Genomic DNA, 143,142 nt, shown 5'->3' with positions numbered 1-143,142 from the left:
AATCCTGAGGGAGGCTGAGGTGGGTGATCGCTTTGCATTCCAAGTTCGAGATAAGTATGGGCAACATGCAAAACCCTGTCTCTACCAAAAATACAAAAAAATTAGACAGGCATGGTAATACATGCCTGTGGTCCCAGCTACTTGAGAGGCTGAGGTGGGAGGATGGCTTAAGCCTGGAAGGCAGAGGTTGCAGTGGGCTGAGACCATGCCCTTGCACTCCAACCCAGGCAACAAGAGCCAGACTCTACCTCAAAAAAAAAGAAATACCCCAAAACCCTATTGTGCATGCATAAAGAAAGATGAAGGCAGTAGGAAATTGTATTTCAGTATCTTGAGTTTCTAAAAGGAAACTTTGGAGGGGGGAAAAATGTTCCAACATTTGAGCTCCTGCTTACTATGATGACTGTCTCACTTCCAGCTAAAGAATTTGACTGGCCGGGCGCAGTGGCTCATACCTGTAATCCCAGCACTTTGGGAGGCTGAGGCGGGGGGGAATCACAAGGTCAAGAGATTGAGACCATCCTGGCCAACATGGTGAAACCCCATCTCAACTGAAAATACAAAAATTAGCTGGGCATGGTGGTGTACTCCTGTAATCCCAGCTACTTGGGAGGCTGAGGCAGGAGAATCGCTTGAACCTGGGAGGCAGAGGTTGCAGTGAGCTGAGATCCCACCACTGCACTCCAGCCTGGCCACAGAGCAAGACTCCAACTCAAAAAAAACTTGACTTTAAGCTACCAACTGAGAAAACCCCCATTTTGTTTACCTTTTCTGTAGAAACTGGGTCCACTATATTGCTCAGGCTGCTTCGCTAATTCCTGGGCTCAAGCAATCTTCCCACTTCAGCCTCCTGAGGAGCTGGGACTACATGCATACATTACACCCAGCTAGTTTTGTTTGTTTTGGTATATACAGAGTCCCACTATGTCGCCCACCCTGGTTTCAAGCTCCTGAGCTCAAATGATTCTTCTGCCTTGGCCTCTCCAAGTGCTGGGATTACAGGCACGAGTCACTGTGCCGTGTGAAGCCCCCAATTAAGAGACAGGAAATAGCCCTACTATGCATCCCTAATACTAAATAACTGTGAAAGGTCAGTTTCATTAACACTATGGTCATTCACACTTAAGTGTTAAAAATAATGAAACTGACATGCAAGGCTGTCTAATATGTAAGAGAAAAAAACCTGAAAGTAGAAAAAAGTTGGGAATGATTGTATATTTAAAGAAGTGAAAAAAAAAGTTGAAGAAATATAGTGTGATCTTATTTTGCAAAAATCCTACAATTGTGTTGGTAAAAATTCCCTATCTGTGTTTGTCAAAGGATAGAAAATGTTACATAGCCTTTGAGATAGAACCACTTTTTTTTTTTTTGAGATAGGGTTTGGTCCAGGCTGGGGTGCAGTAGCACAATCTCAACTCACTGCAACCTCTGCCTCCTGGGCTCAAGCCATCCTCCCACCTCAGCCTCCCAAATAGCTGGGACTACAGGTGCACACCACCATGCCCTGCATTTTTTGTATTTTCAGTAGAGCCAAGGTTTCAGCATGTTGCTCAGACTGGTCTAGAACTCCTGGACCTAAGCAATTCACCTGCCATGGCCTCCCAAAGTGTTGGGATTACAGGCATGAACCACCCTGCCAGGCCTTAAATTGAACTATTTTTGAAGTAATCTCTGGAATGAGGAACAAGCCTGTATTACTGTATATTTTTGTATGGTCCAGAATTTAAAAAATTTTAATGATTCTAAAATCAATAAAGCCATGTATATCTCTTGGAAAACAGGACAACAGTATTTCTCCTTTCCAGTAGCAGTTATAACAGGTATGAAAATAAATATACTTGACTCTGATTATACAAGAGCATGGATGCATTTCAAATGTTAGCTATTGTTATTATAATCCAATGATTTCATATTGACTTTTTAAAAGAGACAGAGTCTTGCTGTCAACCAGGCTGGAATGTAGTGGCATGATTATAGATTACTGTAATCCCAAACTCCTGGGCTCAAATGATCCTCCTGCCTTTGCCTCCTGAGTAGCTGGACCTACAGGTACATACCACCACACCTGGCTAATCTGATTTTTTTTGCAGAGATGAGGTCTCAACTAGGTTGCCCAGGCTGGTCTCCTAACTCCTAGCCTCAAGCTATCCTCTTGCCTCGGACCCCTAAAGAGCTGGGGTTACAGGCATGAGCCACTGTACCTGGTCCTCATATTGACCTTTATATCATGATTCCTGTTAAGTGCTAAAAAGCTGAACCATTAAATTTTTATATCTAATGATATAGATTACAACACTTCCCCTCAAATGCATTAAAAGAGTTAAGTTTGAGTCACTGACTTCATTTTTTAAAGAATCATGAAATATCATTATCATTTTATTCTAATTAAAATGATATATAATGCTTTGGAAAAAAAATTCTTTTTTTTTTTTTTTTTTTTGAGTCTCACCCTGATGCCCAGGCTAGAGTACAGTGGCATGATCTTGGCTCACTGTAACCCCGCCTCCTGGGTTCAAGTGATTCTCCTGCCTCAGCCTCAGACTCCTGAGTAGCTGGGATTACAGGCATGAGCCACCATGCCCAGCTAATTTTTGTATTTTTAGTAGAGATGGGGTTTCACCATGTTGGCCAGGCTGGTCTCGAACTCCTGACCTCAGATGACCCACCCGCATTGGCCTCCCAAAGTGCTGGGATTACAGGCGTGAGCCACTGTGCCTGGCAAAAATTGATCTTTTATAGGAAAAAACTGGGATAACTGATTTCTACGGCTTTCAAAGCTAAAACATACACTTAACCAACTCTTTAAAAAGGAAACAAACCAGTAGGGTTATGAAAACAAACCAGCACAGCCATCAGCACAAGTAACTGGCATGCATGCGTGCTGTTAGTGACCTAGTCATGCTCTAACTTCAGAAACAGCACTGTATATTTCACCCCATCTTATCATGGAAAGACATGGACTCTTCCACATTACTTCCACATACATTCTTACGGCAGCCATGGCAAGAAGTCTCTGTGCTCTCGATCTGCCGCTCGAGCTCCACGGCTCGGACGCCAGGTGCCAGAGCGCTGCGACACACCCCACAGACAGGCTTCTTCGGCTTCAGACATTCCTGCAGGCATGCAGAGCAAAAGCTAGAACAAGACATACAGAGAACCTCCGTCACGCATCATGGAGACAAGACAACAAATATGGATCAACTTTTAAAAAGACGTCAATGGATAATGGAGTAAAAACAACTTGCTCTCTTCTCCCAATTCAAATACAAAGTCCTTCCAGGCCAGAAAAATTGAGGAATAAAAGTGGACTACAAAGAACACACAACTGCAAGAATAAACGCAAACTCCTGTGATACACGGTGAAAGGTGTTAAGGTTGAGGCCTCAAGCCTTAGGTCCTGCCACTGAGGGATCTCAGTGGGGTTTAGAATCTCTGTTTTTTCCTTTGTGAAATGAAGAGAGTAGTACCTACCTCTAGGATTGCTGGGAGGACGCAGTTTGTATAGCAGACCCCTGGCAGAGTGTCCAGCATGTACCAATGCACCATAAATGGGAGCTGCTATCATTAGAGGTGAAGGCAAAGCGCTTTGGAAACATAAGGGGAAAAGCAACTAGCTATGACCTGAGAAGGAAAGGGCTAAGACTGCAGACAGTGTCTTTGATCAGCCTTAAAAGAGTTCAGCTGGATCCTCTGTAGTTCGTGAACGTGATGACTGGGTGTTCGTGCACATGTGTGAGATGTCCCACCCTTGAACCTTGTTACAGACGTTGGTCCATTACCCATCTGACACTTGAAAAAAAAAGAGGTCAGCCAGCAGAGGAAAGAAAGACTATTCTAGGCCTAATTTAGGCTTAAAATTCATTATGTACCTGAGGAAATAATAATCTAACAGACTTTTCCACAGAGCAGAAGTTTAAAGCAAGATATTAACAAGACAAGACCAAATCCAAGTTTCAGAAAAACATCTCTGTGCTATCATGGAAAACAAGTTTTCTTGTTGTTGTTAGTTTTGTTGTTTGTGTTTTTTTTTTTTTTTTGAGACAGTCTCACTCTGTTGCCCAGGCTAGAGTGCAATGGCACAATCTTGGCTCACTGTAACCTCCACCTTCTGGATTCAACCGATTCTCCTGCCTCAGTCTCCCAAGTAGCTGGGATTATAGGCGCCTGCCACCGCATCCGGCTAATTTTGTATTTTTAGTAGAGACGGGGTTTCACATGTTAGCCAGGCTGGTCTCCAACTCCTGACCACTGGTGATCCACCCACCTCAGCCTCCCAAAATGCTGGGATTACAGACATAGGCTACCACGACCCGCCATGTTGTTAGTTTTTTTAGGTGAGGAGATGAGAAGAGACAAAGCAAAAACCAAACAGATGGCTAAAGGCAGAGGATTGTGAGGGCCTGACTAAAGCAGTAGAGGATGAATTCAGGAAATGGCTCAGACGGAATCGGGACTTGATAACTTACTGACTTTAAAGAAAAGAAGGAAAGTCAAAGATGACTGAGTTTCTATCCTGAAGCCTAGGCAGATGTCGACGCTGAGATACTGCATACAGAAAGAATGGAGAAGACACCCTGGGCTACTTACCTAACCTGATAGATTAAGACAGTATAACCCAATCTGCCAGAAAGAACTAAGGATGTATAATAAAAGGCAATTTTCTGAACACTTGACCACTTTCTACTGCCTCTAAGAATCTCCTTCCTCTCTGTCATTAAGTTAGATGTCAATGCTGTTAGGAATTCCAGATCAGGTTCAGAGGTGAGAGAATCTACTCATTTGCCACTGAGGGCAGAGTGGAAACTTGACAAAGCCCTGTTCTCATGAAACTTACATTCTAGAGTGAAGGGAAACACAAATGTTAATTTCAGATAGTGATAAAATATATGAAGGAAATATGGCAAAGAGACCAGCTGGGGTGATCACAGAAAGCTGCTTCTGAGGAGTTGGCATTTGAGCTGGGTGGGACCCAATTACGAGGACAGTCACAGATCTGGGTGCAGAACTCCACACCGAGATGATGCCAAACACAAATGAGCACTGGAAAGACAGGCAGGCAGGCAGGCCTTGGGAGCCACAATGTGGTAGACCATGGCGAGAAGGGCAAGCGATGAGGCAGCAGAGACAGGCAGGGCCTTGCGGTCATCACTTGTGTTGCCTCTTCACAAAGGCAGATCACAAGAGGAACCCAAGAGACCGCCGAGGGTCCAGTGAGTATAGTGGAACCGAACCCAGCATGCAGATAAAAGCAGCCTGAAGTCTCTTCTCAAGCACATACATAGGTGGTACAGCTCATCTATCAAATGTTCACGAGCCACTTTGTGCCTGAGACACACCCAAACCACCAAACTGCTTTTGAACTGCTCAAATATCCTGGGCTGGCTTTTCAATTTCTATTTCCTACTTATGGGCCCCTTTCTAGTTCAGCCTTCTGACACTCACCCCAGTCCAGTGCTAGAAAGAAATTCCCCTCTTGTGCACCCAGCCAGCTGCCCTTTTCCAGCTGTATTATCCTAGATTGGAGAATGCAGTCATTCAGGGCTTGAAATACAGTTTTATAAAAATCCAATGCCCCAGCCAGAGTTGCAGTAATGTTCAAGTTTCCAAGCACAAAAGGTAAAAATCAACTAGGCACAGCAGAAAGCACTTGGCTCCAGCTAAGGGGCTAGAGCTAAGTCAGGCTGCCCTCACAGAGGTGCTCCCATCTGTCTTCAATTTGCACTGAACTGCTCAGCACGTGGGGCTAGGACAGTGAGTATAGGGAAAAGCCAAGGTTTGAATCCCAGTACAACTCCTTGCCCTCTGACCTAGGAAACGTTCACCTAGCTCAAGGAAACCTCAAATTTTGCTGCTCTTCATTTAGCAAACTGTGCCAAGTCTAACCTTTTTACAAATGTTAATAGTAAATGAAATCCACTGAATTAATCCAAAAGTAGGTAAGTCTGAGCCAAGGATAAACGGATTCAATGAAAAAGCTAGCTAAAGACTTCAACTCTAGTGAAGTTTGCTTCCACCACTAATTTCTTAGTTTATTCAACCATTACCTGATCACTCACCCCAGACAGAGGTGTGATCCCTGAAATACCCTCCTACTTGCAGAAGGAATTTTTACAGTAGTTTGACCGGTACTTATTTATAATCAATTCACTGAACTGTAAAACTCAGAAGGCAGTCACCTTTCTACTTTACTCCAAGATCTGGCACACAGAGGGCATTCCAGTCAGTTGAGGGGCAAAAAACATACGGCCACTCCTTCATGAGCTGTAAGCAAGAAGGAAGTTAAGCCCCAGAAAGGAAGTGGGGGAAGTAATTTAGACAGGAATGGTGTTTGGTGAGGTAACTTAACCTGGGACTTGAAGCCTGAGAAAATTAAAAAGAGTTCCAGGCTAACTGAACTGGAAAGAGGAATAGCCTAAAGCTACATGAAGAAGCAAAAAGCAGCCAGTGCGGCTGGGAGCCTTTGCCAGGTGCCAACCACTGTTCTCCGGAGTAACAAAACAGTCACCTGAAGTCCATCTGGGAAGAGTTAGGACACGATGAGCCTTCCTTAAGTGAGCCTCGGACCCTCAGTGTATTCACCTGTAATATGGCTACGAACCCTACCCCGCTGCAGGGTGGTTACAGAATAACGGCCATGAAGTGCAATGGCTACTGTGCCTGCTGCCTAGTGAAGGGGTCCCAAGACCAGTGCCAAGCTGATCCCACAATAAACACCGAGAGAGGCCGGAGGAAAAGCCAATTCTCAGAGGCAAGAAGCAGGTGGCCACGTTGCCTACAATTTTTTTTCAGCTCACGTGTGTTTGTGCATCTAATGGAACAAGGCTTAGATTCAAATCCGCCAACCTCGAAAGCCCCGGCCACAGCCCAGGACCTGGACTGGACATTTTTACACATATCTACTTTAATCACCATAACCAGTCTATTCACAGTATTCAGGTCATGAAGGCTTCATTGGAAATCGAAAGAAACAAACCTCCTACACAGGAAGTAGAGAACGCTAACAATCCGTCTGCCAACTCCCACCCCCTTTCACAGGTAAGGGCAGACTGGCCAGATCCACATAGACTTCCCTTTTGTTTTAGTCTAGTTCAGCGTTTCTCCCAACTTTACTCCACGTTGGACTAACTCGGCACAGCTAGACACGATGCCAAATGGCCTATGCTTTCAGAGCGACATGGACTAGAAAAGAAACGTCGGCACTCCAAGGCGGACTTCAGAGCCTAAAGTCCTCATAGGGCACGATTTCACTATCTCGTCTGAGAAGGAGACTGACAGGCCGCCGGGTGCACCGCAGGCGCTCAACGGACAGCAGCTGCCCAGCTAAGGGCGGAGGGACTGGATACTTGGGAGTGAGCAGGGCGGAACAGAAGAGTGCCCCGGCAGCTTTCAAGGTCCTTAGGAGCCCTGGGGGGCCCCGCCGGGAGGCCCCTCTGGGTCACCTCTGGCTCCCGCCCCGAGACCCAACTCGTCGGGGCCTCGCTCCTCGGCTCCATTCCCCTCCCAGTCAGGCGCCCCCCTACCAGGCCCGGGTTCGCCGCTTACACGTGTCCGCAGGGCACCTGTACCGGCTTCTCGTACACCTCTAAGCATACGGGACACGTGAAGCGGCCCAGGGGGTCAGCCTCCGCCGCCGACCCCGCCAGCTGCGCAGTACCCTCCCGGCACTGCTGTTGCGCCGCCATTTTGCTGCTCAAGAGCCGCGCAACGGCGGCTGAGGAGGAGTAGGCCGAGGGGGCGGGGCTCGCGGCAGGCGGGCGTGGGGGCGGGGCGCTGTTGGGGGCGGGGCGCTGTTGGGGGCGGGGCTCGTGGGTGGGCCGCGCCTCCCGGCCCCTCTGACCTGAGCGACCTAGAGGCCGAAGGCAATCTGGAAAACGTGGAAGCCAAATCCAAAGGCTGCCAGATTTGTGACGGTCTTTGCGCGTGGACCGCTGTTTTCCAAATGTAAGTCATTAGTTCGGCACCACTTGCACTATCACTAGTTCTCTTCAAATCATTGCTTTTTCCTTAAATTTATTTATTTATTTAATCTATTTTGAGACAAGGTCTTGCTTTGTCGCCCAGGCTGGAGTTCAGTGGCACGATCGCAGCTCCCTGCAGCCTCGACTTTCGGGATTCAAGCAATACTCCCACCTCAGCCTCCTGCATATCTGGGACCACAGGCAGTCACTACCATGCCCAACTCATTTATTTTTGTATTTTTTTTTTTGTAGAGACAGAGAAAGGAGTCGGGGCAGGGCGGGAGGTGCTGGCCAGGGGTTGTGTGTGTGTGGCGGGGGGTGGGGGTAGTTCTCACTATGTTGCCCAGGCTGGTCTTGAACTCCTGGACGCAAGCGATCTGCTCGCCTCGGCAACCTGAAGTGCTGGAATTACAGCCGTGAGCCACAGTGCCCAGTCCTTTCTTAAATTTAACCAAACAAATTCTAATAACAGATCTAATTCCTGAGCTGCAAGAAGAAAATCAGTATCATTTATTTATACATAGGAGCTGGGCATGGTGGCTTACACCCGTAATCCCAGCACTTTCGGAGGCCGAGGCAGTCGGATCGCTTGAGCCTAGGAATTCCACACCAGCCTGGCCAACATGGTGAAACCCCATCTCTACTAAACACATAAAAATTAGCAGGACATAGTGGCGCACACCAGTAGTCCCAGCTACTCTGGAGGCTAAGGCAGGAGAATCGCTTGAACTCCGGAGGCGGAGGTTGCAGTGAGCTAAGACCGCTCACTCACTCCAACAGTCACTGAACTCTAGCCTGGGCGACAGAGTGAGACTCCGTCTCAAAAACACAAAACCAAAAAACCAACAACAAAGCACATTCATTTCATATTGTGCAATCATCACCATCAGCTATCTCCAGAATTCTGGTGGTCTGTGCCCACTAAACAGTAACTTCCTGTTCCCTCCCCCATCTCCGCCCCGCCATGCTCCCAGGCCCTGGCAATTTTCTGCCTGGGATTTTGCAGCACTTATACCTATAGAATTTCCCCTAAGCACTGTTTTCACTGTGTCCAGTAAATTTTGGTATGCTGTGTTTTTGTTTTCATTTGTTTTTCGATATTTTCTATTTTATTTATGTATTTACTTACTTATTTTGAGATGGCGCCTCACTCTGTCTCCCAGGCTGGAGTGCTTGGAGCTATCTCTGCTCACTGCAACCTCTGCCTCCTGGATTCAAGCAATTCTCCTGCCTCGGCCTCCCAATTAGCTGGGATTACAGGCACCCACCACCACGCATGGCTAATTTTTGTGTTTTTAGTAGAGACCGGGTTTCACCATGTTGGCCATGCTGGTCTCAAACTCCTGACCTCGAGTGATCTGCCCACCTCAGCCTCCCAAAGTGCTGGGATTAAAGGCCTGAGCCACCACGGCTGGCTGATGTCTATCTTTTAAAATTTCTTGAGGCTGAATTCATGGCCTAACATATGGGCCATCCTGGAGGCTATCCCATGTGTAACTGAGAAGAATGCGTATACTGTTATCAATGTATGTCGGGTAGTGTCTGTATATGTGTTAGATCTGGTTGTCTTATTGCGTTACTCAAGTCCTTTATTTCCTTATTTATCTCCTTTGTTCTATTTGCTGTTTGAGAGTGGGGCATTGAAGTCTGTAACTATTATTGTGAAACTGTCTATTTCTTCCCTCAATTCTACTAATTTTTCCTTCATATATTCTGATGGTCTGTTATTAGGTACATAAATGTTTATAATCATTATATCTTCTGGCTGTATTGGACTTTTTATTAATATATTATGCCTTCTTTATCTCTTGTAATCTTTTGGACAAGTAATTTTTCTTTGTTCTTTTTTTGAGACAGAGCCTGGCTCTGTCACCCAGACTGGAGTTCAGTGGCACGATCTTGGCTCACTGCAACCTCCACCTCCCAGGTTCAGGTGATTCTCCTATCTCAGCCTCCTGAGTATCAGGAACCGCAGGTGTGCACCAGCATGCCAGCTAATTTTTGTATTTTTAGTAGAGACAGGGTTTCACCATATTAGTTAGGCTGGTCTTGAACTCCTGACCTCAGGTGATCTAACCTCCTCGGGCTCCCAAAGTGCTGGGATTACAGGCGTGAGCCACTGTGCCTGACCTGGAAAGACGTCATTTTTCTGATATTAGTATTGCTGCCCCTCCTCTTCTTTGGTCGATATTTGCATGAAATATCTTTTCCATCCTTTCAGGGCTAGTCTATAAAGTGAGTTTCTTGTAGACAGCAATACAGTTGGATCACTCTTTTTTTAAAAAGTGGATCACAGCTCACTGCAGGCTTCCCAGGCTCAAGTGATCCTCCTGCCTCAGCCTCCTGAGAACCTGGGACCTACAGGCATGTGCCTTCATGGCTAGCTATTTTTTCTATTTTTTGTAATGATGAGGTCTCACTGTGTTGCCTAGGCTGTTTTTTTTTTTCTTTTGTGAGACAGGGTCTGGCTCTGTTGCCCAAGCTGGAGGGCAATGGCAGAATTTTGGCTCATTGCAACCTCCACTTCCTGGATGCAAGCCATCCTTTCACCTCAACCTCCCAAGTAACTGGGACTATAGGCGTGCATCAGCACACCCAGCTAATTTTTTAATTTTTTGTAGAGACAGGGTTTCAACATGTTGCCCAAGCTGGTCTCGAACTCTCAAGCTCAAGTGGCCCTCCTGTCTTTGTCTCCCAAAGTGCTGGGATTATGTATGTCAGGCATTATTATTAAAATTTGTTTGCTTAAATTTAAGAAACGGCTGGGCATGGTGGCTCATGCCTGTAATTCCAGCACTTTCTGAGTTACTGATGCAAGTGGATCACTTTTGTCCAGGGGTTCAAGACCAGCCTGGGCAACATAGTGAGAACTCCCCCCCCGCCCCCCCCCCCACACACACACACGACTCCTTCCCCTGTCTCTACAAAAAATGCAAAAATAAGTGGGAGGATCACTTGAGGCCAGGAGTTCAAGACCAACCTGGGCAACATACCAAGACCCCACTCTCTACAAACAAATAAACTAAAAATTAGCTGAGTGCAGTGGGATGTGCCTGCAGCCCTACCGACTCAGAGAAGGGTTGCTTGAGCCCAGGAGCTCAAAGTGTCAGTGAGCTGCGATTTTGCCACTGCACTCCTGCCTGGGCAACAGAGAAAGACCCTGTCTGATTAAAAAAAAAAAAAAATTCAGGCCAGGTGCGGTGGCTCACGCTTATAATCCCAGCACTTTGGGAGGCCAACATGGGAGGATCACTTGAGGCCAGGGGTTTGAGACCAGCCTAAGCAACACAGCAAGACCTCATCTCTACAAAAAATTTTAAAAACCTGGGTACGTGTAATGGTGCGCACTTGTAGTCCCAGCTACTCAGGAGGCTAAGCGGGGAGGATCGATCACTTGAGCCCTAGAGGTCGAGGCTGCAGTGAGACATGATTGTGCCACTGCACTCCAGCCTGACTGACAGAGACCCTTTCTCAAAACAAAACAACAACGACAAAAAAAACTACAGAAAATGTAAAATTCTATTCTTCAGTCTTACTAGCCATATGTCTTGTGCTCAGTAGCCTCATGTGGCTCGTGGCTACATATTGAAAAGAGCAGACATAGAACATTTCCATCATCACAGGAAGATCTATTGGACAGCGCAGATACCCTGATACCTGTGAGACAGTTACATGCACAAGGATACCCAGGACAGTGTTGGTCACAGTAGCAAGATACTGGAAGCTACCAAAATGATAATTAGGGAGTGATTAAATAAATGCATTAGATATACTTACTGGTATGTCAATTCCCTGAGGTCAGAAGGTTTTGTCCATTTTGTTTACTGCTGTATCTTCAGCTTCCAAAACAATGCCTAGTGCATGCTAGGTAATTACATAAATAGTTGTTAAATAAATATGAAACTGATATTGAATCCTCTCATATATATATATATATATATATATATATATATATATATATATATATATATGTTTGAGACAGAGTTTGCTCTGTCACCTAGGCTGGAGTGCAGTGGCATGATTTTGGCTCACTGCAACCTCCGATTCCTGGGTTCAAGCAATTCTCCTGCCTCATCCTCTCGAGTAGCTGGGATTACAGGTGCTCACCACCACGCCTGGCTAACTTTTGTATTTTTAGTAGATATGAGATTTCATCATGTTTGCCAGGCTGGTCTTGAATTCCTGACCTCAGGTAATCCGTCCACCTCAGCCTCCCAAAGTTCTGGGATTACAGGCACGAGCCACTGAACCCAGTCTATTTATTTTTATTTTTATTTTTGAGACAGAGTCCCACTCTGTTGTTCAGGCTGAAGGGCAGTGGTGTGATCTTGGCTCATTGCAACCTCCACCTCCCAGGTTCAAACAATTCTCCTTTTTTTTTCTTTTTTTTCCATATTACTATTAATTATTGGTCCCCTATCAAGTGATTCTCCAGCCTCAGATTCCTCAGTAGCTGGGATTACAGGCGCCCGCCATCACACCTGGCTAATTTTTGTATTTTTAGTAAAGATGGGGTTCCACCTTGTTGGCCAGGCCGATCTCAAACTCCTGACCTCAGGTGGTCTGCCTGCCTGGCTTGGCCTGCCTAGCCCAAAATATATTTTTAATTAAAATAATATCAAGAGCCAGGCGCGGTGGCTCATGCCTGTAATCCTAGCACTTTGGGAGGCTGAGGTGGGTGGATCACCTGAGGTCAAGAGTTCAAGACCAGCCTGGCCATCATGGTGAAACCCCATCTTTAAAAAAAAAGCAATATCAAGGTGCCATTTAATGCAACTAGTATATGTTTATATATGATAAATTGATGCTTTTGGAAAGTAGGGTGACCAACTGTCCAGGTTTGCCTGGGAGTAAGGGGTTTCCCAGGATGTGAGACTTTCAGTCAAAGCGGGGAAAGTCCCCAGCAAACCAGGATAAGTCAGTTGCCCTGCCGGAAAGATTTCTGAGAATCTGGTACCAGTGGTTCCTATTAGAAAGGGAAACTGGCCTGGGCATGGTCGCTCACACCTGTAATCCCAGCACTTAGAGAGGCTAAGGCAGGTGGATCACTTGAGCCCAGGAATTTGAGACCAGCCTTGGCAACATGGCAAGACCCTGTCTCTATATTATATGAAAAGAAAAGAAAAAAACAACAAGAGGGAAACTAGGGGACGGGGTCTTAGGTTCTGGGCCTGGAGAGACTTGTCCTTCTGTTTCCTCTTGTGTTGTCTAAATATTTATATCAAGTTCACGCACACTTTTTAACTAAAAATTAGGGGCCAGGTGAGGTGGGTCGCATCTGTAATCCCAGCACTTTGGGAGGCTAAGGCAAGAGAATTGCTTGGAGCCCAAGAGTTTGAGACCAGCCTGGGCAAATAGCAAGACCTTATCTCTACAAAAAATACAAAAATTATCTGGGCATGGTGGCATGCACCTGTGGGCCCAGCACCTTGGGAGGCTGAGGAGGACTGCTTGATCCCAGGATGTTGAGGCTGCAATGAGCCATGGCTGTGCTACTGCACTCCAGCCTGGGTGACTTTCTTTTTCTCTTAAAAAAAAAGAAAAAATAAACAAACAGTGGTGCATCAAGAATAGTTAAGAGGAGGCCGGGTGCAGTGGCTCACGCCTGTAATCCCAGCACTTTGGGAGGCCGAGGTGGGTGGATCATGAGGTCAGGAGCTTGAGACCAGCCTGGCCAACATGGTGAAACCCTGTCTCTACTAAAAATAGAAAACTTAGCCAGGCATGGTGGTGGGTGCCTGTAATCCCAGCTATTCAGGAAGCTGAGACAGGAGAATTTCTTGAACCCGGGAGGCGGAGGTTGCAGCTAGTGAAGACCGGGCCACTGCACCCCAGCCTGGGCGACAAAGCAAAAGTCTCAAAAAAAAAAAGTTAAAACGAATCAGAAATAACTTCAGCCCTCAAGTCATGTAACTCTCAGAAGTCAGGGTTCTATCAGCCTCAGGCCACATGTAAAATTTATTGCTATAGTTATCTAAATTAGGCATAATTTACCTCATCATGTATTGCTACATTTTTAAACCCGTGGGCAGATAATTTAATCTCAATTTCAGCTGGTTCTTCGAGATTGCCAAACTGTAAAGAGCCAGGAAGGATTCCTACTGACACCACCAGGGGGCGTGTGAGCATATCACAGACTCACCTGGCCCTGGGAAGAGAACACCCGCTCCTATATTCTTTCCAGTTTCCTAAGTATTTCCTGCCTCTGCTTATCATGGCTTACTGCACATTGCCTGAAAACAAAAATCAGAAAAGACAGAGTCTTGTGAGAAAACACTGAACAACAAAGACAGAGTCTTGGCTTAAAAGGAGTCTTAACAGGGGAGACACTGGCATGTAAATATTCATTCAACCAAAAACCCTGTGTACTAAGTGTCCTGTCTCCTGCTAGATGTTGGAAATGTAACTGTGAATGACTCAGACTCAAACAGGAAAGCCACACGGGGATGATCACATAAAAATGCTGCCTCCTGGGCCCGGCGCGGTGGCTCAAGCCTGTAATCCCAGCACTTTGGAAGGCCGAGGCGGGTGGATCACGAGGTCAACAGATCGAGACCATCCTGGTCAACATGGTGAAACTCCGTCTCTACTAAAAATACAAAAAAATTAGCTGGGCACGGTGGCGCGTGCCTGTAATCCCAGCTACTCAGGAGGCTGAGGCAGGAGAATTGCCTGAACCCAGGAGGGGGAGGTTGAGGTGAGCCGAGATCGCGCCACTGCACTCCAGCCTGGGTAACAAGAGCAAAACTCCGTCTCAAAAAATAAAATGCTACCTCCTGGCCAGGCGCAGTGGCTCAAGCCTGTAATCCCAGCACTTTGGGAGGCAAAGGCAGGCAGATCACTTGAGGTCAGGAGTTTGAGACCCTCCTGGCCAAGATGGTGAAAAATATAAAAATTAGCCGGGCGTGGTGGCGCACACCTATAGTCCCAGCTACTTGGGAGGCTGAGGCAGTAGAATCGCTTGAACACAGGAGACGGAGCTTGCAGTGAGTTAAGACTGTACCACTACACTCCAGCTTGGTCGACAGAATGAGACTCTGTCTCAAAAAAATTTTTTTTAATCTGCCTCCAGAAAATTGCATTTTATCTGTTCTCCCACCAGCTCATAGCATTTTACAATTTCTATTATATCAAGGGTCAGCCACATAATGAGGTAAAAACAATAATGATCTCATAATATCTGACAAGAACTACAACCAAATAATGAATATTAACAAGAAGAGATTGAAATAGGGGATTTAAATCCACCTTCATCTACAATAAACTGCACCTCATACGTACATTGTGACTTGAGACATTGGCTAAGGATAGAACAAAGTCATCACGATTAACAAGACATTTCAAAACTAAGCATTCACACAGAAACAGAATTTCCAGGCCGGGTGCCACTGCACCCAGGATTACGGCTTATTCCTGTAATCCCAGCACTTTGGGAGGCCGAGGTAGGCAGATCACAAGGTCAGGAGATCGAGACCATCCTGGCAAACATGGTGAAATCCTGTCTCTACTACAAATACAAAAAATAGCTGGGTGTGGTGGTGGGCGCCTGTAATCCTAGCTACTCGGGAGGGGCTGAGGCAGGAGATTCACTTGAATCCAGGAGGCAGAGATTTCAGTGAGCCAAGACAGCGCCACTGCACTCTAGCCTGGTGGCAGAGTGAGATCTCAAAAAAAAAAAAGAAGAATTTCCAAATCATTTGGTAAATGTGTGTTTAATTATATTAGAAACTGCCAAACTAAACCATTTTCCAAATATTTCCCATGACCACTAACAAGGTATGAGTTGCTCCACATCCTCACCAACATCTGGTTTTCAGACACTTTTAGCCATTCTAGTGAGTGTGTAGTGGTATCGTGCAGTTTTAGTTTTCATAATGATTAATGATGTTGAGCACCTCTTCATTTGCTTATTGGCAAGTTGTATGTTTCCCTCTGTCAAGTGTCTATCCAGATCATTGGTTATTTATTGATTTTGAGATGGAGTCTCCCTCTGTTGCCCAGGCTGGAGTGCCGTGGTGCAATGTCTGCTCGCTTCAACCTTCGCTTCCTGGGTTCAAACAATTCTCCAGCCTCAGCCTCCCTAGTAGCTGGGATTTCAGGTGTGAGCCACTATATCCAGCTAATCTTTTTGTATTTTTAGTAGAGACAGGGTTTTACTATGTTGGCCAGGCTGGTCTCAAACTCCTTACCTCAAATGATCTGGCTGCCTCGGCTTCCCAAAGTGCTGGGATTACAGGCATGAGCTACTGGCCTGGCCCCCAGCCAAAAAGTTTTTTATTGTGATAACATACATAACATAAAAATTACTGTTTTAAACACCTTAAAACGTATAATTTAGTGGCATCAATTATATTCACCATGTTGTGCAACCATCACTTCTGTTTCCAAAATGTTTTCAGCAACCTAAACAGAAACTGCGTCTATTAAGCAATAGCTCCCATTCCTCCTCCCCAGCCACGGATGATCTCCCTAATCCTTTTTCTGTCTCTATGAATTCGCCTATTACAGACATCTCATGTAAGTGGAAGCACACATTCGTCCTTTTGTGACTGGCTTCTCTCACTTAACATAACGTTTTTAAGGTTTATTCATGATGTAGCCTTGGAATTTCTTCCTTTTTTAAGGCTGAATAATATTCCATTGTATGAATATACCACATTTTGTTTATTCACTCATCTGTCAACAAACACTTGGGTCTTTTCTACCTTTTGGCTAATGTGAATAATACTGCAATGAACACTGATGTACAAGTGTCTTATTTTCGATTCTTTCAGGCATATGCCTAGGAGTAGAATTGCTGAGTTATATGGTCATTCTGTGTTTAACTTTTTGAGGAACTGCCAGACTGTTCTTTATAGCGGCTGTACCATTTTACATTTCCACCAGCAAGTACAAGTGTTCCATTCTTCACATCCTTGCCAGCGTTTGCTATTTTCCTATAGCCACACTAGAGGGTTTGAAGTGGAATCTCACTGTGGTTTTGATTTACATTTCCCTAATGATTAGTGATGGCACACATCTTTTCATGTCCTTATTGGCCATCTGTATATCTTTTTTGGGGGGGGGAATGGAGTTTCGCTGTTGTTACCCAGGCTGGAGTGCAATGGCGCGATCTCGGCTCAGCCCAACCTCCACCTCCTGGGTTCAGGCAATTCTCCTGCCTCAGCCTCCCAAGTAGCTGGTAATACAGGCGTGCGCCACCATGCCCAGCTAATTTTTGTTTTTGTTTTTGTTTTGAGACGAAGTTTCGCTGTTGTTACCCAGACTGGAGTGCAATGGCGTGGTCTCCACTCACCGCAACCTCCACCTTCTGGGTTCAAGCAATTCTCCTGCCTCAGCCTCCCAAGTAGCTGGGAATACAGGTGCGCACCACCATGCCCAGCTAATTTTTGTATTTTTAGTAGAGATGGGGTTTCACCTTGTTGACCAGGATGGTCTCGATCTCTTGACCTCGTGATCCACCCACCTCGGCCTCCCAAAGTGCTGGGATTAAAGGCCTGAGCCACTGTGCCCCGCCCCTATCTTCTTCTTATTATTCTTTTTTGAGACACAGTCTCACTCTGTTGCCTAGGCAGGAGTGCAGTGGCTGGATCTCAGCTCACTACAACCTCTGCCTCCCAGGTTCAAGTGATTCTCTGCTTTAGCCTCCCAAGTAGCTGGGATTACAGACACCCACCACCGCCCCTGGCTAATTTTTGTATTTTTAGTAAAGACAAGGTTTCACCATATTGACCAAGCTGGTCTTGAACTCTTGAGCTCGTGATCTGCCTGCCTCAGCGGCCCAAAGCGCTAGGATTACAGGTGTGAGCCACTGTACCCGATATGTTTATATCTTCTTTGGAGAAATGTCTATTCAAGTCTTCTGCCCATTTTTAATTTTATTTATTCATTTATTTATTTTGAGACAGAATCTCACTCTGTTGCGAAGGCTGGAGTGCAGTGGTGAGATCTTGGCTCACTGCAACCTCCTAGGTTCAAGTGATTCTTCCACCTCAGCCTCCACAGTAGCTGGGATATACCCCTGCCACCATACCCAGCTAATCTTTGTATTTTATTTTATTTTATTTATTTACTTATTTTCTTTCTTTCTTTTTTTAAGATGGGGTTTCACCATGTTGGTCAGGCTGGTCTTGAACTCCCAACCTCAGGTGATCCACCTGCCTTGGTCTCCAAAGCGCTTGGATTACAGGCGTTAGCCACCACGCCTGGCCAATTTTATTTATTTTTTGAGACAGAGTTTCACTCTTGTCACCCAGGCTGGAGTGCAATGAGGCAATCTCGGCTCACTGCCTCCACCTTATAGGTTCAAGAGATTCTCCTGCCTCAGCCTCCCAAGTAGTTGGATTGCAGGTGCCAGCCATCACACCTGGCTAATTTTTGTTTTTTTAGTAGAGACGGGGTTTCACCATGTTGGCCAGGCTGGTCTTGAACTCCTGACCTCAGGTGATCTGCCCGCCTCAGCCTCCCAAAGTGCTGGATTACAGGCATGAGCCACCGTGCCTGGCCAATTTTTGCATTTTTATTGCTCCATGTTGGCCAGGCTGGTCTTGAATTCCTGAGCTCAAATGATCTGCCCTCTTTGGCCTCTGAAAGTGCTGGAATTACAGGTGTGAGCCACCGTGCCCAGCCACCTTTGCCCATTTTTAAATTAGGTTGTCTATTTGCTGTTGAGTTATAGAAATTCTTTACATATTCTGGATATTACACAATGTTACTTTTTTTAAGAAACATTATTATTATTAGAGATGGGGTCTCACTCTGTTGCCGAGGTTGGAGTGCAGCGCCGCCATCATAGTTCGCTCTAATCTCAAACTCTCCGGCTCAAGAGATTCTCCCACCTCAGCCTCCCCAGTAGCTAGGACTACAGGCACATGCCACATGTCTACCTAATTTTTAGAATTTTTTGGAGAGATGGAGCTTTACTATGTAGCCTAGGCTGGTCTCCAACTCCTAGCCTCAAGCAATCCTCCAGCCTTGGCCATCCAAAGCGTGGAGATTACAGGCGTGAGCCATGGCCCCTGGCCGAAATCCTACTCCTTTGAGCAGCGTAAATGCAAGGTGCCAAGGACTGACCATAATGAGATAAGTCCAATCATGTTCCCCATTGATGTGAGGCTGACTCTACACCCCAGCCTGGCAAGCCCTGTGGCCAAGTCAATCATACCTAGCTAGTGTTGAATGCTCATTCTGCACTTGGCATCGTCTATCTAATCTCTCAATAATCTTCAGTGGTACTATTAACCCCATTTTACTGATAAGGAAATAGAAGCAGGCCCAGAGAGGTTAGATAGCTTGTCTAAGGTCACACAGATGGAAAGTGGCAGGGCTGGGATCTGAGCTCAATCTTTCGGCTCCAGAGCCTACTTTGACTTCTGGCCCAGGGATAATGTTGCTATGTAATGAGGACACCTCTCTGTGGCTTTCCTTTGCTTACTTCAAGGGAGAGGGAAGGACAAAGATACTTGCTTCCAGCAAGCAGTCTTCCGAAAACCCAATAGCCATTTTTTTTTTTTTGCAATGGGGTCTCGCTCTGTTGCCCAGGCTGAAATGCAGTGGTGCGATCTCAGCTCACTGCAACCTCTTCAGGTTCAAGCGATTCTCCTGTCTCACCCTCCCAAGTAGCTGGGACTACAGGTATGCACCACCATGCCGGGTTAATTTTAGTGTTTTTACTAGAGATGGTGTTTCACCATGTTGGCCAGGCTGGTCTTGAACTCCTGACCTCAAGTGACCCACCCACTTCGACCTCCACAAGTGCTGGGATTACACTCATGAGCCATTGTGCCCAGCCCTGGAATCCCGTACTTTAAGAGACTGTTATAGTACACACTCAGAGCTCAGAACCTCGGTGTTACTGTCTACAGGTGCAATTAAGAATCATCAGGAAGAAATGCTGAGTTGCCCACATCCAACCCCATGAACTGTGTCTCCTTAGAGCTGGGCTAGGCTGGGTGGATCCTGCTAATTACAGCGCTCAGCCAGCTGCCTCACCTTTGGACTCGTGGGTTGCTCCTGCTGCAGACATGAAAACTTTAAAGTGACTGGCAGTTGGGTTTATATTTAGGGGAAAGGGGGGAGAAAACCGTTCTTACTGATTGTGAAGAAGCTTGACAGTGCCAGCTTTCAGTTCAAGACATGCCTTCTTCAGAGTTACAAACCTCCCCCAAACCCTGCCTCTACCGTGGGAGGTCAGAATGAATTCTGAGCTTTGGGAGCCAGATGGAATCTGTAGCACCCAGCAAATTCATGTGGGACAACAAGAATCCTAATCATGGATAACATTTGCTGCAGGCAGGCTCACTCCCTTCCAGGCACTGGGGAACTTCTTTTTTTTTTTTGAGACAAAGCCTCACTCTGTCCCCTAGGCTGGAGTGCAGTGGCACGATCTCTGCTCACTGCAACCTCTGACTCCCCGGTTCAATCAATTCTTCTGCCTCAGCCTCTCAAGTAGCTGGGACTATAAGCACACGCCACCACGCCTGACACATTTTTGTATTTTCAGTAGAGAGGGGGGTTTCACCATATTGGCCAGGCTGGTCTTGAACTCCTGACCTCGTGTTCTGTCTTCCTCAGCCTCCCAAAGTGCTGGGATTACAGGCATGAGCCACCGTGCCCAGCCAACACTGGGGGAACTTCTTTGCACATGTTTTCCCATTCAATATGCAAAATAACCTTATGAAAAAGGTACTATGATCAGCTCCATTTTACATGTGGGGAAACTGAGACTTAGAAAGATGATAAGGCTGGGCACAGTGGCTCATGCCGGTAATCTCAGCACTTTGGGAGGCCAAGGCAGGTGAATTGCTTGAACTCAGGAGTTCAAGACCAGCCTGGGCAACATGACCAAACCCGTCTCTACAAAAAATACAAGGGCGTGGTGGCGCACACCTGTAGTCCCTGCTAGCTACTTGGGAAGCTGAGGTGGGAGGGTCACTTGAGCCTGGGAGGTGGAGGTTGCAGTGAGCTGAGATGGCACCACTGCACTCTAGCCTGAGCAACAGAGAGATACCATTTCTTAAAAAAAAAAAAAAAAAAAAAAAAAATTCCCCAGGCAAGCAGTCTGATTCTGTATCATAGCCCTGAAGATAAGGTGTCTGACAACACAATAAAAATTATGCTCTTAAATCAGAGTGGGGATCCTGGAAAAAAAAAAAACAGTTGGGAAGTAAGAGCTAGTAGTTAGCAAACTGCATCATTTCATTCAGTCAAGAGGAATGTAATAAGCAGCTACTATGGATAAAGTCCCTCTCTAGGCTTCAAAACCTGTAAACGGATTGAGTCATGACAGCTAATACTAACTGAGTCATTGCCATCTCATTTAACCTGTATTTTGGTAGGTACTATTGTTATCATCCCCATCTCACAGATGAAGAAACTGAAACACAGGCTGGGTGCAGTGACTCACACCTATAATCCCAGCACTTTGGGAGGCCAAGGCTGGGGATCATGATGTCATGAGATCGAGACCATCCTGGCCAACAAAGTGAAACTCCCATCTCTACTAAAAATACAAAAAAAATTAGCCAGGTGTGGTGACTTCTATCCTGAATTCTCGGGTTTTATTCGTCTTACTCGTATGTTAGGGATATTCTCTTTCTGATAAGGAGACTGGATGCTCTGTGAGGGCAGGAACTGTGTCTGTCTCACAGTTATGCCCTTTATTTATGTACTTTTTTAATTCTTTCTTTTCCCTGGGCCACTAGCCGCCCTCTGACTCCAGTTATGCCCTTTAAACCTGACATCAGGCTGGGCGTGGTGACTCATGCCTATCATCCCAGCACCTTGGAAAGCCAAGGTGGGAGGATCACTTAAGCCCAGGAGTTCAAGACCAGCCTTGGCAAAACTGCAAGACCCTACCTCTACAAAACAGTTAACAAAATCAGTTGAATGTGGTGGTGTGCACCTGTGGTCCCCGCCATGCAGGAGGCTAAGGTGGGAGGATCACTTGAGCCTAGGAGGTTGAGGCTACAGTGAGCTATGATTATGCCACTACACTCCAGACAGGGGGGACAGAGTGAGACCCTGACTCAATTAAAAAAAATCTGACATTAAATCTGGCACATGGTAGGCATTCAGTGAAAATTCTGATCAGAAACAAATTATGTTGAACACTCTATCGTGCACTAGGTGGTGCATAGATGCCAGGTAGAAGTGAGATAATTGTGAACAAAACAGACATAGTTTTGTCCCCATGGAGTTCACTGACTTCTGGGGGAGAAAGATATCAATAAAGATCACATAAACGTGTATTTGTGGAATGAAAGACAGATATCTGTATCTGTCTCTAGCTGACTTTGTTTTTTGTTTGTTTTTATTTTGTTGATTTTTTTTTTTTTTTTTGAGATGGAGTTTTGCTCTTGTTGCCCAGGCTGGAGTGCAATGACACAATCTCAGCTCACTGCAACCTCCACCTCTTGGGTTCAAGCCATTCTCCTGCCTCAGCCTCCCAAGTAGCTGGGATTACAGGCACCTGCCACCATGCCCAGCTAATTTTTGTATTTTAGTAGAGATGGTGTTTCACCATGTTGGTCAGGCTGGTTTCAAACTACTGATCTCAGGTGATCCACCCGCCTCGGCCTCCCAAAGTGCTGGGATTACATGATAGAAGATGGTGAATGATATGAGAGGGGCATAGAGTTCAGAGTGTAGAGTGGTGACCTCTGACAGGGTAAATTAAGGATAGCCTCCAGGACGAGGTAGCATTTGAGCTGGGCTTTGAGTGACTTGGACATGCAAGGATGTCCAGCTTTCCTCCCAGCTGGAGTAAAGGGAGCAATCAAAGGCAAGGACCTGAAGTCAAAAACTCAGCTACCTGCAGCCAGGTGCAGTGGCTCATGCCTGTAGTCCCAGCACTTTGGGAGGCTGAGGCGGATGGATCACCTGAGGTCAGGAGTTCGAGACCAGTGTGACCAATATAGTGAAACTCCATCTCTACTAAAACCACAAAAGTAAGCCGGCCTTTGGTGGTGCGTGCCTGCAATCCCAGCTACTCAGGAGGCAGAGGCAGGAGAATTGCTTGAATCCAGGAAGCGGAGGTTGCCGTGAGCTGAGATCGCACCACAGCACTCTAGCGTGGGACACAGAGGGAGACCCGTCTAAAACAGGAGCAACAACAAACTCAGCAAGTTTTTGTTTTGTATATATATGTATATATATATATATAGAGAGAGAGAGAGAGACACCCTTTACATATATATAAAAATATATATATACACCCTTGACTTTATATATATGTTAAATATATATAAAGTCCATATATATAAAGTATATATATGAAGTCAAGTGTGTATATATATTTTTTTTTCCTGAGGGTACATATATATATTTATATATATATTTTTTTTTTCCTAATGGTGTGTATGTGTGTGTGTATATATATATTAGGTACATATACATATTTATATATATATTTTTTTTTCCTAATGGTGTGTGTGTGTATATATATATTAGGTACATATATATATTTATATATTTTTTTTCTAATGTGTATATATATACATACACACCCTTAGAATATATATATGTACCTAATATGTATGTATCTAATATGTATATTCTATATATTAGGTATATTCTATATATTAGGTATAATATTATATATTAGGTACATATATATATTTACACACACACACACACACACACACACCCTTAGAAAATATGTAGTATGGTTGATGTTTTGTTTTTACATCTCACGTTATGTCTCTCTGTTTTTATTCCATGGTGTGTCTTGCACAGTTATGCAGGCTAGCATCACCCTTTTAAAGTGATCTACAGCATTTGCTAGTTTGGATATACCATTACCCCAGTGATGGACATTTAAAATATTTCTCATCATTGCTTTTGCATGAGAAATGATGCAACAGGTCTCCTTGTGCACGTGTGTATTTCTCTCTGGTAGATTGTGAGAAATCCAATTGCTGGGTCATGGGGTAGCTTTTCTCTTTTGCTTTTTGTTTTATACACCTCTGAACTGTTGGAATCATGTGTTACTTTGGTGATGGGAAAAAAACTAAAAAATAGAAAGAGGTAGGTAGATTGTTCGTGTTGTTGGCTCTTTGGAAGTAGAGGTGCCTAATCATTGCCACATGATCCTTATATAATATGCTAATCATTATATAATAAAATCGGGAAAGGATGCTCCTGTCATTTCTACATTTCTCAAGTAGAGAAATCACAGGCCTTCAACTGTGTTTAAAAGATGAGAAACGTGGCCAGGTGCGTTGGCTCAGGCCTGTAATCCCAGCACTTTGGGAGGCTGAGGCAAGCAGATCCTGAGGTCAAGAGATCGGGACCATCCTGCCCGATCTTTAGTGGAGACGGTGAAACCCTGTCTCCACTAAAAATACGAAAATTAGCTGGGCATGGTGGCGTGCACCTGTAGTCCCAGCTACTAGGGAGGCTGAAGTAGGAGAATCCCTTGAACTCTGGAGGCGGAGATTGCAGTGAGCCAAGATTGTGGCACTGCACTCCAGCCTGGTGATGGAGTGAGACACCGTCTCAAAAAAAGAGAGAGAGAAACGTGACTCTCTTTGGAGACTCTGGGTCTTTTCTGATAGTAGATGTCACCAAGTTTCAATGACCAGGGTTTCCTACTGGTAAAGCCCTTTTTCAAAATCTTTGTTTCTCTTTTGGCTTTCACAGTTCCAAGGAGCTGTAAGGGACTTTTTTTGCAGTCCCACGTGAAAATGCAATACTGTAAAAGCTACCAAACCAGGGTGCTGAGTTGCTGTAAAGGCAGACTTAAGGTGGGACAGTTTGTCTCAGATGGAATTCCTGTGAACATCATCACCTTGCAGATAAAAGAGGAACTTAAACACGAGCTGATAAAGAACACAGAGACTCTGAGAGGCGCTCAGGCAGCGACAGGTAAACACAGTAACTCCACTGTTGGGACAGCAGATTGCTGGTTCTCCAAACGTTTCCCAGTATTATGTCACCGACTCTTCACACAAGCCCCACTGGTTTTAGCTAGGGTCACCAAGACTCAGAGTGAGAATCCTTCATCTGTTGTGTGTCTCCTCGTCAGACATGTGCAGAGCTTGGGGAAAAATAGATGAATAAGAAGCTCAAGGTCTGGTGGGAATGTCAGATTTATATATATACACACACATACACACATATATATAATTTATATCAAAGTGCTGGAATTACAGGTGTGGTGGTGCAATCTCAGCTCACCGCAACCTTTGCCTCCTGGGTTCAAGCGATTCTCCTGCCTTAGCCTCCCGAGAAGCTGGGATTACAGGAATGCGCCACCATGCCCGGCTAATTCTGTATTTTTCGTAGAGACGGGGTTTCTCCATGTTGGTCAGGCTGGTCTCAAACTCCTGACCTCAGGTGATCCGCCCGCCTCGGCCTCCCAAAGTGCTGGGATACAAGCGTGAGCCACCGTCCCGGGCTTTTTTTTTTTTTTTTTAAAGAGACGTGTCCTCGCTATGCTGCCCAGACTGGTCTCAACACCTGGGCTCAAGCGATCCTCCCGCCTCAGTCTCCGACTAGCTGGGACTACAGTCGCGTGCCACCACGCCTGGCTTTATTATTCAATTTTACAGGTAAGAAAGCTGAGGGTCAGAGAAGTTAGGTAACTTGTCTAAGGTCACACAGGTAGTAAGTGGCAACGCTAAAAATGGGATCCACGTTCTCAACTACCGCCCACAGCCCGTAACACGCACAGCCTTCGCAAGGCTGGATTCCAATCAAGAGTGATTTCGCCATCTCACTGGCTCTCTTTTGATTCTCGGTGTATCTGTCTGTAAAATGGGAGCGAGGGATCCGACCGTGAGCCCATGCTCGCTTGTGCGCAGTCAGGAGTGCAGCTCGCGGATCATCTTGATAAGTGGTAAGTCCGGGAAGTGGAGTCCGGGTTCGCGTTTTCAGCGCTCACAGCTCTGAGGTCCCGGCTCCGGAGAGGTTTCCATGACAACCCGGCCAGCCACCATCCAAAGCCCAAGTGGCTTGCGTCACGTCCGGTCTGTTTACTTCTGGGTCCCAGCCTCAGACGCGGCGATGGCTCGTTAGGCTCCAAAGCGCGGTTCCGCGGCTTTCGTCCTCGCTCTTCGGCCCTCCGCTTTGTCCGCCTCTGCCTTATAGTCTCCGCCGGCCGAGGGCATCTATGACTTCCCGGAGCCAGCGCGCAGCCTCGGTCCACCCTCCCTTTGGGCCAGCCTCCTGGTGACGTCACTTCCGGGCAGAGTGTTTCCGGGTCGCTGCTGGCCCCCGGGTACTGATCTCGGTTCCCCTGCAGCCAGCCGGAGCGGCGAGAGCCCAGCGGGGCCGGGCTCCGGCGGCAGCCGCGCCTCCAGCTTGCTTCCCTCAGCCGGGTCGTCCTCGGCTGCAGTGTCAGGGTGAGTGACTGGCGGGCCGCGGGCGGAAACTGCCTCCGGGGCTTCCCCAGGCGGAGGGGGTGCCGGATAACAGCAGGGCTCGGCTGGCCGGGGAGCGGGGTTCCCTCACGGCGGGCAGGGCGACAGGCGGGCCCGCTGTTTCGGCACTCCCGGGACCCCCAGCCTATCTTCAGGATCCCCATTCTCCTGAGAGCTGCCTCGCAAGCTCCTGGGACCCGCCAAGCCACTGCTCAGGGTTGCTCAGGAGGAACACCCCCCTCTTCGGCAACTGGGCAAACAGGAGGACACCCCGATTTCACCACAAGGCAGTTACCGCGCAGGGGTTCCCAGTTCAGGCTCTGGCGGCACACCTGGGTTTGTACTCACTGTGTGACCTTGGATAAGTCACTTCATCTTAAGAGCCTCAGTTGCCTATTTAAGTGTGATTGAACCTGGTTGCTAGGGCTGGAGTGGAGGTGGAATGAGCTCATTCAGGGTCTCTGGCATACAGCAGGCATCTAATAAATGATAGTTCCTGTTACTTCATTCAATTCACGAACCCGTGGGGAAGGCCAGAATTTGAGACTGGGGTGTTTTTCACAACTGACGTGGCCCTCGGAGGCTGTGGGAATGACCCAGCTGGGACTTAGCAACCGCCAGCTTCTGTCCCTGGAGGGAGGGAAACAGCTTCCTTCAGAGCTTCTCCAACAGAGGCAGCTGCCACGAGAGAAGCTTCTTTCAGCACCGCTGAGGTTATTTTCAGAGGTTTGGAAGGCCCCTGCGTGAATTTCTTTGGAATCTAGTAGGAGTGTGGGGACCTTCTGGTGTTTCACAGCCAGTGGAAGGTGCCTTGGATGTGTCTCGGAGCCTCTTGCTTGGATCGAGTGCATTGGAGTGGGTGGGGAGGTGGAGGAGGTTGAACTGACTTCCCCGTCTCCTGTTTGGAGGCTGATGGAGCTAGACTAGGGATGTGTAAACCTGTGGACAGGGGCAATGCACAGACCAAAATAGCTCTGCCTGTGCAGAGGGGGCGCCTTCAAATGCTGGTTGGGGAACATTTCTGCTTGAATGGGCCAGCTGAGGTAAAGCCAAGCTAATGCTTTGCTACTTGGAATCATTTCACTTCCATGCATTGGGATTCTAAAAGAGATACAGATTTCCTCTTAGATGTTTAAAAAATAATAACTAAAGAAGCCACTGCCTCCCTGACTGTGCAGTATCTGTCTTTCCATTGACTTGCTTTTCAAGAGGGCGCCTAGATTGTAGGTGCAGGAGATGCTGACTGGAGCAGTTGACTCGCCTCTGCGTTCAGGATATTCACAGTGCTGGTTCCCCGCCCCCCCCCCACCACCAGACTGGCACTGCTTGGCGTTCCAATCTCTGGGTTGCTCGGAGAAATTAACAGCTTCTGTCGCTGGGCTGTCTTGGTTTCCTGTAACCACAGTGTTTTTGCAGAGAGCGTATTTTGTTGTTCTTGCAGAGTGCTGGGAATAAATTGCTGGCTCGGCTGTGCTCAGAAAAAACACTAGCTATGACCAGCGACAAGGCATCTTGTATTCTCAGAAAATGTTTTCAGCAGGGATGATGTCAGCTGCTTCACCACTGGCCGATGTCTCTGGCCAGCCTCTCTCCCGGGCCCTTGAGCTTACATCATATAGAGATTGGCTCTCCTAGCCCCATTCCGTGTGGGAAGATGGGAATTTTGCTACTACAGAAATTTTTGTAACTCAACTCTGTTCGCACCACCATAAGGCATTCTAACTTACCCAAACACTTGGGAGTAGAGCTGTCCAGCAGATGTAGCAGGATAGCTTTGCACGAGTCGGAGTTTTGGCATTAGACCTAGGTCTAGAACCCAGACTACTGCTTCCTAGCCTTATGACTTAGGGTAAATGAGTTGGCCTTTCTGATCCTCAGTTTCCTCTTTAACCTTGAGAGTATCCTGTGGATTTCATTGATTTTTCACAGAGCAGTTAGCAGAGAGTACCATACAGTAATTCCTTGGTAAATGGTACTGATGTAACAATAAATAAGTGAGATAAATTGGTGAAAGCCCAGGCGTCAGGGCCTGCCAACAAGAGTTCAGATTCCAGCTCTGACCCTTTCTAACTCTGTTAGGCAGGTTGCTTTAACAGGGCAAGCCTTGTTTTCCTTAGAGTTGTGAGAATTAAATGGGTTGATGTGGGTAAAGTGGAAAGCCCAATGCTTAGTACATAGTAGGACCTCAGTAATTGTCAGTCTCCTTCCTTCCTTTCCTTACTGACTGAGATAGGGCCTCGCTCTGTCACCCAGGTTGGAGTGCAGTGGCACCATCATAGCTCACTGCAGCCTCACTCCTGGGCTCAGTGGATCCCCCCACCTCAGTCTGCCAAGTAGCAAGCCCACAGGTGCATGTCACCATACCCACCTAACTAAAAAAAAAGGTTTTTTGTAGAGATGGAGTCTAGCTGTGTTGTCCAGGATTGTCTTGCCCTTAATTATCTTTTAGCTTTTACTTTCTTCCGCCTTTCCCCTCACCTTCCCAGGTTGGTTTGAGATTCTTTTAAGATAGGCTTCCCGTCCTTGTTGTTAGGATTTTGAACAAGGGCTGTTTGGATCCCTTTCTCTTATTTATTGTTTTTTCAGCAACAAACAAGGATGTAGACCGTGGTGCAATTATAGAGGAGCAGACGCTGCGCTGGGCTTGAGACTGGCTGACTTTGTAAAAAAACTCCGTCTCGGCCGGGCACGGTGGCTCACGCCTATAATCCCAGCACTTTGGGAGGCGGAGGCGGGTGGATCACGAGGTCAAGTGATCGAGACCATCCTGGTCAACAAGGTGAAACCCCGTCTCTAATAAAACAAAAATTTGCTGGGCGTGGTGGTGCCTGCCTGTAATCCCAGCTACTCAGGAGACTGAGGCAGGAGAATTGCTTGAACCCAGGAGGCAGAGGTTGCAGTGAGCCGAGATCGTGACATTGCACTCCAGTCTGGGTAACAACAGCGAAACTCCATCTCAAAAAAAAAAAAATCAGTCTCTTTGATTAAGGCTGACTTCTTGGAGAAAAATTACAGCAGTGTTTGGAAGCTTAATGTCCCTGTGTTTCAGTGGTTCTCAAACTACAGACCCTGGGGCCAGAGGCGTGATGGCAGCTTCTCTTAGATAAGTCAAGAATGGTAAATGCATGTGCAAGTATCCTCTCCAGTGTTGCAATACATTTTTTTTTTTTTTTTTTTTTTGAGATGGAGTTTCTACTCTGTTGCCCAGGCTGGAGTGCAGTGGCATGATCTCGGCTCACTGCAACCTCCGCCTCCTGGTTTCAAGCGATTCTCCTGCCTCAGCCTCCTGAGTAGCTGGGATTACAGACATGTACCACCATGCCTGGCTAATTTTTGTATCTTTAGTAGAGACAGGGTTTCACTGTGTGGGCCAACCTCCCAACCTCAGGTGATCCATCTGCTTTTAGCTCCCAGACTGCTAGGATTACAGTTGCGAGCCACTATGCCCAGCCTACATTTTAATTTTTTTAAGAGAATATACATTTTAAATTGTTTATTTTTTATGGACAAAACAATATGAACGTAGAGCACATCCATACTTTGATACTAGGTGGTACGCTCTTCCAGCTGGATTTGCAGGCAGGATGTGTCTCCTTCATTGCTGTCCTCTACCCTGCCTTCCCTGTTCCCCCCTTGGGTCCAGCTCAGGCAGAAGGTGGGGGCTGTAGAAATGTTTGTTGGACATAGGAATTATGGGGTGGTGAGAGGAACACAGGCTCCCAGTCAGAAGGCCAGGCTTGGATTATTGGGTCCATTTTCTCTAACCTGGAGCTACTTGTACCTCATGCCATCTTTCTGAGCCTGTTTCTTTGCTCTCCAGCTGATCTCCCAGGATTCTTGGGAGGTACCAATGAGAAACTGAGGTGGGAGCATCATGAATGCTGACGTCCTTTGCAGCACCCATTTCACCTACTTGATCAAGCACCTGCTGTGTGGCTGGCTCTGTGTTAGGCATCGTGGTGAACAACACAGACATGGTCCTTGCCTTTATGGAGCTTACCAGGGAGGGTGGGGGGACAAAGAGAGGAAGCTAGTAAATGAATAAAGTCGACAGTTGCAGATTGCGGATATCTTAGGAGAATGTGATTATGCGGAACTGGGAAGGTGAGATGGGGCGATTCCTCAGGGGGCTGATGTTTGGGCTAAGGCCTGAGTGATGAGAATTTTCATGAGGCAGAATTTTATCCTAAGTGCATTTTGTTTTCTTTTATAAAGACAGGGTATTGCTGTGTTGCCCAGGCTGGTCTCAAACTCCTGGCCTCGAACAGTCTGCCTGCTGTTCCATTCCAAAGTTTAGGAATGACAGGCGTGAGCCCCTGTGCCTGGCCCCTAAGTGAATGTGTTTGTCCCCTGAGCTCCTCAGGCTTGCTTGTCGCTGTAGCACTGGGCTCCCTCAGCAGCGCAGTGTGTTGGAGACAGTGGCTTCTCTGTGTCCCTAGTTTTAATACACATCTCACCTCTCGCAGCAGTAGTCATACCCCCATGAGTCTCCTCCTGGGGACAAAAACTGTGGAGGAGCCAGACTACTGGCTCATTGAGATGAGGATGATTTTGTTGACCTCATGATAGTTGCGGGGCTCATAGGACCTTCTGAGCCGAAAACAGGTCTCTAAAGGACTCCACACGCCAGTCCCAGTCCTGCTGCAGCTTCCATCTCAGCCCCTTGCCATCTTCCACAGTCAGCAGATGTGGAAGCACCCAGGTCACCTTACTGAGCAAGATGGTCACAGTCCTGCACCCACGGAGCTTCTGGGAAGGAGGCAGGACTAGAGCATGTGAAAATGCACATCTGCCACCCAGTCAGAGATACTGGCTCTGCTCAGAGAAGGCCTGGCTGCTTAGGGGTACAGCACCTTCAGACAACAGCAGCAGCTACGGAGGGCGTCCCGGAGCGGCTCTCAGAGCAGCTTCGTACCCCAGTCATACATGATCCTCTCACCAGCTCTGGACAGACGCGCTATTATTAGCCCCCTTTTCTAGATGAGAAAACCAACACCCAGGGAGGTGGAGCAATTTGCCAAGTCACCTGGAGAAGTGGCCCTGGCCTTGCTCGCAGGCACTTGGCCTTGGACCCCGTGTCCGTGGCCCTGCACGTGTTGTTTCCCCTGGCCCTGGCAGTGTCCCTCCATGAATCCGGATTCGCTTCCAGCATCATGGCCACAAGAATATTGCTGGATCTGGGCCTGTTCTACTAACAAGTGGCTAAGCAGATGACAAGATTGTATGAAGCCTGTGTTCCAGCTCAGAACATTCTATCCTCTCCCAACAGGGGGCTGCAGAGCACTCTTGTGATAAAGGGGATGCAGGCTGTCAAAGGCCGGTAGCAACACTCCAGGGGCTGGCAGCCACAGTGGCCTCTTTTTAAAACTGTAAAGAAGACCGCATCCCTCTCCCCTTGCTGCAGACGCTTCAGTGGCTTCACGCAGCTCTTTGTATAAAATACCAAATTCTGAGTATGCTCTTGCAGCCTTGGGGCTGAGGGTCCTGCTGATGCTGGCAGCTGTCTCTCCTCACACCCCTGCCCTCGAGGCCTTGGCTTCACTGGCTGCAGCTCTGCTCCTGTGCCAAGCTTCCTGCCTCAGGAAAGCAGGGTGTGGTGGGAAAGGGCATGGACTTTGGAGCCAGATTGCCTGGGTTCTGAGTTCAGCTCTTCTGCCTCCTAAGAGTTCTGTAACCTTGGGCAGTTTCTTTCTTTTCCTTAAAAAATTTTTTTGTATTTTTGTAGAGACGTGGTTTCACCATGTTTCCCAGGCTGGGCTTGCGCTCCTGGACTGAAGCCATCCTCTCTCCTCAGCCCCTCAAAGTTCAGAAATTACAGGTGTGAGCCACCATGCCTGGCCTGTCTTGAGCTGATTCTAATGTTTGTGTCTCAGTTTGCACATGGATCCACTGGGGCTAACTCTCTCCCAGGATTAAGAAGAGGAAGTGAGGCTGGGTATGGGGGCTCATGCCTGGAATCCTGGCACTTTGGAAGGCCAAGTCCAGTGGATCACTTCAGGTCAGGAGTTCGAGACCAGCCTGGCCAACATGGTGAAACCCCGTCTTGACTAAAAAATACAAAAATTTCCCAGGTGTGCTGGCGGGCACCTGTAATCCCAGCTACTTGGGAGGCTGGGGCAGGAGAATCACTTGAACCCAGGAGGTAGACGTTACAGTGAGTTGAGAGTGCACCACTTGCACTCCAGCCTGGGCAACAGGGCAAGGCTGCATCTCAAAAAAAAAGAATGAGTGAGTATGAAGTTCATCACAAATCTGGAGCATCTGGTAGTGCTAGCTCAGGGCCTTCCTCTGCTGCCACTCCTTCCCCGGCCTCTTGGTCTGGCAAACTCCTCATCCTTCAGGTCTGCTGCTGTCTCAAGGGGATGTTCCTAAACTCCCCCTTGCCCAAGGAAACCAGGACAGGAGCCCCTGCTGTACTCATCCTAACTTCTCTTTCAGGAATATTAACCGTATTTTTCATTTGCAAGCACAGCAAAGTCAAGGTCCATCTCTCTGGCTTCTGCTGTAACCCTGCTTGTAGTACATGCTCTGTAATGTGTTGAACCAGCGAGCGCTGCTGCTAGGTCCCAGTGTAGCCCAGGCCAGTTCTGCTGTTCGTTTTGCCGCAGTGGCCAGGAGCTGAAGCACAGCCCATTTCGAGGAATGACATGCTTCTTTTTTTTTTTTGAGACGGAGTTACCCAGGCTGGAGTGCAATGGCGTGATCTCGGCTCACTGCAACCTCCGCCTCCTGGGTTCAAGCAATTCTCCTGCCTCAGCCTCCCGAGTAGCTGGGACTACAGGCGCGTGCCATCAGGCCCAGCTAATTTTTATATTTTTAGTAGAGACGGGGTTTCACCTTGTTGACCAGGATGGTCTCGATTTCTTGACCTCGTGATCCACCCGCCTCGGCCTCCCAAAGTGCTGGGATTATAGGCGTGAGCCACCGCGCCTGGCCCATGACATACTTCTTGTTCATCTCCTTCCAGAGCACTCCACTGGTCCAGGCAGCAACATGTCCGTGCTTTTAGTGATGTCCCTGCCTCTAATCCAGAAGCCATGGAGGAGATAAGGTAGCCCCCCTCAATCGGATGGGGAAGCCCAGTTCAATGGATACAAAATACAAGGATGACTTATTTCGGAAGTACGTGCAGTTCCATGAGGGCAAAGTGGATACCACCCCCAGCAAGCAGTGGCCTGGCAGTGATGAGTACCTGCGGGTGGCAGCCTCGTCCCTGCTCAGCCTGTCCAAGGTGGATCCCTTTTATCGATTCCGGCTGATCCAGTTCTACGAGGTGGTGGAGAGCTCCCTGCGCTCACTCAGCTCCTCCAGCCTGCGGGCTCTGCACGGCGCCTTCAGCATGCTGGAGACAGTGGGCATCAACCTCTTCTTATACCCATGGAAGAAGGAATTCAGAAGCATCAAGGTGAGGTCCTGAAGCAGCCTCCATACAGGCCGTTCTCCTCTCTTCCTCTCCTGGCAGTTGCTCCTGAGAGGGACTGCACCTTTCCTGGGCTCTGCACCTTCCCTGTCCCTCCAGCATCATGTCTGAACCAGTTCTGGGCCTGGCTGCCACACCTTAAGCAGAGAACTTGGGAAGGCAGGGGCAGCCAGGTTATGCAGGATCTGTAGCCCAGGGCAAGGCTTGGATTTCTTCTGAGTAGGCCGGAAAGGAGGCAGTGTGGGATCTGGCTTGCCTCTGAAGAGGGTCATTCTGGCTGTGGTATGGGAAAGAGACTCTAGAGGGGTGGAAGGGTGAGGTAGGAGGGGTGGGGAGAGCAGTTAGGAAGCTTTCAGCGGTCCCAGCAAGCTGTGGGGTGCTCTGGACTAAGTGGTAATAGTAGGGGAGGAGGGGGGAATTGAGAGAGGGGATCCTGAATCAGACCACACAGAGATGGCAGAGGAGGGCTGTCACTTAGCCAGGCTCTCCCGTCTGCGGTGTTATTCAGAACCTTGTGGAAATGCCAGAGAGGAATGTTCTGATTGTCACCGCTTTCTGCCTATAACCCCACCCCTTTATTCAGCCGTGTTTGCCCTGGCTTCCTCTTCATATGGAGCAGAGCCTTCACGCCCCACTAGAAGGCAAGAGGTTTTTGCTCCCTGTGTTTAAGAAAGGAGCCACTGGGTCATTTCCTTGCACAACTCCTGAGTGCTTAGCAAGCCCCAGCCCCTGCCTCCCCTTTCTCCTGCAGGGTGAAGCTGTCCAGATCCTGCCCTGCCCTGCCCTGCCCTCTCCCCACCGTGCCACTTCAGAGCTGGACATCCTTTGCTTTGACATAGTCTCTGTCTTGTGTCTCCGAGAGAAAAGCCCACCTCTCTTTTCTACTCCCTTCCTTCTAGACCTACACGGGCCCTTTTGTTTATTACGTCAAGTCAACATTACTGGAAGAGGACATCCGAGCCATCCTGAGCTGCATGGGCTACGCGCCTGAGCTGGGCACCGCATACAAGCTCAGAGAGCTCGTGGAGACCCTCCAGGTTAAGATGGTCTCCTTTGAACTCTTTCTGGCCAAAGTTGAGTGTGAGCAGATGCTCGAAATCCACTCACAAGTGAAGGACAAGGGCTACTCCGAGCTGGACATTGTGAGTGAGCGCAAGAGCAGCACGGAGGACATGCATGGCTGCTTGGATGCCCTGCGGCGGCGGGCAGAGGGCCGGGAGCACCTGACGGCCTCCATGGCACGGGTGGCGCTCCAGAAGTCAGCCAGCGAGCGGGCGGCCAAGGACTACTACAAGCCCCGAGTGACCAAGCCCTCGAGGTCTGTGGATGCCTACGACAGCTACTGGGAGAGCCGGAAGCCGCCCCTGAAGGCCTCATTGAGCCTTAGGAAGGAGCCTGTGGCAGTGGACGTGGGAGACGACCTCAAGGATGAGATCATCCGCCCGTCCCCCTCACTGTTGACCATGGCCGCCTCCCCCCATGGCAGCCCGGATGCCCTTCCACCTGCCTCCCCGAGCAACGGCCCAGCCCTGCTGCGCGGTACCTACTTCTCCACTCAGGATGACGTGGATCTGTACACAGACTCCGAACCCAGGGCCACCTACCGTCGGCAGGACGCTCTGCGGCCGGACGTGTGGCTGCTCAGAAACGACGCCCACCCCCTCTACCACAAGCGCTCGCCCCCTGCCAAAGAGTCCGCCCTCTCCAAGTGCCAAAGCTGCGGGCTGTCCTGCAGCTCCTCCCTCTGCCAGCGCTGTGACAGCCTGCTCACCTGTCCTCCAGCTTCCAAGCCCAGCGCCTTCCCCAGCAAGGCCTCCACCCACGACAGCCTGGCCCACGGGGCCTCTCTGCGGGAGAAGTACCCAGGCCAGACTCAGGGCCTCGACCGCCTCCCACACCTTCACTCCAAACCCAAGCCCTCCACTACGGCCACTTCCCGCTGTGGCTTCTGCAACCGCCCAGGTGCCACCAACACCTGCACCCAGTGTTCAAAAGTCTCCTGCGACGCCTGCCTCAGTGCTTACCATTATGACCCCTGCTACAAAAAGAGTGAGCTGCACAAGTTCATGCCCAACAACCAGCTGAACTACAAGTCCACCCAGTTCTCCCACCTCGTGTACAGATAGACTCGGCCTCGCCCCTTCCAGCTCCAAGGGCTACACTACCCACCTTTCGGGTTTCCCGGTGAAGAAGTATTCACGCATTGATCTCAGAGGCGGGGGCCTGCACTTGACCATGTAGGTGGCAGAGATCGTGGGCTGGCTGTGTCCACGTGGGAGTTCACTTAGCAACTCCGATGTTTCAACCAATGGCTGCTTTGTTGTCTGACAAGGGAGAAGGTGGCACTTCCTTTCAGATTCATTTTGCTAATCTCTCCACTCCCTGTTCAGTTGGTTCTGTTTTTTTTTTTTTTTTTTTTTTGGTTTTGTTTTGTTTTTTCCTTTAAAGAGGATTTCTATCTCTGGGACCCTCACCACACCTACCACTCCCATTGCAAAGCCAACTTGGACTGGGAAGGGCCCTTCAGGTCACCAAGCATCCACCTGGAGCGGCAAGCTAGAGGCCTGTTGGCTTGTGAAATGAGCCCTCCTGCCACACGGGGCCTCTCCCAAAGGCTCATCCCTTGGCCGCCCCCTTCCCAAACACAAGGATCCCCAGCTGGACTCCCCACCCCCTGGCTCTGCCACCTCTCCAGGTGTCAAAGGTGAACTGAGTCCAGTGTTAGCTGAATGTCCTTTTGTAACCACAGTGCAGTCGGCCCCTGGCGTTCGTGAACTTTGCGCTAGCACGTTGAAGTGTGGGCTCCCCCAGCAGAACTGACTCCCTTTCTGTTGTTTGCACATGCCCCTGTTACTGTACTGTCAATAGATATTTTTGAGATTTATTTTTAAATAAATATTCAACTTGCTGTGTGTTTCAACATGGTTAAAAAAATGAATTATGTAGCTATTTATTAAATGCCCTGGGTTCTTTAGTCTTCCAAGGGAGGGCCTGGCGCCCGTTCGTGTTGTATCCTCCACTCACTACAGCCCAAGGGGAGAGGAGAGTTTGGGGCAGGGAGGAACAGACACGAAGCCCCTTTTTCTTGAGCTGGTGGAGAGCCACTGTCTTCCCTGCCGTAACTATCTATACACCTACCTCCAGTGTGCACTTGGGGTGAGCGCAGGTATCGAGGTCTGTGTGCCTGCAGACTGTTGACCTAGTGACAATTCAGGGACCTCACCTGTCGGACCTGTAGCTTGCTGAGCAGGAACCTTGCACTTCACACTTCTTGAGTCTCATTTCAGAAGGAAAATCATTTGGGATTTCTACTGCCCCTCCATCTCAGTCCTCTTCACCGGTTTCCAGGACTCATCTGCAACACTGGCGATCTTTTTGCACTAAAAGTGGGCAGGAGTCGGCACTTGTGCATCAGACAGACGGCTCCTCAGATGTTCAGCTAAGCCTAAGCGGTTCCAAGCCTGAAGGCCCCTTCAGCTCATGTGAATTACCGACCCCTGGATTTTCCTTGTGGGGTACAAGAGCAGGAGTGGGGCAAGAGTTTGAAAACAAAGCCGCTTCCTTGTGAACTAATAATATATTTTAGCCATAACTGTTTGTGATGTCCACAATGCTAAGGGGTTCTTAGGCAGTGGGTCTTTCTGGGAGAAAGGTATTCAGCTCTTGAGCAAGTTTAAGTCTGGCTGAATCCTGAGGCCACTGTGAATTTGCTGATGTTCTTCCAACTCAGTTGAGTGATTTTAAGGTTTTCCAAATCTTATATGGCTCTTTTTTAATATATATATATATATATATATATATCTGGTAGATCATATGTAGTTATACAGTGTGTATATTAAGCTGAATTTCAACCAACTTTATTACTAAGACCAGCCTATCGGGGGCATTCATCTTTGATGTTCTTCCTTTTCCCATTTCAGAATCGGCAATGCCTGGCCCACTCCTGAGAGCTCTAGTTTTCTAGTTTTCCATTTCCAGATTGCGCCAGCATTACAGTCACTAACTCTTAACCAACCGTGATGCCACGTAACTTACCCAGCGGACAAAAGCAGGAATGACTAACGAGTCCTAGGAGGGAAAGTCCGGTGTACCTACCGTCACGGAGTACTGTGGTCACAGACTGGAATAGGAAATATGAAACCCTGCTCCCTGGTGTGGATCTTACTGTATGAGGTTGCCGTGATTGAGATAAATACATGCTAATTTAAAAATGCAGAGGTTTTGCATTTGATTTCTACCAAGAGTTGAAATGTTGAGAGATGATAAAAATAATGATAATAAAGTGTCTTCCATTGTTAAATGAAGTGTTTGGGGTTTTATGTCCCCTGTCCCCGCTGCTTTGAAGTTTGGTTACTTGGGAGTTCATTTTTCCTCAAGCTATGTTTACTTTTTTAATGATAGGACTCAAATTTTCTCTTTCATAAAATTGACAAACAGCATTTGAGTGCTAGATTGCAAGCCTGGCACTTTTTGCTTTTTAAGTTTTTTGTAAAAAAGTTTTGATTTTTGTTTTTTTTAATTTAAGACAGTCTCGCTCTGTTGCTTCCTAGTCTGGAGTGCAGTGGTGTGATCATGGCTCCCTGTAGCCTGGACCTCTTGGACTTGAGTGATCCTCCCACCTCAGCCTCCCAAGTAGCTACAGGCATGCACTACTATGCCTGACTAATTTTTTATTTTTTGTAGATGTGGAGTCTCACTGTATTACTCAGGCTGATCTCGATCTTCCCACTGGGTACTTTGTATCCTGAGAGTCTGTGGATGATCTTGCTCTCTAGAGCTCCTATAAAATAGGCACTGTTATGATCCCCGTCTGATAGATGGGGAAATTGAGGTGCACAGAGTTCAGATGTTTCCCAAGGAGGGGACCGCATCCTCCAGGGGAAATGCTTGTTAGTAGTGACTGAGAGGCATTAACTAACATTGGAGGATGTTTTTTAACAATTAATTCCATTTAAATTTTTTTCCTCCTCTCTAAAGGGGGGAGTCAGTTCAATGGTACCTTCTCTTTAACAGAGAAACCTGGCATCAGACACAGCCTGTGGCACCTTAGCCAGGTTTTCAGTTACCTTCTATCTAGGGCAGGCCTTATGACTTTCCCATTTATGACAGTGATAGATTTGTTTGTTGTTGTTATCTTTTTTTTTTTTTTGGAGACAGAGTATTGCACTGTCACCCAGGCTGGAGTGCAGTGGCGCTATCTCGGCTCACTGAAACCTCGACCTCCCAGCTTCAAGTGATTCTCCTGCCTCAGCCTCCTGAGTAGCTGGGATTATAGCCACCCGCCACCATGCCCAGCTAATTTTTTTGTATTTTTAGTAGATACGGGGTTTCACTATGTTGGCCAGGCTGATCTCGAATGCCTCACCTTATGACCCACCGACCTTGGCCTCCCAGAGTGCTGGGATTACAGGTAAAACAGCCACCACACCCAGCCAGGTTTGTTTTAAAAATCCATTTAAGGGTTGGCTAACATCTGTAATCCCAGCACTTTGGGAGGCAGAGGTGGGAGGATCACCTGAGGTCAGGAGGTTGATCAGTTTGGCCAACACAGTGATATGCTGTCTATACTAAAAATACAAATATAAGCTGGGTGTGGTGGTGGGCACCTGTAATCCCAGCTACTCGGGAGGCTGAGACAGGAGAATCACATGAACCTGGGAGATAGAGGGTACAGTGAGCCAAGATTGTGCCGTTGTACTCCGGCCTGGGTGACGAGTCAAACTCAATCTCAGAAAAAAAAAAAATCAATTTAAGGTGTTTTTTTTCTTAAATGAGGATTGACTTAAAAGCAAAATACATGGCAGAAACGTTCAGGCAGCACTAGCAGGCCTGTGCCCACCCGCTAACCACACTGCTGAGTGGGATCCCACCAGGCAGCTCAGCTGTCAGGGCAGACACTGAACAGGTTTCTCCATTTTATTCGCTGGCCAAACAAATACCCAGACCTCAGGCCAAGCCAGGCTCAGGTGCTGGATTGCTCTCAGCATAGGAAACAGAATTGCCACCCTGGCTGTCGTGGGTAGCGGCTTCCTGGAGATGCACACCTAGCCTGGGAGAGCTAAGGAAGCCAGACACTTGCTCCGAATCCAAAGGGGAGCAGTGACTTTGGAGCAGATTGCTTCATTTGTGCATGTAAATGACAAGCATATTTAAACCTCATCGGGCCCACCAGCTGGACAGCATTATCTCTGCTGACCAATCTGTGGCACCAAGGATGCCAGATTACCAATCTCAGGGATGAGAGCTGTGGTAGACACCAAGTTATACCCCAGTCTCCATCCCTTCCCCTGTGGTAGCAGATGCCCTGGTTTTCAAATCTGTGGCTACCTATACTAAAGACTGCATTCCCTAGCCGTTTCCTGCAGCCACATGTGGTCAGATGACTGTCTCGTTCCTGGATGGAGAGGTGGTTTGTGTGGCTTCTGGGCATGGCCTTTAAGGAAGGGAGCTTGCCCTTCCTACCACGCCCTTCTTCCTGGCTGGAATGACTGTGATGGCTGGAGATGGAGCAGTTCTATGAAGCTGAGGGGGCCAAGTGAGGAAAGGGTGGGCAGTGCCTACAGCAGCTGGCTCTGATGCTCTGGAAGCTTCCCTTGTGACCTGTGCCTGCCTCTAGGTCTGTTATATGAAAAATTATCTCACTTAAACCACTTTCCCCCCAATTTGCCTATTTTTAAAACCTTTCTGTTTACAAAAGACATGAAACCTAACCTGGACAACATGGTGAGACCCCATTTAAAAAAAAAAAAAATCAGCTGGGCATGGTGGCACCTGCCTTTGGTCCCCAGCTACTTGGGAGTCTGAGGTGGGAGGATCACTTGAGTCCAGAAGTTCAGGCTTCACTGAGCTGTGATTGTGCCACTACACTCCAGCCTGGGCAGCAGAGTGAGACCCTGTCTCAAAAAAAAAAAAAAAACTAGAATAATGAATCCCAGCTTCAGCAATTGGACAGTCACCAACTTGTGGCCAATCTGGTTTTGTCTCTACCCAGGCCATCCACTTCCCTGCTCCCGACCTCCTCTGAAGCAAATTCTAGACATTTATTTCATTCGTGAATTTTTCCGTTTGTGTTTCTAAAAGATGGCTTTTAAAACATGATGCCGGTTACGGACTGCATCTGTCCTCCACCCCTGCCCCCAGATCAGTATGTTGAAACCTAATCCCCATTGTGTGCTGGCATTAGGAGGGCACTTTGGGAGGTGATTAGGTCATGTGGGTGGGGCCTTCATGAATAGGATGGGTACCCTTACAGGAGGCTGAAGAGAATGGAGTTCTCCCAGCACAAGAAGACCTGGCGAGAAGATGACCATCTGTGAACCAGGAATTGGGCCCTTGCCAGATTGAATCTGCCAGAGCCTGAATTGTGGGCCTCTCAGCCTCCAGAACTGAGAAACAAATTTTTTTTTGTTGTATAAAAGCTACCCAGTCTATGGGATTTTGCAGCCTGAACAGGGTGAGACAGTATTAGCATCATATCTAACTTTTTCCTTGAGACATGTTTGTTGAGGAAACTGCATGATTCGTCCTTCAGAGTTTGTCAGAGCCTAAATGTTTATTTCAGCCTACTTGTTGTTTTAGCAGTGGGGGTAGTTGTTCTCTCTGCTTCCCCCCAATTCCTTACTGTTTATTTGCACATACTGTGCAAAAGTAGAAAAATAAACACTTCTTACAAGTATGATTCAAGGCTGCAGCTTCATAAGTGAGGGATGACAGGAAATCACTGAAGGCAGGGGTGAGCTTAGGGATGGGAGTAGGTCCAGCTTTTCAGACATGCAAATCTCCACTGGCAACACATTTCAGGTCCTATGTGAGGAGGAGGAAGCGGTTCAAGCAGAACTGCTGGACTAACAGGTGTTCTATTTTTAATGCTTTGAGGGGTCTCCATCCTGTTTCCATAGCAGCTGTACCCATTTTATTTTTTACTTAATCATATTATTGTAACCCTGAACTTAGTATTTTTTATTTTTTTGAAGTAGAGTCTGACTCCAATTACCCCGGCTAAAATGCAGTGGCATGATCTCGGCTCACCACAGCGTCAAACTCCCAGGCTCAGGTGATCCTCCCACCTTAGTCTCCCGAGTAGCTGGGACAACAGAGGCAGGCCACTAGGCCCAGCTAACTAACTTTTTTATATTTTTAGTAGAGAGGAGTTTCATCAGGTTGCACAGGCTGGTCTCAATCTCCTGGACTCAAGTGATCCACCTGCCTCGGCCTCCCAAAGTGCTGGGATTACAGGCATGAGCCATCGTGCCTGGCCAGCTGTACCATTTTTTCTATATTCCCAACAGTACAAGAATCCCCATTTCTCCACATCTTTGCTAACACTTGTTATTTTCTGGGGTTTGTTTTTATAGCAGCCTTCCTAATGGGGATAAGATGATATCTTGTGGTTTTCATTTCTATTCCTCTAATGATTAGTGATGTTGAGCATCTTTTCATATACGTTTTGGCCATTTATATATCTTCTTTGGAAAAATGTCTATTCAAGTCCTTGCTCACTTTTAATTTTTATTATTTTAAAAATAGAGACAGGGTCAAGTGCGGTGGCTCGTGACCGTAATTCAGTGTTCCTGGCAATTCAGTGTTCCTTGAAATCCTACATAAATTTTAAGACGGTTTTACTTTTCTATTTCTGTGAAAAATACCTTTTATAGGGATTGCATTGAATCTGTAGATCCACTTTGGGTAGTATGGATTTTTTTTTTTTTTTTTTTTTTTTTTTTTTTGAGACAGGGTCTTGCTCTATCACCCAGGCTAGTGTGCAGTGTTGTAATCATGGCTCATTGCTGCCTTCAACTCTGGGCTCAAGAGATCTTCCCACCTCAACCTCCCAAGTAATTGGCACCATAGGCATGTGCCACACATGGCTAATTTTTAAAGAATTTTTTTTGTAAAAACAGGGTCTCACCATGTTGCCTAGGCTGGTCTTGAACTCCTGGCCTCAAGTGATCCTCCTGCCTTGGCCTCCCAAAGTGCTGGGATTACAGGTGTGAGCCACCGTGCCTGGCCCTATTCGTGTCTTTCAAATTTCAGCAATGTTTTATAGTGTTCACTGTACAAGTCTTTCTTGCTGCTTGGTTAAATTTATTCCTGTTTAATTATTGATGCTATTATAAATGAGATTTCTTTCTTAACTTCCTTTTCTGATTGTTCACTGTTAATATATAGAAATGCAGCTGACTGGCTGGGCGCAGTGGCTCACACCTGTAATCCCAGCACTTTGGGAGGCTGAGGCAGGTGGGTCATGAGGTCAGGCGTGCAAGACCAGCCTGGCCAACATAGTGAAACCCTGTCTCTACTAAAATTACGAAAAATTAGCCCGGCGTGGTGGCGGGCACCTGTAATCCCAGCTACTCAGGAGGCTGGGGCAAGAGAATCGCTTGAACCTGGGAGGCGGAGGCTGCAGTGAGCAGAGATCATGCCACTGCTCTCTAGCCCGGGCAACAGTGCTACAGTGGTAGACTCCATCTCAAAAAAAAAGGAAAGAAATGCAGCTGAAGTTTGTGTGTTGACTTTGTTTCCTGCAACTTTGCTGAATTTATTTGAAGCTTTTTTCTTGGGGAATCTTTAAGGTTGTCTACATATAAGATGTCATCTGTGAGATAATTTTAACTTCTTCCTTTCCAACTGGGGTATCTTTCCTTTCTTCTTCTTGTCTAATTGCTCTAGCTAGAACTTCCAGTACTACACTGAGTTGAAGTGGTGAATGCAGGCATCCTGCCTTGTTCCTGATCTCAGAGGATAAGCTTCCAGTCATTCAACATTGACTATGATGTCAGCTGTGACCCTAAATGGCCTGTATTATGTTGAGGTAGTTTCCCTCTATTCTAGCTTGTTGAGTGTTTTTATCACGAGGGTGTTGAATGTGTGCATGTGGTGAATTGCATGGCAGCTGGCTCTTGAGGTTTGCTTGGATTTGGGTTTGATCTCTGTGATAAGAATACATGACGCATATTCTCTCATCAGGAGGCATATGATGGCGAGTTCTCTCCCTCTGGGGAATTAGCAGCTATTAAGGCTGTGACTTCCCACTTAGGTCCATTATTTCACTGGAAGTTACAAAATAGAGATATTCCAATTCAACGATTTCTTCTTTGTGTGGCAGCTGGAATACTTCTATAAAAAGAGACTTCCCTGTGATGCTGGTTATGTGAATCTACATCATCTAAAATCGCATAGAACTAAACACACACAAACGAGGCTGATACACGGATGAAACTGGAACCAGATTGTACCAAGGCGTTTCTTGGTTGTGAAACTATTCTATAGTAGTAAAAATGTTACCACTGGGGAATGGGGTGAAGGGTACATGGGACCTTTCTGTACTATCTTTTTGGCAACTTCTTATGAATCTGTGATTTTTTTTTCTTGAGACAGGGTCTCATTCTATCACCCAGGCTACAGGGCAGTGGCACAATCACAGATCACTTTAGCCTCAACCTCCTGGGCTTAGGTGATCCTCCTACCTCAGCCTTCTGAGTAACTGAGACCACAGGTGTCCATCAACTCACTGGATAGTTGTTGTTGTTGTTGTTGTTTTTAATTATGTGTAGAGACAGGGTCTCCCTATGTTGCCCAGGCTGGTCTCAAACTCCTGGGCTCAAGCAGTCTTCCTGCCTTGGCCTCCCAAAGTGCTGGGATTACAGGCATGAGCCACCACACCTGCCCTTACTCTTCTGGGTTTGTTTTTTTTTTTTACCCCAACCAAAAAAAAGAAAGAACAACTATTAAAACCATTTTTAGCTCTTGGGTAGTACAGACACAGGAGGCAGGTTGGATTTGGGCCACAGGCTGTAATTTGCTAGTCTTTGCCCCAGGGCTAGGAGGGGTATCGCTGGTGGAAGGGCCACAGGCCTCTCCACAGTGACTGCATCAGTTTGGACACTCGCCCATTTCCTTCAAGGCATTCCATCTAATGCACTGCTCCTCTAGTTCTGGGATCAAAGAACATGTGTGCTCCTTACTACTCAATAAATATTCTTTATGAGAAAAACAAAATGTATGCAAACGACAAGATTTTTAAAGTTACCTATAATCAGCCAGGCGCTCATGCCTGTAATCCCAGCACTTTGGGAGGCCAAGGTGGGTGGATCACTTGAGGTCAGGAGTTCAAGATCAGCCTCACCAACACAGTGAAACCCAGTCTCTACTAAAAATACAAAATTAGCCAGGCATGGTGGTGGGTGCCTATAGTCCCAGCTACTTGGGAGGCTGAGGCAGGAGAACCTCTTGAGGTGGAGGTTGCAGTGAGCCGAGATTGTGCCACTGCACTCGAGACTGTACAACAAAAGCAAAACTTCAGCTCAAAAAAAGTTCCCTATAATCCTTCCAGCGGAGAGAACCAAAGTCAAAACTCTGTGTCTATCCTTTCAGATGTTTTTCCTATATACACATACCACTAATTCACCCTATAGAGGCACATCTATTGATATGCTTCTGAACAACACACAAGCCTCTGTCTCTGCTCTGCTATCCTCAGCATCCTGGCAAAGTGATCCCTCCTGGTCTCAAAATGGCTGCAGCGGGTGCAGCATGACATCCTCATGTAATGGGAGGCAAAGGCCAGACAATGGGAAGAGAACATGTCCCTTCTTTGAGTGTCTTTTTGAGAGTAAGGAAACAGTTTTAGAAATTCCTCAAAATATTGCTTCAGGCCGGGCACATTGACTGACACCTGTAATCCCAGCAGTTTGGGAGGCCAAGGTAGGCAGATCACCGGAGGTTGGGAGTTCAAGACCAGCCTGACCAACAGGGTGAAACCCCATCTCTACTAAAGCCGGGCATGATGGTACATGCCTGTAATCCCAGCTACTTGGGAGGCTGAGGCAGGAGAATCACTTGAACCCAGGAAATGAAGATTGCAGTGGCAGCGAGCCAAGATCGCCCTACTGCACTCCAGCCTGGGTGACAGAACAAGAAAGAAACAAAAAAGAAAACACATTGCTTCATTCTCCTGCCAAATAAGGTCATAGACCCATTTCTCAGCCAATCTCAGACAAGTAGAGAGAATGACCAGGAACAGCCTGAGCTGAGAACCGGCTTTGTTTTCCCCTGAAACATGCAGTCACTCATTACATGAACCACATGGGTTCTCTCAGCAAAGACATCAGGGCAGAGGGAAAAAGTAGTGGTTGAAAGGAACCACCGGGTCTGACGTATTAGGGATTAATGGGTGTGTGCTGGAGTACCAGTATGTGTATTTTTATAAAAGGATATAGTAAAATTTCTACTTTCGTTTTTCATCATTTTGAAATCTCCAACAGCATTTAAGGAGAGGGTGAAATGTCTCTCTCTCTCTAAAGGTGGTAAAATGCCAGCCTGATAACATTCTCAACATGTTTCTACGTCCTTAGAATCCTGAATTGTTGCTATACTAACATTATTTATCTCACCATCCCCTACTCGTGGACAAAGAGGTTGTTCCCCATTTTTCCTCATTCAGATGTTGCCAGGATGACCATTCTCGGTGAGCAGTTTTTATTCACTTTCATGTTCATGTGAGTGGAACTGCTCAGCCATTTTTAGGCTTTGGAGAGCTGTCACCACAGTGGCCTCTGGAGAGTGTGAGCCAGCTGCCCTCCCACCAGCAGATAGGAGCGTATGGCTCATCTTCACCACAAGATGAACCAACTACATTTTTGTGGCCTTTTTTTTTTTTTGTAAGCGAAGACTTATTTTCTTCCCCATTTGCAGAGGTCCCTTCTGTCCCCAGCACTAAGCTGGTCCCAACTGATGCTAAAGACCCCCAGGTCTGCGAGGCAGCCTCCCCAGGCAGGGGGAGTGTGGCTGACACCTGCTCTCCTGAAGGTCCATATTCACAAAGAGGACCTCCATTTATGGGGCACTTACTGTCACCCAGGGCCTTGAAATGACTGTACTGGCCCCTGACCTCCACTGCCCTTCATGTCTCACATCTTCTCTGGCTAGAGGTACAGGGCTGTGTTGTCCCTTGCTTGGGGTGGGAAGGGGTTGCCTCCAGGAGTCAGTGGGGTCCCCCTCCAGGCCAGCTTCATTCCCCTAGCGCCCTGTGGAATAAATACAGGGCCCTCAACTTTGTGCATGAACCTCCAGCCTCCTGCCAGCTTTCTAGCCTCTAAGGAAAATATTTCTTGCCTCAATTGCTCCCCTCTACCCTGATAGCTTTTTCTAGGAGTTGAGAAGGTTGAAATACAAATGAAACATACCCTGTTCCCTCCATGCGAATGAGGTGCCCGCTCAGGACCACCCCTAACCTTTGCTGCCAGCACTCCATTCTGTTCCAGCTGACATTCTGCTCAGCACAGCACAGTTCCACCTCGCAGCCGCCCTCGCAGGCAGGTCTGGTCTGGAAAATTCTGCTTTCTGTTTGCCAGAGTCCTCATCACTCTCATTGTGCCTCCTTGACACCAAGGAATATACTTATACTCCCAAGGAATATAAGATTCTTATACTCCCAAATATGCTTTTACTCTGAAAGAATGTAAGATTCTTACACTCCAGAGGAATATAAGATCACCTCCATCTTGAGGACAATCCAGCCAAGTGTCAGCTGCCACTTGTCATCATCACACTTGCAGTTTTTCTTATGGTGGAGAAACATTTCTCTGAATCTGGGTTTCCACCAAAAGCAGGACAAAGGGAGCCCACTGTGGCCTGGGGAGTCTCCCCCGGGGTGAGATGAAGCACAGGCTGGGAAGGAACTGGGAAACTCAGCTTTGCCTCCTGGCCGGGCCGGGACAGCTTCTCCCTGGTTTCGTTTCACATCACATGCATGTTTGGTTTGTGCCTGTTACCGTCAGCAGTTTGGATGCCTTTCGAAGTGCATGGGGTATAGATGAACTCAGGCCCCTTCGTCCCCAACACGCCACCACCTCCAATCAGAGGATGTGGACAGCCCCACTCTAGTGGCAGGGCGGGTTCAGTGACAGAAGTTCCCCCTTTCACCAACAGGCAAAGGTCTGTGGGGGACTGGAGAGCAGGACAGCAGGCAGCCCTGCAGCCTGGGCCAACAGCCATCGAGCCCTGGGGAGGTAGGGCTCCTTGCACTGTGAGGAGAAGCTGAGCCTGGCTGGGGCTGAGCGGCACATGCTCCTCACTGAAGGCCAAAAGTAGGAACAGACACAGGCCAGCCTGACCCAAGTCCTGCTCCTAAGCACTGTATTTCCTGGTGACATGGCTGCCAGCAGCCCACAGGCTAGGTAGCTGCGTGCCACAGAGCCCAGTCTAGGAGGTGTGACCTGTGCATCTGCAAAGCCACCTGAACGTGAATACAGAGACTGGCTCCAATTCAGCAGCTACACTTTAATTCTAAATAACCATCCAGTGACATGGCTGTCTTCCATCTATTCCCGACTCCCTTAAAGAGTCCAATGAGATGGCGCAGGGGCTCCCACATGGCAGCCACAGGTCCCCCATCTCTCACCTGCCTTCTCCTTCCAATCCAAAGCCCCAGCAAGAAGAGCAGCACATCATTGCTCAGGAAACGGGGCCTAACAGGGGCCTCTCACAGGTCCCTTGGGGGAGAAAAATGAGTAAGCCTGGCCTTCATAATGCTTCTTAAAACAAAAACCCAGCACTCTTTTTACAAAGGAAATAATGAAAAAGAATGTAAGATTCACACCCATCTTGATGACAGTTTGAGCTGTGCAGATCCCTACTTGGAGAAACCGTCAAAGGCTCTGGTGTAAGCCTTCGCCCACCATCCAGACCATGCCCACTGTCCAGGTGGGAGTAGGGAGCCATCCCCATCCCGGCCCGAGGCTCTGGATCCGCAGGGCTGGCAGGGGACTTCTGACCACTGATGCACATCTTCCCATCCAACCACAGGCCCACTGCTCACCAGCACTTCGTGCTCACCCTGAAGCCAGTGAAGCCCCGCAGAGCAGCCAGAGAGACCCGCTCAAGGGCACCAGAGGCCATGGCAAGAAAATGGCTAGGGGAATGAGGATGGGATGGGGCAAGGGATGTTAGCCAGTCTTCCTCCTTGTTACATGCCTGGTAACAGCGAAGCCCCTCAATGTTTAACTATTGGAGAACCATTTGGGAAATGGCAGGAGCCTAAAGGGAAGGGGGCTGGCTCTGTACTCTCTTGAGGGCTTTACCTGTTAGATGGAGGGCCCGGGGCTCTAGAGACACCTTCCCGAGGACACTGCTTCGTGACTCCTCATTGGGACACTCAGGTGTGGTTTCCTACCTGCCCCCAGAAAGGGCAGCACACACTGGCACGAATTCGGCAGGGAATATGGGGACCGGAGGGGCACCTTTTCTCTTCTGCATGTGAAATCCTTGTCAGTGGCAGAGAATGTCCACTGAGCTTCTACCCCACACGGGAATCAGGCAGGAGTTCCAGCCCCGAGCCACCCCAGGCCACACCCGTACCCAAGCCTACCTGCTCCTCAGCAGAAGCGCCCTGGTCTCGGCCACCCTGCTGAGGACTCTCTGAGTATGTGGGCCCTGTGGGAACACAGACCCAAGACTTCATGAAGTCAAGCCTTGCTGACGGCACCTTTGCCAAGGGTTTTAAGAAGGATCCCCAGTCACCCATCTTTCAGCATTCCATGGTACACAAAGGAATCCTGTGGGCTAACCTGGGCAACTCTGGCCTCATGCCAGCCAGCCAGCCCGGACTGCCCAGCCCAGCCCACCAGCCCACTGTAAAAAGGAGTGGCTGGCTTGGGGTGGGGGTCGGGAGGGCTTCAGTTCTGCCCCTGGGCAGAGTGTCTGAGCTCCAGATGATGGAACTGAGCCACCCTCAGCCTGGCCCTGGCCCAGCCCCCGACAAACTTGATCTCAAGGACGTGGGAGAAGCCAGCCCCTTTCCCTATGAGACCTCACACACCAAGTCACAGGGGGTAGCTGTTCCAAGGGGTCATAATAACTACAGGCTGCAGAAAGCATGGAATTTATTCTAAGAACTAGTTCCACACAGCGGCACCTGTGGTGGAGGGGCTGCTGGCTAAAGGCCTGGCTTCCTCCAGCGCTCCCTGGCTCCAGCCTTCACTCCTCCTGAAGCATTCCTCCTACATGCCACAGTTCTCCTGTCTCATGGCCTAGACTCAGAAGAAAATAAATATACATGCAGGAAGATATAGTTAAGCTGCGTATTTTTATCTCTTCTACGCATTCACCACCCCAAATAGAATTATTGGGTGTGCTAAAGGTAGACAGCAGCAATTTGTTATTCTCAGGAAAAGACTTTTGAAAAAATCGACCAGAAAAGGACTTCCATGGCCTTTTGTTACAAAGGTGAGCCAAGATTGCTGAGGAACACGAGGTGCCCTCATCTCTTGGGGTCACTCTCCCAGGCTGCTGACCTCACCTGGCCAGCAGGGGGCAGAGGAGGCTCACAGGAGATGGAGGCAGGTGCTGATATCTCCTGGGAAAAGTCCCACCAGCCCCTCTACCCCGCTGCAAATCCTGGGGGCCCTCCACCAAGTCCCCACATGCTCTTCCACCAAAGCATCATTTTCAGGTCTCAGCTAAAAGTGTGAGGCCAGGTGTGCCATGGCTGGGGCATCAGACTGGAGATGAGAGGGCAGATGGAAATGGGATCTGACCTTTTCGTTGCTTTACCTGTTAATTTTAGATTTGGAAATAAAGAAATCCTGGCAAACAACTGAGTTTGCAAAGCAACTTACATCTGGGAGATCGGACCCTGAACTTCAGGGGAGAGTGAATTCTGGCAGGGGTGAGAGAACAATCTGGTCTCAGATCCCTAATCCCACTCACCCAGGGACAGGCAAAGGTCCCCACCCTCTGACCCCCTCTCTTCTCCACTAAAAGGAAATGGTAGAGACCTAAATTAAGCAAGGCAATGGCTCAAATTATGGGGTTAAAGTGAAGGACTAAAAAAGATCATATTTTAGGTCTATCAAGTACAAATTTACTTTTCATGCAAAGTAAACAGCGTGCTTCCTGCCTGGCTGGCCTGCTCTGACTTTGGGAATGAGGCGAAGTGGCAGGATCTGGCCTGGCCTCTCATTCCTGGCACAAGACCTGGAAGGTCCTGAGGTCAGTTCCTCCTGACACCCAGAGGCCACGCTGCCTGACACCGAAGAGATGGAGATGCACTTGCTCCAGGTGGCGTCCATGCAGGCCCATTGTGTCCCCAGAGAAGCAGGCATGCACATGATGAATTCAACCACCCCAGGGTACAAAGTTCCAAGGCTCCCTGCAACCCAGAACCACATACAGAAGTTGACAACAGCCCTTCGATGAGCTGAGCAGTTTGAGGCTTGTCAAAGGGGAGCTGAGGAGAGGATGCGAGTCAGTGACTCTGTTCCTAGACATGATTGGCAGCTCCTTACCGTGAGACGGCCGCCGGGGCCAGGACTCAGGGACAGGGCAGGGTGTGCGTGTGTGTGTGTTTGTGTGTGTGTGTGTGTGTGCCTGGAGCATCCTCATCCAACTCCAGGCTGCTGGGGCTCCAGGTCAGGGTGGGAGGGGGGAGCACTGGGTGCTGCTGCTCTGGCCCCTGCCCCAGTGCTTTGGGGACCCTAGCATGGGTGACAAATGGGATCCAACGTGGTAGGGAATTGGGAGAGGGGAAAGATGGAACCGTGATTAGCAGCAAAGGTGGCAGCGGTGAGCAGACACCACAGGGCCTCGGCACAGCGGTCTCCGATTAGACAAAAGAACAACCCAGTATGAGAATGGCAGGGAGGGAGATCAGATGGCAGGAGACCACTATGAGGTTCTCAGCACTTTGCTGTAAAAATGCATGAATTTAAACCTAATCAAGACAGCAGTTGCAGGTCAGCAGAAACCCTGTGCCTCTAGCTTTTCCCTCTAGAGGGCGCTTTGACCCCAAAAGATAAAAACCCAGGGTTGCAGCTTGCAGGGAGCTCTAAAGAAGATACCAGAAGGTACCAGTGTAAACATTCAGAACGTGCCCAGAGAAGGGCAGCAGTCGCCTGCCACCCAGGGAGACAGGCTGCGAGGTGCCAATCAGGTAAAGGAAAAAAGGTCACTCCGTTCCTGAGGGAGCCCAGGAAGTATCACAAAGGGGAGTGGGAGGTTTTCAACATTTCTGGGCCCTGCCACTTAGGTCAGAATTGCTGCTGCGGAGGCATCTTGATGACTCAGAGACAGGTGGCTGGCCCCTGACTCTGCCAGTCCGGCGGGGGCGGGATGAAGGCAGTGGCTGGGGACTGGCGCAACTGTAGATGGTACTCCTCCCGGCAGGGGACCACAGGGGTCCTCTGGGTGCACAGGCGGGCGGGCACCCTAGCTTCACAGATGACTGGGGCCTGGCCCAGTGCTCCCTCCCCTCTGTGGGCTGAAGAGCTACAGTGAGAGCAGAGGCTGGCTCAGGGAGGAGTGGGGAGATGACAGTTTCTCAAGAGGTCACCTGGCTCCAGATGTCTGGCAAGTTCCAGGTTAAGGTGACTCTGCAGCCGGTGCCTCACCCTGCCCTCTTATGTCCCGAAGGGGCTCCTGGATGCACACACCTCTGTGAGGCCCCTGCTGAGTGTCTGTGGGCAGCAAACGCCCATCCTGGGCCTGCCTGCCTGAAGCCTTGGCACCTGGCATTAGAGTAGCTCCTGCTCGTCGTCCTCAGAGCCGGAGGGGCCCTGGCGCACCTCCTCGTACCACTTGTTGGTTAGAGTTTTCATCTGGATGCGCCCGTGGTGCAGGTCCTGGGTCAAGAGACACAACCAAGCTGTCAATGGGTCAGGGGCAGGGCCGAGGAAGGGAGCGGGGGCAGCTGGGTGTCTTGTGTGGGGTGTCTGAGGAGGAGGTGGAAGGGCAGGGTGATGGCCACAGCAAGTTCAGTTTCAATTGAATGAACTGAATTGGGGTTGTTCTTTGTGGAGTGGAGATCACGGGAGGCCTCATTCAGAAAGGAGGTAGCATGGCGTGAGTGCAAAAACGTGGCCTCTGGAGTCAGACACACTTGGCTCTGTTCCAGGTTTTGCCTGTATTGGCTGTGACCTTGCGGGGTTACTGCACCCCATTAAGCCTCCATCTCCTCAGCTGTCAAGGAGACAGCCGCATCCACTGCACGGGATGCTGGAGAAGGAAGCAGTCGCAGTCACGGTCACCAGAGCTGCCTGGCTCCTGGAAGAGCGCACACACCGCCAGCTATCACGTCTACCCAAGAGTGGAAAACAGGACTGCTCAGAAACAGAGCGGGCAGCAGTGGGAAGAGCCCCACCCTGACCCAAGGCCTCCAACTACCAAGAGGCCAGAAGTGCCCTGAGGGACAGAACCAGAGCTTTGAGCCTGGGCCACCCTGGGCCACAGCCTGAGGCCCTGGTATGTTGGAAATTCCTCAGCTCCGATTCACTAGTTGGTCGATACCCTGAGTCTATCATCCAGGAAAACCAAACTGTGTTAACAAGTCTATTATTAACCTCGCACTAAATGTGGCAGTGAAGGGAAAACAGCAGATGCCAAGTTCCACAAGCACGCCCAGCCTCCAGACCAGGAGGCGGCAGCCTGGCAGGCCCACGTGAGCCTTCCTGCCTCCCCTCTCTTCCTCCACCCGACCCTGGGCCACTGCAGGTCCTAAAGGAGGCAGGCAAGGGACCCCAGAGAATGTAGTCTGGCCGGTGTCCCACCTCCTGTGTCAGCCTCCGAGTGAAGAAGGGGTTCAGGTACTTGGCGTCCAGCCACATGAAGCCTTTGAGGTCCTGCCGTCTGATGTAGTGGGCCTCATACTCCTCCTCTGTGAGCTCTGACAGGTGCTCTGACTCCACAGTGTTGCCCTGAGCGGGGAGGAAAGGCGGCCTGATGGCCATCAGCTGACACCATCAGGGGCATCTCCTGGAAGCCCCACCACCACCCAAGCTGCCAGTGTCCCCAGCCCTAACACCACTTGACCATCAGTGCAGGGTGATGGTGGGCAGCAGATGGCCTCCTTGAAGCCTGCAGGGAGGCAGGAAGGTTCATCAGGGCACAATGGATGCCTAGGACCCCAGCTAGGACAGCTTAATCAGAAGGACCAGGCCAGGCTGGGGCTTGGTTTTTAAGCTTTTAGGGGGACTCTCTTATGCAACCAGGACTGGAACTGCCGTTCTGGGCTTTTCATTACCAGCGAATTGCACAGGGAGACTCTTTTTGTCTCTTTGCCTGTGGCTCCAATAGCTAGGACTCCACTGTGGGTAGGCTTTTGCCAATCAAGCCAGGAGAGGAGAGGGGAGAGGGACACATCCTGTAAAAATTGGGAAGGGATGCAGAAAGGACCCCATGTGGAGGGGAGGGCCGGAGCTCGGGTCACTGTGGATGTCCAGCACTCCCCACAGGGAGGAAAAGCAGACAGGCTCTGGATGTAGTGCCCTGCGCTGCTGGAGGAGCCTCAGTGGGGTCATAGTGAAGTGTGCTCTGCAGCTTCACACTTGCAGTGTGCTATGCAAGTGGTGGGGGAGGGGGCAGGTGCAGGAAGGGGAGAGGATGGTGGGGGAGGGGAGGGCATTTAGATGCTGTGAACAGTGCTTGTCAAACACTGGTCTGCATCAGAATCTACCTGGGGTGAGGAGGGACTTGTGAAACCACAAAACAGTGGGCCCAGCGGAGTTACCTGCAGAGCAGCTAAGTCAGTAGGTCTAAGTGGGCTTGGGAATCTGCATATCTAACAAGTTCCCAGTGATGCTGCTGGTCAGTGTGGTGGTTAGGAGGGCAGGCTTGAGAGTTCGTGCCCGCAGCTGTGTGATCTGATTCTCTTGATGCCTTAGCATTCTCATCTGCAAAATGGGTATAATGAAAGCACCAGTTTCTGGCAAGCTATTGGGACAATCTGAGATAGTCGAAGGACAACACAAGCACTGACTGCCACAGAAAACATTCCAGAAACTCAGCAGTTCATCCTCAGAGGAGCTGTCCTGTTTCTGCTAGGACTGCTTCGCCAAGAATATTCACAGGATCAGATGCAGCAGCACCACCTGGTGACTTTTTAGAAATGCAAATTCTTAGCCTGGGCCACATGGTGAGACCCTATCTCTACTAAAAATAAAAAAAAAATTAGCTGGGTGGGGTTGCGCCTGCCTGGAGTCCCGGCTACTTCAGAGGCTGAAGTGGGAGGATCACTTGAGCCCAAGAGGTCAGGGCTGCAGTGAGCCAGGATCGCGTCACTGCACTTCAGCCTTCGCAACAGAGTGAGACCCTGTCTCAAAAATAAATAAATAAGAAGAAATAAGAAGAAACACAAATTCTTTCGGACCCCACGCGAGACCTAGGAGATGCTGGTGTGGGACCCAGCAGCCTGTGTGTACCAAGTCCCCCGCTGATTCTGATACCCAGAGAGGCCTGAGCTAGAGCTTTTGTGAAAAACAAGAAAGTTGGTAGATAGGAGATGGGGGCAAAGGGCCTCTTAGTGTGATGAAAGTTCGGAAGAGCCAGGCCTAATGGCCATCCAGAAACTCCTCTCAGCCACACTGCACTGGCTGAGGGGCCCAGCATGGAGACGGGAGGCCATGGTCCTGCCAGCCCTAACTCCAGTGCTGGCAGTGGACAGCCACTTGAGGACTCTTGGGCCTCTGATGACTGATTAAAGAGACTGAGGCCTATAATACGAGAACTAGAAAGAGAGAAACGGTCGTTGGTAGAGGATGCAGGAGGGTGGGCTGGAGCCCAGAGCAGCCTCTGCTTCGGTCAGAGGGCCTGGCTTCGCACAGGGGTCCTGAGGATCAAGACAGGGCGGAAGTAGCCTGGTGGCAGGGGCAGTGGCTTGCAGGGAGAAGAGGTGGGCAGGCCGCAGAGCTTCAGTTTTCCCTACAGCTGGGGCCTGGGGACCTCCAGCCCCACACCATGTCTGTCCCTGAGGGAGTGTACCCCTCGCAGGGCTCTCACAGGCACTGCAAGCCATCCTCCCCACCTCAGGCCCCCAACAGGTGGTTTTTAATAAATGCTGGAAAATGACAAGATTTTGAAACCTTCATACCTGGGTCCTGACAGGTGTCTCAGCTGCTAGCAGTGCAGAGGCACTGCTAGGAGAGTATGGCACAGGCCCAAACTCCTGCAGTGCCCCACGGAGCTTCAGAGAGGGAGCAGATGGGGTCTCCCACAGCCTCCCTGGCTGCAGCAGGTCATGGCCACCAGACACCCCCATCCCAAGAGCCATGCTTTAGAACTCAAGTTCTGTCACATCCTTCTCAGGGGTAACAACTGGTGTGTGTGCGTGTGCAGTATGTGCATCAAGTGTGTATGTGGAGGTGCTGGGTGTCCTCAAAGCAAGGCTCATCTCCCCACTTCCTGACAGTTGGGGCCACCAGCTGTGCAGCAGGCCAGCCCCCCGCCACACCCCAAAGGCGCGTGGTACTGACCATCTTCTCTGTCTTGCTGAGGTTGACGTCCTTCTTGTTCCTGCGGCGAGCCTTGGCGTCCTCAATGTCCATGAGGCGGATGAGAGGCATGGTGCTGCCACCCAGCAGCAGGATGGTGAAGAGCACGATGATAATGGTGGTGGTGCCAATGAGCTGCCGCTTCTCCATGGGCTCCAGGTCCAGGTGCAGGCTCAGGGCATAGGGGATGGCCCCCCGCAGGCCTGGGGGACAGCGAACAGAGTGAGAAGACACAGAGAGGAGGCAGCAGCTTCATGGGCTGGCTTTCCTGGAAATCCAGCCGGCCCAGCACTGCGACCAGCAACTATTCTAATGGCCCCACTGAAGAGCATGTGCTTGTTCTGTGAAGCTTTGAGGTGAAAAGCGCAATCCAAAGAGATGTGGGGACCACCAACTCACCCCCATGCCCCAGTGAGGTGCCCTGCCCCAGCTACAGAGCCCCACATGCAGATGCAGGAGGACTTATCAAGGCTGACGCACGCCCGTGTCTTGAAAACTGTAGGACAGCTGCTGTGGACCAAGCCCTTGGTGTGTGCGCCAAGCCTAGGCAGGTGCTCGGAGTGCAGAGCCTTGCTGGATCTTCACAGGAATCCTCAATGAGCAGTGCTACTCTCATCCATAACTCACAGATGAGGGACCGAGGCCAAGAGCAGCATGTCCCGCCTGGCGCCACTCAGCGAATCCCCACAACAGCACAGGATGCAATGTGTCCAGCACCCCTCGTATCTCGAGATGCTGCCCCTATGGAGGCCCCTGGTGGCACTGACAGGGCTCTGGGCTGCTTAGGTGGTAATGAGAGGCTGGCTGGTCCCCTGTGAGGCTACTAGGGCATGATAGAGGGGCATAGACTGAGCTGGGAAACAGTACTTTACTCTATAAGAAGCTTCCTGGCTTCCTTGGCACCGTACGGAGGAGACAGGCAGTCCTAGCCCTGACCCTGGAGAGCTCCCAGAGCAGCTGGAAGGAGACACAGCAAATGAAGGCTGTGAAATGGTACCCAGAAGAGATGGGCAGGGTTGGGGAGCACAGACAGGAAGGCAGGAAGCTTGCATCACGATGGGGCAGGACAGCCAGACTGCTGCAGGTAAGACCCAGATGGGGGAAGGCGGAACAGGAGCACAGAGCACAGAATGCAGAGACATGATAAGGACGAGGGACTCTCTCTCTACACCTGTCACAGGGGCCAGAGGATTCAGTGACACAGCACACGTAACGTGCTTTAACAGGGTGTGTACCCAGCAAGTGCTTAGTACCAGCCAACCAGGCCGCAAGGCAATTCAAAGTAGGATTTCTTGGGCAAAGGGGATGGCAAAGGTATAGGGATGGTAGCATCTCCATGGCATCCAAGCAGGCAGCTGGAAACAGGAGTGCGGATCCCAGAGGGAGGTCTGGGTTCTCGGGAACAGCTTTGGGACTAGATGGAAGTGAAGGCCAGTGGACAGGTGAGCACACTCAGTGAAGCGCAGAACACATGAACAGAATCAGGGCTGGGGCAGAGTCCCGAGGAAGCTGCTATGTGAGGGGTCGGTGAAGGGGGATGAGCCCGAGGAGACGCCAAAGAAGAGAAACCAGGAGCAAGGCCCGGAGGCCACAGAAGAGGGTGAAGTGGTCCTTGTCAGAAGGCAGGGGCGGTGGGAAGCAGGTGGGCTAGGATGGGGGCAGACCCCTCTGCCTCCCCTTCAGGTCTGGCTGTGGGAGGCTCCAATTGGCCACAAGGCCAATTCCAGCCCTGTGGACAGATGGTGAAGAAGTGGAGAAAATGAGCAAGGACAGCTCATTCACGGGGTCTGGCCATGGCGAAAGAGGCTGGGACGCAGCTGCTGGGGACGTGAGGAGGAACTCTGGTTACAAAGATCTGGTGTTTTGTGGGAAGGGGGAAAAACTGATTGCTTAGATGATGATGGAAAGGGCCAGTAGCAGAGGCTTGTTCAGTGCTCCTCACTGAGAATCCAGGAAAGCCTGGATGGAAAGCCAAGGAGAGAAAGCCCGGGAGAGAACAGGAGCCTACACACCTCACCTTTTCAAATATACTCCAGCCTTCCCCACAAAGCTCACTTATCCTCATGCCCCGTCCCAAATAGCTCACATCACTTCAAATAACCTCTGACACACTTATGCAACCACTTTACAAAGTAGTTTGTCTTATTGGCAAAAAGAGATTAGGAAAAAAATTCGTTTTTCTCACCATATATAAATGCATACATATATATTCACATATGTACATATATATGAAACACATACATTTTTAAACATGGCCTTTTAAAAGAAGAGAAATCTGAGACAAACTTACAGATATGCCTTTGGATAGAGAACATCATAAAGTGTGCAGCTATAACCCAACCCACACGGAAAACACTTTAATTATAATATTTAAGCAAGAAAGCATAAAGAACAGTATGTATTGCTCAAAAATAAATTTAAAGATGACTATGGATCCAGTTCTTTAGAAGCAAAGATTTATGAAATCACTTCCATCCTTTAAAAAGTGATTAAATAGCAACTGAAACATTCAAATTAAACTACCAGAACTTTGTGACTAAAAGGAAAAATATCCAAAACTAACATAAGGTATAAAACAGTTTCTACTTTCACCTTTTCAACCTTGAGTCCATCATTACTTGAGCCTAGGACACAGCCTAGAAAACCCACAGGGAGGCAGTGAACCATGCCCAGCTGTGCCCTGGACCGCACTGTCCTGTCCAGGAGAGAGTGGCAGAAATTCCGGCTCTGCCTCCAGTGGTCACCTGACCCTGGGCATGTCCTTTGGTTGCCCTCTTCCAACAAAGCCTCGCCCATTGCACAGCACCATGGTGAGGGGCGCCATCTGGGCTGCAGTGGGTGCCATTAAACAGGAGTGTTGATTACTTGTGGCTTAGGAGCAAATGCCTTTGCCAAGGGTGCTAGCAGAGAACTACGGCTCTCTCCACATGGGGAGTGCTTTTAACAGGTATTTCCCACCCTGTTTATTCAAGATTTGACTTACCACTAAACCACATGATGAACATCATCTTCGGTGTGATTTTATGATCCCGGAAGAAATTCAGGAGGTAGGAAAGAGGGAAAATGTTTACCGCTCTGCCAAACAGTACAAGAACCTGTCGACAGCAACAAATTAAGTCTTAGGTGAAAAATGTCTGGTTCTTGAAGCAGAAGCTTCTCGAAGCTGATGTAGACTGTGTAACACATCAAGTACAAATGCAGCATTCCCTTCAGCCATAAAAGACACGCGCAACACCATGCTTGTCAGAGACCCAGGATGGGCGTGCTGCTGGAGCTTCGGGTTCTATGCATCTAGGAAAGGATAAAGCTTGTACATTACCTTTCTCAGTAGTCAGAAAAGAGAGGACTGATGAGGTATCGGGAAGGGCTTCAGTAATGACAGCAGAACAAAACTGAATGCCAAGAGGCTGTACAGATGTATTCATGGATTAATTTAAGGGCAACCTGACTCCAAAGACACCCCCTTAGGAAAAGCCTGCACTGATCATTCCAACCCTAAGGGGACAGACAGGGTGTTTCTACCTCTCCCTCAGGGAAAGGAGGGGAACAATGAAGGACCTACCCACACATGGAAATGCAGAGGTAGGGTCTACAAGGAGGCCACATGCCCTGGCTTAGCCAGACAGCTACTTGCTGTGGCTTTTGGTTTCCTTCCATCCCCAAAGGCATGTTAGTCTTGGCAAAGTACAGCTTTATGTAAAGTTTACATCTCTTTTTTTTTAAAAAAAAAACAAAACAAGGTCTCGCTCTATCTCCCAGGCTAGAGTGCAGTGGTGAGATTGCGGCTCACTGCAGCTTCAACCGCCTGGGCTCAAATAATCCTCCCACCTTAACCTCCCAAGTAGCTAGAACTACAGACATGCACCACCATGCCTAATTTTTTTTTTCCCGGATCCCACCCTCTCTCCCCTATGCCTAATTTTTTTAAATTTTTAATTAAAGATGACATCTTGCTATGTTGCCCAGGCTAGTCTCAAACTCCTTGTCTCAGGCAATCCTCCTTCCTTGGCCTCCCAAAGTGCTAGGATTACAGGTGTGAGCCATTGCACCCAGCCTAAAGTTTAAATGTTATCTAAGTGGATTCTTAGGACTATGACTTTACTTTCATTTTTTTCCTCTTGGTTCTCACCAGAACTACTTGAAAATGATGATATAGACATATATTGTACATTCTTTGGGCTTTAAGTGTGTTCCTTTAACAAGCATGAATGAGAGTAATTTTTTTTGAGATGGAATGCAGTGGTGTGATCTTGGCTCACTGCAACCTCCACCCCCCTGGGTTCAAGCAATTCTCCTGCCTTAGCCTCCCTAGTAGTTGGGATTACAGCAGTGTGCTACGACACCCAGCTAATTTTTGTGTTTTTGGTAGAGATGGGGTTTCACCATGTTGGCCAGGCTGGTCTCCGACTTTTGACCTCAAGTTATCTGCCCGCCTCAGCCTCCCAAAGTGCTTGGATTATAGGCATGAGCCACCGCGCCTGGCCAAGAATAACTGTTTCCAATCATCAAACATTTCTATGCCAGACAACATGCTAATCATTTTACATGCATTATCCTGCTAAATTTCAATCTTTGCAAAGGTCTTATAAAGTAGGTATTATTGTCTCTAGTTTATAGACAAGGAAACTGAGTATAGAGAGATGAATTAATTGGTCCAAGTTGATAAGGGAGGAAGTAAAGTAACGGATCTAAGCCTCAAATCTGGATCAGACCCCAAAGTCCATGCTCTTGACCACTACGCCAAGTTTAAAGGTAAGAAACTGTAACCCATCTGAATATCACAGGCCGTCCCCACTAGCCGCAGGGCCAGGCTGGGCCTAACTGCTTAGAGAAAACTGAGTTATCATCCAGGGCATCCTCTCATTTTCTTCCCAACCTGTGGCTGACACAGTCACCTCCCTGTTTCACCCACTGAAATCCAATCTTCCATGCCTACACTCGTGTTTCAGGTTTGATCAAACGTGTCCGCTTTTACCCAGTGGCTACATTAAAGGCTATTATATATATTTATGTATATATATAGACAGAATTTTGCTTTTTGCCCAGGCTGGAGTGCAATGGCACGATCTCAGCTCACTGCAATCTCCACCTCCCAGATTCAAGAGATTCTCCTGCCTCAGCCTCCCGAGTAGCTGGAATTACAGGCACCCACCACCACGCCCAGCTAGTTTTGTATTTTTAGTAGAGATGGGGTTTCACCGTGTTGGCCAGGCTGGTCTCAAACTCCTGACCTCAGGTGATCTGCTCGCCTCAGCCTCCCAAAGTGCTGGTATTACAGGCGTGAGCCATCGTGCCTGGCCTAGGCTATTATACTTTCTGTAAAGGACTTTTGCTGCTTTTCTCTTGGCCTGAAACCTGATGAGCTGGGAGGACGAATAACAGTGACCAAGAGCAATGAGCCCTTGCTGACTGAGAGGCAGAAGTACCCAGGTTGCAAGAGAATCTCTTTTTTTCTTAGGCTTCCTCATCTTTTCTCAGTCTCAGTTTCTCCATATGCTCGAGTACAAGTTTATACACTGAAAGATGACAAGGCTAAAAAAAAAAAGTTTCCTAATAGCTATGTTTTATTAAGTGGAGTTGACAACAAAAGTTAACTGAAGATAAATTATGATAATTCAACAACAATAAGGTGTGCTTTTTTTTTTCTTTTCTTTTTTTGAGATGGAGTCTCACTCTGTCACCAGGCTGGAGTGTAGTGGCACGATCTCGGCTCACTGCAACCTCTACCTCCTGGGTTTAAGCAATTCTCTTGCCTCAGCCTCCCAAGTAGCTGGGACTACAGGTGTGTGCCACCATGCTGGGGTAATTTTTGTATTTTCAGTAGAGATGGGGTTTCATCATGTTGGCCAGGATGGTCTTGATCTCCTGACTTCGTGATCTGCCTGCCTCAGCCTCCCAAAATTCTGGGATTACAGGCATGAGCCACCATGCCTGGATTCTTTTTTTTTTTTTTTAAATTTAAACAGCATCTCACTTTGTCGCCCAGGCTAAAGTGCAGTGGCACGATCTCAGCTCACTGCAACTTCCATCTCCTGGGTTCAAGCGATTCTCCTGCCTCAGCCTTCCAAGTAGCTGGGATTTCAGGCACGTGCTGGTGCACCCGGCTAATTTTTGTATTTTTAGTAGAGACAGAGTTTTGCCATGTTGGCCAGGCTGTAAGGTGTGCTTCTTAAGTGCCTTAAATTATCAGAGGATCTAAAAAGTAGCCAACAAAATCAAATCAGGAATTACAGGATGAATCCGCAGTAGTGCTTATGGCAGATGAATTCCTGCTGAAGGAACACAGACATGAGAAAGAACAGACTGCTAAATGTCCAAGCGTTAGAAGTCATTAATGTCACTTTGATCATGACTGAGGGACCTAGACCTTTCTTTAAAACACAAAACACTTATTTTTCCTTACTCCATTCCCAAAAGTAATTTGGTTCTGCTGAAAATGAAGCTTATCTTTTCCTTTTTTAAAGGTATATTTGTTGCCTACTGGCATACCCAGTCCAATTCAATTATAACAGTTTCCCAAACCTTTTTTTTTAAGTTCTTAAATTTTTATTTTTTAGAGATGGGGTCTCACTCTGTCACAGAGGCTGGAGTGCAGTGGCACAATCAGACCTTACTACAGCTTCGAACTTCTGGACTCAAGCAATCCTCCTGCCTCAGCCTCCCATGCAGCTGGGACTATAGATGCACCACTGTGCCTGGCTTGTTTCCCAAATCTTCTTTTTTTAAAATTGTTTTTAATTTTTAAAAAATGGGCTCTTGCCACGTTGCCCAAGCTGGTCTCAAACTCCTGGGCTCCACGATCCTCCTGTCCCAGCCTCCCAAAGTATTGGCATCACAGGCAAGAGCCAACACACCCAGCCCCCAAATCCTCTTGGTTGTTAGCATCATCTAGGATAACTCCTCTGGATGACTCTCCAGGTGAGGTAAGGGATTGGTAATCTTTAAACAAATGTCCAAGGGCACACTTATAAATAGAAAAATTTGAAAAAAACTGCATTAATAAGTACATAATAAATTATCCAGAAAAGGCAGAAAAGAGAGAGAAACCCCCAGCTCTGTAACCATTGTGAACAAGTGGCTGCATTTTCTTTACATATTTTCTTTTTTCTATGCATAATAATTAATTTTATATGGTTATGATCAATTACATATTCAATTTTGAAATCTGCTTGTACCTCCTCACACAAAAACATATAAACCAGACCATAATATTCAAAGCCATTAATAATCTTACAAAATAAGCAGAAGTCCTTTATGGGAATATTTATTCACTTAATTCTACCCCTGCCCCCTTACTGTATGTTTGTGATTTTCTTTTAACAAAAGAAACTTTAAACAGAAAAGTGTCTATGTAGCTGTTGACTTTGAACAGTTAACAGTTACATAAATGAATCCAGAACATGTGGTTACTGATCTACAAATAAGCTATTAAATAAAAAACAAAAACAAGGAAAATACTTACTATGCACCAGATGACAAAGGAAATTTCAAACTTGTGAGGAAAACTAAAAATGGACAGGCCAAGAAATGCAAACACACATGTTTCTGAAACAAACCAAAGAATGGATTACTCAACCCCATGATTTCATTCCAGTATGGAACCAAATTGTTAAGCAAGCATTCACAGTCAAAATCCAACACAAGACTTTCCCTATTTTCTTGGAAATCCTCAGCCAATATCTTGGTCAAACTTGTGCTTAAATTCTCTCATTCTTCTCTCTCTCTCTCTCTCTCTGTGTGTGTGTATGTTACGGTTTTTATTCTTTTAGTTCTCTCATTCTTTTCTATTATACAAGCAACACGTCCCCGGCATTCAGAAATCTCCTAATGGAATCCAGTCAACTGTCAAATACTTCTGCAAATAAACACCATCCCACCCAGGGAAGATGATAAACACATGAGTCTGTCAATCTGCTGAACACTGTCATTAGCCAGGGTCCCGACTGTGACAAAGTGGCAAAAATTTAGAGCGAATGACTGCAGGCGCCACAGGACAGATGTGAAGGGGCCTTTGGTTAACTTCCACATGATTGGCTTAATATATTTAATGCTGTCACAAGGTTTAGTACACAGCTCACACCCAGCAGGATTTGCAGAGCGAGACATAATGCTAACTCTTGGCTCCATTCTGCAAGCCAAAGAGAGTCCAATATTTACTCTCTGTCACACAAACTTGTATATTTTAAGAAAAAGTACCTTATAAATTTCTAACACTAGGCTCTCTGCTTAAACTGTGATGTTCCTCAGAATAGCATAATGACTAGAGAGATTAAAACTGTATTTTAAAATAGTTGATCATAAACAGCAAGACTGTTTTACATTCCAGCGATGTTTTTCCTTTGAATGGTGCCCAAGTTTAAAACAAGTCCACAAGCTAGACAGTTTAATCACCCTTCTCTTTGAAACGTTTTTCTTATCTCATATTCACGTGATCTTTCCAAATGAGCACATTTAGAAGACATTCAGATCTAGTGAATGCTCTTCCCTGGCAGCATCAACTCCAGGACCTGGATACATCATGATTAACCAAAGACCCTTCACATTTGTCCTGTAGCATCTGCAGTCGTTTGCCCTGAATTTTTGCCAATTTGCCATAGTTGGGACCCTTGCTAATGACAGCATTCAGCAAATGGACAGACTCGTGTTTTTCATCTTCCCTGGGCGGGACAGTGTTTATTTGCAGAAGTATTTGACAGTTTTTCTGTCAAATTTGATAAACTGCCAAAATTTGACAATTTTTCTAATGACCAGTCCTCTATGAATGGATATTTAGACTGTTTCTATTTCTGAGAGAGTCAACAAACACCCCAGTACACAGACTAAATACCACATGGTTGAACTGCTGGGCCAAAGAGCACATGCCTTTCAAATTCAGACAGACGTGGCAAATGACTCTCCGGAAAAGATGGCATCAGTGTCCCATCCACTAGGCCTGTGTCCCACACACCAAGGCCAGAAGTGGGTATTATCAAACTTAACATTTGCCAATCTGATGGTACAAAATAGAATCTTTTTGGATGGATGTTTTGCTTTATGTTTCTTTAATTGGGAGGGTCAGGGTCAGCATCTGTAGCCCTGGCTTTCTAAGAGAGGTGCTGTACAAATAATACCCACTGGCCAGGAATAAAGAGATGTGGCTTGCATACCCACTTCTTGGCCTTGAGACCATGGGCAGGTCATCTGACCACTTCTCACCTGAGCCTCCTTATCTGCCGAAGTCTCTGCCTGGCCTGCTCCTGCCTCCTAGCATGCTAACAGTGTGGAAGTGGCAATTAAAAATGAGACAAGGCCCCGCCCCTCCCCCGCCCAAAAAACGTCAGGGGTGATTTTGATGATGACAGCTAGGGCACAGCTACTTGGGGCAGCTTAAAGGGACATGGTGAGGGTTGTTCCCCAACTCCAACCACTTCCAAGTATAAAGTTGTGGGGGACATACATGGGTGTGTCTGAGCTTGGGGGGAACAAGAGCTCAAACTGCTTAAAGAAAAAGCCATAGTGAGCTTCTCAGCCTGTTGGCTAAGATCAAGAAAAAGCCATCATGGCTTATCCCAGCCCAACAAATGACACCTCTGCTGCAGACTGTCCCTGAGTGATGTACCTCATGCTGCTCTTGTGAACAAAGGATTCTGTGGACAAGTTTGGCAAATGCTGTAACCATATCCCCTGTTAAGAATTTTACAATGCCCATTTGCTGAAAAGCCTGGCAATTCATAAATGTTAAATTTTATTTAACACAGAATTTCCTAAACTCTTGTTTGACTACAAAAGCTTTATCATTTTTTCTCTTTCTTTCTTCTTCTTTTTCTTCTTTTTTTAAAGATCATAGTCCAATGCAGCCTTGAACTTGTGGGCTCAAGTGATCCTCTCACCTCAGCCTCCTAAGCAGCTGGGATTACAGGTATGAGCCCCATGCCTTGCTTGACTATGGAGTCATTTTCATCTAACCATCATTAATATTATTTCCAAAGAATACATTTTTGTAAATGTCACGTTAATACATTAAAAAATATGTCTCAAATGTTCATAATAAGTTCTATTTTTGGTCTTTAAATTGTAGGCACCAGATGGCCATGTATTAGGTGTTTGGTTTACTTTATGAAATTTCAGAGCCGGAGGAACAAACAAAAGATAGGGAGTATGGGATCTGGCCCTGAGGAACTGAAGCCCTACTACCAGGGGAAGTCTCAGCTGACTTCTAAAACAAGGTAAGGAAGAAAGATCAGCTCCGGGTAGGCCTGCACACGGCCACACAGAGGCAGAACTCACCACACAAGAAGGCCACAGTGCGGAGGGTCTGCTGCATGAGGATCTGGGTGACTGGGGAGAGGTTATGGTGCGTGTAGTGGGACATCACGATGCCTGAGAACAGGATGGCCATGATGCCTAGAGAGGAAGAGAACAGAACAGAAAAGCACCTGCCATGTGATCCCCAACTCAGATCTCACAATTCCTGCAAATCCCTGGGGCCTAGAGCTTTAGGCATTTTAAGAAAAAATATAAGCCTAAATTACAATTAAAAAAAAAAGAAAAAGGAACATAAATGAATACCTGAGGCGTCCCAGAGGATTCAGAAAAAACACCATGGGCCCCTTTTCTCTGGCAGTCTCATTACTAGCTGGGTGATCTTGAGCCACATCATGTCCCCCATCAGAGCCTGTTTTCTCTTCCGTACAGTGAGACTAATAGTACCCACTCACAGAACTGTTAGGCGGGTGAGCGAAAAGAAGCCATGTAAAGTCCCTTTCACAGTACCAGAGCTAAAGAGGTGTGGATTAACACTGACATCCAGGGATAGGATTGGCAGACGTGGAACCTGTGAGTATGGAGGGCCCACTGTAGTGCATCTTTTTTTTTTTTTGAAACAGAGTTTTGCCCTCGTTGACCAGCCTGGAGTGCAATAGTGTGATCTTGACTCACTGCAACCTCTGCCTCCCAGGTTCATGCAATTCTCCTGCCTTAGCCTCCTGAGGAGTTGGGACTACTACAGGCACACCTGGCTAATTTTCTGTATTTTTAGTAGAGACGAGGTTTCACCATGTTGGCCATGCTGGTCTCAAACTCCTGACCTCAGGTGATCGATCCGCCTGCCTCGCCCTCCCAAAGTGCTGGTATTATAGGGGTGAGCCACCATGCTGGCCAACTGCATCATTTTATATATGGGACTTGAGCACTTATGAGTTTTCTGTCTGTGGGGTGTCCTAGAGCTGATCCTCCATGGATGCTGAGGGAGGACTGTATAAGAGGGGCAAGCGAACCATTCTTGGGGGCAGAAAAGAAGTCTAAGAATCTGTGTATGGAGACTATGTGGATTTTTTTTTTTTGAGACAGGGTTTCATTCCATCACCCAGGCTGGAATATAATGGCGTGATCTCAGCTCATTGCAACCTCCACCTCCTGGGCTCAAGCAATCCTCCCACCCCAGCCTCCCAAATAGTTGGGATCACAGGCACACACCAACACAGCTGGCTAATTTTCTGTATTTTTGTAGAGATGAGGTTTACTATGCTGCCCAGGCTAGTCTCAAACTCCTGAGCTCAGGCAATCGACCCGCCTCAGCCTCCTAAAGTGCTGGTATTACAGGTGTGAGTCACTGCACCCGGCCAAATGTTTGGATTTTGATGGACTTTTAAAATACATTTCCTTAACAGTGAATTTTCCCATAATCATGCACTACTGTTATTTAAAAAGTAATGCGTCTTTTCTTCAAAGCCCTGCATGACAGCATCTCCAGCATTCGGTGTTTACGCAGGATTGGAGCCTCAACATTTGTCCGCTGCCCTCAGTCACTCCTGGGGCACTCAGGTTTCTTCTCAGTATCTCCCTGTGTAGGTAGCAGAAAAGGGGTCTCTATTTCATGTAAGGAGGCTGAGATTGTTTTAAAAAGTCATCAAGCTGCCAAGATATACTAATTCCGAGTATACACACAAACACACACACACACACACACACACACATCCCAATCCTTACTTTAGTTTCTATTTCATGCCATCTCAACAATGGTACCTGGCCTTTCATATATAGAATACTATTTTCTTAAATGAGTTTTTATTTAAATAAGATAGAATAAATTATATGTATCTTTATGAAAAAAAAACAAACAAAACTAGTCAGTGTGGTGGCACGTGCCTGTAGTGCCAGCAACTCAGGAGGCTAAGATGGAAGGATCACCTAAGCCTGGAGAGGTCAAGGCTGCAGTGAGTTGTGATTATGCCACTGCACTCCAGCCTGGGCAACAGAGTATGATCCTGCCTCAAAAAATAAAATTAAAATATAATTAAAGTAATAAACAGGATCCTATCACACATATGGTGCCTATTACCAGCAGAGTGATTTTTTTCAAGGGCTTCCAACTCTCTTGTCATGGTACATCTAACAGAACCCCAGCTCCTGCCCAGGCCTACTGAGCCTGCAAGGCAGTGTCCTTGCCTGCTCTGTTCTGGCCACACTGGTCTTCCTTCTTTTCCCGGAGCATGCCACACTCCTACACATCTATCTTTAGACCCTTGGCTCCTGCAGTTCCTGCTGCCAGAACCTCCTTCCCTAGAGCATCTCTGAGCTGGCTCCTGTCACCACACAGGTCTAGGCTCCAGGGCCACCTCCAGGAGAGACCTCCCTGGCTGCCTGAGCCCCAGTACATCCTCTACCGATGCCCCTCTCTGCCACATGGATTTCATTTCTCTTCTTGTCATTTCTTGCCACCTGGCATTTTTTTTTTTTTTTTTGAGACGGAGTCTTACTCTGTCGCCAGGCTGGAGTGGCACAATCTCAGCTCACTGCAACCTCCACCTGGGTTCAAGCGATTCTTTTGCCTTAGCCTTCCAAGTAGCTGGGACCACAGGCGCATGCCACCACGCCCGACTAATTTTTGTATTTTCAGTAGAGACGGGGTTTCACCATGGCCAGGACGGTCTCGATCTCTTGACCTCGTCATCCGCCCGCCTCGGCCTCCTAAAGTGCTGGGATTATAGGCGTGAGCCACCGTACTCGGCCCACCTGGAATTGTATGGATTTACTTACATTCTGGCTGACTTTCTTCTGCAGGAAAAGGAACCTGATCTTGTATTGTTTATTACTGTAGCCCCAGTAGCAAGGATAGTTCTCAGCATAGGGTGGGCATTTAATAAATATTTCTTGAATGGGTAAGAAATTGATTTTTTAGCCGTGTGCAGTGGCTCACGCCTGTAATCCCAGCACTTCAGGAGGCCGAGGCAGGCAGATCATGAGGTCAAGAGATTGAAACCATCCTGGCCAACATGGTGAAACCCCATCTTTACTAAAAAATACAAAAATTAGCTGGGTGTGGTGGCACGCGCCTGTAGTCCCAACTACTCAGGAGGCTGAGGCAAGAGAATTGTTTGAACCTGGGAGGTGGAGATTGCAGTGAGCTGAGATTGCGCCACTGCACTCCAGCCTGGCGCCTGGCGACAAAACAAGACTCTGTCTCAAAAAAAAAAAAAAAAAGAAAGAAATTGAATTTTCAACTTACTTTAAAAAAATTTAACACTATGTCGAATTCTTTCCATGGGTAGTACAAACAGGTCAAGTTCATTTCTGAAGTGACTGTACAGGACTCCAAAGTGCAAATGGACTAGAATTTAATCTTTTCCATTACTGATGAACATTTAGTTCCTTCCAATTTTTCTCTCCCAAGCAGTGCTGCAATGGAATTCCTTAGATATCAATGCATAAGAGCATTGCAGTGTACATTCCATCTTTGGCCAACTTCATGTCAATATCTTAAGAAAGCGTTATGTCATGATTAATCTTGCAAATTCATCCTTCATGCCCAAAGTCCCCTCCTCTGACTCACCTTGACAGTGTCACTGTAAGCCCATCCCCTGTAAGCCCAGTGTTTGCTAACTGCTCTGCCTAAGTGGGGTCTATTCATCTCTGAATCTTTAGTGTCAGAGGCCAAAGTGGCCCTCAAAACTGGCTTGATTGAACAATAAAAATAGTTAACATGGATACAATTAGAACGAATATTCTGAGAATAGCTAACGCTTGCTGAGTAATAATTAGGGAGACTATTTGATTTGCTGTGGCCACCAGGACATTTTTTAGAATAAAAGGGGACATTATTCATTCATTATATTGAGACAACAGCAAAACTGGGGGTCTCAGAGCAAACCAGGACTTATAGCCACCCCAGCAGTAGCACAGATGCCCCGTCAGGACTGTCACTTGCATCACTTTCATTCATTCTCGGCAAAGGCATTAGGCTGGCCCTTTTATTTGTCTATTTTATGATGAGGAAGTAGAGCACGGGGTGGTTAAGTCTGTTGTCTGAAGTTACACAGCCAATGAGAGGTGGAGCTGGGGTTCAAATCCAAGTCTGTCTGGTTTCCAGCCCAGTCCTTAACAACTGTGTTCCCTACATGTGGATTTAGGTAAATAATTCCCACTTCCTAGGAGGAGAATTCCTGCTTTGTGGTCTTGGGAACCACCTGAGATCAGTCCTTTGTGATAGGAAAAGGGGAGCACAAAAAGGAAGCAGAAGACAGCAAAAACACCATCCTTTCCACCTGTGCTTTCATAGTACAGTGTGAGGGTCCACACACCACACAGGGCCATCCTGCCCCTCTCGGCGTGGCAAACACCCAAAAGGCAAAGCACAGACAGAGCAGGGTCCTTACCCAGAGGCAGATCTGGTGTTCCTGGCTTGCACTGCTCTGTGTGGAGCAAGGTCCCTAAGGAAATGACACCCCTATCAACAGGAAACACTGCCACTCTGAAAAGAAGGTAAGAAAAACACTCCTTTGTTTTAATCACAGATTCCAAACAGATGCATGAAACACATCTTTGCCAGCAGGTACTCAATGATCATCTCAAGGGGGTAGAGGAACAATTTAGAAAAACAGATGTAAAAATAGCTAGGCTAGAGCCAAATGACTCACAAGTAATGTTTTTGTAAGTGCAAACATTCAGTAAAGAAAGGGAACCTCAGGCAGATACCAGGATGGAATTATCCTGGTGAACTGGTTTGTGATGAAAAACAAAATCCTGAAAATGGCGAGTCCACTCTGCTTCCTCCTTATGCTGCTCACGCAGCACCCACGTGTGACTCCAGCAAGTGACTGTGGGCAGGAGAATTCTGTCAATGGAGTCACTAAAGATCACTGGGCCTTTCGCTTTGTGTCTGAAGAAATTACTGCTACACAGAACACTGTCCTCCTCTACATATCTACAAAACCTGATACAAGATGCAAAACAAAACTATTTTCTGACATGGGACAAAAGATAGGGTATGGCTGTGATTCTGGCCATAAGGGAAACAAACAAGGTGGCCACTCTTTCTCCAGACCCCCTGGCTGAGCTGACTGCCTGAGGCTGAGGCTCTGGGGGGCTGTCATGTTGGGTGGGGGAAGCTGCACAGAAAGAGAGCTCTTGGACATCTATTGTAAAGTCCCCTTGAGTCTTTGACTCATACTGATCAGTAAGCATGTGGGAAGAAACAAGAGCCTGGGCAAAGACCATGAAAAAGAAGTAGGCTGATGAATCCCAGAAGCTGACGCGGGGCTGGGAATAGTTTATGTTCCCACCAGCCAGAGTGGAGTGAGCTCACAATACCTGAGACACCTTAGTTAGGGCCCTGCTACTCTGCACCTGCCCTAAAAAAGTTTAAATGTAAGCCTCAAAAAGGATTACATTGATGTCAAGAGACTTAAATATATGCCACAAGAAAAGCCCAGAAATAACACACAGGAAACAAAAATATATATATATTATTTACTATTATTTTGAGATGGAGTTTCGCTCTTATTGCTCAGGCTGGAGTGCAATGGCGCGATCTCAGCTCATCACCACCTCTGCCTCCCGGGTTCAAGCAATTCTCCTGCCTCAGCCTCCCGAGTAGCTGAGATTACAGGCATGCACCACCAAATACAGCTAATTTTGTATTTTTAGTAGAGACAGAGTTTCTCCATGTTGGTCAGGCTGGTCTCAAACTCCCGACCTAAGGTGATCTGCCCGCCTCAGCCTCCCAAGTGCTGGGATTATAGGCATGAGCCACCATGCCCAGCCTATATTTTTTTTAAAAAAAGAAGAGTCTGGAACTCCATAAAGAAACACAATAAAATCTTGTACTCAACAACATAAAGTTCACAATGACCGACATCCAATCAAAACTTAATAGCAAGCAAAGAGCAAGAAAATGTGACCTATAAACACAAGAAAAATCAACAACAAAACAGACCTAGAATTGACAGAGATGATGGAATTGGCAAACAAGGACGTTAAGACAGCTATTATAAATATGTTTCATAAGCTCCAGAATATAGAAGAAAACATGAACATGCTGAAGAGAGAAATGGAAGAAGTGAAAATAACCCAAAGGGGATCTTCCATCAATGAATTATAGAATATGCAAATGAGAAATACACTGGGTAGGATTAGAAGAGATTCCACATGGCAGAAGGAAAGATCAGTGACCTTGAAAACACAGCAACAGAAAATAACAAAAATAAAGCACATAGGGAAAAAAAGACAGAAAAAAAGGGCAAAGCATATTGTGGGCCAATAACATGCTACCTCTCATAATTGGAGTAAATTGAAGTCTCAAGGGGAAGGGGAAGGGGGAACAAAAAAATGTTAAGAAATGGGCAAAAGCTTACCAAATTTGATGAAAGCTATAACGTCATATAGACTATAAACCCAAGAAGCTCAATGAACCGAAGTGGAATATAAAAAGAACCACACCAAGGCACATCTAAATCCCGTTGCTACACGCCTATCAGGAGAGCTGAACTTTTTAAAATTAAAATAAGTATGGTGACAATATGAAGCAACTGGCACTCTCTCACACATTCTGACAGGAATGTAAAATGATACAGTCACTTCAAAAACACTAGGCAGTTTCTAAAAAAGTAAAAATGTACTTACCATATGACCTAGCAGCTTTAATCTTAGGTATTTACCCAAGACAAATGAAAACATATGCACAGTGTTCTTAGCCCAAATCTGGAAAACCCCAAATGTCCTTCAAATAGTGAACAGATAATAAACATTCTTACTGTGGGGCAATAAGAATGATCAACTACTGACATGCAAAAACATGGGTGTCTCTCAAAAACATTATGGTAACTCAAAGAGAGGAGACACAAGACCACATGCTTTCACTTAAATGACACTCTGGAACAGGCAAAACTATAGTGACAGCGAAGATCAGTGGGTGCCAGGAGTCAGGACAGGCGGGGGACTGCAGAAGGGCACAGGAGAGCCATGCTGGGCGATCAGAATATGCATACCTCGACTGTGGGGGTAGTTACGCCTGCAATTTTTCCGAAATTCATGGAACTGTATACTTAGAACAGGTCCATGTATTATGTGTAAATTATACCTCAACAAAGTTAATAGAAAAGAAAATCTCCGCCATCCTGTGGCACAGATCAAAACAGCCCTGCAATAGCGCCTCCTTTCCAGAACAAGGGCTCTGAAGGGCCTTCACTCAAAGGATGGGGTCAGACTTTCAGGGCAGAGCCCTTCCCACCTGGCTGCCCCCTCACACAGGAACAGGGGTGAGTCATACTCCATTTTCAGGTCAACATCCTTGCAATGTAACTAACTGCAGACACAAGCTTGATTGCCACTTGTGGGCAGAAAGCCCAACTAAGCCAAGCCTTGCAAACAGGGGCTGCTGATTGACTACAAGGTGACTGCTCAGAGACCCTTACTCTGTGAGCGGTTACCCCCCGCCAGCTGGTGAGCATCATCTTCTAGGGCCGCATCAGAGTCATCTCTGCTGGGTGCAGGGAAAAGTCTATGGGTCTCCATTGTCTGGGTTTCAATCTCACTGCCACCACTGCCTGTGCAGTGCAACTCTGGGCTAATGACAATCTCCTAGTACCTACTCCACAGGGGTGGTAGCAGCATAAAAATCCCGAATATGGCATTAAAAAAGTCACAAAACTGCTATGTCCAATAAACTGCTACTCCAACATTATGCCGCCACCACACTTTGCTTTTTCCTCTAGGTAGCACTGAGTACATGGTTTATGATGAGTTGTTTTGGAGAAAATTGTATTAGAGGAGGGTTCTAAGCATTTGTTCTTGACTCAAAGACAACTAGTTTAAATTATTATTCCACCAATCCCAGCTGTGACCTTGGGTAATGTATTTAATCTCATTCAACCTCAGTTTTCTCATCAGTAAAATAAGGACCTTCACAGTACCTCCCTCCCACAGGCTACCCTCCTCTGAGGGAGCCTCATAGGACTGATGGGCTAAATGAGAGAAGGCAGGTTAAGAGAAAATGTGACTGTGACACCAATGTGACTGTTTGAGCCCCTGGATCCAGGCAGGCCTAAAGCCAAATGTGGTTTTGTGTTTTTTGTTTTAGTTTTTTATTTATTTATTTTTAATGGAGTCTTGCTCTGTTGCCCAGGCTGGAGTGCAGTGGTGTGATCTTGGCTCTCACTACAACCTCCGCCTCCCAGGTTCAAGCAATTCTCCTGCCTCAGCCTCCTGAGTAGCTGGGATTACAGGCACCTGCCACCACGCCCAGCTAATTTTTGTACCTTTAGTAGAGACAGGGTTTTACCATGTTGGCCAGAATGGTCTTGATCTCCTGACCTCATGATTTGCCCACCTTGGCCTCCCAAAGCGCTGGGATTACAGGCGTGAGCCACTGCATCCAGCCCAGATGTGTTTCTAGGGAGCCAGTAGATTCCCTTTATTACTTAAGCTCTTCTGAGTTGTGACTGTCTCTTGTGACTGAAAGTGACAACTGACAAAGCCTCTTTTACCAGGCAGGACAAGACAAGGTGCCATCATCATAGCACTTTCAAAGTCTCTGTCACTTACCTGAGAGTGAGATTCCTTCTGCAAGCCCATAAGGCAGATAAGCAAAAATGATCATCATGCCAAATTCCAAAGAAGGCGTTTTCCTCAAGTCAATATGCTTCAGCACGTAAATGACAGACAACTGTCAAGGAAGAAGAATCGAGGGAGAATTATGGGAGATGTGGAGAAGTCACAAAACTGCTACTTTCCAAATGCATGAAGTAAACAACGGATACAGAAGATTTTGGAACATCCCAAGGTTACAACTGAAAATTTGTCATTATGGATTTTTTCCTTTGTAGACTGTTACTGTAAGAAACGGAATCTGACAAAACACTAATTCTGGAGATAAATGGTGGCAGAAAAGGAAAATCGACCTAAGTCAACTCATTTAAAAACGCTGACTTAGAGGGCTGAGGATGTGCCAGGCCATGGGGTGAAGCTGGCACTGCAGACGCGCCAAGGATAGCTCACTCGGCCAGGTTCCTCCCAGGGCCACATCACCCCCACTCTTCCAACAACATTAGATGAGATCACTAACACTACCCATCTCACTTTCCCCATCAGTTTTCAGTCAAAGACAACTAGTGTGAATCGCTGTTCAAACTGGGGTTCAAGGCCCTGTTCAAACAGTCTTTCCTGTTCCTGGAGATTTCCAAACTCATGCCCCTGTGAAAGGAGAGAGTCTTCTATATATTCAAATATTGTTAATAATGCCTATACTGGTGCTTACAGTACCCATCTGCGACACTTCATTTTGATAGATACTTTTTTTTTTTTTTTAAAGAAAAAGATAAATATGGAGGAAAACACTTAACTGGAAAAAGTTTTCTGTTCCATTCTGTTTATTGGTACAATATGAGAAGCTGTTAGCCAACTCAATAGAGCCTTTAGACTTCTGGACAAAGGAGCTGATGGGAAAATTCAACAGGATGGCAGAAAAACATGCCTGTTACAGGCATAAGAGTCTCTTCCGGCCATCTGTGAAACAAACTGCTCATGGAGGAGGGGCAGGTGGCCATCTCCCTGAGATGTAGGCTTAGGCGCGCCCCCAAGTGGTCTACTGCCTGTTTCTATTCTATTTTAAACATAACGAAATTTCTACAGCAATAAAGGTGTCATTGACCTTAACAAGTCTCTTTCCTGCTCCAGCTGGAAAAGTGTATTGGTTGTTAAACAACAAAATCAGTGCAAATAACTCCATGGAACACACTTCGAGAGCCCCCTTTCCAGTCCTTATGGATAAACACTTTCAGTGGGATAAAGAATTTTCCCTATTTGACATTTTATTTTTATTTATTTTTTAGAGATGAGGTCTCACTATATTGCTCAGGCTGGTCTTGAATCCCTTGGCAAACGCAATCCCCTGGCCTTGGCCTCTAAAAGTGCTGGATTACAGCTGTGAGCCACTGTATCTGGTCTATTTGACACTTTCAAAGAAAATTAATTTCCAATTTTCCAAATGTGAGAAGTGAGATGGCAGAAAATGAAAATCATCTAAGTGTGGCTATCATACTCTGGGAACCGAGAGGTCCCCCAAAATCACATCTGATATCCAACAGTGTACATGTTTTTTAAACTTTGAAAAGTGATATCCCAAATTTCACATGTTAAATTTAAAAATCCTTGAGTTAGAGTGTTTCTCAAACAAAACGAAGCAAAAAATCCTCCTTTAAGCAAAACCTTCATCTAACATTGACCCCCTTAAAAAACAGGAGAAACTGGCTAGAGATAGAATAATCAAGAATAATCTCAGCCCTGCATGTTCATCACATTAAAAGGATATTAATGCAGAAATTAAGCCAGTGAGAGTGCCGAGCGCTGCAGAGCCAAAGAACATTTTGAGGAAGTAGTCAAGGGCTTGTAAAAATGTTTGCCACCCACTGACATCTGACATATTTTTTCTCGTTAAACCTTCAGCTGTGCTAGGAAATGAAAGAAAACAGAAAGTTAAAATGTTATATACAAAAAGTTCTTAGAAATTAACTTAAAACTTATTTCTTGCTTATTCCCTTATTCATTAAACCATACCATCATTTATTCAGTTAGCCATTTATTGTTCACCTACTTTGTCCCAGGGGCTGTGTTATTTTCTGGGGTTCAGAGATGAGAACAAAATTGCTGTCCTTAAGGAGCTCCTCCCCCCAAGCTAATGAGGGAGAAAAACACGACGAGCACTAATAACAATCTGCAGGAAGAGTAGAAGGCTGTAGAAAGAAGGATGGGTAGGTACCTAATTCAGACTGGCCAAGCTCAAGGAAGGTGCTTGAGAAAATGTGGGCTGATGCCAGGTACAGTGGCTCACACCTGTAATCTCAGCGCTTTGGGAGGCTGAGGTGGGTGGATCACTTGAGGCCAGGAGTTTAGATGTTGGCCTGGCCAACATGGTGAAACCGTCTCTACTAAAAATACAAAAATTAACCAGGTGTTGTGTCGCATGCCTGTAATCCCAGCTACTCAGGAGGCTGAGGCAGAAGAATCACTTGAACCTGTGAGATGAAGGCTGCAGTGAACAGAGATCGCACCTATACTCCAGCCTGGGCAACAGAGCGACTCTGTCCTCCAAAAAAGGGGGAGGCTGGGTTTAGATTCGGGATAAAGACGACTTGCTCAGGTGAAGAAATGCGAGAAGGCACGCACTGAGGAAACGGCACGTGCAAAGGAAGGGAGCCCATGCATATGCAGCCCATTGTGGGAACTTTCCAGTACGAGTTTAGTGCAGCTAAAACGGGGGCGGGGGTGGGGGCGGAGGCGGGAAGTACAGTGGCAGGAGGCAAGGTGAGAGCAGCGGCAGAGGAACAGGGCCTGGGGAAGGCATTGGTATTTCAGCCTGAAGGCCGGGGAGTCAATAGGAAGGATTTCAGTACAGACAGAAATCCTGTGATAAAACCTAAAATTGAGGCTTTGGCAAGAAGTTAGATTAGAATGGAGCTACCCAGAAAAGAAATGTCCAAGGTTTCAGGCTGAGAGGAGGATTTAGGAGGCATAAGGGAGGAAGAAATGAAGGAACTTTCCTTTCACTGTAACAGACTGAAGGAAAATGTCAGATGTTATTAAATCCAATTGTTGGTCTTGTCCTCAAAGAAAACTATTACACCATTAACATGGAATTATTCTCATTAAATATCCATCCCCTACTACCCTTTACTCCCAGGAATAAGCCTCACTATCTCTCTCTAGACATCCTTGCCTTCCTACAGACCAACCCTGTTCTCAGCTCAATGGCCTAAATGATCCCCCCGCTCCCCTTCTATGAGACAGGGTCTCACTCTGTCATCCATGCTGAAGTGCAGTGGGTGTGATCTCAGCTCACTGCAACCTTTGCCTCAAGTGATCCTCCCACCTCAGCCCCAGAGTAACTGAGACCACAGGCACACATCACCACAGCCAGCTAGTTTTTATATTTTATGTAGAGATGGGGTTCAAGGCTGGTCTTGAACTCCTGGGCTCAAGTGATCCACCGGCCACAACCTCCCAAAGTGCTAGAATTATAGGCCCTAACTGATCCTTTTCAGGGGCACACCTGATCAGGTTACCAGCCTGTTTAGAACTCAGTTTCCCCATGTCACCAGGAAGCCCAGTTTTAGTTTGATCTGGCTCCCACCTGCCATACCCCTCTGACCTTACCTCCTCCTCCCCAAATCTAAACACCTGGGCCACACTGTCACTGGCACCTCCCAGGTAGACACTATTCACCTTTCCCTGCCCCAACTAACTCCCTATTCATCCCTCAGGAAAAGTCATGGTGCCTGACTTCTCCTTCACAGCCTGCGAAACTGTAGTGCCTCATTCCATAACGATGAAGCCTGTGTCCATCTTGTTTGCTGCCTTATGTCCAGGGCTTAAAGCAGAGCCTCGAACACAAAAGACAGTCGATACCTTTTTATTGACTCAGTAAATGAAACAAAGAATAGTCAACAGTAATATTCAGCTTCATTAATCACCATGTCATGAATTGGTATCACTTTATTTATTTTTGAGATGGAGTCTCACTCTGTTGCCCAGGCTGGAGTGCAGTGGCGTGATCTTGGCTCACTGCAACCCCTGCCTCCGGGCTTCAAGCAATTCTCCTGCGTCAGCCTCCCAAGTAGCAGGATTACAGATGCGTACCACCACACCAGGCTAATTTTTTTGTATTTTTAGTAAAGACAGTATTTCATCATGTTGACCACGCTGGTATAGAACTCCTAACCTCAAATGATCCACCTGCCTTGGCCTCCCAAAGTGCTGGGATTACAGATGTGAACCACCATGCCAGGCCCCAGGATTGGTATAATTTTAAAGCAGAATAAGATGAAGAGGTAGCTTGGTCAAACAACCTCAGGAAGCCTTTCAAGGAGATTCACAGCACAAAATAACATAATAAACGTTCTGAGGAGTCTTGCAAAAACTAACTTTCTTCACATGAAAGCTTTCCGGACTCACCTGAACACACAATCTCCCCAATTCCCCTTCTTTCTAGCAGATCACAGGTAAACATCTCACCTTGAGGAATGTCGCAGCCAACAAGGGCTCATCTCGGAAAAGTGCTTTTGAAGGCCATGATCACCCACAGTTCCCAAAAATGGGCCTGCAGGCCATACATACACAGTGTCCAGCCTCAACCCACATCACTACCACAGCGGGCGCCCAGGCTGGTTTCACTGCTTTCTTTTTATACAGAGAAGCCTGAGGCCCAGAGAGAGTGAGTCACTGGGTAAGGTCACACAAAGGGTTAACAGCAGATCCAGGGCTGGGCCACTGGTTTGTGAACCCCAGGTAATTTAAGTCGAATCTGGACTCTCTCTGGCCTGGTACTTTTCTAATTTTGTTTCTTAAGGTCATGTTTCTCATACCTTAAAGAATAAAAGTGAGTATTGCTTCAGGGTCCATTTAATGAGCCTAAGCTGTAGCTGGAGAAAACAAAAGGTTTCCCCTCTATATCAGTGACTGTAAATACACTGTCATAGCAACAATTCAAAGCTGAAAATGACTTAATTCAAGTTACTGAAGAAACAGGACATTTGCTTTCTGGCACTCGTGAAGGTAGCAACATTAAAAAAGGGGTAATTTATTTGCATATTCAAGCGCAAAGATAAATGTGTCAGCTTGCTTTGGAGATGATCGTTTGTGAAGTATACCTCTTCAAAACCAGATGTGATTCTAACTGATAACCAAGGAAAGGTGACAGCAATTCCCAGGAGCTCATTTTTCTTTTGTACTACCAAAAAGAAAAAAAGGCGGGCGAGTAGTCTGACATGCCCCTTTTCTTTCTCTTCTGTCTGAAAATGAGCCTCCCAGGGCTGGCTCACAAGACATTCCTTCTGAGAAGCCTTCCTCATATCCTTTGTCTGGTCATGGAGCCCCCTAGTGCTTAAGACACCATGTTCACTTCTCTATGGGCATCTTTTGCCTATCACAGACCGAGTTCGTCAAATCTACCTGGCTGTCAGCAGTGTCTGGCACATAGAGGTCCCTCACCAAATGCTGATGTCAGATGACCAGCCGTGGCTGGAGAATTCATGAGGCTGATTCTCAAGCCAGCTTGGGTCTCAGCAGTGGCAGTGCTGCTGGTGGAGGAGGCAGCTGGAAACTACACATGCGTGGTCCACAGATCCAACTGTGGGAACTGTTATCACAGGCAATCTTGGGTTTTTCTTTTTCTTTTTTTTTTTTTTTTTTTGAGAGAGTCTTGCTCTGTTGCCCAGGCTGGGGTGTAGTGGTATGATCTCGACTCACTGCAACTTCTGCCTCCCAGGTTCAAGCGATTCTCCTGCATCAGCCTCCCAAGTAGCTGGGATATTACAGGGACCTGCCAACACACCTAGCTAATTTTTGTATTTTTAGTAGAGATGGGGTTTCACTATGTTGGCCAGGCTGGTCTCAAACTCCTGACCTCAGGTGATCTGCCCACCTCGGCCTCCCAAAGTGCTGGGATTACAGGCATGAGTCACCGTGCCTGACCCGATCTTGGGTTTCCAAAGCACTTTTCCAGTAAGAACTTCTTCTTACTGACAATGATGCCATCATTTCTCATCTTAAATAGAAAAGTCTCCCAATCTTTGGCTTTTATAACAGAACTGGAAAAGCTTAGAAAATATCCTACCTCTGAAAAATTATTTTTCTTTCAAAAAATCAGAAACAAAGCAATTGAGCTTAGCTCCTAATGCATAAAAATAACTCATGATGTCACCTCCAAGTTGGGCAAAATTCCTTATCACAAATGTTCAATATGTGTAGCCAGGATATAAGATAAAACCAGAAAGCTAAGCAGGCTTTCAGAGCAAATCTTAAGTAAGAAAAAATATTGCCATCAGATTTTTTAAAGGTCTTGTTTGATAATATCCTAATAAAGCTATAGAAATTTCTGCCAAGAGAACATGAAAAAGCCAATAGTAGGAAATTGGTTAAGTAGATCATAAGCAACCCAGAAAAAAGGAATACTCTGTAACCAGTAAAATGATGTTACAGACGATTGTTTTATCAACTATGTTCAATAGAAAATAGAATACAATATGTGGGGTATAAGCCTATTTAAATAAAATGTATGTATATTTATACCAAATTGTTAACTATAATTATCTCTAGGTGGTAGTAGCAATGTATGTGATATTTCTCTTTTTTGCTTGTGTATTTACTAAATTTTATAAGAATATATGTACTACGTTTAGAATAACAAAAATACTTTTAAGTTTGGGTTTTTTTAAGGCCTGTTGAGCACCTCTTGCGATTAGGCAGTACTTGGTAAGCTCTTCCTGCAAAGGAAGGGCAAAAACAGGGCAAACATGATGAAAACAATAACTGGGGCAGGGAAAGAAGAGGAAAGGATATCACATTACCTGATGCTGGATGCTTTTCCCTAGTTATCTTTTTTTGTTTTTTTTTAACACAGTTTTGCTCTGTTGCCCAGGCTGGAGTGCAGGGTGGCGTGAGCTTGGCTCATTACAACTTCCACCTCCCAGGTTCAAGCAATTCTCCTGCCTCTGCCTCTTAAGTAGCTGGGATTATAGGCGTGTACCACCACAGCTGGCTAATTTTTGTATTTTTAGTAGATACAAGGTTTCACATGTTGGCCAGGCTGGTCTTGAACTCCCGGCCACAAGTGATCCACCCACCTCAGCCTCCCAAAGTGCTGGGATTACAGGCGTGAGCCACCAAGCCCAGCCCTGTAGTATCTTAACTATTCAGTCCTCAAATCTAGTCCTAGGCTGAGGCATTTTATTCCAACATAAGAATTCTGAATATAGTCTATAAAAAATCTTCTAAGAAAATGCCAACTACCACAGAATGGTTATGCTCTAGCAAAGGAAGTCAGTCAGTATTCAGGTAAATGAAAATTCTATTATCTAACAGAACACAGACTGACCTCTAACGTTCTCTTAGCTCATCTTTGATACACTATCCAGGACTCTTTGTCCAATTGTTTTGGAGTTTTTGGGGGAAGTGGGAGAATGAGGTCTTGCTATGTTGTCCAGGCTGGTCTCAAACATCTGGGCTCAAGTGCTCCCACCTCAGCCTTCTGAGTAGCTGGAATTACAGCATAAGCCACCATGCCTGGCGTCCTTCAGCTACTTTGTCTGTGCCTTCTCAGTTTTGGCAAAATTCTTTGGGTTTCTTGCCCAAATGTTAATGACCACCATAAAATGCAGAGTTCAAGGAAATATCCCTGCATCAGAAAAATATATTTGAGATTATCTTAAATGCATTTCCTTTCCAATTTTTGTTTTGTTTTTGAGACAGGGTCTCGCTCCGTTGACCAGGTTGGAGTGCAGTGGCTCCATCATAGCTCACTGCATCCCATGTAGCTAGGAATACAGGCACATGCTATGACACCTAGCTAATTTTTTTTTTTTTTGAGATGGAGTCTCGCTCTGTCACCAGGCTGGAGTGCAGTGGGGCGATCTTGGCTCACTGCAAACCTCCACCTCCTGGGTTCAAGCCTCCTAAGTAGCTGGGACTACAGGTGCTCGCCACAAAACACCCAGCTAATTTTTGTATTTTTAGTAGAGACAGGGTTTCACCATGTTGGCCAGGATGGTCTACATCTCTTGACCTTGTGATCTGCCTGCCTCGGCCTCCCAAAGTACTGGGATTACAGGTATGAGCCACCATGCCCAGCGGCACCCAGCTAATTTTTTTATTTTTTGTACAGATTGAGTCTCACTATGTTACCCAGGCTGGTCTCGAACTCCTGGCCTCAAGAAATCTTCCCACCTCAGCCTCCCAAAATGATGGCATTACAAGTGTGAGCCACTGTGCCCAGTCCTCCAATAACTTCTTTTTCTTCTTCTTTTGTTTTTTAAAGATGGAATCTTACTCTGTTGCCCAGGCTGGAGTGCAGTGGTATGATCTCAGCTCACTGTAACCTTTGCCTCCCGGGTTCAAGCGATTCTCCTGCCCCAGCCTCCTGAGTAGTTGGTATTATTTTTAGCAGAGAAGGAGTTTCACCATGTTGGGCAGGCTGGTCTTGAACTCCTAACCTAAGGTGATCCACCCACCTCGGCCTCCCAAAGTGCTGGATTACAGGGGTGAGCCACCACACCCAGCCCCCAATGACTTCTTGACATTTTATTATTCATCTTTATCAGATCCCATCAACTAGGGCAGTAATGCCAACAAATATTTGAAAACTGGCTGGGCGTGGTGGCTCACACCTATAATCCCAGCACCTTGGGAGGCCGAGGCGGGTGGATCACGAGGTCAAGAGATCGAGACCATCCTAGTCAACAAGGTGAAACCCCGTCTCTACTAAAAATACAAAAAATTAGCTGGGCATGGTGGTGCACGCCTGTAGTCCCAGCTACTCAGGAGGCTGAGGCAGAAGAATTGCTTGAACCCAGAAGGCGGAGGTTGCAGTGAGCCAAGATCATGCCATTGCACTCCAGTCTGGGTAACAACAGCGAAACTCCGTCTCAAAAAAAGAAAACTAACTGCAGTTTCCAAAGTGGCATTTATACAATAGCATCTTAAGGCCGGGTGCTATCAGCTTTACTACCTTATTTTAAAGCTGTGAAAAGGAAGGTGACATGCAACAGCTAGTGGGGCCTCTGTCTATTGCTTTTGTTTCCAATGTTGCCCAAACACCCCTCAACAGGCCGCTTCATCACTGTCTGGAGAACTTATTAAAAACCTATGGTCTTGGGACTCACCCCAGACCAGATGATTCAGAAGCTCTGAGGGTGGGGCCTGGGAATGTCACACTTAATCAGCACCCTCAGTGATGCTGAGAAGCTGGGCTGGAAAACCACCACTAAAAGGTAGGTTAAAAAAGGTGGGTGTAACCAGGCACAATGGCTCACACCTGTAATCCCAGCACTTTGAGAGGCTGAGGTGGACAAACTGCTTGAGCCCAGGAGTTCCAGAACAGCTTGGGCAACATGGCAAAACCTTGTCTCTAAAAAACTTTAAAAAAAAATTTTTTTTTTTTTAAATGCCTGTAAGTCCCAGCTACTTGGGAGGCTGAGGTGGGAGGACCGATCACTTGAATCCAGGAGGTCGAAGCTGTGGTAAGCTGTGATGGAGCCACTGCACTCCACCATGGGTGACAGAGCGAGACCCTGTCTCAAAAAAAAAAAAAAGGTGGACCCTCCTCTACTAACCACCCCTGGACCTTGACCACATTCTGGCGGCACATCAAGGCTTGTCAGGACAGAAAGACAGAGAAAGATATTGGGTGAACTGATCACCGAGAGGACAAGCAACTGTACACATGCTGCATGGAAATATCTGCCCCTTTGTTACAAGGACCTCTAGTTCTGTCACATGAAGAACGCCTGTTCTCTGCACTCATACTTACTTGGTCAGGACAATGGAGACTGCATCGTTAAGAATACTTTCTCCAAAGACCAGCATGTTGAGCACCGGGTCCACATGAAGTGCATTGAAAATAGCAATAGTGGCCACTGGATCGACAGCTGATATTAGGGAGCCAAACGCAAAACTGTAAGAGACAGAGGGAAGGGGAGATTCTGTAGTGCATGTCACTTGGTCCACATATTAAAGCATTAAAGTCAAAGGCCATATTTAACAGAAGGCAATACTACACACTAGAGCTGAACTATAGAAAGTAGTGTACTTTTTCCCATTTATATGCTGTCAATATTCTGGATAGAGTGTGAAAGGCCCACTCTAAATTAAATTGTTAGGAAGCGCCTGGTTTCCTACTGTCAGCACAGAGACTTGACTTTGATCAGTGATTACCGGTGATGGAGATTTTTGCTTAGATATATTTATTATACACTGCCCAGTCCCATGGATCAGAGCAGCTGGAGCCAAATGGCTCATGAGCTCCTGTGTCTGACGTCTGCTCTGCCCCTTGCCACCAGGCCCTTGGAGTGCTGTCTGTGACCAACCCCAGCCTGTACTCAGATTTGTAACATCTAAGAAAGTGTCAAAATCCAGTAGCAACCCCAGTGTACTTTGGGGGTGAGTGGTGTGGACAACAGATAAAAACACTGAGGCCATCTCCCAACTGGGCCAGTGACCTCCTTGACAGTCCCTGTGAAGATCTTCTCACCCCCAGCAGGTATGTGCTGATTATTTAAAATGTTTCAGGCATGGAGGCTAATAACAGTAACCTACCAGGGCCGGCACTATTCTAAGCACTTCACACATGGTGACTCAACAATCCAGACAGTGACCGTATGTGAGAGTGCTACTACTGCCCCAATGACAGAGGAGAAAACTGCACGACAACAGGATGATGAAGTAACTTGTCCAAGGTCACTCAGCTAACAAGCCGGTCACTCTGGGCCCGGCTATCTTCCCAGAGTCAGTGTTGCTACCCCAAACGGTAGATGCAGCAATACCAAGAGATGAAGGCAAATTCAGACAACAGCAAGTGTGACACAGGAAATCAACTGAGGTGACATGAGAAGGTGGGGTGGGGGGTGGAAGCCACTTAGACTGGGGGGTCTGGAGGGGGCTCTCTGAAGAGATGACCCATGTAAGCAAGAACCTACAGGATAAGCAGCAGCTGGCCAGGCCAGGAGCTGTAAGCAGAGTGACAGCAAGCGACCTCTGAGGTGGGAGCAAGCCTGCTACCTGAGGAACAGAAAGAAGGTGCATGTGGTGGTGGGGGTGAGGCGAGTGGCAGGAGCCACAGGAGGCTGGTGAGGAAGGCAGGACCAGCTCCCCCGAGGGGCCTTGTGGGCCACATGAGCCTGGACAATTCACTGTCCCTGCCCGCTGGTGATTTTCTCACAAGTCTCTGTGCCGCGCCTGGTGTGATTTCTTTCTTGGGCAGCAGAATGGGTGGGTCTGCCCTGTTCCACAACACCAGCCGAAACATGGAGCCCCAGTGGCCAGCTTGTGTCAGTCATTAGCCAGACACGCCTGCCCTGAGCTTCCCACCCTCACCAAGCCTGGGTCTGCAGAGAAGAGGACACTTGGTCTGGGCAGCCTTTGATGGGTGATCTTTTGGCTACAGGGTCAGGAAGAGGAGAGCTGACAGAGGAAATGCCTGGCTGCCTTGCCAGGTACAGGTCTCTTCATAAGTCAATCATTTGGCCTCTGGTTTCCATGGTAGCTGCCTGTGAATGTGATTCATGTGCATTAATCCAGAGGGCCTCCGGATCCCAGGCTGAGGATTCAGTTCCCAGACTCTGCCTGCCCTCACAGAGGTCATCACAGGTTTGTGAGCTCCAAAGGAGTGGATGCTGAATTTTCATCGTGGGTGAATTCCCAGGGTCTGTACTGGGCATGACCCAGAGACACTTGCAGAAGGCAAGCAGGCAGGCAGGCAGGAAGAAGGAAGGGAAGGAGGAAAGGGGAGGTAACTCCACCAAACAAGTGTCCATCTGGGAGACCCTCTTTTGTTGATAGCTGGTCCCCAGGCCCTTGCACCACAACCCAGACACAGAGCTTCCAGTTGCTTTTTTATTCTCACTCTCATCGACCACAGCCACATCACCAGAGGCAGTGAAAGGAGGAGGATGATGTCTAAAAAGTGTATCCTAGGACAGGCACAGTGGCTCACACCTGTAATCTCAACACTTTGGGAGGATGAGGTGGAAGGATGGCTTGAGCTCAGGAGTTTAGGACCAGCCCGGGCAATATAGAGAGAACCCCATCTCCCCCTACACAAAAATTATCTGGAAGTGGTGGCACACACCTGTAGTCTGAGGTACTCAGGAGGCTGAGGCAGGAGGATGGCTTGAGCTCAGGAGTTTGAGGCTACAGCAAGCTGTGATCATGCCATTACACACCAGCCTCGGTGAAGCACAGGCCCGCCACAGACTCCCAGGTTCCCTGTGCTGTGCTTCTTCTATCCCTGCAGGATATGCCTTTTATTTTATTTTATTATTTTTTTTTTGAGATGGAGTTTCCCTCTTGTTACCTAGGCTGGAGTGCAATGGCGCGATCTCGGCTCACTGCAACCTCTGCCTCCTGGGTTCAGGCAATTCTCCTGCCTCAGCCTCCTGAGTAGCTGGGATTACAGGCACGGGCCACCATGCCCAGCTAATTTTTTGTATTTTTAGTAGAGACGGGGTTTCACCATGTTGACCAGAATGGTCTCCATCTCTTGACCTCGTGATCCACCCGCCTCGGCCTCCCAAAGTGCTGGGATTACAGGCGTGAGCCACCGTGCCTGGCCCCTTTTATTTTATTTTTTTAAAATCTGTTTATGGGTATTCACTGCACCATGCTTCACTTTTTCTGCATGTTTAAAATTTTTCATAAGAAAAGGCTGGGGCAACATTCATCTTAAGTAAGCCAACTGATATCTCATGTCTCCCTAAAATGTATAAAACCGCTCTGACCATTGTGGGCACACGTCGTTGGGACCTCCTGAGGCTGCGTCATTGGTGCGTGTCCTCAACCTTGGCAAAATAAACTTTCTAAATTAATTGAAAAAAATAAAACAAACAAAAGGTTGGGGAAAATGCTTTTATAAACTATGTAACACATTTAGTATGCTTGGGAATCTAAACTGAGGCAGAATATTTTTTTTTTTTTGAGATGGAGTCTTGCTCTGTCTCTCAGGCTGGAGTGCAATGGCGTGATCTCGGCTCACTGCAACCTCCACCTCCAGGGTTCAAGCAATTCTCCTGCCTCAGCCTCCCGAGTAGCTGGGATTACAGGCACCCACTACCACACCCAGCTAATTTTTGTCTTTTTAGTAGGGATGGAGTTTTGCCATGTTGGCTAGGCTGGTCTCGAACTCCTGACCTCAGGCAATCCACCTGTCTCGCCCTCCCAAAGTGCTGGGATTAGAAACCTGAGCCACCACACCCGGCCAAGGCAGAGTATTTCTGGTCTCCATCTCTTGACCTTGTGATCCGCCTGCCTTGGCCTCCCAAAGTGCTGGGATTACAGGCTTGAGCCACCATGCCCGGCCAAGGCAGAGTATTTCTGACAGTGAAGATGAAAAGTCTGAAGTACAAACTGCTGAATCATTAAGAGGTCTGCATTGACAGAAGGTCATTGAACCTGACTCAGCTATTCCACTTCACATCCTCAGGACCTCATCTTTTAAAGGCCAGAAGCTAGAAGTTCAATTTAAAAATGTATTTTCTTTAATTCCATAACCCCAAAAGATAGCAACATCAACAAGATGAAAAAGAAATGGACTAAGGTAGTGAAATAATTCAGGATCTCTAAGAGTGAAATCTCTCTCCAGCAAGATATCACTAGACCAAAACAGAACACGTGCAACGAAGTTATTTTCATGTTTTCTACCGGTTGCAAAAGGTGGTCTGTGGTCTGCATGGTTTTTGTGGAAAACGGAGCAAGCTATCAACATTGAAAAACTGGAAAATTACAATCTAGAGACCTAGCCTCTTTTCGAAAAAAAAAAAAATTATTTAAAATATCCACTAATTCTGGGCCCAGATTTCCGCATGGTAATTATGAGTTGGAGCTGAGAAGTGGCTGTCCCTTCATGCAGAGTGTGTTCTCCCATTGGCCTTGCCCCACCTCTGGAGTCACACAGCTGGCCAGCTTCCCTGTTAAGTGCTCTGCCAGGCCCTGTGGCTGTGTGGGCTTGCGACCCCAGAGCATTCCCCATCCATGGGACCGTCACTTTCTAATAGCAAAGGAAGCTTCTGCACACAGAGAAGAAAACGCAACCCAGCTCTTAGTCAGCGTGTCTACAGGGCAATTCGTTTCCTGTCCTCCACCTGAACATCCCAAACACTGATTCAATTCAACTTCACAGAAAGTTATCCAGCACTGTCTGTATCTCTAAGCAGTTGCTCCCAAAACGGGCTGAAGGTTTGAATACTGTGATACCTTCCTTTACTGGGCATTTCTTTTCATTTGCAAAGTACCTACAAAACACAGGACATCAGTTCTGCTTTGTTTCCAGCTGCCACGGAATAGGAATGTGGCTTTCGCTACTTGTTTATGTATCAAAAGTGTCTTACAACAAAAGCTCCTAAATTGATGTCCTGGGCTGGGGTGGGTGGTGAGCTGAGGTAGAAATAGGACTGGACTTGTTATCAGAGACACAGTTCCTATGAAAAGGGTTCCCAGAATCTAGTCCCAAGTTGCTAAACTGCTGCTAAATCCTGAAAGCTCTGACTGACCCCACAGCAAGGAGCTGGGGATGAACTTGTGGCCCTGCTGCCCAGCTCCCTAGCCATGCCACAAGACCAAACCAGGCGCCAGTGGTAAATGCAGACACACTGAGCAAGGCTACATACTCTCAAGAGCGGGGAACCCAGACTACACTCTGCATGGGCACTTTTTCAGCACAAGATCTGGTACCTTCTGAGAGACAACTGCCTCAACCTACTGAAGCTGCTCCTCACTATGCAATTCTGGGAATTCTTGGATGGGTGCTCACGGGAGTGACTTCAGATGGAAGGGCTTTCTACAATAACCACCATAGAGGTCTTGGCCCTGCTTCCCCCACCCCAGGCTTGGTGGGAATCTCAGAGGAAAGTTTCTTCCTCACTCCCCACTCCATCCATAATCTATCAAGGAGACAACTTTTTGTTATGGCGACTGAGAAGCCTTGGAAATAATAAGAACACAATGGTAAGGTGTTTGTATGCACATGGGCAGGGCAGTTAACTGAGCAGAGTAACCCCCTCCAAAGCTTAAACTAAATCATTCCAATCAGCAATGCCCAACTAGGGAGCTTCAAAAGTCTTTAGTACAGTTTTGATTCATTTCAGAGATACAAATTAACTCACAGTAAGATTCTACAGCAGAAATCCTTACCAAAACTAAATATACAGAGCGAGAATAGAATGGTACCACACCCAGGAAGCAATGTGGAGAAAATGTGCCCCTGTGTGAAAAGCAGTCTTATGGGTGTTACAATATGAAGGATTTACCTGTCTGTCATGTTGAGTTTAGAGATTACATCAGCCTGTAAAATAAAACACACAAACACACAGACACACAAAAAAAACCCTGGAGAACAGCCAAGAAGATTTAAATGTCCATTAGTGCTTTATTAAAACTATTAAGGACATTAATCTTCAGTTCCCAAACCACTTGAAAAATAAAGGCAGCTCCTAAGTTTTTGTTGAAGCATGCATTCCATCATCATGCAGCAAAAGCACGGAAAAGAATGCTACATTTGTCAAGCCCAATTAACTGCAGTTTCCTTAAGTTTATTCTTACTTAATACTAGACGCTGAGCAATAAAGAAAGCTGCATGACAGACAGATTTATTCTGGTGCCCTCAAAGCAGCAATATAGGTGAAAATCCAATGGAATGGGCTTTGGCTATTGAGAGAAGAGTAACTGACATGTGTTAAATAAATCTGCCTGTCACCCAGACACCTGACCCTCAACTCAGTTTTCAGAACTGGGACAGTCAAAGTTTCTGCAACTGACAATAAAGGAGAAGATGTGACATGCATGGACATGGATAATGCAAAACTACAGTACTACCTTCCTAGGGATGTTTGGTCTATATTAATTTGAATTAATTTGAAGTCTAAAGTAGAGAACAGCCAACTGATAGCACTGGGAAGTGGTTTAGTAATTGTGGAAAATCTAGAGTATATAATTCTACAGGTAGACAGCTTAGAATTGAGTGAACAGATTCAGAATCATCTTTGATTTTAGTATTTCTCCAATGCCAGCAGAAAAGCACGTTTGATTTTAAAATGCAAATTTTTATCAAAAAACAGCATTCAACCCAATTCAGTCTACCTGACAACACAACTGTCTGAAGTTCTTGATGGCATCTATTTGGCTTTATTTTTAGGTATTCCAATTTAAGGCAGCATAGGTTTGCAAATAAAATCAAACACTATGGGGGGGAGGGGAGTATAGAAAAGCTTTACTAAATTCCAGATACCAAAGATCTTGGGGGACACACTGAAACAATTTAGCCTGCCTCTACTGTGCCTCATATGAAGCTAGGATTTCCTTCCAGAAGGAATTTACCCTAAGGATGAAACCCAGGCCCCACGAAGTGACCCCATTTCACCTTCCCACCTCCTGGCACTAGCTCTAAGAATGAAAGACTTTCAAAGTATTTCAAAGATGATTTTCTTACCTGACCCAGAAAATAAATTCCTCCACCTACTACAAAAGCAGAGATTGCCGTCCCAAACACAGCAAACAGGGTGATGGAACCAATATTTTGAAAAAAGTTACCCTGTTTGAAAGAGCAGAAATTAGGGAAATGATTAGAAAGCCAGTCCTGTCAGTGAAGGCATGGCCTGCACACCTCGCCCTCCTTACAGACTTAATTCTTGGTAAAAGGCACCACTGCCCACCCTGCATGGCAAGCTGGGAGTCTGGGAGTCTGGGAGTCTTCCTGCACCACACTCCCCCACCTACTGCAGTGTCCCCTCACTCATATCATCTTTCACCTGGAACACTGCACAGCTTCGCACAAGTCACCTCAATGCCTCCAGGTCCCTTTCCCTCCACTATCCAGTACTTCCAGAATGATCTTCACAAAAGACAAATCTGATGGTGCTGCCTTCACCTGGACCCCTACTTCCACTTAAATTGCAGCTAGGCCAGGTGCGGTGGCTCACGTCTGTAATCCCAGCACTTTGGGAGGCTGAGACGGGCGGATCACGAGGTCAAGAGATCAAGACCATCCTGGCCAACATGGTGAAACGTCGTCTCTACTGAAAATACAAAAAAATTAGCTGGGCGTGGTGGTGTGCACCTGTAGTTGCAGCTACTCGGGAGGCTGCGGCAGGAGAATTGCTTGAACCTGGGAGGCAGAGGTTGTAGTGAGCCGAGATCATGCCACTGCACTCCACCCTGGCACCTGGCGACAGAGCAAGACTCTGTCTCAAAAAAAAAAAAAATGCAGCTAGTCTCCACCCTGGATGACTCAGCCCCTGGAGAGGCCTCTAGGCTCATCTGGGACCATGTTCGCCTTTGTTCTCTGGGCTCTAGTCCCACTGGTGGCTTCTAGCAGATTGTGCTCCCTCTTTGCTTGTTACACTTTTATCATCCTGAGATCTCAGGACATTTCAACTCTTCCCGATCCCTCAGCCAGCTCCCAGCTCAGATCTTAGTCTATGTTCTCAGGGCACAGCCACCCTCTCCTGTTGCCATTGACAAGGCTGCAATTTTGCTCTTATTTATGTAACTGATGTCTGACTTTCCCATGAGGCTGCAGGCTCAGGACAATGACCACATCTGCTCTCGAACAACACAGTCCCTGACATAACGCCCATCAGATGGAGGATGCCCAACAGACAGGCACTGAAGGAATTAACTGCTTCACATCTAAGGCCCAAAGTCCACAGAATTAGGATATCAAGATACACTATCAAAGAGTCCTTTTTCCTGGCCAGGTCTTTTAAACAATTTTACTTTACTCTATTAGTATCATCATTAACTATGACAGATAAAATGTTTCCATCTGTATTTCACAGCATTGAAGAGAAAATATTCAAGTCCAAGCAGCATGGTAACATCCTTCAAATTTCCATTAAATTAAGGAAATTAAGCTATTTATTATAATCCTATGGACTCCATTTAGGAGCTACCAAGAGGCTTTGATCACCCCCAACTGTGGGTGTGAACAAGAATCTTGTTTTTAGCTCAGAAATTGCCAAACCAGGGACATCAGGACCTGGCATTTTAAAGCCCTCTTATGAAAGAGTGTCCTCAGCTGAACACTGACTGCCCCCACTAAACCTACCTCTTGGAAGTTTCTTTGCAATTTTGACTTGGCTGCCTATAATCTGACATTCAATTCCTTTGTTTAGCATATCAATCTTTACTACACAAAGAATTTTAAAATAACTCAAGGCAAACACAATAATTTGGTTTTTCAAAACAAAGGGCTTTCAATCTATGAGTCTCTCTTTGCAAATCACTGTTTTGTCACTTAAAAACAGATTAATCAATTTTGACCTGTGTGCCGAGATCTAATGTTGATATAATTTATATAGTTAATATTAATCTCATTCCTGAACATTTACCCAAATTCAAGTTATCACACTACAAGAACTTCCCTCTGCTACATAAAATAAATTTATGTTTCTCTTAGACATAATTAACATCCTATTATTTGTGTAATATTTAACAATTTAAAGAACCAGTAGCTGCCTAGCTAATGCACATCAACTGATGATAATCTTACTGAAATTTGTATTCCAAGTCCAAATTTACATTAGCAAATATCACAATATTAAAATAAAACATTCAAAGTTTACTTCCTATCATCTTTGGGTGAGGATAGAAAGTGGACAAAAGTTTCAGAATTGGCATTTCATCATCCTCTCAGTCCCTTTCATATAAATTGTCATATTTTCTGCTGGAAAGTCATCTTCAACAAAATGTTTTTCTAAGAAACTATTACTTTCCTCAAATTTTGCACAAGTTTATCTCCCTTCCCTCTCCTGCAAAAAAATAGAAAATAAAATCTTTACATGCTCAAATATTCAAAATGTCATGTTTGTAAGTAAAAATCAAGTCAATTTCCTCAGCATGTTTTGAAATATTTCATAATCTGCTTACAGTTAAGATTTGCTTACAAAGTAAAAGAAGGAAAGACAGGGTGACCTTCAACTTATGTTTCCTTGTTTCTTTTTAAAAAATTATCTGTGGCCGGGCGCGGTGGCTCAAGCCTGCAATCCCAGCACTTTGGGAGGCCGAGGCGGGTGGATCACGAGGTCAAGAGATTGAGACCATTCTGGTCAACATGGTGAAACCCTGTCTCTACTAAAAATATAAAAAATTAGCTGGGCATGGTGGTGCGTGCCTGTAATCCCAGCTACTCAGGAGGCTGAGGCGGGAGAATTGCCTGAACCCAGGAGGCGGAGGTTGCAGTGAGCCGAGATCGCGCCATTGCACTCCAGCCTGGGTAACAAGAGCGAAACTCCGTCTCAAAAAAAAAAAAAAATTATCAGATGTCAGTAACAGTTTGTAAGACTTGGGAATATTTTTTACATTAAACTTCCTTTTCAGCTGGGTGTGGTGGTGTATGCCTGTAATCCCCGTACTTTGGGAGGCTGAGGAGGGTGGATCACAAGGTTCTCAAGAATTCGAGACCAGCCTGGCCAATATGGTGAAACCTCATCTCTATTAAAAATAGAAAAATTGGCCGGGCGTGGTGGCTCACGCCTATAATCCCAGCACTTTGGGAGGCCGAGGCAGGTAGATCACAAGGTCAAGAGATCGAGACCATCCTGGTCAACAAGGTGAAACCCCGTCTCTACTAAAAATACAAAAATTAACTGGGTGTGTTGGTGTGCCCCTGTAGTCCAGCTACTCAGGAGGCTGAGGCAGGAGAATTGCTTGAACCCAGAAGGCGGAGGTTGCGGTGAGCGGAGATCGTGCCATTGCACTCCAGTCTAGGTAACAACAGCAAAACTCCGTCTCAAAAAAAAAAAAAAATAGAAAAATTAGCCAGGCATGGTGGCACATGCCTGTAGTCCCAGATACTCGGGAGGCTGAGGCAGGAGAACTGCTTGAACCCAGGAGGTAGAGGTTGCGGTGAGCCAAGATCATGCTCTTGCACTCCAGCCTGGGCTACAAGAGCAAAACTCTGTCTCAAAAAAAAGAATAAAAATAAAATAAAATAAATAAACTTCCTTTTCACTTTTTCTTTGGATAGATGCACAATAAAACAATAAAAACATCTGGACTGAACATCTTAATATATTTTTGTCTTAGTACAGAAAAATTAAAGACTTAATTTCTATGTTTTTACCAAAAATTTCTAGACAAATCTAACTCATTTTAAAAAATTATTTATTTATACCATGTCAACAACAAGTCAAGTTTATTTTTATTTCTTTATTTTTAAGACAAAGTGTCCCTCTATCACCCAAGATGGAGTGCAATGGCACAACCTCAGCTTACTGCAAGCTCCACTTCCAAGGTTCAAGCGATTCTCATGCCTCAGCCTCTGGAGTAGCTGGAATTACAGGCATGCTCAACCACGCCTGGCTAATTTTTGTATTTTTAGTAGAGATGGGGTTTCACCATGTTGGCCAGGCTACTCTTGAACTCCTGATCTCAAGTGACCTACCCACCTCGGCCTCCCAAAGTGCTGGGATTGTAGGCATGAGCCACTGCCCCAACCATATTAAGTTAAATAAGTTATTATTACTACTACTGGTGGTAATATTGTTATTAACAATAACATTTTTATCATTAATAACAACAAGAAGCAGCACTCCATTTATTTAGTGTGGTAAGTGGTGATTTACCTACATTCTTTCATCTAATGTAAATCTCAAAGCCTCCTGGAAGGTAGGGTTTTAGGGTTTTTGGTTTCTACTTTACCAAAAAGAAACCTGGAGAGGGCAGCACATGATTAGCCCTGTGTTGTGTCTCTCTGGCTTTCCTCTCTCCAAGGGCTGCCCTGAACTTTCCAATCTTCACAATTTAAAAAAAAAAAAGATAATATTCACAAAATAGCTGTTATATTATTAACATTAGCATTTTTTTTTTTAAGATGAAGTTTCTCTCTTGTTGCCCAGGCTGGAGTGTAATGGTGCGAACTCACGTCACTGCAAACTCCATCTTCTGGGTTCAAGCGATTCTCCTGCCCCAGCCACCCCAGTAACTGGAATTACAGGCATGTGCAAGCCAGCCTGGCTGATTTTTTATTTTTAGTAGGGATGGGGTTTCTCCATTGTTGGTCAGGCTGGTCTTGAACTCCTGATCTCATGTGATCTGCCTGCCCTAGCCTCCCAAAGTGCTGAGATAATAGACATGAGCCACAGCACCCAGCCAATACTAGTATTTTAAGCTGAATCACTTTATTTTAAAACTGAAATACATTATGTTTAAAAAAAACTCACAGACAAGGAAAAAAACTCACACAAACAGGCTTAAAACTGAGAAGCTCCTGCCCAGGCAGAAAGTCTCACACTGGGGGGCTGGGTGTGGTGGCTCACACCTGTAATCCCAGCACTCCGGGAGGCTGACGTGGATGGATCACTTGAGGCCAGGAGTTCGAGACAAGCCTAGCCAACATGGTGAAACCCCGCCCCTACAAAAAATACAAAAATTAGCTGGGTGTGGTGGTGCGCACCTGTAATCTCAGTTACTCAGGAGGCTGAGGCAGGAGAACTCTTGAATCCACGAGGCAGAGGTTGCAGTGAGCCAAGATTATGCCACTGCACTCCAGCCTGGACAACAGAGCAAGACTCCATCTCAAAATAAATAAATAAATACCCTTGGTGGGAGTTGCAAGGCAAAGGCCATCAAGGCCAAGCCAAAGCAGAGAAGTGGGTAGGGACTACTGCCACTGTTTGCCAGGGCAGGGAGGCAAGAATGGGTGGGGCAACTGTGGGACCAGGCAAGGAAGGATGGGGCTCCAGCCTGAGAATCTGGACCAGGGAGTGAGCGAGAAGAGACAGAGATTGGGGGAGGAAGGATATCAAGCTAGGATCTGACACCAGGGGAGAGCACTGAGAGAGGGAGACAAGGAAGGATGGATGGGCCTGAGGAGGTTAGAAAGGCCCCAATGTGGCAGCTGAAAGCAGGAAAAGCCCTGGGGCACATGTCCCCGTCGTCCCAGGACACAGTCTATCCTCTTTACATGTATCAGTCTGTGTCCAATAAGATGAGTCAATGCATCATTTGTGCACCACTTAACATCACTTCAGCCATCTTCCTGGGCAAAGCACACGTTTACAGAAAACACAGGCTCAGTGAGTCACCCTGCCTGAAACCTTTCAAGCAGCCAACTGATCATGTCTGCTCCTCTCCAGAAGTCAGGCACTGTAGTCCAGCTTCCACTGAGCACACCCAAGAAGGAGCAGAGCTGCTGCTGCTGCTGCTAAATTAACACCCAAGCTTTTAAGAAACTTGCCTTACAACATGAGAAACCCCCCAGACCAAAGCACCAATGTGTGCCAGAGTCTCACCTTGTGTAATGAATATCCAGACTCAAAGATAATAGGGGGAAGCAGGAGGAGGAAAAACATGTTTGGACGAAACATTTCTTCTTCCTGTAAATAGAAAATGGGTGTCTTAAGAGGCATGAAATTTGTGTAATTAAGAAATAAATTCATCAATAAAGAGCCAAAACAATTCTCCTCTCAGGGCCTGGTATAGTAGAAACGTATACTGTTTAAATAACTACTTGACAATAAAATCAAGCAGAATGAGAGGTCCCCCCACCAAAAAAAATAAAACCGCATTTTATTATTATTATATTATTATTATTTTGAGACAGTCTTGCTCTGTTGCCCAGGCTACAGTGCAGTGGTGTAATCACAGCTCCCTGCAGCTTCAACCTCCTGGGCTCAAGTGATCCTCTCACTTTAGCCTCCTGAGGAGCTGGGACTACAAGTGCGCACCACTACACTAAGCTAATTTTTTTCTTTCTTATTTTTTTTTTGTAGATACAGGGTCCCATTGTGTTGCCCAGGCTAGTCTCAAACTCCTAGCCTCAAGCAATCCTCCCAACCTAAGCTTCCCAAAGCTCAGAGATTACAGGCACGGACAAGGATTTTAAAGGTGACTGGCAAAAAGAAATAGCACAACGAACTGCTTCCAAACACACAGTAGTATGTTTTTTATTCCTTAGTACAGAAAGAAAATTAATCTGAATATAGAAAATTTCAATTCTGGTTGCATACTTTCAAAACAAGTCCACAAACTGGAATCCTCCAGGAAAAAGGTAATGGTAAGTCCTAAAACAATCCACTCAGAGGAACAGTAAATCCTACATATGGTTAAAATAGCTGTCTTCTTTCTGTTTGTCACAGACTACTCTGCCATTTTCCAAAGTCTGATATGATGAAACAGTCCCCAGTGGATGCTCTTTGGACTTGGGATTTGGCTGGGAAGACAGCCCCTTACCATGTATGTGTCCTGCTATAAAAGAATGCCTGAGGCTGGGTAATTTACAAAGGAATAACATTTATTTGGCTCATGATTCTGCTGTCTGGAAAAGTTCAAGACTGGGTATCTGGTAAGAACCTTAGGCTGCTTCCATTCATGGAGGAAGAGAAGGGGAGCCAGAGTATGCAGAGATTCATGGCAAGAGAGGAAGCGGGGGGGCAGGGAGGCAGGACCAGGCTCTTTTTAACAATCAGCTGTATAGGGAACTAACAGAGTAAGAACTCACCCACCACCCGCCACCACCGAGCAAGGGCATCAGTCTATCCATGAGGGTCTGCCCCCATGACCCAAACACCTCTAACCCTAAGATCAAATTTCAACATGAAGTTTGGGGAGACAAACACCCAAACCACAGCACCACTCTTCCAGACTTGAATATTAAATGCCATTAGGAAAGATGTTTCTAGAATATAACCAGCCATCTTTGAAGGGATGATATAATAATTTCATTTTCTATATTATTAATATATCTCTCTAGTTGTTGGTAGAATTTGGGGGAAATATATATTGGTCCTCAAGCCCAAAATGGTTATATGTAATACACAGTCTATTTAAAAATGCAAAATCAGGCCCAGTGCAGTGGCTCACGCCTGTAATTCAGCACTTTGAGAGGCTGAGGTGGGCAGATCAGCTGAGGTCGGGAGTTCAACACCAGTCTGACCAACATGGAGAAACCCCATCTCTCCTAAAAATACAAAATTAGCTGGGCGTGGTGGCGCATGCCTGTAATCTCAGCTACTTGGGAGGCTGAGGCTGGAGAACTGCTTGAACCCGGGAGGCAGAGGTTGCAGTGAGCCAATATCGTGCCATTGCACTTCAGCCTGGGCAACAAGAGCAAAACTCCATCTCAAAAAAAAACAAAATCAGGCCTTTTTTCATATGAATATTTCCCGCGTCACAATTTTAACGGTCTAATTTCTTGTCAAAACCCCTAATCCAAAGAATGCCTAAATGTATTCCTACAAATGTACAGCTGTTACCATAAAGACTAAAAAAATATTCAAAAAAGGCTCAAAATAGAAGCAAATGATGACTTCTGAAATGCCTTAAGTTTTAAAATAGCAGCATATACAATAAGCTCATGATTCAGACTGGGACTGTGTGAAAAAAAATGGGCCAAGCTCTGGGTTTTACGGGGCAACCTATTCCCATGATCTGTGCAGCAGGACCACTATATACAGCCTTTTGGAGGTGCAAAACTAATCCCTCCTGGGAAGAAGGAGAATCTACCTATAATGGAGTTACACGGTATACCCCAACCCCCACCCCAGTTCATATCTACCAGGACCCTCAGAATGTGACCTTATTTGGAAATAGAATCTCTGTAGATCTAATGAAGGTAAGGTTCTAGATGACATTACACTAGATAAGGGAAGGCCAAATGCAGCAAACGTTGACTTGTCAGAGACAGAACAAAGCACAGAGAAGAAGCCCATGTGGGCACAGAGACAAGAGTGACACAGCCACAGGCCAAGGAAAACCTGGGCCACCAGAAGCTGGAAGACACAATGAAGAATTCTTTTTGAGAGTCTTTGGAGGGAACCTGGTCCTACTGATACCTTTTCTCACTTTCGGCCTCCAGAACTGTGAGAAAACAAATCTTTGTTGTTTTAAGCCACTCAGTTTGTGGTAATTTGTTACTGCAGCCCTTATGAATACAGTGCCTTTCAGTGAAACGGTGTTGTAGCTCCTCTTGTCAATGACTCCCCCAAAATGGTCTGAGGTGGTTTTAGGTGGCACTTGAGCAACGTGTGTCAAATACCACTGACTTAATGAATTGAAAGTCAGCCCCTTTTGATTATTTCTTCCGTCCCAAATAAATCAAAGACATCTTAGGATGGCAATACTGCCTCTAAGGGCTCTCTCCAATGTGCTGATCTCCCTTGACAGAGAGCAGCTTCGGCTGCCCTGATGCTTCAGCAGGCATCTGTACTACTTCATTTTTATCATGTTTACAAAACAATATTAGTTTCTGAATTAAAAGAGTACTAACGTTGCCTTGAAAATAAATATGGGTGGGCACGGTGGCTCATGCCTGTAATCCCAACACTCTGGGAGGCCAAGGTAGGTGGATCACGAGGTCAGGACTTGGAGACTCAGGAGACTTAGCTACTCAGGAGACTGAGGCAGGAGAATTGCTTGAACCCGGGAGGTGGAGGTTGCAGTGAGCTGAGATCACACCATTGCACTCCAGCCTGGCAACAGAGTGAGACTGTCCCCAGCCCTCCTGCCCCCTGGCAAAAAAAAAAAAAAAAAAGTATATAGGACAGGCAGGGTGGCTCACACCTATAATCCTAACACTTCGGGAGGCCAAGGCGGGAAGAACACTTGGGCTTAGGAATTCAAGATCAGCCTGGGCAGCATAGTGATATCCCATCTCTACAAAAAACAATTTTTTTTTTTTTTAAGATAGGGTTTCACCATGACGGCCAGGCTGGTCTTGAACTCCTGACCTCTGATGATCCACCCACCTTGGCCTCCCAAAGTGCTAGGATTACAGGTGTGAGCCACCGCACCCAGCCAAATTTTTTTTTTTCTTGAGACACTCATTCTATCGCCCAGGCTGGAGTACAGTGGCACAATTCAGGCTCACTGCAACCTGGGTTCAAGTGATTCTCCTGCCTCAGCCTCCCAAGTAGCTGGGATTACAGGCATACCCCATCCCGTCTGGCTAATTTTTTGTATTTTTTTTAGTAGAGACAGGGTTTTACCATGCTAGCCAGGCTGGTCTTGAACTCCTGATCTTGTGATCCACCTGCCTTGGCCTCCCAAAATGCTGGGATTATAGGCGTGAGCTACCATGCCCAGCCACAAAAAATTATTTAAAAAATTAGCCACAGGCCGGGAGCAGTGGCTCACGCCTGTAATCCCAGCACTTTGGGAGGCCGAGGCGGGCGAATCACGAGGTCAAGAGATCGAGATCATCTTGGCCAACATGGTGAAACCCCATCTCTACTAAATATACAAAAATTAGCTGGGCGTGGTGGTGAGCGCCTGTAGTCCCAGCTACTCGGGAGGCTGAGGCAGGAGAATTGCTTGAACCCAGGAGGCGGAGGTTGCAGTGAGCGGATATTGCGCCACACTCCAGCCTGGCGCCTGGTGATGGAGAGAGACTCTGTCTCAAAAAAAAAAAAAAATTAGCCACAGCCAGGCACAGTGGCTCATGCCTGTAATCCCAGCACTTTGGGAGGCCAAGGCAAGTGGATCACTTGAGGTCAGGAGTTTGAGACCAGCCTGGCTAACATGGTGAAATGCTGTCTCTACTAAAAATACAAAAATTAGCCAGGTATGGTGGTGCACGTCTGTTCTTCTGCCCAGCCACTCAGGAGGCTGAGACAGGAGAATCATTTGAACCTGGGAGGCAGAGGGTGCACTGAGCTGAGATTGCACCACTGCACTCCAGCCTGGGCAACCAAGCAAGACTCTGTCTCAAAATAAATAAATAAATAAAATATGTATAGAGAAAATATAAATGTACATATGTATTTACAATTAAAAAACAAGTTGATAGAAAAATATTAAGCACATGATAATACAAGTAGAAGGCAGACCCAGCAGGTCAGTTTGGAAGCAGAACTTCATGGAAAGAAACCACGAGCTCCTCTTGTTTTCCTGACTTCCCACTGCTCCCGGCACATCTGGTTTCCAGAGAGGTGTCCTGCTTCCCACTCTGACTCTCCACAAATGCAGGCTCCTCCAGGAAGCCTGCCCTTTTTTTTTTTTTTTAGAGACACCTCTGTTGCCCAGGCTGGACTGCAGTGGTGCAGTTATAACCAACTGCAGCCTCAAACTCCTAGGCTCAAGCAATCCTCCTGCCTCAGCCTCCCAAGTAGTTGGGACCACAGGCACGTGCCAACACCCCCAATACTGCCTTTTTCTGAAGTCAAGCACTGGTTGTCTGGATGACACTTTAGGCACTTAATCACATCCATCACCTAACTTTGGTTTCATGGTCTGTACTATTAAATACATTCTATTATTTTATCTTGAAAAGTAACATCTATTGGAATATAAATTTGGTAACAATGATGCATATAAAACCAGAAGTGAAAGATCATCTCCCATTCCCCATTGCCACTGCTTAGAGCAGGGGTCATAAGCAAAGGTTTCTTGGGACTACACTGCATGAGACCTGGGAAATGAGCCCCTGCTCACTGGCTCTGATCACTGTTGGACCTAGTATTAACAGAGCTTCTGCTTTTCCAAGAGAAGCTAGAAGTTCCAGATTTCATGTAAAATTTCCAGAATTTTATACAGACTGGTAATATTTTAAAATTTAACTTTTTTTTCAGACAGAGTCTCACTCTGTCACCCAGGCTGGAGTGCAGTGGCTCAGTCTTGGCTCACTGCAACCTCTGCCTCCCAGGTTCAAGTAATTCTCATGCCTTAGCCTCCCAAGTAGCTGGGACTAGAGATGCATGCCACCACGCCCAGCTAATTTTTTGTATTTTTAGTAGAGATGGGGTTTCACCATGTTGGCCAGGCCAGTCTCGAACTCCTGAACTCAGGTGATTCACCCAACTTGGCCTCTCAAAGGCCAAGGATTACAGGCATCAGCCACTGCACCCAGCCAAAATCTAACAATTTTTAAGTGTTTTGAAGTCAATTTAAATTTTTATCAATTGAATTTTTATTTTTTATTTTTTTCTATTTTTGTAGAGACAGGGTTTCCCCATGTTGCCCAGGCTGGTCTCGAGCTCCTGAGCTCAGGTGATCCACTCATCTCGGTCTCCCAGAGTGCTGGGATTGCAGACATGAGCCACCATGCCCAATCTTGATCAACTGATTTTTATTTTTTTTAACTTTTTTAATTTTTTTAATTTTTGAGATGGAGTTTCACTCTTGTTACCCAGGCTCGAGTGCAATGGCACAATCTCGGCTCACCGCAACCTCCGCATCCTGAGTTCAGGCAATTCTCCTGCCTCAGCCTCCTGAGTAGCTGGGATTACAGGCACGTGCCACCATGCCCAGCTAATTTTTTGTATTTTTAGTAGAGACGGGGTTTCATCATGTTGACCAGGATGGTCTCGATCTCTTGACCTCGTGATCCACCCACCTCGGCCTCCCAAAGTGCTGGGATTACAGGCTTGAGCCACTGCGCCTGGCAATCAACTGATTTTTAAATCAGATCAAACAAAATGGGTTAGTGGACAAAATCTACACATCAGGCTATATCCAGTCTAGGAGTAGAGAAAGGTTCTCCAGTCAGTACTGACCCACTCTTAGAGTGGTTAAATGTAACCAAGTCAGAGGAAGGCAGAGATCCCACCTATAACGTGCTCCAGTGAGGCTTCCCCAGCTAAGATGTGTCCTATCACTATTCGAAGCTCAAAATATATTTTGAAAATTTATTTAATATATAAAATATTTCATTACTACCACTTATAACAGCTTCAAATTGTGTTTTACGTTATGCTATAAGGTTTGTCTTGCTAATTTTATACCCTACAGTTTCACAGGTAAATTAATTCTAGCACCTAGGAGCTGCATCGAAGTAGGAAGGGCTCAAATGTGATCAATTTTAGCCATCTAATTATTTATTATTTTGAAATGAATCTTATTTTCCTCCACAAAATCCATTTTGTAGCATACTTGCTAATCTTGCCCTACTCAACATGGATGCTCAAGTTGAAGTTGAAATTCCAGTTTCAATGAGTCCATCATCCCCAGGATGATGCTCATACTCTAACAACCTCTGCATAAACACAAGGGTACGTGTATCAGGAAACCAAGGACAGTGTGGTATGGTGGACAGAACACTGCATGTTCAGGCCGGGGGATTTGGACACAAGACTCCACTCAGCCACGTTCTTTCCAGTTCTGTGACACTGAATACATCCCAATCTCCCTGAATGTCACTTTTTTCATCTGTAAAAACAGGGTGATGAAATTACAATACTCAGTCAATCCACCTCACATGACTGTCATGAGGATAATATGGGCTACAATACATGACGTACTGTGTCTCAAAGTACTGGACAAGTATGTTTTATTATCCTCAGCTGTTAGGATGGAATAGGGAGCAATAAACAGTATTTAATGTTTAATGCTAATTAGAGAATTTTCTTGCCTAATAAAGTAGGTTAGTCTAGGATTATAAAAATGCAAGTAAAATAACACAAAAAAATTACATTGGTGCTCCCACGCTGACTTGAAACAGTATGAGATTTATGCTTTTGCAAAAACTCAGATAAAAAGGCATCAACTGTATCTAATAAAATCTTAAAAATTAATGGGATATATAATTACACAAACAACTCCACTGATAGCCAAGTAATTACAAAAAAGTCAGCATAACCATCACTGTTACTAAAATTAAGAACAACCAAAAACTGTGATTATATTAAAAACGAACAGTTGGGCAAACTTACCTTCCAGTTGGCCAGTTTTTTAAACTCTATGATTTTTATAACTGCTCCCATGAGAATACCTACAAGAGAAAATGTAAACTTTAACATAAATTTAAGATATGAGAAAGATTACTCAGTTTATTATTCTAGAGAAACTGAATAAGACCAATAAAGTATCTAAATGGCTTTTATGGAGTTCTGCAAGTTTTATGTCTGCAAACATAATAATACTAAGTTAGTGTTAAGTTTTGAGTCACATGAATTTCTCGCTCACATCTCAGGCAAACACATTAAAATAAAGTACAGACGGAACGATCCAAGATGGCCAATCACTAACATCTCAGGATTGCAGCTCCCACTGAAACCTCAGAGAACAAGAGGATGCCACACTTTCAGACAAATTTTGGTCGCTCACGGAGCAGAAGATTCCCAGTGGAGGAGCTCCACGGTTCGCCAGTGCTACTCTTGTGGCCGGCACAGCGGTTTCGCCGGCACCTCGGAGCGGCAGCTCTCGGTGCAGAGTAAACGGGACTGGTTCCCCTTCTGACTAAGGTTTGGAGCTCCGGGAAGGCAGAATTGCCTGTTACAGACTCGGGAAGGCAGAGTCGCCTATCACGGACTCGGGAAGGCAGAGTCGCCTATTACGGATTCAAGAAGGAAGCCAGACTGGAGATTCCCAGGCAGAAAAGCACCATCTGTCTTAACGCCGCTGTTTTGGCCAGCGCAGTGGGTTGCTCATATTTCGGCCCTGGGAATTAACAACTTGGACGTCCACTCAGAGACCTAATTTGAAAGTTGGTAATTATAAAGACGACAGGTGGATAAATTTACAATGATGGGAAGAAACCAGCGTAAAAAGGCTGAGAATACTCAAAATCAGAACGCCTCTCCCTCCAAAGAGGATCACAGTTCCTCATCAACAAGGGAACAAGACTTGATGGAGAACCAGTGCATCCCAATAACAGAATCAGGCTTCAGAACATGGATAATAGGAAACTTCTGTGAGTTAAAAGAACATGTTGTAGCCCAATGTAAAGAAACTAAGAACTTTGACAAAAGGTTTGACGAAATCCTAATGAGAATAGACAACTTAGAGAGGAATATAAGTGAATTAATGGAACTGAAGAATACAATACGGGAACTCCGAGAAGTATGCACAGGTTTAAACACTCAAATTGTTGAAGCAGAAGAAAGGATATCAGAGGTCGAAGTCCAACTTAATGAAATCAAACAAGAAGACAAGATTAGAGAAAAAAGGATAAAAAGGAATGAGCAAAGTCTCCAAGAAATGTGGGACTATGTGAAAAGACCAAATTTATGGTTGACAGGTGTACCTGAATACGACGGAGAGAATGAATCCAAGGTGGAAAATAGTCTTCAGGATATTATTCAGGAAAATTTTCCTAAACTAGCAAAGCAGGACAATATTCAACCCCAGGTAATACAGAGACCACCACAAAGATATTCCTCAAGAAGAGCAACCCCAAGGCACATAATTGTTAGATTCACCAGGGTTGAAACGAAGGAGGAAATACTAAGAGCTGCCAGAGAGAAAGGTCAGGTTACCCACAAAGGGAAGCCTATCAGACTTACAGCAGATCTCTCAGTAGAAACTCTACAAGCCAGAAGAGAGTGGGGGCCAATATTCAACATCCTTAAAGAACAGAACTTTCAGCCCAGAATTTCATATCCAGCCAAACTAAGCTTCACAACTGAAGGAAAAATAAAATCTTTTATGAACAAGCAAGTACTCAGAGATTTTATTACCACCAGGCCTGCTTTACAAGAGCTTCTGAAAGAAGCATTACACATAGAAAGAAACAACCAGTATCAGCCTTTCTAAAAATATACCAAAAAGTAAAGAGCATCAACATAAAGAAGAATTTACATCAACAAATGGATAAAACAGCCAGTTAACATCAAATGACAGTAACCCTAAATTTAAATCGACTAAATCCCCCAATCAAAAGATACAGCCAAAACCCAACAGCATGTTACATCCAGACCCATTTCACATGCAAGGATACACAAAGACTCAAAACAAAGGGATGGAGAAAGATTTACCAACAAAATGGAGAGCAAAAATAAATAAATAAATAAAAAGCAGGAGTTGCAATTCTCATATCTGATAAAATAGATTTTAAAGCAACGAAGATATAGTGGTAAAAGGATCAATGCAACAACAAGAGCTAACGATCCTAACACCCAGATACATAGAGACTTAGATTCAATGAGACAGAAAATTAATAAGGATATCAAGGACTCCAACTCAGATCCGGAACAAGTAAACTTAATAAATATTTATAGAGCTCTCCACTTTAAATACACAAAATATACATTCTTGTCAATACCACATCACACCTACTCATAGGTTTAAATGAAACATTGATTGGCCATTATTAATACACATTTTTTTTAGAATAAAGCAACATTTCTGTTCTCTCTCCCTCTTTTTCTTCCTCTTTCTTCCTCTCCTTCACTCCTTTTTTCTTTCCTTCTCTCAAAAAAAGAAATCAACTTGTAGACCTCTAGATCCAGTTCGGCAATGTCTCTCTCATTGCTTGATTTCCTTCCTTCCCTTCTCTCCCTCCCTCCTTCCCTCCCTCCCTCCCTCCCTTCCTCCTTTCCTCCCTTCCTAAAAAATAAAATAAATAAATAAATAAAAAATAAAGTACAAAAGTCAGACGGTTGGGGAGGTAAAGCATTTTTAAAGCAAGACCCAAGAATACTCTGGCCTGTCATTTTTACTATACCCACCCATTTTCAATGGGAAATGGCAAGAGTTTACAAGCTAAGTTTGCCGTATACTGTTTATTTCCATCATTTTCAAAAAAAAATTCACGATCACTTTCTCAGACTCAAATAGCAGCTCCATGTCGAATATTTAGTTAGAAAAACGCAAATGCTGAAAATAACCTAAAGTAAAAGTTCTGTGAAATTCCTGGAAAAAAACAGACCTAAGTTCAGGCTTGTTTCCATAAAGCTGACTGGCTCATCACTCTCATAAAGCAGCTATCAAAAATAATTCTCAAAGCAGCAGCATGGGCACAATTTATGATTTCTCTGCAACTCCCTAGATAAAATGAGTCTTTACCCTGCTGGTTCACGAGAATCACCATGGGAACTTTTTATAAAATAAAGATGCCCAAGTAGAACTCCAGACCTACTAAATCACAGTCTCGGGTAGGAGGTGACACAAGGCAAGGCAAGGGCCTGCAGGCCCCTGCCGTGGATGCTTCAAAATGAAGACTTCCCTTTCCCATGGAAGAAGAAGCTCCGCCATCAACCAGAGAAGACTGAAGCCCAGCTTACTGGGTGGGGTAGGAGAAAGTATCAGAACAAGAATTTGAGCAGGAAAAGGATCTGTACTAACATGACCTCAGAGTGAGTAGTCTGAGGTGAACAGGGGAGATAAGTTCATTTTAATTTTATAAACCTTCATGTTATTGGAATTGTTATATAGTATTAAAAATAATAAAATTATTATGAAAAAGAGAAAGGACCCAAGACAAAATAAAGCTGAGCTATAAAAGGAGTCAATGAATACATGTTTACTTGCCAGGGAGCATGAAGCATGGATTCTAACCCAACAACCCATCTCCTGCTACAGTTCCCATGTTCTTATTTTTTTCAGATTGTAATTATATTTTAATTACAATACCTACAAGAGAAAATGTAAACTTTAACATGAATTTAAGATATGAGAAACATTATTCCGTTTTATTATGCTAGAGAAACTGAATATTAGCCAAATAGTACATAAATACTATTTACATACTTTTTATTAGCCAAATAGTAAATAAATACTATGTAAAATGTCAAAAATAAGACAAAAGCCCCTTTAGATCATACCCTACTTCCACCGACATCTTCATTCTCTCTCTTCCTGGCCCAAGGTAACAAACTGTCTTGGAAATTTTGGGAAATATTTTATCAAGCCCTTCTCTCTCCTCTTACATATATATATTTAACTGAACAGTACCGGTGTGTATGTGTAAGTGTATGCATGGCACACCTGCGTGTATTTATTTATATAAAATGTATGGTAATGTATCATCCTACGATTTGCTATTTTGCTCAGCGTTAAGTCTTAGAGATCTAGTCAGGGATTATTATGAATAGATTTGCTTCACTAGTGTTAACAGCTTGGCAGCATAGTATAAAAACTCCACAGAACTGGCTGGGCATGGTGGCTCACTCCTGTAATCCCAGCACTTTGGGAGGCCAAGGCAGGTGGATCGACTGAGGTTAGGAGTTCAACACCAGCCTGGCAGACATAGTGAAACACCATCTCTACTAAAAATACAAAAAATTAGCTGGGTGTGGTGGCGGGAGTCTGTAATCCCAGCTACTAGGGAGGCTGAGGCAGGAGAATCACTTGAACCCAGGAGGCAGAGGTTGCAGTGAGCCGAGATTGTGCCACTGCACTCCAGCCTGGGCAACAAGAGTGAAACTCTGTCTCAAACAAGCAAACAAACAAAAAACAACAAAAAATGCCACAGAACCAAGCGCAGTGGGACCTGCTTATATCCTAACTACTCAGGAAGCTAAGGCAGGGGGATCGCTTGAGCCCAGGAGTTCAAGACTGTAGTATACCATGACAGTGCCTATAAACAGCCATTGCACTCCAGCCTGTTCATCATAGCAAGACCCCATCCCTGGTTAAAAAAAAAGAAGAAGAAGAAATAAGGGAGGCAGGGGGAGAAAAAAAGCCACAAACTGTATAGATATTTCTGACCAGGCACAGTAGCTCACACATGTAATGGCGGGGGGGCAGGGGGAATGGGAGCAGGGAGAGGAGGAGGAGGAGGAGACCACAAACTGAATAGATATTTCTGACCAGGCATAGTAGCTTACACATCTAATTCCAGCACTTTGGGAAGCTGAGGACGGAGGAGGATTACTTGGACCCAAGAGTTCAAAACCAGCCTAAGCATCATAGGGAAACCCTGTCTCTACAAAAAAAAATTAAAAATTAGCTAAGGGCCAGGTGTGATGGCTCAAGCCTGTAATCTCAGCACTTTAGGACAGTAAAGCAGGCGAATCACCTGAGGTTAGGAGTTTAAGACCAGCCTGGCCAACATGGTAAAACCCTGGTCTCTTAGTACTAAAAATACAAAAATTAGCTGGGCATGGTGGTGGTGCCTGTAATCCCAGCTACTCTGGAAGCTGAGGCAAGAGTCACTTGAACCTGGGAGGTAGAGGTTGCAGTGAGCTGAGATTGAACCACTGCATTCCAGCCAGGGTGACAGAGTGAGACTCTGTCTCAAAAAAAAAAAAAAATAGCTGGCTGGTCCGAGTGCTGTGGTGTTTACAACTAATTGATCACAACCAGTTACAGATTTATTTGTTCTTTCTCCACTCCCACTGCTTCACTTGACTAGCCTTAAAAAATAATAATAAATTAAAAACAAAATAGCTACATATGGTTGTCTGCACCTGTAGTCCAGTTGTGGGAGGCTGAAGTGGCTACATCACTTAAGCATGGGAGGTGGAGCCTACAGTACGCTGTGATGGTGCCACTACATTCCAGCTTGGGTAACAGAGTGAGACTTTGTTTTAAAATATATTAAAAAAAAAAAAAAGAAAAATATTAGCCAGATGTGGTGGTATGTGCCTGCAGTCCTACTCAGGCAGCTGAGACGGGAAGACTGCTTGAGCCCAGGAGGTGGATGCTGCAGTGAGTTATAATCCTACCAATGCACTCCAGCCTGGGTGACAGAGCAAGACCCTTGACTCTAAATATTTAAAAAAAAAATTTTTTTAATTAAAAATAAAATTGAAGCTGGGTGCAGTGGCTCATGCCTGTAATCCCAACACTCTGGGAGGCCGAGGTGGGTGGATCACCTGAGGTCAGGAGTTTGAGACCAGCCTGCCCAACATGGTAAAACCCTGTCTCTACTTAAAAAATAAAAAATTGGCCAGGCGCAGTGGCTCACGCCTATAATCCAAGCACTTTGGAGGCCAAGGCGGGCGGATCACCTGAGGTCGAGAATTCAAGACCAGCCTGACCAACATGGTGAAACCCCGTCTTTAGAAAAAAAAAAAAAAAAGGAAAAAAAAATACAAAAATTAACTGGGCATGATGATGGACACGTCTAATTCCAGCTACTCAGGAAGCTGAAGCAGAACAATCGCTTGAATCCAAGAGGCGGAGGTTGCATTGAGCCAAAATCATGTCACTGTACTCTAGCCTGGGGGACAGAGGGAGACTCCCATCTCAAAACATAAAATACAATACAATCAAAATAAACAAATAAATAGAATAGATATTTCAGAGAAGGTGATACACAAATGGCAGAGAAACATGAAAAGATGTGCAACATCATCAATCATTAGGGAAATGCAAATAAAAACTACAGTGAGATACCAGTCCACACCCACTAGGATGGTTATATAAACCACAGTATTGGAGACAAGTCTCAGTTAAGTTAGGAAGTTTATTTTGCCAAGGTTAAAGACGTGACACAGGCCTGTGACACAGCCTCAGGAGGTCCTGATAACATGTGCCCAAGGTGGTTGGGGCACAGCTTGGTTTTATACATTTTAGGGAGACATGAGACATCTATCAACATTGGTTCTGTCTGGAAAGGCAGGACTGCTAGAAGCAAGGAGGGGGCTTCCAGGTCATAGGTAAATAAATTTGAGACAAACAGCTGCATTCTTTTGAGTTTCTGATTAGCCTTTCCAAAGGAAGCAATCAGAAATGCATTTATCTCAGCGAGCAGAGGGATGACTTTGAGTTCTGTCCCTTGCCCACAAGGAAGCTTCCTGTGTAAAAACTGAGAAGGAAGTATGTAGCTTTTGTATCTCAGTAGCTATCTTTTTAGGAACAGAATGGGAGGCAGGTTTGTCCCAAACAGTTTCCAGCTTGACTTTTCCTTTTAGCGTAGTGATTTTAGGGTCTCGAGATTTCTTTCAGTGTAATTTTAAAATGGAAAACAAGTGTTGGCAAGGATATAGAGAAACAGGAACACTCATACATTGCTGATGGGATGTAAAATGGTGTAACCGCCATGGAAAAGTTTGGCAATTACTCAAAGTTACCATATGACCCAGAAATTCTACTCAAAGAAACTGAAAACATGTTCATGTGAAAACTTGTACACAGATGTTCCCAACAGCATTATCTGAAACAGCCAAAAGGTGGAAAGAGGCCAGGTGCTCATGCCTGCAATCCCAGCACTTTGGGAAGCCGAGGCAAGTGGATTGTTTGAGGTCAGGAGTTTGAGACCAGCCTGACCAACATGGAGAAACTCTGTCTCTACTAAAAATACAAAATTAGCCAGGAGTGGTGGTACATGCCTGTAATCCCAGCTACTTGGGAGGCTGAAGCAGGAGAATTGCTTGAACCCAGGAAGTGGAGGATGTGGTGAGCTGAGACCATGCCCTTGCACTCCAGCCTGGGCAACAAGAGTGAAACTCTCTCAAACAAAAAGAGCTACTGCATTACTACACACACACACACACACACACACACACTTTTTTTTTTTTTTTGAGATGAAGTCTCATTCTGTTGCCCAGGCTGAAGTGCTCACTGCAACCTCCTGGATTCAAGCAACTCTCCTGCCTCAGCCTCTGAAGTAGCTGGGACTACAGGTACGCACCACCACGCCTGGCTAATTTTTTTGTAGAGACATGGCTTTACCATGTCGCTCAGGCTGGTCTTGAACTCCTGACCTCAAGTGATCTGCCTGCCTTGGGCTCCCAAAGTGCTGGGATTACTGGCAGGAGCCACTGCACCCAGCCATGTACCACTATATATACATAGATATATAGACTAGCTGGTATTAAAACTGTATGCCACCATACTCAGCTAATGATTGTATTTTTAATAGAGACTGGGTTTCACCATGTTGGCCCGGCTGATCTTGAACTCCCAACCTCAGGTGATCCACCTGCCTCAGCCTCCCAAAGGTGCTGGGATTACAGGCATGAGCCACCGTGCCCAGCGTGTATTTTAAAATATTCACAAAAAAAAGAAATTGTAAAAGAGTGAGGTTAAAAATAAATAGAAACTCAAGTTCTAACATTTTCCTTTGCTCCTAGTTGATCTTTGCGCACACACCTCATTAAGGACATTACTCCATTCAGAAGATCAGGAGCAATTAATGATTATTTGTTGAGCCTCTTCTTCCAGGATTTGTCACTTTAATTTCTTCTAATCCTCAAAAGAACACTGTAGGAAGGCTCAGAGAGTTTAAGCAGCTTTTCTGAGAGCTTAGGACCAGCAAGTGATGCTGGCCCACTAGCTCCGGTGCATCCTACCACCTAATCATGCTAAAGACACAGAAGACTGTACTACTACAGGCTGCCTACACTACTACAATGAACTGCCAATGCTTGCTCACTCCCAGAGTGCACTACAGGGCTACCATCATGACTGTAAAACATAAATATTCCTGGTCAGTAAGGTTACATGAAAAATGTTTCAAATGTATTATTTTTTTTGTTACCAAGAAATGTTTTTTCTTGTAGTTTTAACTGCACAAAATCATGTTTTGTTTTTGCCATTTAAATATTATTGCACCATCCTATTCTGAAAGACAAATGTTCATTAAAAACAAAACAAAAAGAGGGATTTCCAGCTCTCTGGACGCCCCCCCCCAACATGGTGGGAGCTCCCTTTCTTCTTTTTAAAAAAATAAAAACAAAGCAAAAATAAAAATTCACAACCTTAATTACCTAGATTTGTCATTTAAAGGTTTAAAAAAAAAAAGGGAGGGGCTTTCTTACAAGCTTTTTCACAAGTATCACATTTTCTGCTTAAAGGGAAGGATTTTGGCCAGGTGCTGTGGCTTATGCCTGTAATCCCAGCACTCTGGGAGGCCGAGGCAGGCGGGTCACAAGGTCAGGAGATCAAGAACATCCTGGTCAATGTGGTGAAACCCTGTGTCTTCTAAAAATACAAAAATCAGCCAGGTGTGGTGGTGGGTGCCTGTAGTCCCAGCTACTTGGGAGACTGAGGCAGAAGAATCACTTGAACCCAGAAGGCGGAGGTTGCAGTGAGTCAAGATCACACCACTGCACTGGGTAACAAGAGTGAGACTTTGTCTCAAAAAAAAAAAGGGAAGGATTTCAAAACAAAGGTGAAATAGCTTAAACAGAAATGTTTATGAAAAGGAACTTTATAGAACTGGCAACAATATTAAGACAACACTGACCAACTGGTTACATTACCCCATCTTCCCCCACCTTCCCCCACCCCCAGAGTGTGTCCTGCCAGGACTAGAACAGCCTTTGTGTTCAAACAGAAATGCTTCAAAATGAACTGTGCTAAAAACCTGAAAGGCATCTTTCCTGCCCTCCCCACTTGTCTTCAGCAATCCTCTAACCCAGGTTCTAATCTGTGAATGGGGCCAAAGCTGTGAGGGGGAGGGACCCCACTCCAGTGTGGCTGCCTTATATATAAGTACATATTGTGCCCTAAGTGCTGGCCTTCTACAAATTATTCCTTTGGAAAACCCATGCAGAGGGATAAGAAATTGACATCCCTTGGGTGATATCTCTGTTTTTATTTAACATCCCAAGGCCCCTCTGGTCCCCTATCCAAGGAGAAATGCTAGGGCCTTCAGGATGTCCCAGACCCACCCAGGAGGGTCAATTCAGGTAGGTCAGGCCCAGTTCTTTTCCCTCCCAACAGACTCTGTGCCCAGGAAGCACCAAAGACCATGATGCTGGCTGGAGTGAAGAAACTCGTTTCCATATCAAGAGCTGAGCCTAAGAAATGTTCATCATTGCTGGGCGCGGTGGCTCATGCCTGTAATCATAGCACTTTGGGAGACTGAGGTGGGTGGACCACCTGAGGTCAGTTCAAGACCAGCCTGGCCATCATGGTGAAACCCCATCTTTTTAAAAAAAAGAAAAGAAATGCTCATCATTGATCAGGCTGGGTCTGAACCAAAGAAGGGACAGACAGAAAGAAATACTGTCTCCACTGGAGGAAAGGGGAAGGAGGGAGGATGGAGAGCAGTGGGCATGCAGGGGTCTTGGCAGGGCAGGCTGAAGAAGGTGGGACCGCTGGGAGGGGACCAAGGTCAGAGCGGCTCTTCAGAGCCAGGTGAAGAGTCTGTGGCCTAACAGAAACAGGAAGGTGTGTCCCCTAACCCCCACTCCTCTTGGCTCCTCACTAGTGACCCTGAGGACCCCCTAACAAGGGCTGGAATGCAAATCCAATACTATAACAGCCCAAGGAGAAGAAAGTGCCCACTGTGGCAGTGGCGACTGGGGTGTTGCTTTACTGCAGTGAGGGCTGGGCCTCCATGCTCACCTGCAGGCTGGCTGCTCACCATACTCTCCATAAAACCAGGGCCCCCATCTTCGCAGGACGCTGCCAGTCTCTTTTCAGTTCACAAAGGCATCTATGGAGCGCTGGGTGCACACTGGATGCTTCGATGTGAAAATCTTTCTCATTCTCAGCTCACATGAGGTTGGAGGCCCCATGGGACCCTCCGTCTGGAGTCTGTGCTGGCTTATCTGTGCCCAAGGCCTCTCCCTGCAGGGGATTAAATGGGGGATGTGGACATGACTACAGCCTCTTCACTCTGGAGGAAGCTGTGGGAAAACCTCCAACTCTCTCTTTTTTTTTTTTCCCTAAAAGCTCATGGTCAAAGGTGATGACAAGGCCTCCAACTCTCACTGCTGATTCTAGTTCCTTGACTGGAAGGGGTTTAAGATAAGAGAAGCTTAGAAGAAGAAAAAAGCCAGGCAGCAGTTTCTGGGCAGCTTCTATCCTGGGGCAAGAGCCAGTGTATGTGTGTGGGTGTGTTTGTGTGTGTGTGAACACACAGTCACCTCATCTAGGGGCCAGTGCCAAGCTCAAGAACTTTCCTGACTCTCATCCCCTCCACACCAGCCTCAAAGGAAGGGTGCTGCTGTGTGCTATGCTGCTGGCAAGTCTCAAAGTCTAGACAAAAGGAAATGGAGACAGGTGGGTCCAGAGCAAAGTCCCAGGCCCCTGAACGCATGTGAGGAAGAGGGGGTCAGAGGGAGATTAGAGGGGTGGGGGCGGGGTGTTGATGGCTTAGCGTATGTAGGCTCAGTACACGGTGGACATTGTCGACTGGTCCAGTGCCTTCGCTCTTCTGTACACCTCATTGGCTGCAGCTGCCATGGAAGTCAGATGGTTGACCACATTGCCCAGCGCAATGGCTAAGCGGAGATCCTTCTGAATGTATTTCAGGAAGAAATCAGGCTTAAAGTTTCCTTGCAGGATATTTTGGCACTTCTGGTCTAGGAAGATGCTGGTCAATTGTCCCTGATTGAGGATGTCCAAGAGTGTCTGCTGGGACTGGCCTGTTATCTGGGCCAGAGTCAGCTCCTCAGCGACGGTGACCATGAAGCTCCCTTGGACCATGTTCATGATCAGCACCATCTTGGCTGTGTTGCCAATTTCACCTAGGAAGGAGGTCTTCTCCATTGCCTGGAAGCAGATGCCACAGTCCTCATATTAGCCCGTCTCCAGCTGCTAAGATCACTAACATCCCGTGATTAGACAGCTGCTGATTCCCTGAGATGGCAGCTTCTGGAAAGCGCCCCCCTAAACTGGACACTTCACCTGGGCCAGCTCAGTGACTATGTCAGTGTCCACTGTTGACATGTCCACATAGCACTTCCCAGAATGGATTCCTTGCTGCACACCACTGGGGCCCAGCACCAGGTCCTTGGCTGCCTCGGGATCCGACATGCAGGTGAAAGAGATATCACAGGTTGAGAAGGCTTCTGCGGGCGTTCTTCCCAGGCAGGCCCCTCCTAGATGAACAAATCACATTTCTTTGCAGTGCAGTTCCAAATAGTCACTATGTGACCAATTTTTAGCAAGTTGGAGACGATTCCACTTCCCATGAGACCAAAGCCTCCAAATCCTATCTTTTTGTTTGTGATGCTGCCATTCATAGCCGTGCTGTCGGCTGCCCGGATGGAGGTGGAACCAGCTTCCTCTTCACACATTTTAAACTTCTCTGCGATTTCCTAGTAACAGACAGCTGGCTTCTCTGTTTGGCTTAGTAGGAAGTGATGCAAATGAGGATCTGCATCTTTAACAGACTCATCTGTGGTTGGCTGCCATTTAAACGTGGCCATCGGTCCAGCCATTATCCACTTCACAGTACTAGACTCAGGGATGTTAAGAGTCTTCTCATCCTTTGGGAGCTGACCCCACATCCAGGGACTTTGCTCTTGGGGCTCTTTTCAGAGGGGATTTGGTGCCTCTCTCTGAAGAGGCTGAAGACATCCTCTTCTTTCCTTCTCCCATTTTCTTCCTCACTTTCCCTTCAGACAGGCTAAGTTTTCGCTCTCGTCTCCTGAGTTTGGCCTACTTCTCTCCTCACTGGAATTATGCCGATTCTTGTCATTAGCAGAATTGTAGGATGATGTCTGGTCTTTCCCTTTGGGCTCTCCTGAGAAACTCTCTGATAGCATCCACCACTTGCTGGAATAGTCTACCCTTGCTAATCTTTATCATTTCCTCTTTATGAGCATGACATGGCTTCAGTTGTTTCATTCTGATCCAGGCATGATCTTCTGTTCCAAAAAGTTCCACAAAGAAGCATTTCTTTCCACGAGGTTTCTTCAAGTCCTTTGATGGGTTAACAATCTTTCCTGGCCAAGGAGGATACTGGCTGAGTTTCCCCCACACCAAGTCGATAAACAGCGGATTCACAGCTGCCATCTCACCACCCAACCATCCCCGAAGCATGGGCCCCTAAAAAATCCTCAAATGTATTAATAATCAGATTACAAAATGTACAATCACAGCACAAGTTCTCTCTCTCTCTCAAAAAAAGTATATATATACATATATATATACACACACACACCCCTATGGATTTGCACTGTGTTAAAAAGAAATAAATGCATACCCACACACTCATACCATGTGCCAAGCACTGTGCTAATGTGTAAAATATATTAATACATTATCATTGGCTTGAGACAGAGTCTCACTCTGTCATCCAGGCTGGCATTCAGTGGCACAACCTTGGCTCATGACAACCTCCATCTAACAGGTTCAAGTAATTCTCCTGCCTCAGCCTCCCATGTAGCTGAGATTACAGGTGCATGCCACCATGCCTAATTTTTGCATTTTTAGTAGAGATGGGGCTTTGCCATGTTGGCCAGACTGGTCTCGAACCCCTGACCTCAAGTGATCTGCCCACCTCTGCCTCCCAAAGTGTTGGGATTACAGGCGTGAGCCACTGTGCCTGGCCCTTTTCTGTTTGTTTGTTTGTTTGTTTGTTTAATTAAAAACAATTTTTTTTGGTGGGGGTACAGAAAGCCTGCTAGACAACTTCTAAAAGAGCTGTAATTGGCCAAAAGCACCATCCTTAAAAAACAACAAAAATAAAATAAAATAAAATATTTTAGTAAAAAATAAGAAGGAATAGAATTAAATAGCACAAACATGGTTTAAAAAGTTATCGTGGGGAGCACATTTGCATATTCTGTTTACCCAATGATTCGATCAAATCTTGTTTGTAAATTAGATCATAGTTTTTCTAATAATCGGCAGTATTAAGGCTAAACTTTGGCATCTGAAAGTCAAACTTCCAGCCCTCCATTTATAATCCCAATCGGGCCTTTTCTCACTAAAATAAGGCATGACTGTTGGAGTTGGAGGCAAACTCCCGTTTTCGATATTATTCAACAGAGGATGCTGGGCAATATGCTTACAAGTATTTCATTTTGTTTCTTTTTTTCTGAGATGGTGTCTCGATCTGCCTCCCAGGCTAGAATGCACTGGCATGATCTCAGCTCACTGCACCCTCTACCTCCCAAGTTCAAGTGGTTCTCCTGCCTCAGACTCCAGAGTAGCTGGGACTATAGGCGTGCACCACCACGCCTGGCTAATTTTTGTATTTTTAGTAGAGGTGGGGTTTTGCCTTGTTGACCAAGCTGGTCTCGAACTACTGACCTCAGGTGATCTCCCCACTTTGGCCTCCCAAAGTGCTGGGATTAGACATGAGCCACCATGTCCAGCCTCATTTTAATTCCTTACAAATCTTAGCCCCAGATATATAAATGAATCACCATTATACAGTCAGTAAAAAAATTAATATGGCCCATATTTATTTATTTATAAAATATGGCCCATATTTATTTATTTATAAATATGGGCATGGTGGCTCATGCCTGTAACCCTAGCACTTTGGGAGACAGAGGCAGGCGGATTACTTGAGGTCAGGAGTTTGAGACCAGCCTGGCCAACATGGTGAAACCCTGTCTCTACTAAAAATACAAAAATTAGCCAGGCATGGTGGCACATGCCTATAACCCCGGCTACTTGGGAGGCTAAAGCAGGAGAATCACTTAAACCCAGGGGGCGGAGGTAGCAGTGAGCCGAGATAGCGCCATTGCACTCCAGGCTGGGCGACTGAAAGAGACACTGTCTCAAAAAAATGAAAAAAGAAAATAAATAAATAAATAAATGTGTGAACTCAACTAATACATGGAAAGAACACAAAAAAAATGATATAAACTCAAATTAAACTATATAAAGTGATCTAATACATATGGATATGCCTACACACAGACTGGAAAAAAATGAAACAAGATAAAAATAACTGTCAATAAATGCCAGGCACGGTGGCTCATGCCTATAATCCCAGCACTTTGGGAGGCTGAGGCAGACAGATCACCAGGTCAAGAGATAGAGACCATCCTGGCCAACATGGTGAAACCCCGTCTTTATTAAATAAATAAATAAATAGGAACTTCATGTTAATACTATATTATTATAAAGAATAAAAAGTGGGCCGGGCGTGGTGGCTCACGCCTGTAATCTAAGCACTTTGGTGGCCAAGGCGGGCGGATCACCTGAGGTCAGGAGTTCAAAACCAGCCTGACCAACACGGTGAAAGCCCCGTCTTTGGCAGGGCACGATGGCTCACACCTGTAATGCCAGCACTTTGGGAGGCCGAGGCGGGTGGTTCACAAGGTTAACAGATGGAGCCCATCCTGGCCAACATGGGGAAACCCCATCTCTACTAAAAATACAAAAATTAGCTGGGCATGGTAGTGTGCGCCTGTAGTCCCAGATACTTGGAGGCTGAGGAGGGAGAATTGCTTGAACCCAGGAGGTGGAGGTTGCAGTGAGCCAAGATCGTGCTACTGCACTCCAGCCTGGCACCTGGCGACAAAGCAAGACTCTGTCTCTAAAAAAGAAAAAAGGAAGGGCCAGGCGCGGGTGGCTCACACCTGTAATCCCAGCACTTTGGGAGGCCAAGGCGAGCAGATCCCGAGGTCAAGAGATCGAGACTATCCTGGTCAACATGGTGAAACCCCGTTTCTACTAAAAATATAAAAATCTAGCTGGGCATGGTGGTGCGTGCCTGTAGTCCCAGCTACTCAGGAGGCTGAGGGAGAAGAATTGCCTGAACCCAGGAGGTGGAGGTTGCGGTGAGCCCGAGATCCGGCCATTGCACTCCAGCCTGGGTAACAACAGCGAAACTCCATCTCAAAAAAAAAAGAAAAAGAAAAAGAAAAAGAAAACCCTGCCTTTAAAAAAAAAAAAAGAATAAAAAGTGGCTAGATAGGGCCGGGCGCGGTGGCTCACGCCTGTAATCCCAGCACTTTGGGAAGCCAAGGCGGGTGGATCACGAGGTCAAGAGATCAAGACCATCCTGGACAACAAGGTGAAATCCCATCTCTACTAAAAATACAAAAATTAGCTGGGCATGGTGGCGCATGCCTGTAATCCCAGCTACTCAGGAGGCTGAGGCAGGAGAATTGCCTGAACCCAGGAGGCGGAGGTTGCGGTGAGCTGAGATTGCGCCATTGCACTCCAGCCTGGGTAACAAGAGAGAAACACCGTCTAAAGAAAAAAAAAGTGGCCAGATTGACACACTCATTTAAAAATACAATAAAGTAGAAGGGGGGACATGTGCTTTTAGAGTACAGATGGTCCTTTGCTATACCGACAATTTCTTAAGAACGCTGGGGCCGGGCACGGTGGCTCACACCTGTAATCCCAGCACTTTGGGAGGCCGAGGCAGGTGGATCACAAGGTCAAGAGATCGAGACCATCCTGGTCAACATGGTGAAACCCCGTCTCTACTAAAAATACAAAAAATTAGCTGGGCACGGTGGCGCATGCCTGTAATCCCAGCTACTCAGGAGGCTGAGGCAGGAGAATTGCTTGAACCCAGGAGGCGGAGGTTGCGGTGAGCCGAGATCTCGCCATTGCACTCCAGCCTGGGTAACAAGAGCGAAACTCCATCTCAAAAAAAAAAAAAAAAAAGAAGAATGCTGAACACCTAACTATAAACCAAAAGACCTCCAGCAGGCAAGGAAAATTTATCCCTGAAAGAATGAAAACCCTACTTTCTCTGGCATTTTCATCTTGATTCTTTTTTGGCACAAAAGTTGGAAATTCTTGAAATGGTAGATATCTCAATATTTAGTTACACTTTGTTCCAGCTGAGGAAAAAATTTTCCTTCAATTTCTATAGCTTTATGAAATACAGAATTATTTTGATAGCTATGTCAGCATATGCAAATTCTAACCAAAAGTCCTCTAATGTAATTTTTTAAAAGTACTTTCTGGACCCCAACACTCTCCCTGGAACTGCTCTTAGGTTTTCAGTCACCCGAATTAGCAAACAAGTATTGAAAGCAAGACTGCCATCACTTCTCCCAAGACCTGGCTGTGCAGGCTACAATTATTTCTGCAACGTCAGTGAAGAAATGAACCTGTGGATGGAGAACCTGCCTGAGAGTGAAGTCAAGGAAAAGGGATTCACTGCTAAGTCATGGAGAACTGGGTCCAGGAGACCTGATTCAGCTGTCTCAAGCTAATATTACCTGTAGTTTTGCCAATTATATGAGCCAACAGGTGTGTGACCCCATACCAGTCTTTTGTTTGTTCATTTTGAGATGGAGTCTTGCTCTGTCATCCAGGCTGTGTGCTCTGGTGTGACCTGGGTCACTGCAACTTCCACCTCCTAGACTCAAGTGGTTCTCCGGCTTCCAGAGTAGTTGGGACTACAAGCGCCTGCCATCACGCCCAGCTAATTTTTCTATTTTTAGTAGAGATGGGGTTTCACCATGTTGGCCAGGCTGGTATTGAACTCCTGGACTCAGACAATCCGCCCGCCTCAGCCTCCCAAAGTACTAGGATTAGAGGCATAAACCACCTCGCCTGGCCTATTTGTTTTCTTTTAAATTGGGCTTTTTGTCCCTTGAATGGAAAGAGTTCTATGTTAGTTAAGATGCTTTAAGTTGCAAGTAAAAGAACCTAGACTAAAAATGGCTTAAATAATAAATGTTGGCTTTTTTCTCTTTATTCAGGTTAACAACAGCTAATAGATGTTTATTATCTCATATACTGGGTAGCACTAAGATAGGAAGCTTCAGGGCTATCAATTCAACAAAGCAACAATGCAATCAAGGATCTGGGATTCCCATCTGTCCCCCTGGCAATCCTTGGCATTCTGGCTTTTGTCTTTGAGCCACAGTAGTTGAAAGATGGCTACCCATACATTAGACATCACAATCTTATTCAGCAACATCAAAGAAATGAAGGAGAAATTTCTCATCACTATCGAAGAAGAAAACATTTTCCAGGACCCACCACCTCCTCATACTTCCCCTTGGTGTCACTGGCCAGAACTGGGTTTCACACTGCCTCGCTGCCTCCCCTCCTCTCAACCAATCATTGGCAAAGAGTGAAATTAACATGATGGCAAAGACCAATCTTGAGTTGGAGGGGCCCATCTTCCTTGAGCACACTGTGGCAAGATACCTGATCAAAACTGGGGTTCTATTTTCAAAGAAGGGGGGAAATGACTCTTTGGTAAGCAACCAACAACATCTGCTCTAAGTTCTAATAGTAGCACTGATGTTCAGCAAGTTGCAGTTACCCAAACATTCAAGAAATATGAAGAGCTTGAAATTCCAAACCAGAGGTCAGGCACAGTGGCTCACACCGGTAATCTCAGCACTTTGGGAGGCCAAGGCAGGTGGATCACGAGGTCAGTAGTCCAAGACCAGCCTGGCCAAGATGGTGAAACCCCATCTCTACTAAAAATTTAAAAATAAATTAGTGAGGCCATGGTGGCAGGAACCTGTAATCCCAGCTACTCAGGAAGCTGAGGCAGGAGAATCGCTTGAACCTGGGCGGCAGAGATTGCAATGAACCGAGACTGTGCCATGGCACTCCAGCCTGGGCGACAGAGTGAGATTTTGTCTAAAAAAGAAAAAGAAATTCCAAACCAAATTATAAGAATTATCATTTTAATTTTTATATGTATAATACTTAAATACACACCAACTATAATTTTGATAGCAAATTTCTTTAAGAAGCTATAAAGCTGACCACAAAACTGTAAATTCTTTGGAGTAGTTCTTTAAGCCTTTACTGAATGTGCCAGAATTATGAGTATTAGCCACATAGGTTCTTTTCAACATGTCTAATAGCAGAAAGGAATGTTAATGAACAAGCCTTCTATTCTTAGAGCTCTAGAACTATTTTATTAGCTAAAGTTGTTAGAATCTACCAAGATACACCGCTAAAAAACATGCTAAAAGAAAACAAGAACTCTTTGAGTAAAACTGGTTTCCAAACTTGTACTGAAGATCAATATTATCCAGTGGTGCCCATTCCTTAAAATATGGCATCACCTGGAGGTCATAAGGCATAAATGAGATGACACTGAAGGCTCACAAGCCAGAATCTGGCACTTAGTAGTACTGAAGTCGAGGGAAAATTCAGGAGAGTCTGAACCAGGGTAGCAGGACTGTTGGTGGTGATGGGAGGAGAGGGAAGCTAGTAAACAGAATCTGAATGATCATTTCCAAAGCCAACCTAATTAATAACTATCTTGTGAAAGAACTACTACGCCACTAAAGATCTACCAGGCAATGAAAGTTAACTTCTGAACATCAGCGGTGATCAGGAAAAATTAAATGCCATTAGTAGGCAATTGGATACTCGTAAAAGGAACTACAAAATAATAAACTGGTAAAAAGCTTTGGCTGACCTTAGCAAGACTTTATTTACTGGGCCTTACGTGTCTCTACCCACATTTTAGTCTTGAACTTCTATTTACTGAAATTCCCCACTTCCTTCACTAAACTTGCATATGCATTCACACTTGTCATTACATGAATTCATTCACTGCAACTAGATCTCAACAGTTAGTTGGCACAGGAAACGAGAGAAATTTAAGTGGGGTAGAGTGGAATGCTCTCTGAAGACTTTAGATCTCACTCTGGCATTAAGTGAGCCCTTTCTCCCTCCTAAACTGTAAAGTCAGAGTCCCTTCTGTCTATAAAATTGAGTGATTCTTTTTTTTTTTTTTTTGAGACAGAGTATCACTCTGTCACCCAGGCTGGAATGTAATGGCGTGATCTCAGCTCACTGCAACCTCTGCCTCCCGGGTTCAAGCGATTCTCCTGCCTCAGCCTCCCAAGTAACTGGGATTACAGGTGTGTGCCATGATGCCTGGCTAATTTTTTGTATTTTTAGTAGAAACGATTTTCACCATGTTGGCCAGGCTGGTCTCAAAACTCCTGACTTCAGGTGATTTGCCCACCTCGGCCTCCCAAAGTGCTAGGATTATACACGTGAGCTACCATGCCCAGCCAAAATTGAGTGATTCTATGAAGTGTCATTACTTATCTTAGTTGAGTTGGATGTCAGCCTAGCCTAGCAGTAGAGGTCAATGTTCCCCAAGGGTAGTTCTATCAGAAGTAAAAGGCTAAGAAAGGGCCTTTGAGCTGTACAGAGCTGTATGGCCTTTGGAGGTCATGACCTTTAGGAGGTCACTACCCTTCTTGAGCCCCAGTGTCCTCATCTGTAAAATGGGAGCATAATACCCTTAGGGCAGGTTGCAGTGAGGATTAAATGTGATCAGGGATGTGATGCATCTCTTGTGGTTGCTGGCACTAAAGACACACTCAAAAAACGGTAATTACTGTTATTGCTTTTATTATGGAATCACCGATACGCACTTACCTAAAGAAACAACAGCAACACTCTCTGGCAAGAAATGTAATCTGTATCGGATCAGTAAATGCACCAATATGATGCAGATAGCTGTGGGAAAAAAAATAAGACATTGTTTTTAAAAAAAACACCCAATTTTAAATAATAAACACCAAGTTCAAGTCAGTGGTTCTTTCTCAGAGGGCCCTCACAGAAATTTCAATAACACAGTGAACTTCAGCTGTGTTTTTCTCATTTTTTAAACTGGAGGTACATTTACAATGTTTATTTTATTTTCTCTATACGTACTTGTCTGCCTGAACTATCTTGTTTTCCAGTAGTTATCGGAAGAACCACAGAAACCTGATTTTTTTGAGACAGAGTCTCACTGTGTCACCCAAGCTGGAGTGCAGTGGTGTGATCTAGGCTCACTGCAGTCTCAATTTTCCAGGCTTAGGTGATTCCCCACTTCAGCCTCCAAAGTAGCCGGGACTACAGGCACATGCCACCATAACCAGCTAAATTTTTTGTTTCACCATATTGCACAGGCTGGTCTCCAACTCTTGGGCTCAAACAATCCACCCACCTTGGCCTCCCAAAGTGCTGGGATTACAGGCGTTGAGCCACAGTGCCCAGCCACAAATCTGTTTTTTAATATAAGCTGTTAAACCTTATACAATCATGTAAAATTATTCAAATTTTTCTGATTCGGAGAAATGGTCTTCAACTTTTTGGAAGTGATTATCAACAGGAACAGTCTATATGGTGAAGAGGAAGTCAATGAAATCAATCACTTTCACACAAATGTAACCACGACAGATTGCAATGACACAAATTATTTTGCCACCATGTGACTGGCTCTTAACATAGAGGGAAGTGAGGCTTTTACAACAGTCAAAAGTAAATACTTTGGTTTGGTGACAAGAACATCTTATTCTAAATCGTGAGCTAAATACAAGGCTCATCAATGCCAAGATCTGAATATGGACCACTCCTGGTCCCCAGCTGGGTACAGCTGTGTCCTGCCATTCCCACTGTCTGAAGGCTTCCCATGAGCCATGAACTAGGCTGAACACCCCAAATACTGTTTCATTTAATCCTCCAACTCCCCTCTGAACTAGCTGTGATTACCACCATCTTCTCTGATTACAGATCAGAAAACTGAGGCTTCAAGACATCACAGCACCTGTCACACCACTGGTAGAAGCTGCAGTACTGAATCAGATCCAAATCTGTGCTCTTAACCAAAGAGGACCCTACCACTTTTTCTGGCTGGATGCCTTCATTCTTCAACCTCCAAAATAGAATAATGTCTAACTTTCCTCACAGAGGTGTTGTCATGAAAGAAAATAAGCAGATGCAAAATAAAACTATTTGAAAGGGGTATTTCTGGACTACCCCCCTAAAAAAAATAGGGTACTTCACATAAATTATACCTGAATGTAATTTCCTAATCCAAATGTTAGTGTACATGTCTCTTTCTTTTTCTTTGAGCCACAGTGCCCAGCCAGAAATCTATTTTTTAACATAAGCTGTTAAACCTTAAAAAATCATGTAAAATTATTCAAATTTTTCTGATTCTGAGAAATGGTCTTCACTGGCACCTAGGTGGTATACCACCTCATCAATCACAGTATTAACAGGACTAAAATTAATTTTGTTATTTTCTTCAAGGAAATGTTTAAACAATCCAAATGGCTGTTAACTGGTCACTCTCAGAGGCTATGCTGACAAATTAGTTTTCTTTAATCCCACCAAAAAGCACCAGGTGGCCAGAGCATTGTAAATGTAGATATTCTGTCCTCTTTTAATTCTGTGCTTTAAACTATCAATCTGTGGTGTTATTTTTATATAAATATTTAACCTAGATAGAAATCCTACATTAAATACTAAGGGCAAGAAAAAAGTTTCAGTGCATAAGCATAACATGTGACTCATGAACATGACAACTGTCTAGACAAAACCAAAAAAGGCAAATGAGCGCATAAGTGGACACCAAGAAAGTTGAACCAGTTTCTGCTCTTCCTTTGTACCAAGCTAGATGTTTAAAATTTTAAGTTACTCTCATACCCAGATCAAACGACTCTTTGTGGCTTTAAGAGCAAAAGGGGAAACTTGTCTACTAACAGAAAGAGCTAAACATAAGGCTCATCAATGCCAAGTAATTAAAGTAATTAAGCCTTCAGCCATTAAAAACAATAAAGTCAGAAAAGACAATCCATAGAAGGGGAGAACATATTTGCAAATCATGTATCTGATAAGAATGCAGTATCCACAATATATTAAAAACTCTTAATCTCAACAGTCAAGAGACAAACAACACAGCTTTTACACGGGCATCGGACATTAACAAACATTTCTCCAAAGAACTTGTGCAAATGGTCAATAAGCACATGAAAAGATGCTCAACATCAATAATCACCACAGAAATGAAAATCAAAACACAATGTTTCACTGAAAGAACATGCAAGATTTAAAAAAAATACAATGAGGGCCAGGTGCGGTGGCTCATGCCTGTAATCCCAGCACTTTGGGAGGCCAAGGTGGGGAGATCACCTGAGATCAGGAGTTCAAGACCAACCTGGCCAACATGGTGAAACGCCGTCTCTACTAAAAATACAAAAATTAGCAGGGTGTGGTGGTATGCGCCTGTAATCCCAGCTACATGGGATGCTGAGACAGGAGAATCACTTGAACCTGGGAGGCAAAGATTGCAGTGAGCCAAGATCGCACCACTGCACTCCAGCTTGGGTGATAGAGCAAGGTTCTGTGTCAAAAAAAAAAAACTGCAATGAGATACGACTTCATATGCACTAGGATAGCCATATATATATAATTTTTTTTTCCTGAGACAGAGTCTTGCTCTGTCATCCAGGCTAGAGTGCAGTGGTGCGATCTCAGCTTACTGCAACCTCCACCTCCCAGGTTCAAATGATTTTAGTGCCTCGATCTTCTGAATAGCTGGGATTATAGGTGTATGCCACCACGCCCAGTTAATTTTTTTGTATTTTTAGTAGAGACAGGGTTTCACCATATTGCCAGGCTGGTCTTGAACTCCTGGCCTCAAGTGATATGCCCACCTCAGCCTCCCAAAGCATTAGGATTACAGGTATAAGCCACCATGCCCAGGCTATCATTTTTTTCAAACCAGAAAACAAGTGTTGGCAAGAACATGAAGAAACTGGAACCCTTGTAAAATGGTGAAGCCCCTGTGGAAAACATTTGTCAGTTTCTGAGAAAGTTAAACATAGAGTAACCATTTGACCCAGTAATTTCACTTGGAGGTGTATGTCCAAAAGAAATAAAAATATTTATCTACACAAAAACCTGTACACAAATGTACACAGCAGCAGTATTCACAATAGCCAAAAGGTAGAAATAATCCAAATGTTCACTAATGAATGAATAAACAAAATGTGGTATATCCATACAGTGGAATATCACTCAGCCATAAAATGGAACACAATTCTAATATATGCTATAACATGAATCTTGAGAACATTATGCTAAGTAATAGAAACCAGACCCAAAAGGCCACATATTGTATGATTTCACTTATATGAAATATTGTAAATAGGCAAATTCCTAGAGACAAAAAACAGAATAGTGGTTGCCAAGGACTAAAAGAGGGAGGGTTGGGGAATAACTCCTTTATTGGTTTTCTTTCAGGGTGACGAAAATGTTCTGAAACTAAATAGTAGTGATGGTTGCACAACATTGTGAATGTACTAGATGCTGCTGAATTAAACATTTTAAAGTGGTTAAAACTGCAAATGTATGTTATGCGCATTTTACTACCAAAAAAAAAAAAAAGCATGAGGTAGACAGAAAAAACACTAACACAGTGATCTCCAAGACATTCTGTGTGAGGAAAAGTCAAGTTATAGGACCCCATTTATGTCAAAACAAATTTGCAACTCCAAACATGCGTTACGGCATTACATGTGTATGGTTACGAACAGACATATGTATATGCAAAAACAAGCACACGTTTTCAAGCATACTTGGAAAAAAAACAGAGCAAGAAAGGGCAAAAACTTCTCTGTGGTATGGAGGGTGTGCTTCCAATTTTTCATGCCTGGAGTAGTGACTATGGAAAATATATAAAACACGTATCAATTTCAATAACTCCATTAAGTTTCAAGGTCCATAAAATGTACCTGTCAAGTAATGTTAACTGTTAATTTAGTATAAGTAAATAACAACAATTCGCCACTGTCTCTTGTGCAGTCAAAGATCAACAAAGGTTAAGTGCAAGTCACCTGATTTCAAGCTTCTAAAAGTCAAAAGTAACTACAGAGTTATATTATCCCTTCTCAACAAAGAGGAACACACTGTAATCCTATGTGCTTATAGGACATTTATCGCTTCATTTGAATTAACTAAGAGTAACCAAAAGTGGCAAATAAATTCCCGGTCAGGAGTTCTGAGGTCTAAAATAATCTATGGATTAATTTCCCTCAATTCACTTGAGTTCATTTATTTATGAATTAGCAAGCTATCTAATCATAATAGTTTTTAAAACATTATCAGATTTACATTGTTTGAACCAGGTACAGAGGCTCACATCTATAATCCCAGCAAAAATTTTGGGAGGCTGAGGTGGGAGGATCACCTGACATCAGGAGTTCAAGACCAGCCTGCCAACATGGCAAAATCCCATCTCTACTAAAAATACAAAATTTAGCCAGACGTGGTGGCAGGCACCTGTAACCCCAGCTATTTGGGAGGCTGAGGCAGAAGAATCACTTGAATCCGAGAAGCAGAAGTTGCAGTGAGCTGAGATCATTCCACTGCATTCCACCCTGGGCAACAGAAAGAGATTTCATCTCAAAGAAAAAAAAAAGATTTTCATTGTTCGGATATCTAATCAGAAATAAATGATAATAATATGCAAGAACAGAGAAATAATGCCTTCAAATTTACTTAAAAAGAAAGAATAATTCTATTTTGCTAATACATGCTGACCTCTACATAAGCAGAAACACTGACTCATAAACTATCAAGAATCTGATTATGGGCATGGTCCAGGTCCAGGTTTCCCAGAGTGAGCTCAGCTCCAGTGAGAGGCCACCCATGTGGCAGCCCTATCTCTTCAGAGCACCCAGTGCCAGAGCAGAAAGGACCCTGGACTCAGATGCAGAGAATGCAGGGTGGTAGAAAAGCTCGAGTAGGCTGTCGCAGTGTAATAAAACGTTATTAAAAATGAACCTTAAAAAAAAAAATTCAGGATCTTGACCTTGAAAAATGAAGAAAACAAACAAACAAAACAACAACAACAAAGAATCTGATTAGGTGAAAATGAAACCCACCTAACACTGGTGTGACTCTAGAATCTAGGTTTATAATCTGTTTGGAGAGGACGGTCCAAGAGAAATATACAGCACTATCAAATACAGTTCAGCCTTTCTGGCCCCACAAATGTATTAACACTGGGCAGGATTTTGCCTGGTTTAAAAAGTACATTATAGAAACCTGCTTTGTGGTGTTTTGTACAGCTAATCTTAAATGCTCCAGACCCTGGAAGTTACTTTAAAAGTCATATTATACTTTTCAACTTACCTTAAAAAAAGTAATTACAAAAGTTTTTTTTTTTTTCAGGCCCGCCTCTTACATTGTCTAACATATCAAATTGAAAGCAATGTAAATAGACTAATAATACTCCTTAACCCTGAAGGAAGACTTCAGCTACCAAAGATTTCTTAATCAAGTACTTCTTTGTCTTCAAGTACTATCACCAAAAAAAAAAAAAGGGGAAAACAAAACAAAAAAAGAGTCCTTCATTGTTGAAGCAATCCCCCAGAAAAAGAATTCAACTATGTTTACAGGGTGGACCAGGCATGATGTCTCACACCTGTAATCCCAGCACTTCAGGAGGCTGAGGTGGGCAGATCACCTGAGGTCAGGAGTTTGAGACCAGTTTGGCCAACATGGTGAAACCCTGTCTCTACAAAAATACACAAAATTAGCCAGGCATGGTGGCAGACGCGTGTAATTTCAGCTACTCAGGAGGCTGAGGCAGGAGAACTGCTTGAATCTGGGAGGCAGAGGCTGAAGTGAGCTAAGATCACGACACTGCACTCCAGCTTGGGTGACAAAGTGAAACTCTTGCCTTAAAAAAAAAATTACCAGGGTATATAAAACCTATATGAGACATGGTATACTTCTGGTCTGTGTACTTTTTCAGTATTGGTTTAAAAGTTTCTAAAACTATGACAGATAAGGATGAGTTCTAGGATTTCTTTTTTTTTTTTTAATATGGGGTTTCACCATGATGACCAGGCTGGTCTTAAACTCCTGACCTCAGGTGATCCACCCACCTCGGCCTCCCAAAGTGCTAGGATTACAGGTGTGAGCCACCATGCCCAGCAGAGTTCTAGGACTTCAAAGAGAAAGACTATATTAGTAAAATATTTTATTTTTTGTAGAGACAGAGTCTCACTATGTTGCCCAGGCTGTTCTCAAACCTCTGGCCTCAAATATATTATTAAAATTCTTTGACCACTTACCAGAGACTGAATGCAAATGTTACAGAAGTTATACTTCTCCTTAAAAAACAGTCCTAATACACATTAGAGAAATAATAAAAAAAGTCCACCTTTCAACTTTCTGAAAAGATCTAATCTCATTAGGACTATGACTTTGGCATCATTAAAGAAAAGCAGCAAACGAAAAGTCTGCTTCACTTTCAAACAAGAATTTTTTTTTTTTTGAGATGGAGTCTCACTCTGTCGACCAGGCTGGAGTGCTGTGGCATGATCTTGGCTCCTGCAACCTCCACCTCCCAGGTTCAAGGGATTCTCCTGCCTCAGCCTCCTGAGTAGCTAGGATTACAAGTGTCCATCACCACACCTGGATAATTTTTTTGTATTCGGTGAGGTTTCAGAATATTGGCCAGGGTGGTCTCAATCTGCCGACCTTGTGATTCGCCCACCTTGGCCTCCCAAAGTGCTGGGATTACAGATGTGAGCCACCACGCTCAACCTTTTTTTTTTTTTTCTTTTTTCCGAGACAGAGTCTTGCTCTGTCACCCAGGCTGGAGGGCAGTGGTGCAATCTCGGCTTACTGCAACCTCTACCTCCCAGGTTCAAATGATTCCAGTGCCTCAACCTTCTGAATAGCTGGGATTATAGTTGTATGTCACCACACCAAGCTAAAGATTTTTGTATTTTTAGTAAAGACGGGGTTTCATCATGTTGGCCAGGCTGGTCTCGAACTCCCAACTCAGGTGATCCATGCACCTTGGTCTCCCAAAGTGCTGGTATTACAGGCATCAGCCACTGTGTCCGGCCAAACAAGAATTTGGACTTGAGTCAAACTCAAAGCTATTTATTCCTTAGCTAATCAAAAGTAGTTGTATAGTTTCAACTGGATTTCTTTTGTCTATAACAACTGTCTACTCTCTACTGCCTCTGGGAGGCATTTAAGTTTTTGTCTTTTATCTAAACCTCTTGACTGGTTTATCAGTCTCTTGCCCTTTACCAGCCTGGTATGACAATCACTTGACTTCTCCATGCTGAAATTCCCTTACCCACTAAAAGAGAAGGTTGAACAAAATTCCGGTTTTTGTTGCTTTTTTTTCCCTTTTGAGACAGTGTTTCACTCCATCGCCTGGGCTAGAGTACTGTGACAGAATCTTGGCTCACTGCAACCTTCACCTCCTAGGTTCAAGCAATTCTCCTGCCTCAGCCTCCCAAGTAGCTGGGATTACAGGCACATACCATCACACCTGGCTAATTTTTGTATTTTCAGTAGAGATGGGGTTTCACCATGTTGGCCAGGCTGGTCTTGAACTCCTAGCCTCAAGTGATTTGCCCACCTCTACCTCCCAAAGTGCTGGGATGTCAGGGGTGAGCCACCATGCCCAGCCTCAAGGTTCTTTCTAGGCCAAAAATTCTTTAATTCTTTCTTTCAAAGGCTAAGATATTACCTTAAGAGCTCCTCAGAACTGCTAAGTGCCATTATTTATAAATAAGAGTTCCCTGTTATTAACTGATCATGTTCTTTCAGTGTTTGATATGAAAATCAAATGGGAGGGAGACCTGACAAAGTCAAGAGGTGTGACAGGGTTAAACACACAGACCCTGGAGATGGCAGATAATGGGGATGACAGTGTCCGTATTCACCTAGGACAAGGAGGCTGAAGAAAATGGTCATGCCGCTGGACTGCTCCTCTTGCTGGGCCTGCTCCCCTGTCTGCACAGGGAGGATGGGCTTGCCAGGGGTCGGGAGCACCAGTTTCGTCGTGACAACCAGGGTGGTGTGGAGGGTGACATTGAAACCCTCATGAGTTGTATTGGGGAACCTACTGGAAGACATAAAAAGCAAAATTAGATCATAGAAAAGGGCCCCAGAACATCAATTCACACACCTCACACCAGAAAGCAAAGCTACCCAAGAGTTTTAGGGGATTCACAAGCCTTGTAACTAACAGGCAGGCCTTGGAGAGAAACTTATTAAGAAAAATCCTTTCCTGCACAGCACAAGGGTGGCCTCTGGTGCTTTTGTACAGCACTTAGAGGACAGGAACGATAAGGAATCAGGGCTACTATAGAATCGAAATGCTGCCTGCTCTTTGGCACCTACTGGAGGATTTAAAGGGAGGCAAACTGGAGTCTCATCCTTTCCAAGGTCAAACAATGTTTATTTATATCTTTATTTCTCCAATTTACATTCTTTTCCTTGCATTACTTCCACAAGTTGAAGAAGCCACACAAATTTGCCCAGTTGTTGATCTGGGCATGCCCTGCCCTACTTTACAAATCCTTCTCAAATTTCAAAAGGCTCAAATGTCACCTCCTCTCTATTACCCCATCTTACCTCACCCCAATTTACCCACACCACTGCTTCTGTTCCCACAGCTCTCTTCTTTGGGATTGTCAACTAGTCCAATATTGTTATAACTGTAATTGTTAGTATTTTCTGAGCACTGCTTCATTCCAGGAACTAGGTAACACACTACCTCTCCTTTAATAGGTATAAATGCCTGATATGGGTACGATTACGTTCCCTTTTTTACCCATTCAAAACTAAGCCTCAGGGAGGTTGCAAAACTTCCCCAACATCTGTTAGTGGCAGAATAAAGCTGAAACCCCAAACTTGAAATCGCTAGGCTACATTGCCTCTTTTATTTCGTACTGCTGAGGCCCTGTTCAGTGTCTGGGACTGAGCAGCTGCTTAATAAATAAGCTAATTACATGAAATGATCCCAATCTGGCCAGGAAATATTATTTGAAAAGTTGTCAGGTGAAGGAGTCCAGTACCAATGAAAGGGTTCCTTATGCATCTTCACATATTCATTCCACAAACAGTGATAAGGCATCTACAATCTGCAACAAACTCTGCCCTGCAGGTATGGAGATAACCTGGACTTGCCCCAAAGTACCTGGAGGACACAGACGGTCTTTCCCTATCTCCCCTTGCACAGCTAACCCCCTCTCTCTACACACTAGCCATGCTGTCTGTCCCTCAATGCACTAAATCCTTTCTTGAGCCAGGCCTTTTGAATTTAATGTTACTTCTATCCCTCCTTCTGGTCATTCAAGTTTCTGCTGAATGTCACTTTTTCCTGAGTGGACTCCTCAACCCTAACTCTATTCTGCTTCCTTCAGAACATTGAACCCATTTATGCCAGAGGTTGCAACTTTTTGAACTGCAGACGTGTTAAATATCAGACCTAGGGGATGACCTTGAACAGCAGAATATAAATAACTCCCACATGCTTAGCGCATAAATGGGGTTAATTAATCACGATCTGAAACTATCTTGACTAATTATGGTGTTCTTTTCCCACTGGAATGGAAGCTCCCAGAGAGCGGCTCCTGGTCGGCCTCCTCTCCTACCATGTGCCCAGGGCCTGGAATTGAGTAGATGGCTAACAGTTAATGGCTGAATGAAACTTAGTGAAGGAGAAAGACATGAAAACTGATCGTTACAGAGGAAGAGGCGACGGACTACATAGGAGGTGGGTGTGGAGAATCCGGACGACTTCCTGGAGGAGGCGGAAGCGGGCTCAGTAACCATGAGATGACCAAAAACTGGGAAAGCAAATATGGGTTGCATTTTCCGCAAGACGGCTCTCGGGGCCTGCGCTGGGCAGCAGATTACCAGCTCGAGGGACAGATCTCCAAGAGAACGCAAAGCCCACCTGGGCCCAGGCTCGCCCATCCCGCCCTCCTCGTAGGCACCGGCATGGTCAGTCCTGGCCAACCAGCAAAAGAAGCTCCGCCTTCCGGGGCCGGAGGGCTGCCTGAGGCGCTCGCTGTCACCCGCCGAGGCCAGCCCCGCCGCGGCCCAGCCCTGCCGCCTCCGCAGCCCGGGAAAAAGCCCACTCACTCCTCTTCCGCCATCTTCTCCCCCATCCTGCGGAGCTTCCAAGACCACCGAGCTCGGAGCCGAGGGGCTAGCAGGACTCGCTTTTGCTTCCGGCTTCCGCTGGAGGCGCGGGCCGACAAGCAGGAGGCGGGGCCTCAGCCGCGCGAGGGCGGCCCTCTATCCCTCGCTATCAGTGGCCCGAGGGTGGGAGGAAGCGCGTGGGAGGACAGCTCCTTAGTCCCTCCCGGGGCTTTCCTGACGCCTGTCCGGCCTGAGCCACGTGACCACCTGGGCTCGAGAAATTCCGGATTTTCCCCACCACAGGGTGGGGTCGTTTTGGGGAAACTCTGTGAGGTCCCTGACTCACCCTTAGGGCAAGCACCCTCCACCCAGTGCCCTGGACTTCGCTGTGCTATAAGAATTGTGAAGAAGGGTGCCCAGCCTCTAGCCTAAGCTGTGCGGAGAGACCCTAGGGAACACTTTCCCAATCTGAGCCTCAGTTTCCCTCAGCTGTGGAGAGGAATAACCGGCTGGACTTGGCAGGCCTGTGCAGCGTTCCATCTGTAAACATGTATTGAGTTCAGACTATATGCCTAGAGTTAAAATGGATGCTGATGATCTAGGGGTGGACCATTCCTTAAGTAGTTCATTGATTGAACAAATGCTTAATAGATGCCTCCTATGTGCCTAGCAGTGGCCAGTGGGGTGGGGATGCAGGGAGGAACAAGGTGAGGTGGGAGGGGTAGGTGGGACCCCCATCGGGAGGACTGGCACCCTCTCATAAGGACTTTGGACTTTATTAACCGCTTCTGTTGCTACCTCCCTTCCTGATCCGAGCCACTCTCTCATCTGGATAATTGCAACGGCTCCATTCAGGTCTCTGACTTGCCCCTGTTGCTTATGACTTCCTCGCAGCAGCTGGAGTGATCCTTAACTCATCACTCCTGCTTAGACCCTCCAATGGCTTCCAATCTCCATCAGAGAAAAAAACCTTGGGGAATGTACAGGATTCAACTCTGCTACCTTTTCCTCTCTGAAGTGTGTGGGAGGAGGACGTGGGGCTCTATATCTCCCCTCCACACACTTTCACTTTCCACTATTGTCACAGTGGTTTCCTGGCTGTGTCCAAAACACACCAGGAACACTTCTGCCATTGCACTTGCCGAGCCTTTATCAACAGTGCTCTTCTTCTGGGTAGCTCTTTGACTCCCACCTCTTGTATGTTCCGCCTTTTATTTAACCCTTATCTTGTGTGTTAGGCCTCCTTGATCACCCTAATTAAAATCCAAGGCCCCCCACCTTCTCTAAACTATTTTTCACATGACAACCTACCACGTTTTACTCATACGTTTGTTTATTAACCATTTCCCTCCATGAAAACGGAAGTTACATGAATGCAGAAATTTTTGTCTATTTTGTTCTCCATTTTGTCTGCAATGCCTACAACAGTACCTGGCACATAGTAGACACTCAATAATAATCATTGAGTAAATAAATCAGTTAGTTAATTAGGTGTGTTAGGAAGTCACAGAAGGATTTTGGACTGAGGAGTAACATGAGCTTTGCTGCCCCTTGGGAGTTGATTGGGGATTGGGGGAGAGAGAGAATGGAAGCCCCAGGGCCAATAAGGAGGCTTTTCCAATAATCTAGGTGGCCAATGAGAGCAATTTGGATAAAAGTAATACCATGCAGGTGGCAGGAACAGTTGGACTCCTAGATGCATACTGAAGACAGGGTTTGCTGATGGACTATGGCATGTAAAAGAAGAGTCAGGTGTGATGTCAGGGTTTTGGCCCAGAGGAAATGGGTAGAGAAGAAATCTGTCTCTGACCTTGAGTTCTTCGTCCTATAAGGTCTCCTAAGACTGCTGCGGAAGCTATGAGAGAATGTCTTCGGGATCCACAAATATTTATTGAGTAATAATAAAATTGCTTCCTTCCTGCGGGTGTGGTGTTGGGCTATTGTTTCCTTAATTCTTTAGATAGCTTTGAGGTAGATACAATCATCCACAGACTAAAGCACAAAGAAATCAAGGCACTTGCCTGCAGTCCCACAGATATCAAATGACAAGGCTGGGATCCAGGCACAGAGCCTGTGTTTTTAACCAGTAGCTCTGTTGCTCTCCACTGCCTTAATTTCTCTGGCTCTTAAATGGGGCTAATAAGCTTCTCTCCTGCCTTAGCACAGAGCCTGGGGAGAATGACCTGATCCACAAAGGATTGAGAGTAGTGTTCTCGGCCAGGCGCAGTGGCTCACTCCTGTAATCCCATCACTTTGGGAAGCCAAGGAGGGCAGATTGACTGAGCTCAGGGGTTCACTACCAGCCTGGGCAACATGGTGAAACCCCATCTCTAATAAAATACAAAAAGTTAGCTGGCTGTGCACCTGTAGTCCCAGCTATTCCAGAGGATGAAGCAAGAGAATTGCTTGAACCTGGGAGGCAGAGGTTGCAGTGAACCGAGATCGTGCCACCTCACTCCATCTCGGCGGGGGGGGGGAAGAGTGGAGTTCTCCCTGGCCACACTTGTCAGTGGAGGGCTTGAGGCTGCCATTCTGCAAGCACCAGAAAACCCCACCAGGCTGGAATTCATTCAGGGCTCTTCCTCCCTATCGAATGTCCTGACTACTGCCCTTGCTACAGATCCTGCTGTCAGGGCCAGATCAGAGGTTTGCGATGGTCACAGAGCTCCTGGTCTTAGGCTTCTCTTGGCCTGCTACCAACCAGGAGACTGCAGAGAACCTGCTGTCAGGCCCATTCGTGGGTTGGCTCTTCTCAGGGATTCCTGGGAATGAATCTAAAATCCCCGGTCCTTGCCCAAGGAAGGTAAATAAAGCCATTCAACATGCATTTTCTGGGCCCCTATGCCAAGTCAGGCTGAGAAGGTGCCAGCGTAAGGCACCACAAATTCTGGTGCCAGGCAGTGCTGGCTCCCAACCCCTCCTCAGGACCTACAGTTTCCGTGACCGAGAGGCTACAGCACCCTCAGAGCCTCAGGGCCCCTCATGTTTTTTTTTTCTTAATAACACTTCTCTTTAGAAGACTTACAAGATTAGAGAGAAAACTGCCTTTGCTCTCTGTTCTCTCTGCCTAGACAGCTCTGCCAGCTACCTCCTGTCTTATTGTTATTCAGGTCTCAGCTTAAATATCACCTCCTCAGGGAAGCCCTCCCTGACCAGTCTCTGTAAAGAGTCAGACAGTAAATATTGAAGGCTTTGTGGGCCTTACAATCTCTGTAGCAATGATAGACTCCGCAGTTTGCATGCAGCATAAACAACATAAATAGGCACAGCTGTGTTCCAGCACAACTTTATGAATGCTGAAATTTGAGTTTTGCATTACTTCCACATGTCATGAAATACTATTGTTCTTTGGGTGTTTGTTTTTCTTTCTTTCTTTCTTTCTTTTTTTTTGAGATGGAGTCCCACTCTGTGGCCAGGCTGGAGGGCAGTAATCTGGGCTCACTGCAACCTCCACCTCCCAGGGGAGAATGACCTGATCCACAAAGGATTGAGAGTAGTGTTCTCGGCCAGGCGCAGTGGCTCACTCCTGTAATCCCATCACTTTGGGAAGCCAAGGAGGGCAGATTGACTGAGCTCAGGGGTTCACTACCAGCCTGGGCAACATGGTGAAACCCCATCTCTAATAAAATACAAAAAGTTAGCTGGCTGTGCACCTGTAGTCCCAGCTATTCCAGAGGATGAAGCAATTCCAGGGGCAAGCAATTCTCCTGCGCCAGCCTTGAGTATCAATCTCTTGACTTCATGATCCACCCACCTCCGCCTCCCAAGTGCTGGGATTACAGGCGTGAGCCACTGCACCTGGCCTTTTGTAGTTTTTTTAAGACGAAGTCTCTGTCATCCAGGCTGGAGTGCAGTGGCATGATCTCAGCTCACTGCAACCTCTGCCTCCTGGGTTCAAGTGATTTCTGCCTCAGCCTCCCACGTAGCTGGAATTACAGGTGTGCACCACCACGCCCAGCTAATTTTTGTAATTTTAGTAGACATGGGGTTTCTTTTTTTTTTGAGACGGAGTTTCGCTGTTGTTACCCAGACTGGAGTGCAATGGCACGATCTCGGCTCACCGCAACCTCCGCCTTCTGTGTTCAAGCAATTCTCCTGCCTCAGCCTCCCGAGTAGCTGGGACTACAGGCACGCACCACCATGCCCAGCTAATGTTTTGTATTTTTAGTAGAGACGGGGTTTCACCTTGTTGACCAGGATGGTCTCGATCTCTTGACCTTGTGATCCACCCACCTCGGCCTCCCGAAGTGCTGGGATTATAGGTGTGAGCCACCATGCCCGGCCAGAGATGGGGTTTTGACATGTTGGCCAGGCTAGTTTCGAACTCCTGACCTCAAGTGATTCACCCACCTCAGCCTCCCAAAGTGCTGGGATTACGGGCATGAGCCACCGTGGCCAGCCACCAATCTGATCTTTAATTTTTTTTTTTTTTTTAAATTTTTTTTTGAGATAGAGTTTCACTCATGTTACCCAGGCTGGAGTGCAGTGGCAAAATCTCGGCTCACTGCAAACTCCACCTCCTGGGTTCAAGCAATTCTCCTGCCTCAGCCTCCCAAGTAGCTGGGACTGCAGGCGCACGCCACCATGCCTAGCAAATTTTTGTATTTTTAGTAGAGACGGGGTTTCACCATGTTGACCAGGATGATCTCGATCTCTTGACCTTGTGATCCATCCTCCTCGGCCTCCCAAAGTGCTAGGATTATAGGCGTGAGCCACCGCACCTGGCCTAATACTTGGGAATCAAATTGGTTAACATGTGTATCAGTCCAAGTTTAATCAGATAAGCAGAACCAAAATCAGATATATATTAAGAGCTTTATGGCAAGGAAGTGACTTAAAACAACACAAATGTATTGTCTTATGGTTCTGCAGGTTAGACCATGAAGGTTTTTACTGGATAAAATCAACATGTTGGCAGGGCCAGATTCATTCTGAAAGCCCTAGGAAAGAATAAACTGTCTCGCCTTTTCCAGCTCCTAGAGGCTGTTTGCATCCCACGGCTCATGGCCCACTCCCAATCTTTAAAGCCAAGGACTGCATCACCCCAGGCTCTGCTTCTGCTTCTGACTCTCTTGTCTTCCTCTTTCCCTTATTTATTTATTTATTTATGAGACTGAGTCTCTCTTTGTCGCCCAGGCTGGAGTGCAGTGGCATGATCTCGGCTCACTACAACCTCCGCCTCTGGAATTCGAGTGATTCCTGCCTCAGCCTCCCAAGTAGCTGGGATTATAGGTACATGCCACCACACCCAGCTAATTTTTGTATTTTTAGTAGAGATGGGATTTCACCATGTTGGCCAGGCTGGTCTCAAACTCCTGACCTCAGGTGATCTACCCTCAATGGCTTCCCAAAGTGCTGTGATTACAGCCATGAGCCACTGAGCCTGGCCTGCCACTTTCCCTTATTAGGACCCTTCTAACTACATGGGACCCATCTAGATAATCAGAATAATCTCCCCATCTCAAAGGCAGCTGATTAGCACCCTATTTCCATTTGTAACCTTTATTCTTCCTTGCCCAGTAACATATTCACAAGGGCCAGCAATTAGCACATGGCCATCTTTGGAGGGCCATTATCCTACCCCCCACACCATAGGAAAAATAAGATCTTCTGTTGGATTTCTATTGATTGATTGATTGATTGAGACGGAGTTTCGCTCTTCGTGCCGAGTCTGGAAATATAATGGCGCAATCTCGGCTCACCACAACCTCTGCCTCCTGAGTTCAAGCAATTCTCTTGCCTCAGCTTCCCCAGTAGCTGGGATTACAAGCAAGTGCCACCATACCTGGCTAGTTTTGTATTTTTAGTAGAGATGAGGTTTCTTCTCTACTAAAAATAGCCTGTTGGTCAGGCTGGTCTCGAACTTGTGACCTTAGGTGATCCACCCGCCTCAGCCTCACCAAATGCTGGGATTACAGGCATGAGCCACCACACCCAGCCCTCTTCATGTATTTTTGCTATTTAGTATCATTTCATATCGATTTATACATAGGAGAGAGTGGGGCATAATTTCTTTAATATCTTTGGATGCTAACATTTTAATCTGGCCCTGGCCACTTAGCACACAACAGACACTAGAATTACTAAGCAAAAACAGAGAATCTGCCCTTGTAGAATTCAGGGGATTGAGGTGTAATTCTCTGAGAAAGTTTGTGAAAAAATGCAGATCCCAGGCAGGGCATGGTGGCATATGCCTGTAACCCCAGCACTTTGGGAGGCTGAGGTGAGTGAATCACCTGAGGTCAGGAGTTCAAAACCTCCTTCACCCTCACCCACTTTGTGACCTCTCCACTGTCCCCACCCTAAGACCTGGTGACCGATAGAAACACTTGGTTCCTTGGCTTACTTTTTTTCTTTCCCCCTTTAAAAGAAAAATCATAGTTTTGGTCAGGCATGGTAGTGCACACCTGTAACTACTTGGAAGGCTGAAACAGAAGAATTACTTGAACCTGGGAGGTGGAGTTTGCAGTAAGCCTAGATCCTGCCACTGCACTACAGCCTGGGTGACAGAGCGAGACTCTGTCTCAAATGAAAAGTTGTGTAAAAAAGTTAAGGTCATCATACTTTACCATGAAGCTCAGCTGTGAATGGTGAACTTGTATAGTCACAATAATGTGGACAGTAAATATAAATCTCACAAGAATAACCTTATAATTCTATTGAGACAATAAGAGATGGGAAGGGCGTGTGCTGGGCAGGTGTGGGAGGGAAAGAGAGCAGAACACTTATTGCCCAGAGTGGGAAAGCAGATTTTACTGAAAGTGGAAAAATTAAGAAGTGGCCATAGAAGCATGTCATTCCAAGACATGAAGTTAAATACCCCAAAAATCAGCTCAGAGTGGTTGTCTTTGGGGAGGAAGAAATGAGAGGAGAGAGTGAAGTGGGGATTCTTATTTTTAGAAAATTTGATTCTTCGACTTATGTGTATGTATGACCTCAATACAAATAAAATTTAAACGAAAAAGTAAAAAAGGACAGGAATAACATGTTGAAATGTTGTTTTGATAATGGTTTCTCAATTGTGGATCATGTGTATTGTTTTTCCTTTTGCTTATTCGTTATTTTTAATAATTTTTTTCCTGCAAATGACGTATCATTTGAAATAAGCAAAAATATGATTAAAAAAATAAAAATAGAGACAGGGTCTCACTATGTTGCCCAGGCTGACCTTAGACTCCTGGGTGCAAGTGAGCCTCCTGCTTTGGCCTCCCAAAGTGCTGGAGAGACAGGCGTGAGCCACTGTGCCCAGCCAAAACTATGGTATTTTTTAAAGAGGGAAAGAAAAAAGGTAACCCAAGAAAGGAAGTGTTTCTATTGGTCACCAGTAGGGTGGGGACAGTGTGAAGGACACAAAGTGGGTGAGGATGGAAGAGGAAGAATCCACAGGGCTGGTGACTCAGAACAGGGAGGTGAGGCGGCATCAAGACAGAAAGATCAAAATACCCATGGCCTTGACTTTCTGTGTTTAAATAAATATGACAAGCTGGTACGTTTCTAGTTTATGAAAGATGACTGGCAGTTACTGAGTGCTGCGGGTCACAAGCACAGTGTCAAAGGGATTGACTTACATTTTCTGCTTCTATTCCTACCTGCCTACCACAGTCATGCATTGTCTCACAACAGGAATCTGTTATGAGAAATGTGTCATTAGGCGATCTTGACGTGCGAACATCCTGGAGGGGACTTCTTCAAACCCAGATGGTGTAGCCTATGACACATCTAAGCTTTTATGGTATGGTCTGTCGCTCTTAGGCTACACAAAGACAGCACATCACTGTACTGGGTACTGTAGGCAATGGTAACACAATGGCAAGTTTTTGTGTGTCTAAACATATCCAAACACAAAAAAGGCACAGTAAAAATACCATATTATAATCTCATGGAACCACCATTGTATTTGTGGTCTATCTTTGACCAAAATGTCTGTATGCAGAGCTGTATTTACTTTACAATGGCGGTGCAAGCAGTCTTTGTTTTGTTTTGTTTTGTTTGAGAGACAGGGTCTCATTCTGTTGCCCAGGCTACAGTGCAGTGATGGGATCACAGCTCCCTGCAGCCTCAATCTCTCGGAATCAAGCCATCCTCCTACCTCAGCCTCCCGAGTAACTGGGATTACAGGCTGATGCCACCATTCCTGGCTGCTTTTTTGTTTTATTTTTTGTAGAAACGAGGTCTTGCTATGTTGCCTAGGCTGATCTTGAACTCCTGGGCTCAAGTGATCCTCCCGCCTCAGCCTTCCAAAGTACTGGGATTATAGGCATGAGCCACAGTGCCTGGCCCAAGAGGTCTTTTTGAAGTATGTATTAGATCACGTTACACTTCTGCTCAAAATCATCCCATGGCTCCCATTTTACTGCAAACAAAGCCCGAACTCCTCTTAGCAGTCTGCAAGGCTCTGTTTGATCAGCTCCCTTTCCCTGCAGGGGTCTCTTGTCCCTTTTCCCTTGCATCCCAACTCACTTATCTGCTCCTTGAACATGCCACACTTGTCCCCACCTCAGGACCTTCGCACTTGCTCTTCCTTTGTCTAG

General features: G+C 46.0%; 4 protein-coding genes, 1 long non-coding RNA gene, 1 other non-coding gene and 1 pseudogene across 15 annotated transcripts in view; 3 read left to right on the top strand and 4 right to left on the bottom strand.

Moving 5' to 3' along the window:
• Positions 1-7,692, bottom strand: part of RNF114 (ring finger protein 114) — a 16,980-nt gene extending 9,288 nt beyond the window's left edge. Inside the window, exons 1-2 of the mRNA XM_002747665.7 lie at positions 7,543-7,692; positions 2,985-3,135 (exon numbers count right to left, since the gene is read on the bottom strand). Coding sequence (XP_002747711.1) covers positions 2,985-3,135; positions 7,543-7,682 — 291 coding nt within the window. The 5' untranslated portion in view covers positions 7,683-7,692. The remainder of the gene's footprint in view (positions 1-2,984; positions 3,136-7,542) is intronic.
• Positions 3,686-3,789, top strand: LOC118154401 (small nucleolar RNA U13). The gene has a single exon (XR_004744264.1). It is a non-coding gene; the product is annotated as a small nucleolar RNA U13 (small nucleolar RNA).
• Positions 7,693-11,722: 4,030 nt separating the features above from the next.
• LOC144582499 (uncharacterized) lies at positions 11,723-27,570 on the bottom strand. Of its 2 annotated transcripts, none has more exons than XM_078371986.1 (3): positions 25,736-27,570; positions 14,101-14,191; positions 11,723-11,822 (listed from the first exon to the last, which is right to left on the bottom strand). In XM_078371986.1, the coding sequence occupies exon 1, from the start codon at positions 26,482-26,484 to the stop codon at positions 25,783-25,785; it is 702 nt and encodes a 233-aa protein (XP_078228112.1). In that variant the 5' UTR covers positions 26,485-27,570; the 3' UTR covers positions 11,723-11,822; positions 14,101-14,191; positions 25,736-25,782. The 2 variants fall into 2 exon arrangements, with proteins under 2 accessions (XP_078228112.1, XP_078228111.1); XM_078371985.1 differs by having other exon boundaries at positions 11,726-11,822; positions 25,631-27,570.
• On the top strand, positions 26,148-36,647 carry SPATA2 (spermatogenesis associated 2). The gene is made up of 3 exons (XM_035298913.3): positions 26,148-26,302; positions 33,288-33,725; positions 34,640-36,647. The coding sequence occupies exons 2-3, from the start codon at positions 33,390-33,392 to the stop codon at positions 35,864-35,866; spliced, it is 1,563 nt and encodes a 520-aa protein (XP_035154804.1). The 5' UTR covers positions 26,148-26,302; positions 33,288-33,389; the 3' UTR covers positions 35,867-36,647.
• Positions 36,648-49,604: 12,957 nt separating this feature from the next.
• On the bottom strand, positions 49,605-134,732 carry SLC9A8 (solute carrier family 9 member A8). Of its 9 annotated transcripts, none has more exons than XR_619879.6 (17): positions 134,612-134,732; positions 132,403-132,584; positions 124,307-124,387; positions 104,374-104,432; positions 97,021-97,104; positions 91,218-91,319; positions 90,040-90,074; positions 84,552-84,695; positions 76,563-76,701; positions 74,798-74,903; positions 66,266-66,382; positions 63,462-63,544; positions 58,983-59,094; positions 55,982-56,202; positions 53,282-53,428; positions 52,169-52,357; positions 49,605-49,768 (listed from the first exon to the last, which is right to left on the bottom strand). XR_619879.6 is itself a non-coding variant. In XM_035298909.3 (16 exons), exons 2-16 carry the CDS (start codon positions 132,431-132,433, stop codon positions 52,250-52,252), a joined length of 1,569 nt encoding a protein of 522 aa, XP_035154800.1. In that variant the 5' UTR covers positions 132,434-132,584; positions 134,212-134,732; the 3' UTR covers positions 50,579-52,249. The 9 variants fall into 9 exon arrangements, 7 of the variants coding, with proteins under 7 accessions (XP_035154800.1, XP_035154798.1, XP_002747709.1 ...); XR_013535248.1 differs by lacking the exon at positions 49,605-49,768 and adding an exon at positions 54,241-54,403 and having other exon boundaries at positions 50,579-52,357; XM_035298909.3 differs by lacking the exon at positions 49,605-49,768 and having other exon boundaries at positions 50,579-52,357; positions 134,212-134,732.
• On the top strand, positions 65,817-75,907 carry LOC118153628 (uncharacterized). The gene is made up of 3 exons (XR_004742980.3): positions 65,817-65,897; positions 66,057-66,204; positions 74,743-75,907. It is a non-coding gene; the product is annotated as an uncharacterized LOC118153628 (long non-coding RNA).
• LOC144582500 (cytokine-like nuclear factor N-PAC pseudogene) lies at positions 114,854-116,703 on the bottom strand (annotated as a pseudogene).
• Positions 134,733-143,142: the final 8,410 nt, after the last annotated feature.

Source organism: Callithrix jacchus, chromosome 5, assembly GCF_049354715.1.
Source record: "Callithrix jacchus isolate 240 chromosome 5, calJac240_pri, whole genome shotgun sequence".
Classification (NCBI taxonomy): Eukaryota; Metazoa; Chordata; class Mammalia; order Primates; family Cebidae; genus Callithrix; species Callithrix jacchus.
This window is presented reverse-complemented; position numbering and strand designations above follow the sequence as displayed.

What these genes read in the sequence shown, in the direction of transcription:
- LOC144582499 (XM_078371986.1), bottom strand. Translation starts at nt 26,484, where the DNA reads ATGGGGATCCTGAAGATAGGCTGGGGGTCCCGGGAGTGCCGAAACAGC.
- SPATA2 (XM_035298913.3), top strand. Translation starts at nt 33,390, where the DNA reads ATGGGGAAGCCCAGTTCAATGGATACAAAATACAAGGATGACTTATTT. An exon ending in AGGAATTCAGAAGCATCAAG is followed by an intron (nt 33,726 to 34,639) that starts GTGAGGTCCTGA and finishes CCTTCCTTCTAG; the next exon opens with ACCTACACGGGCCCTTTTGT.
- SLC9A8 (XM_002747663.8), bottom strand. Translation starts at nt 134,637, where the DNA reads ATGGGGGAGAAGATGGCGGAAGAGGA. An exon ending in GAGAAGATGGCGGAAGAGGA is followed by an intron (nt 132,585 to 134,611) that starts GTGAGTGGGCTT and finishes TATGTCTTCCAG; the next exon opens with TAGGTTCCCCAATACAACTC. An exon ending in AAACTCAACATGACAGACAG is followed by an intron (nt 84,696 to 90,039) that starts GTAAATCCTTCA and finishes TGTCTCTTACAG; the next exon opens with TTTTGCGTTTGGCTCCCTAA.